Source organism: Salvelinus fontinalis, chromosome 39 (assembly GCF_029448725.1).
Source record: "Salvelinus fontinalis isolate EN_2023a chromosome 39, ASM2944872v1, whole genome shotgun sequence".
Lineage (NCBI taxonomy): Eukaryota > Metazoa > Chordata > Actinopteri > Salmoniformes > Salmonidae > Salvelinus > Salvelinus fontinalis.
Window position 1 is genome coordinate 11884067 of NC_074703.1, and position 144179 is coordinate 12028245.

Genomic DNA, 144179 nt, shown 5'->3' on the forward strand with positions numbered 1-144179 from the left:
TTACAATTTTCAGAATCTATTGTTGAAGATTAATTTAATCTATATACATGTACAGTATATCAATGTTAATATTTATATTCAGAACTATTCATTACTATATGTAATATTTAATTTATATAAATGTTTATTTTTTATTTTTCAGAAGCCAGAGGACAGTACGTTGTGACTCAGACTCCTACAGTGAAAGCTGTTCTCTCAGGACAGCCAGTCTCTCTGAACTGTAAAACCAGCAGTAATGTGTATAGTAATAACTATCTAGCCTGGTACCAACAGAAACCTGGAGGAGCTCCTAAACTCCTTATTTACTCTGCTACAACACTTCAGTCTGGGACTCCATCTAGATTCAGTGGCAGTGGATCTGGGAGTGACTTCACTCTGACCATCAGTGGAGTCCAGGCTGAAGATGCAGGAGATTACTACTGTCAGAGTTACCACTACATCAATAGTAAAGATGTGTTCACACAGTGATACAGAGCCGTACAAAAACCTCCCTCAGTCAGACTGCACAGTGACTGTACTGCTACAGCTGGGACCTACTGCAGGTGCTGAGGGGGAAGAGACAGTGACATGGAACACTGACTGAACTAAAATACACCGAGCTAAATATATCAGTGATGGTGACTATAATGCAAACTTATCCACCTTCATGTGAAATCATTCCTGAACTGACAACACCCATAGGTCCAGACTACATAAATATGCCTTCCCTTTTGTTGTGGCTAACAAACCTTTTATTTAACATTTCAGACAATAACTTGAATGAACTCTATCTATGTGAAATAATAATGTCTCACATAATTTCAGAATAAATATCCCCGTCCCTGTATTGGGTAGTGAATTTCAAGTTAAGATTGAACCATATTTACTGAGATCATATAACATGATTATGACCCAGTAGAACAACCTGAGGTTCCGTCATACAAGAGACAGTGACATGGAACAGTGGTTAGTGAAGTCAACTTAGAATATGTTTAGAAAGCATCACTCAGATCACATGTTGCCCATCATCATCATCATCAATGTAGTGCACCTTCAAAAGTTATTTGAAGTTCTGAAATACCCACAATACCGGTCCAACATGCAAAATAAGATGTAGAGAAGTAAAGAAAAATAAGGTGATGTTACATCAGCATCAGCCCCCTAAATCAAATCCCCATATGAACCTCACAACCAGGTATTGATCATCTAGCATTATATGAACTATTTTGATGAGCAGTGTGAATGAGACATGATGCTGGATCTGTGAATGAGACATGCTGCTGGGTTCAAACAGACATACATTATTATTTGTCATTAATTACATGGTGGCATGTCTGTTATGTCTCCCTCCCTGAATCCACCATAAAGGTTAAAACCAGTCCACTTCCTCACATCTGGCCCAGTCCAGGGTATTTCAGATAGTGAAACTGATCAACTGCTAGACTGGTTGCTGTGGGAGTGAAACTGAGATTTACATAGACTGGACTGGGTGGTTCTGCTTGTCCCAGAATAGATCAGCACTGTCAAATCTATCTTTATTTGAACTAAGAGTCAAGAAGATATCCACAACTTAATATCAAAATACTTTTAGCACACATAACTACTGATATTATTCGCTATTATACTGTAACATTTAGCTCTAAAACACTAATATTTCCAGAACTAGCATCATGTGGGCAGTATAGAACACTACAATGACTTCAAGACACTACAGTGACTTCTCTGGAAGGTGGCTGAATCACTGGTATCGCCATGGACGACCCTTTAGAACTATGAAACACTGAGCGATTAGGAGAGGAGAGGGTCAGTTACTACTACTACTCTATAACATTAGGAGAGGAGAGGGTCAGTTACTACTACTACTACTCTATAACATTAGGAGAGGAGAGGGTCAGTTACTACTACTACTCTATAACATTAGGAGAGGAGAGGGTCAGTTACTACCACTACTACTCTATAACATTAGGAGAGGAGAGGGTCAGTTACTACTACTACTCTATAACATTAGGAGAGGAGAGGGTCAGTTACTACCACTACTACTCTATAACATTAGGAGAGGAGAGGGTCAGTTACTACTACTACTATATAACATTAGGAGAAGAGAGGGTCAGTTACTACTACTACTATATAACATTAGGAGAGGAGAGGGTCAGCTACCACTACTACTCTATAACATTAGATGAGGAGAGGGTCAGTTATTACTACTGCTCTATAACATTAGAAGAGGAGAGGGTCAGTTACTACCACTACTACTCTATAACATTAGGAGAGGAGAGGGTCAGTTACTACTACTACTACTCTATAACATTAGGAGAGGAGAGGGTCAGTACTACTACTACTCTATAACATTAGGAGAGGAGAGGGTCAGTTACTACTACTACTCTATAACATTAGAAGAGGAGAGGGTCAGTTACTACTACTACTCTATAACATTAGGAGAGGAGAGGGTCAGCTACCACTACTACTATATAACATTAGGAGAGGAGAGGGTCAGCTACCACTACTACTCTATAACATTAGGAGAGGAGAGGGTCAGCTACCACTACTACTCTATAACATTAGGAGAGGAGAGGGTCAGTTACCACTACTACTCTATAACATTAGGAGAGGAGAGGGTCAGTTACTACTACTACTCTATAACATTAGGAGAGGAGAGGGTCAGCTACCACTACTACTCTATAACATTAGGAAAGGAGAGGGTCAGTTACCACTACTACTCTATAACATTAGGAGAGGAGAGGGTCAGTTACTACTACTACTCTATAACATTAGAAGAGGAGAGGGTCAGTAACTACTACTACTCTATAACATTAGGAGAGGAGAGGGTCAGTTACTACTACTACTACTCTATAACATTAGGAGAGGAGAGGGTAAGCTACCACTACTACTCTATAACATTAGAAGAGGAGAGGGTCAGTTACTACTACTACTATATAACATTAGAAGAGGAGAGGGTCAGTTACTACTACTACTCTATAACATTAGGAGAGGAGAGGGTCAGTTACTACTACTACTCTATAACATTAGGAGAGGAGAGGGTCAGTTACTACTACTACTCTATAACATTAGGAGAGGAGATGGTCAGCTACCACTACTACTCTATAACATTAGGAGAGGAGAGGGTCAGCTACCACTACTACTCTATAACATTAGGAGAGGAGAGGGTCAGTTACTACTACTACTATATAACATTAGGAGAGGAGAGGGTCAGCTACCACTACTACTATATAACATTAGAAGAGGAGAGGGTCAGTTACTACTACTACTCTATAACATTAGGAGAGGAGAGGGTCAGTTACTACTACTACTATATAACATTAGAAGAGGAGAGGGTCAGTTACTACTACTACTCTATAACATTAGAAGAGGAGAGGGTCAGTTACTACTACTACTACTCTATAACATTAGGAGAGGAGAGGGTCAGTTACTACTACTACTATATAACATTAGAAGAGGAGAGGGTCAGTTACTACTACTACTCTATAACATTAGAAGAGGAGAGGGTCAGTTACTACTACTACTACTCTATAACATTAGGAGAGGAGAGGGTCAGTTACTACTATTACTATATAACATTAGAAGAGGAGAGGGTCAGCTACTACTACTACTCTATAACATTAGGAGAGGAGAGGGTCAGTTACTACTACTACTACTCTATAACATTAGAAGAGGAGAGGGTCAGTTACTACTACTACTACTCTATAACATTAGGAGAGGAGAGGGTCAGTTACTACTACTACTCTATAACATTAGGAGAGGAGAGGGTCAGTTACTACTACTACTATATAACATTAGGAGAGGAGAGGGTCAGTTACTACTACTACTACTCTATAACATTAGAAGAGGAGAGGGTCAGTTACTACTACTACTACTCTATAACATTAGGAGAGGAGAGGGTCAGTTACTACTACTACTCTATAACATTAGGAGAGGAGAGGGTCAGTTACTACTACTACTATATAACATTAGGAGAGGAGAGGGTCAGTTACTACTACTACTCTATAACATTAGGAGAGGAGAGGGTCAGTTACTACTACTACTCTATAACATTAGAAGAGGAGAGGGTCAGCTACCACTACTACTCTATAACATTAGGAGAGGAGAGGGTCAGTTACTACTACTACTCTATAACATTAGAAGAGGAGAGGGTCAGTTACTACTACTACTCTATAACATTAGGAGAGGAGAGGGTCAGTTACTACTACTACTCTATAACATTAGAAGAGGAGAGGGTCAGTTACTACTACTACTCTATAACATTAGGAGAGGAGAGGGTCAGTTACTACTACTACTCTATAACATTAGAAGAGGAGAGGGTCAGTTACTACTACTACTCTATAACATTAGGAGAGGAGAGGGTCAGTTACTACTACTACTCTATAACATTAGGAGAGGAGAGGGTCAGCTACCACTACTACTCTATAACATTAGGAGAGGAGAGGGTCAGCTACCACTACTACTCTATAACATTAGGAGAGGAGAGGGTCAGTTACTACTACTACTCTATAACATTAGAAGAGGAGAGGGTCAGTTACTACTACTACTCTATAACATTAGGAGAGGAGAGGGTCAGTTACTACTACTACTCTATAACATTAGAAGAGGAGAGGGTCAGTTACTACTACTACTCTATAACATTAGGAGAGGAGAGGGTCAGTTACTACTACTACTCTATAACATTAGGAGAGGAGAGGGTCAGTTACTACTACTACTCTATAACATTAGGAGAGGAGAGGGTCTGCTACCACTACTACTCTATAACATTAGGAGAGGAGAGGGTCAGTTACTACTACTACTCTATAACATTAGAAGAGGAGAGGGTCAGTTACTACTACTACTACTATATAACATTAGAAGAGGAGAGGGTCAGTTACTACTACTACTACTCTATAACATTAGAAGAGGAGAGGGTCAGTTACTACTACTACTACTCTATAACATTAGGAGAGGAGAGGGTCAGTACTACTACTACTCTATAACATTAGGAGAGGAGAGGGTCAGTTACTACTACTACTCTATAACATTAGGAGAGGAGAGGGTCAGTTACTACTACTACTCTATAACATTAGATGAGGAGAGGGTCAGTTACTACTACTACTCTATAACATTAGAAGAGGAGAGGGTCAGTTACTACTACTACTCTATAACATTATGAGAGGAGAGGGTCAGTTACTACTATTACTATATAACATTAGAAGAGGAGAGGGTCAGTTACTACTACTACTACTCTATAACATTAGGAGAGGAGAGGGTCAGTTACTACTACTACTACTCTATAACATTAGGAGAGGAGAGGGTCAGTTACTACTACTACTCTATAACATTAGGAGAGGAGAGGGTCAGTTACTACCACTACTACTCTATAACATTAGGAGAGGAGAGGGTCAGTTACTACTACTACTCTATAACATTAGGAGAGGAGAGGGTCAGTTACTACCACTACTACTCTATAACATTAGGAGAGGAGAGGGTCAGTTACTACTACTACTATATAACATTAGGAGAAGAGAGGGTCAGTTACTACTACTACTATATAACATTAGGAGAGGAGAGGGTCAGCTACCACTACTACTCTATAACATTAGATGAGGAGAGGGTCAGTTATTACTACTGCTCTATAACATTAGAAGAGGAGAGGGTCAGTTACTACCACTACTACTCTATAACATTAGGAGAGGAGAGGGTCAGTTACTACTACTACTACTCTATAACATTAGGAGAGGAGAGGGTCAGTACTACTACTACTCTATAACATTAGGAGAGGAGAGGGTCAGTTACTACTACTACTCTATAACATTAGAAGAGGAGAGGGTCAGTTACTACTACTACTCTATAACATTAGGAGAGGAGAGGGTCAGCTACCACTACTACTCTATAACATTAGGAGAGGAGTTGGTCAGCTACCACTACTACTCTATAACATTAGGAGAGGAGAGGGTCAGTTACCACTACTACTCTATAACATTAGGAGAGGAGAGGGTCAGCTACCACTACTACTATATAACATTAGGAGAGGAGAGGGTCAGCTACCACTACTACTCTATAACATTAGGAGAGGAGAGGGTCAGCTACCACTACTACTCTATAACATTAGGAGAGGAGAGGGTCAGTTACCACTACTACTCTATAACATTAGGAGAGGAGAGGGTCAGTTACTACTACTACTCTATAACATTAGGAGAGGAGAGGGTCAGCTACCACTACTACTCTATAACATTAGGAAAGGAGAGGGTCAGTTACCACTACTACTCTATAACATTAGGAGAGGAGAGGGTCAGTTACTACTACTACTCTATAACATTAGAAGAGGAGAGGGTCAGTAACTACTACTACTCTATAACATTAGGAGAGGAGAGGGTCAGTTACTACTACTACTACTCTATAACATTAGGAGAGGAGAGGGTAAGCTACCACTACTACTCTATAACATTAGAAGAGGAGAGGGTCAGTTACTACTACTACTATATAACATTAGAAGAGGAGAGGGTCAGTTACTACTACTACTCTATAACATTAGGAGAGGAGAGGGTCAGTTACTACTACTACTCTATAACATTAGGAGAGGAGAGGGTCAGTTACTACTACTACTCTATAACATTAGGAGAGGAGATGGTCAGCTACCACTACTACTCTATAACATTAGGAGAGGAGAGGGTCAGCTACCACTACTACTCTATAACATTAGGAGAGGAGAGGGTCAGTTACTACTACTACTATATAACATTAGGAGAGGAGAGGGTCAGCTACCACTACTACTATATAACATTAGAAGAGGAGAGGGTCAGTTACTACTACTACTCTATAACATTAGGAGAGGAGAGGGTCAGTTACTACTACTACTATATAACATTAGAAGAGGAGAGGGTCAGTTACTACTACTACTCTATAACATTAGAAGAGGAGAGGGTCAGTTACTACTACTACTACTCTATAACATTAGGAGAGGAGAGGGTCAGTTACTACTACTACTATATAACATTAGAAGAGGAGAGGGTCAGTTACTACTACTACTCTATAACATTAGAAGAGGAGAGGGTCAGTTACTACTACTACTACTCTATAACATTAGGAGAGGAGAGGGTCAGTTACTACTATTACTATATAACATTAGAAGAGGAGAGGGTCAGCTACTACTACTACTCTATAACATTAGGAGAGGAGAGGGTCAGTTACTACTACTACTACTCTATAACATTAGAAGAGGAGAGGGTCAGTTACTACTACTACTACTCTATAACATTAGGAGAGGAGAGGGTCAGTTACTACTACTACTCTATAACATTAGGAGAGGAGAGGGTCAGTTACTACTACTACTATATAACATTAGGAGAGGAGAGGGTCAGTTACTACTACTACTACTCTATAACATTAGAAGAGGAGAGGGTCAGTTACTACTACTACTACTCTATAACATTAGGAGAGGAGAGGGTCAGTTACTACTACTACTCTATAACATTAGGAGAGGAGAGGGTCAGTTACTACTACTACTATATAACATTAGGAGAGGAGAGGGTCAGTTACTACTACTACTCTATAACATTAGGAGAGGAGAGGGTCAGTTACTACTACTACTCTATAACATTAGAAGAGGAGAGGGTCAGCTACCACTACTACTCTATAACATTAGGAGAGCAGAGGGTCAGTTACTACTACTACTCTATAACATTAGAAGAGGAGAGGGTCAGTTACTACTACTACTCTATAACATTAGGAGAGGAGAGGGTCAGTTACTACTACTACTCTATAACATTAGAAGAGGAGAGGGTCAGTTACTACTACTACTCTATAACATTAGGAGAGGAGAGGGTCAGTTACTACTACTACTCTATAACATTAGAAGAGGAGAGGGTCAGTTACTACTACTACTCTATAACATTAGGAGAGGAGAGGGTCAGTTACTACTACTACTCTATAACATTAGGAGAGGAGAGGGTCAGCTACCACTACTACTCTATAACATTAGGAGAGGAGAGGGTCAGCTACCACTACTACTCTATAACATTAGGAGAGGAGAGGGTCAGTTACTACTACTACTCTATAACATTAGAAGAGGAGAGGGTCAGTTACTACTACTACTCTATAACATTAGGAGAGGAGAGGGTCAGTTACTACTACTACTCTATAACATTAGAAGAGGAGAGGGTCAGTTACTACTACTACTCTATAACATTAGGAGAGGAGAGGGTCAGTTACTACTACTACTCTATAACATTAGGAGAGGAGAGGGTCAGTTACTACTACTACTCTATAACATTAGGAGAGGAGAGGGTCTGCTACCACTACTACTCTATAACATTAGGAGAGGAGAGGGTCAGTTACTACTACTACTCTATAACATTAGAAGAGGAGAGGGTCAGTTACTACTACTACTACTATATAACATTAGAAGAGGAGAGGGTCAGTTACTACTACTACTACTCTATAACATTAGAAGAGGAGAGGGTCAGTTACTACTACTACTACTCTATAACATTAGGAGAGGAGAGGGTCAGTACTACTACTACTCTATAACATTAGGAGAGGAGAGGGTCAGTTACTACTACTACTCTATAACATTAGGAGAGGAGAGGGTCAGTTACTACTACTACTCTATAACATTAGATGAGGAGAGGGTCAGTTACTACTACTACTCTATAACATTAGAAGAGGAGAGGGTCAGTTACTACTACTACTCTATAACATTATGAGAGGAGAGGGTCAGTTACTACTATTACTATATAACATTAGAAGAGGAGAGGGTCAGTTACTACTACTACTACTCTATAACATCAGGAGAGGAGAGGGTCAGTTACTACTACTACTACTCTATAACATTAGGAGAGGAGAGGGTCAGTTACTACTACTACTCTATAACATTAGGAGAGGAGAGGGTCAGTTACCACTACTACTCTATAACATTAGGAGAGGAGAGGGTCAGCTACCACTACTACTCTATAACATTAGATGAGGAGAGGGTCAGTTACTACTACTACTCTATAACATTAGAAGAGGAGAGGGTCAGTTACTACTACTACTCTATAACATTAGGAGAGGAGAGGGTCAGTTACTACTACTACTCTATAACATTAGAAGAGGAGAGGGTCAGTTACTACTACCACTATATAACATTAGGAGAGGAGAGGGTCAGTTACTACTACTACTATATAACATTAGAAGAGGAGAGGGTCAGTTACTACTACTACTCTATAACATTAGGAGAGGAGAGGGTCCGTTACTACTACTACTCTATAACATTAGGAGAGGAGAGGGTCAGTTACTACTACTACTCTATAACATTAGGAGAGGAGAGGGTCAGTTACTACTACTACTCTATAACATTAGGAGAAGAGAGGGTCAGTTACTACTACTACTACTCTATAACATTAGGAGAGGAGAGGGTCAGTTACTACTACTACTATATAACATTAGGAGAAGAGAGGGTCAGTTACTACTACTACTATATAACATTAGGAGAAGAGAGGGTCGGTTACTACTACTACTCTATAACATTAGGAGACGAGAAGGTCAGTTACTACCACTACTACTCTATAACATTAGGAGACGAGAAGGTCAGTTACTAGTACTACTCTATAATATTAGGAGAGGAGATGGTCAGTTATTACTACTGCTCTATAACATTAGGAGAAGAGAGGGTCGGTTACCACTACTACTCTATAACATTAGGAGAGGAGAAGGTCAGTTACCACTACTACTCTATAACATTAGGAGAGGAGAGGGTCAGTTACTACTACTACTATAACACTAGGAGAGGAGAGGGTCAGTTACTACTACTACTCTATAACATAAGGAGAGGAGAGGAGAGGGTCAGTTACTACCACTACTACTCTATAACATTAGGAGAGGAGAGGGTCAGTTACTACTACTACTACTCTATAACATTAGAAGAGGAGAGTGTCAGTTACTACTACTACTCTATAACATTAGGAGAGGAGAGGGTCAGTAACTACTACTACTCTATAACATTAGAAGAGGAGAGGGTCAGTTACTAGTACTACTACTCTATAACATTAGGAGAGGAGAGGGTCAGTTACTACTACTACTCTATAACATTAGGAGAGGAGAGGGTCAGTTACTACTACTACTCTATAACATTAGGAGAGGAGAGGGTCAGTTACTACTACTACTCTATAACATTAGAAGAGGAGAGGGTCAGTTACTACTACTACTCTATAACATTAGAAGAGGAGAGGGTCAGTTACTACTACTACTCTATAACATTAGATGAGGAGAGGGTCAGTTACTACTACTACTCTATAACATTAGAAGAGGAGAGGGTCAGTTACTACTACTACTCTATAACATTAGGAGAGGAGAGGGTCAGTTACTACTACCACTATATAACATTAGGAGAAGAGAGGGTCAGTTACTACTACTACTATATAACATTAGAAGAGGAGAGGGTCAGTTACTACTACTACTCTATAACATTAGGAGAGGAGAGGGTCAGTTACTACTACTACTATATAACATTAGGAGAGGAGAGGGTCAGTTACTACTACTACTCTATAACATTAGAAGAGGAGAGGGTCAGTTACTACTACTACTACTCTATAACATTAGGAGAGGAGAGGGTCAGTTACTACTATTACTATATAACATTAGAAGAGGAGAGGGTCAGTTACTACTACTACTCTATAACATTAGAAGAGGAGAGGGTCAGTTACTACTACTACTCTATAACATTAGATGAGGAGAGGGTCAGTTACTACTACTACTCTATAACATTAGAAGAGGAGAGGGTCAGTTACTACTACTACTCTATAACATTAGGAGAGGAGAGGGTCAGCTACCACTACTACTCTATAACATTAGGAGAGGAGAGGGTCAGTTACTACTACTACTCTATAACATTAGGAGAGGAGAGGGTCAGTTACTACTACTACTCTATAACATTAGAAGAGGAGAGGGTCAGTTACTACTACCACTATATAACATTAGGAGAGGAGAGAGTCAGTTACTACTACTACTCTATAACATTAGGAGAGGAGAGGGTCCGTTACTACTACTACTCTATAACATTAGGAGAGGAGATGGTCCGTTACTACTACTACTCTATAACATTAGGAGAGGAGAGGGTCAGTTACTACTACTACTCTATAACATTAGGAGAGGAGAGGGTCAGTTACTACTACTACTCTATAACATTAGGAGAGGAGAGGGTCCGTTACTACTACTACTCTATAACATTAGGAGAGGAGAGGGTCAGTTACTACTACTACTCTATAACATTAGGAGAGGAGAGGGTCCGTTACTACTACTACTCTATAACATTAGGAGAGGAGAGGGTCCGTTACTACTACTACTCTATAACATTAGGAGAGGAGAGGGTCCGTTACTACTACTACTCTATAACATTAGGAGAGGAGAGGGTCAGCTACCACTACTACTCTATAACATTTGGAGAGGAGAGGGGAGAAATTACTCTGCGTTATCAGTGAACAAAACCATTTCAGATTAACAATACACACAGGATAAACAACTATAGTAGTTACAGAACAGGGAACAACCGAGAACAATGAAACACTGAATCTATAAAGATAAACGTCAATGAAAACTCCTGATGGATTTTTAGGCAAAACAATACTTCAGATAAATGTATGATATCTTCATGCTCTACAGTTTCGCACACCAAGAGCAACAAAACACTAGGAGTGGGTTTCCTGGACACAGATGAATCCTAGTCCTAGACTAAAATGCACTTTCAATGAAGATTCTCAATAGAGCTTGTTTTTAAGTCTAGGACTAAGCTTATTGTCATGCAGTAAACAGATAGCACATATTCAGATTTAATATTCAGATATGATATTCACAGTTTAAAATCTGACATGAAATCGCCATATCTTTTTAATGTAAAATCTACTCTGAAACAAGCACAAAAGGACCTATTCAAAACTATACATTACGTAATGTCTGTGTTAACATCTAGTAAGAATACAGTACAAAGTGTTGCGTATATTATAGAAAAGGTTGTTGCTACATCTCAACAGAACAATGAGATGACATGCAACACTGTTAATCAACAAATAATTATCTTTTTAAATTGCATTTTAGAATTTTTTGATTGCCAAGTAAACTTGCTGATATGATGAACAATTTTCTGACTTCGGTGACTCTGCCCTCTACCAATCTACGAATCTGTCCACAGAAACCTCTAAAAAGATATAGCCTCAGTATTTTTTCTGGAGAAGATGATAACATCTGATAATGTTTTTCAATAGCATGATTCAATGTTTTTTATGAGAGAAGAAAGACAGACATTGACTTACTTTTCAGCACCAGTTTGTGCCGCTTCTAAAAGTGTACCACAGTGATTCATTCACAAAAACCTCCCCCACAGAAGAGTGAGAACCTTCATGCAGTGCACTCTCAGTACCACCCTGATAGTGTGAAATACAAGTATAATACAATAGAGACTGATAGTGCTGAAGTACTAGTACAATTCAATAGGGACTGATAGCACTGAAGTACTAGTATAATACAATAGGGACTGATAGTACTGCGGTACTAGTATAATACAATAGGGACTGATAGTACTGCGGTACTAGTATAAAACAATAGGGAATGATAGTACTGCAGTACTAGTATAATACAATAGGGACTGATTGTACTGCAGTACTAGTATAATACAATAAGGACTGATAGTACTGAAGTACTAGTGTCACATCCTGACCATAGTTCTTATGTGTTTTGCTTGTTTAGTGTTGGTCAGGACGTGAGCTGGGTGGGAATTCTATGTTGTGTGTCTAGTTTGTCTGTTTCTGTGTTCAGCCTAATATGGTTCTCAATCAGAGGCAGCTGTCAATCGTTGTCCCTGATTGAGAATCATATATAGGTGGCTTGTTTTGTGTTGGGGATTGTGGGTGGTTGTCTTCTGTCTTTGTGTTCTGCACCAGATAGGACTGTTTCGGTTTTCACATTTCTTGTTTTGTTGTTTGTAGTGTTCTAATATATTCTTTATTAAATCATGTTGAACACTAGCCGCGCTGCGTTTTGGTCCTCTCCTTCATCCCAGGAAGAAAACCGTTACAACTAGTCTAATGCAATAGGGACTGATAGTACTGCAGTACTAGTATAATACAATAGGGACTGATAGTACTGCAGTACTAGTATAATACAATAAGGACTGATACCGCAGAAATGGAAATCACAGAGAATAGATTTTGTGGTGGCAGTTGCAGAGAAGTATTTGGGTATACGAGAGTAGACTTCAGAAGAGTTCTTTTTTATATATATATTTTTTTAAGTACTTTTATCCCCAATTGGTTGTTACAGTCTTGTCCCATCGCTGCAACTCCCCTACGGACTCGGGAGAGGCGAAGGTCGAGAGCCATGCATCCCCCAAAACACAACCCTGCCGCACCGCACCGCTTCTTGACACACTGCTCGCTTAACCCAGAAGCCTCACCAATGTGTAAGAGGAAACACCGTCCAGCTGGCGACCAAAGTCAGCTTGTAGGAGGCCAAAGTCAGCTTGCAGGCACCCAGCCCGCCACAAGGAGTCACTAGAGTGCAATTGGACAAGAAACCCTCTCCTAACCCAGACGACACTGGGCCAATTGTGCGCCGCCTCATGGGTGTCCCAGTCACGGCCGGCTGTGACACAGCCTGGGATTGAAGTGACACCTCAAGCACTGTTATGCAGTGGCTTAGACCACTGCACCACTCGGGAGGCTAACTTCTGAAGAGTTACAGGGTGTGTTGAGGGGTGGTGTCCCGTCCTACCAGGCTGTTGGCATGGTGCAGGAGCAGATAGAGTCACTAGGCAAGTCAGTTAAGAACAAATTCTTATTTATAATGACGGCCATCCCCGGCTAAACCCGGACGACGCTGGGCCAATTGTGCGCCGCCCTATGGGACTCCCAATCATGGCCGGGTGTGATACAGCCTGGAATCAATCCAGGGACTGTAGTGACGCCTCTTGCACTGAGATGCAGTGCTTTGACCGCTGTCCCACTCGGGAGCCCAAAGGAGTGGAATGGCGTAGTGGGTTTTAATGTGTAGGTGGTAACAGAAGACAAGTACCTGGGTGTGTGAGATGTTACTGCAGAAAACTTAATGGGGGCTTCCCGAGAGGCGCAGTGGTCTAAGACACTGCATCACGGTGCTAGCTGTTCCACCAGAGATTCTGGGTGCGAGTCCAGGCTCTGTCGCAGCCGGCCACGACCGGGAGACCCATGGGGTGGCACACAATTGGCCCAGCGTCGTCCGGCTTTGGGGAAGGTTTGGCCGGCAGGAATGTCCTTGTCCCGTCGCGCAATAGCAACTGCTGTGGCGGGCCGGGTGCTGTGCACACTGGCACAGTCGCCAGGTGTACAGTACTTCCTCTGACACATTGGTGCGGCTGGCATCCGGGTTAAGTGGGCATTGTGTCAAGAAGCAGTGCGGCTGTTTGTACACATGCATATACACACACTGTCATTCAAATAAACACATACAAGAACACACACACACATGTAATAGTGCCAGACATATGCAGTTATGATTTTAGATGTCCTTGATGTCTTTTGTTTTAAATGTATTTATTATATTTTATTTAAATTTTTTTGCATTGTTTGCTGTTTTCTTCTGTCTTTCTTTTTTCTCTTTAGTTCATTCTCTTGGTTGTTGGTACATTGGGGGGTTCTTGGGGGTGGGGAATGGAATTAATTGTATTTTATTTTATTTTTTCTTCTTGGGGGGGACTGTGGGAGGGGTCTCGATTGGTTGAGGGACAGCTATTGAGGAACTGTGGGGGGATCTTCGAGGATTCGGGGTTCATGTTTTTTGGCCTGATGGGTGATCTGTCAATGTGCCCTTGAGCAGGGCATTGACCCTGGATGCTTCTGTGTGTCGCTCTGAATGGGAATCTGTTGGATGACTGGTATGATGTATTTATTGAGCGGCTTCACTGCAAGTATATTGTATGTTTCGGATATAATTAAAAAAAATGTAAAGACGAAAAAAAAGAAACAGTGCGGCTTGGCTGGGTTGTGTTTTGGAGGACGCACGACTCTCGACCTTCGCCTCTCCCGAGTCCATACGGGAGTTGCTGCGATGAGACAAGACTGTAACTACCAATTGGATACCAAGAAATTGGGAAGAAAAAGGGGTAAAAAAATTGTAATTAAAAAAAGAACATAAATAATAATAATAGTTATTGGGATGGTATTGTCACGGCCGTTAAAAGAAGAGGACCAAGGTGCAGCTTGGTGAGCGTACATTCTCTTTATTTGGAAAATGACGCCGAACAAAACAATACACACTACAAAACAAACCGTGAAGCTAAAGGCTATGTGCCCTAAACAAAGTCAACCACCCACAAAGACAGGTGGGCAAAGGGCTACCTAAGTATGGTTCTCAATCAGAGACAACGATAGACAGCTGTCCCTGATTGAGAACCCTACCCTGCCAAAACATAGAAATACAAATAATAGAACATAGAATGCCCACCCCAAATCACACCCTGACCAAACCAAATAGAGACATAAAAAGGATCTCTAAGGTCAGGGCGTGACAGGTATTTTTTATGAAATGGTGGTATATAGGTGTAGGGTTACTGGTGCAAGTTTGTCCTTTTAGGAACAGGAATAATGAAGATAATGCAATGTAGATAGGCCGTGACTGGCCTCACCCTTTAGTACAGTGGGGGGCTGTGTATGCACCTTTAAATTGGATGCAATCCGCCAATCCAATCCTGAAGAAGAAGAAGAAGAGCTCTTCAACTACAGTTTCCCTGGGGGACCAATACAGTCTGTTTGCATATAGAGGACACTTTGCATAGGCAGCAAATGCTTCAGTGGTCTGGTAGTGTTTATATCCCTGTGAGTTTAACACTTCATGACTGAGAGCTGTCCTTCATGACAACAGAACCCACAACAACCATGACTTTTATCACCATTTTCATCTGGATATTTGCCTTCTGTCTCCAAGGTAATGCATTTTACAGAAAATGACCTGGACAATTGCAATGATATAATCTCATTATAGTTTTATTGAATATGCTATATTGACAAATGAATGAACAATGTAGTGCTAACTCTACACAACACCTCTGTTTCAGAGTCAAGAGGCCAGTACACTGTGACTCAGACTCCTGCAGTGGAAACTGTTTCAGTGGGTCATTCAGTCAGTCTCAGCTGTAAGACCAGCAGCGCAGTATACAGTAACAGCAATGGACACTATTTGGCCTGGTACCAACAGAAACCTGGAGGAGCTTTTGTCATGGCCTTTAAGTGTATATAAAAGTTATTTGAAGTTTTGAAACACAATTCCTGTCCATATGCAAAGCAAGATCTACAGAAGTAAAACAAAAGGTGTTATGACCTTAACATTATTTCAAAGTTACAATCACTTCAGCCCCCAAAACAAGTCCTCATATGAACCTCAACCAAATGTCTGATTTAAATTGATATGATCTTCTAGCATTATCTTAACTATTTTAATGAGCAGGTTACTGACTGCTAGATCTGTGAATGAGACAAGATGCTGGACTCAAACATAAGACACATTTACACTACATACAGTATCTAAACTCAGCAAAAAAATAAACTTCATCTCACTGTCAAATGCATTTATTTTCAGCAAACTTAACATGTGTAAATATTTGTATAAACATAACAAGATTCAACAACTGAGACATAAACTGAACAAGTTCCACAGACATGTGACTAAAATAAATGGAATAATGTGTCCCTGAATAAATGGGGGGGGTCAAAATCAGAAGTAACAGTCAGTATCTGGTGTGGCCACCAGCTGCATTAAGTCCTGCAGTACATCTCCTCCTCATGGACTGCACCAGATTTGCCAGTTCTTGCTGTGAGATGTTACCCCACTCTTCCACCAAGGCACCTGCAAGTTCCCGGACATTTCTGGGGGGAATGGCCCTATCCCTCACCCTCCGATCCAACAGATCCCAGACGTGCTCAATGGGATTGAGATCCGGGATGTGATACTTTTAATGTTATGTGGACAACTTTTAAAACAAATGTAGCTTAATGCAGGTGTGATCATCACATTGATATAATGTGAAGATATAAATAAAATATTCAATAGCATTACCTTACTGTCTTTAAAAGTCTAGAAGTCAGCTGGGTCAAAAACTGAACAAGAGCTACGGTCTATTACATGTTGCTAGACCTCACCTGTTAATCTGCGAAAATGTTATTATTATCTTGTGTTAGGGAGGGAAAGTTATGCTTACATGGAGAAAATCGGACGTCTCTAAAACGAAAATGGATGGCCCTCCCTGAACGCTTGAAAATGAAACAAGTGACCCTCCCCTTTACCCACAATAATAATTAAAACATAAAATGGATAGCAGGGAACACGCCTACCGTTTACCCTAATTTCCTGAACAGACCAGAGCTTTGATATGCAGTTTTATAAAGTGCTCTTCGCCCTGTAAGCATCAGGCCTCCATGGCAACGCAGGAATGTTGATAACGCACAGGGCTGAAGGCCAGAACGTTGTGGACAAGAGTAGGGGTGGAAAGATCTCCTTTATAATAAAAGCATTGCATGGTATTTGCAGGACATTTTATAAAAATGTCATGCAATTCTACATCATTTTACATATTAGCAGAATGTTTTTTTAATATCATACAAATTACCGAAATTACAGGCTAAGAATGGACAGAGAGATATTCTTACGTGTGCATCTTATCATGTTTCTCTATGCCAAATCACATCTTGTTTGCAACAAAACTGTCCCTGTAATGCAAATAATTCAATCTGAGATGTAATTAGGAATCTGAGCACGGTACTTTCAAAAGTTAGCCTTTCCATCCCAGACTGAGTAGGTCTTCCGACGTAGTGAAATAAAACCTTTAACTGCTGGCTACTATTGTTCCATGGCTTAACTCAATGAAGGAAGGTTACAAGTGTTTCCCTAGAAGCTGTCTGGGTTTTAACATCATCTAATGTACAGAATTGTCATGACTTCCGCCGAAGTCGGCCCTTCTCCTTGTTCGGGTGGTGTTCGGCGGTCGACGTTACCGGCTTTCTAGTCACCATCGATCTATTTTTCAGTTTCGTTTTGTTTTGTCTGTTTATACACACCTGGTTTCAATTCCCCCATCATGTTCCCTATTTAACCCTCTGGCTTTCATTTCTGTTTTGTCCGTGATTGTTTGTGCGTTAGGTGTTGTGATGATTACGTGTGTGTTTATGATTATTTCCATTTATGGAACTTTTGCCTATATTTTGAGTAAAACACTGTGGTTTCACTCAACACCTGTGTCCTGCGCTTGACTCCGATACTTCTCCGCACACAACCCTGACAAGAATGTTCATAGTTTAATCAATTAATTGTGACAGAATTGGATTACTTCCCAAGCAAAGTCAATTTCTCAGCTTGTTTCTAGCATAAAGCATCGCCAACCAAAGAGCAGTTATAGATCACTTTATAGATTGTTTCCACAGGATAACCTTTTGAAGAACCCTTTTAGGTTCTAGGTAGAACTACTTGGAACCAAAAGGGGCTATCATATGGGGACAGCAGAAGAACCCTTTTGGAAGAAAAAAAATTATAAGATTGTAGGCTATTTAAAGCGTGCATGGTGGGTCGAGGAATTTCGCTGGTCAAACGGATAGCCCTACCTCTTATTTCCTAAATAGGAAGAAGTTCAAGTTGCTTCAAGTTTCAGCACAATGTAAGTTACTCGAATCTGATAAAACTGATAAATAGCCTACATCATGGGCAAGAAACATATTGCTTTTAATAAAATCAAAAATCAAAGTTCCGGTCCTCCTTCTCATCTTTGCGCTGTCCTTCTCAAACTGAACAAAATATAGGCTATAGGCTAGTCTGCACGCAATATAGTATTTTACTGGGTGACTTTCACTTTTACTTATTTATTTTTTTGGATCTGCCTGGTCAGAGGCAGTAGGGATGACCAAGAGATGTTCTTTTGATAAGACGTCACTCTGACCAACAGTGAAGTCCAGGCTGAAGATGCAGGAGATTACTACTGTCAGAGTTACCACAACATCAATAGTAAGGATGTGTTCACACAGTGATACAGAGCCGTACTAAAACCTCCCTCAGTCAGACTGTACAGTGACTGTACTGCTACAGCTGGGACCTACTGCAGGTGCTGAGGGGCAGTAACATGGAACACGGGTCAGTAGAGGAGGTCAACTTTGAATATGTTAAAAAGCATTATTCAGAACACGTTCTCCATCGTCATCATCATCATCATCATCATCATCACCATCATCATCATCATCATCATCATCATCATCATCATCATCATCATCATCACCATAACCTTCATGTTTTTTAAGATGGCGCCGATAGACTTGATCGCCGTGTTCCTGGCTCCTAAGCAACTTTCCAATATTTTGGGGTGTTGGGACCACTTGTCACATTGTCCAAGGTGTGTTTGTGTTATGATAAACAATGTGTTTTCTGTCCACATAAAGATTGTGATACAGCATTGAAAAAGACCCACCACTGACCAAATGTCTCTTTGTTTTCCAGTCCAACAGGGATGCATCCTTCAGACCATCCGGTGCATGGACATCCTGTGTGATCCGAGAGTGAGCGTCCAGTTGTGGAGACTGCAGCACATCAAGCCTGTGGACGGCCAGGTCAGTACTCATCAAATATGATACAATATTGTGTAAGACATTGAATTGTAGATATATGGAGACGTTGACTTTATGTCCCCTTTTCCCCATGTTTTGGACATGGAGCGTGACATGCGGAACATCAGGCTCACCCCACGAAAAGCAGTGCATGATCAACACCACCCTCAGCAAGGAGATCTGCTGGAAGTGACGTACTCTCTCACTCTGGGGGTAAGACCTAATTTAAACATCACAGATATAAATTCCCACTGTGCCCATGATAAACTGCAATGTGAATTGTGTTGTACTACTGAATGAAACTGAGGACATGGACTCAGCCTTTGTAATGTAACCTATTCTAGGAGCCTATTGTTTGTGTATGATCTTCATTCATTGTTCACTTGTTTTTCAACAGCGTCAGGTACAGGCAGGGATGACTGGGGCCTTCAGCAAGTAAAACACAGGGGGTAAGAAATCATTTGAACATCACAGATAGATAATTCCCACTGTGCCCATGATAAAGTTAACTACAGTACATGCCTTTAGTTGGCTGCTTTGAGAACTTGTATGTAATATAACCTAGTTCGTGTATGAACTATGTGGAATATTTTTGGACCATTGACAGGAGGAGCAATATGAGTCTGTCAGAGGTCATCACACTCGATGGGGATGTTGATGGAAGTTTTTTATGATCCACACAACAAAGAAGTAGGTGTCACTTCTAGTGATGTGGAGCTGACCTTGGACCTGGTGCCAGTAAGGATAGTCTTCACAGAGGCTGCAAGGCCCTCCCTACTTGATATAGAACTCCTTCAACATCACTGTCCGTCAATGGTAAGGTCCCTTGCACCATAAAGACAGTTGACCTCTACCACTGCTGTGGTGCCCACCAGACCATCTGGTGAGGCACTGTTAGTTGGATTTATCTGTTATTTGAATGATTAGAATGTTCTGCCCTGAAACATATAATTGTATGGAATTGATTAGAATGTATAAAATCATAATCAATAAATGTGTAGTCCTAGTCAGAATTAGGGTAAAACAATATGCCTTTATGGTATTTTAAACACAGACTGTCTGAGCTCGGTGCCGACCTGAATAGAGATGTGGGAGAGAACGGGGAGTACGTCTCAAGGACAAGGTCTCCATAATCTCTGTCGGCTGGGTAGTGAGACAGTGTGTGCGTAGCAGGACATTGTGTGCGTATGTTTGTGTGAATGTGTGTGCGTATGGTTGCGTGAATGTGTGTGCGTGAGAAGTCAGTATAAAATGAATTGTTTTGTATTCTTGACTGTAGAACGTTCCTGTGAATAAACCTTTTTGACTATTTTAGCTGGGCCTCAGTCTGTTTCATTCGACCAGGATCTTACAAATTCTGGTTTGCAGACTGAGTAATATAATTAAATTGGGTTATGTACCTTGAGAACATAATTCTCTTATCAGGCACCCAGGACCCCAGACCCCGTGACCCAAGGCCCTGACTCCTGCACACCCATCCCTGTAGCCATTTGAATGCCTTGATGCCCTCCTCTTTGTTATCTGTGACCTACTTTATAGACAACACCCCATCCAACGACTGACCTGAGGACCCATTTTACCTGCAATGAAGTAAAGCGCTTGGCCCAAACCACTGCTCCATAATTGCTGGCCGTCAACCTCCTTCTCCTCATGGTGTGCCAGTTGGTGTTGGCGCGCTGTCCAACAGTTGCCTGCCGTATATCCTCCTGCTGCTCCATCGACAGAGCCATGCCAGCCAGGATGCCTGTAAGCCCCAGTTCCCCTTGTTTTTTAACAATGTCCGGTACAGACAGGGATGACAGGGAGGGTAGTGGTTGTTCTGGGACAGGTTCAAGGAGACATGCCATTCCACTGAACCTGTCCTGTAGACGGTTCCTCAGCCACTGAAGATCCTCCTCTGTGGGCTCTTAGGACAGAGGGTTGTAGTCTTCGGCCGGGTACAGGTCCTCCACTGAAAGCACCTGGTTGGGCACGGCTAGCTTCCTCCAATCACATTCTATATCCGTACGGCCGATATTGTGAATCGCCAAAATCTGCTGCATGGCTACACTTATGAGCTCCACAGATGCATTTGCATGTGGTAGTGAGAATCCCCTGGTCACCTATAGAGACCTGCCAAGAAGAAGGATGTTAAGTGCCACATGCCTTTCAATGCATGACTTTGAACACCTTAAAATGCATTTATTGTAAGAAATGTGCTTGATAAATTAAGTTGGATTTAATTGATGACATTAAGGATGTAGAATTTTTAATAAACTGTAATTTTCTCATGAGTGCAAGTGCAGTTTTTCCATAAACTTTTAATTGATAACTTTTATCACTTGACATATCAATCGTATAGTTGGAAGGATCCTATAAATCAAGACTGTGTGAATGCATGTACCACTCCGAATAAATAAATAATGTGCCTTTGAATATTTGTCTCTGGTAATGAAACTACAGTACAGGCTGGATGTCTAAACAAAGTCAAGTCTGAATGTCAATAGACTTTTAGATTCATTCTCATCAATGACAACATTCTAGAACTGAGTTATCACTCATCGAAGTCTGGTATCCGGGTTAATCTGGTTAATGATTATATCATTGATATTATACGCTCAAACTTAACTTAATAGCTACACTCTACGACATTGGATAAACTTTATCCCTCATGCTGGCCCTGACCAAACCAGTAAGTTGCCCCTCACTATAGCTGCACTTCTCCACATTGCCAGAATTATAGTGGACTTCTCTCCTTTAAATGCTCTTGTGCTCATCCTTGAAAAATGACATAAGTTCTGAAATAGACACCAAATTCAACATACTGTACAAACAATTATCTAGGCTAAATAAAACAAAATTATATTTTTATTTATTTCTCTCTAAACTGGCGGCTAGCCAGACGTTAAAATAGAACTTGATTCTATTTTTTACACTTGATGCGCTGCAGGTCCCGCCTCTCCCATTTCTTCATTGGTTTTTAGGCGCATATACCCACAAAAGATGAACTGAAATCCACACTCCAGTCCAGTTGGGGGTGGTAATCTACCTTAAAGTTGGTTGCCAACCGACATATAAAGTCCACAGAAGAAGAAGAAGACTACTACTACTACTACTACTACTACTACTACTACAACAACTACTGAAGTAGGAGAGATTACTAGAAACTAACTATGTTTCCCCTTTTATCTGTGGATTAAATGTCAGAGTAGAGAACACATGATTTTGTGTGACTCAAAATGGGTCAAAATTCTACAAAGATCCAGAAAAAAAGGACCTTGTGCATTTCAGGTAAAATAACAACCCAATGTTTATATCCCAGGACAAATTAGCTAGCAACAGCAAGTCAGCTAGCTACACTACCATTCAAAAGTTTGGGGTCACTTAGAAATGTCTTTGTTTTTGAAAGAAAAGCACAAATTGATCAGAAATACAGTGTAGACATTGTTTATGTTATAAATGACTATTGTAGCTGGAAACGGCAGATTTTTTATGGAATATCTACATAGACGTACAGAGGCCCATTATCATCAACCATCACTCCTGTGATCCAATGGCACGTTGTGTTAGCTAACCTAAGTTTATCATTTTAAAAGGCTAATTGATCATTAGAAAAACCTTTTGCAATTATGTTAGCAGAGCTAAAAACTGTTGTGCTAATTAAATAAGCAATAAAACTGGCCTTCTTTAGACTAGTTGAGTATCTGGAGCATTAGTATTTGTGGGTTCAATTATAGGCTCAAAATGGCCAGAAACAAAGTCCTTTCTTCTGAACTCGTCAGTCTATTCTTGTTCTGAGAAATGAAGGCTATTCCATGCGAAAAATTGCCAAGTACTGAAGATCTCGTACAACGCTGTGTCTCAACGTCAACCAGTCTCAACGTCAACAGTGAAGAGGCGACTCCGGGATGCTGACCTTCTAGGCAGAGTTGCAAAGAAAAAGCAATAACTCAGACTGGCCAATAAAAATAAAAGATTAAGATGGGCAAAAGAACACAGACACTGGACAAAGGAACTCTGCCTAGAAGGCCAGTATCCCGGAGTCGCCTCTTCACTGTTGACGTTGAGACTGGTGTTTGGCAGGTACTATTTAATGAAGCTGCCAGAGGACTTGTGTGGTGTCTGTTTCTCAAACTAGACACTCTAATGTACTTGTCCTCTTGCTCAGTTGTGCAACGGGGCCTCCTCCCACTGTGAAGGGAGTAGGGGATTAGAGTCAATTTTTGGGGGAAGCCTGGCTTCCCTTTGCATCCATGAATACACGCCACTGCACATCAACTAAGTAACTACAAGTAAAGTTACAGTAAGAGCTTATCTTCAGCAAAGTACACATCAAAATATAGTGATTTGGAAATGCCTTCTTACAGTGAATGTCAAAGTTAGATTGGTCAAAGAAGTAAAAAAACCCACTAAAGTAATATGATACAAAGCAGATTTATGAACCAAACAAGTAGAAAGTGTTTAAATAACTAGAGTTACTAGTCATATGGTGTCAGTTATACCTGTTATACAGATATTTTTTAGGAATGGATCTGATCAGAATAGCCTAGTCATATTCATAGTATTTGAAGAATTTGAACATAAATGAGTTTTAATCACATATCAACCACGTTAGATCATGAAGTCGGTTACGAACATAAATGACTTGTACATTCAACAGCTCACTAAAAAGCTTAAACTTAAGCTGGGCATTTTCTTTAGGAATATGTCTTGTTTTTCATTTCAAGCTAGAAAATACCTTTTAGCCTTTGTTGGACTATGGTGATATTCTGGAATGTTCCAGGATCTTACCTGCACACACTAGACAGTCTACCATGATAATCTTAGATTTGTAACTAACACAAGACCTCTAGCACATCACTGTACCTTGTATCAGTTAGCAGGATGGCCATCCTTAACTGTGAGTCAAAATATTCACTGGTACATGTTTGTCTATGAGGACATCTTAGGACAGCTGCCAATATATTTAAGAACTATTCACACTACAGTCATGGACATTACTGTCTGAGATCACAGAACTGTATTTTATATAATGTCCCCAACATAAGAACTGAGTTTGGTAAGAGTGCTTTTATATAATGTTCACAACATAAGAACTGAGTTTGGTAAGAGTGCTTTTAGATTTGCTGCCTCATTATCTTGGAACACTTTGAAAAAGGGCTTCAAATTAGATCATCGTACTCGGATTATTGATTTTAAATCCTGGATTTGAGGACTGCTGACCAATAACTGCACATGTTTTTAAACCTACTCTTGTACGCAGTTTGCACTGTTTTAACTTCCATTCATTATGTTGTGGTGTTGTGTCTCATGTGTACACTGTATGGATGCTGCTTTCTTGGCCGGGGCTCACTTGAAAAACATCTCGATCTCAATGTGACCTCTCATGTAAATAAAGGATACTTCAATTAAATCTTAAAATGTAGAAAGGATGCTGGGTTTCATGTATTGTAATTATGGCCCACAGAGTCCCAATGTGTCTGATCAGAGACACAGGAGAGGAGGGAGGGAGCTGAACTCAGTCAGGAACAGAGTAGTAGTCCTGCATAGTGGAGCCCCTCTTCATTCAGTGGCAGTCCACTAGTGCTGTGTGGTTTTAAATATACTTAAGGATCAAAAGTAAAAGTATAAATAATTTCAAATTCCTTCTATGCAAACCAGACAGCACCATTTTCTTGTTTTTTTATTTATTTACGGATAGCCAGGGGCACACTCCAACACTCAGACATCATTTACCAAAAAAAGTACTTTTGGGTGTCAAGGAAAATGTATGGAGTAAAAAATACATTATTTTCTTTAGAAATGTAGTGATGTAAAAGTTGTACAGATACACCAAAAAGTACATGTACACCAAAACATGACTAAAGTAGTACTTTAATGTATTTTTATTTAACTTTTTATGGCTGCAGGGGCAGTATTGAGTAGCTCTGATAAAAGGTGCCCATTTCAAACGGCCTCGTACTCAATTCTTGCTCGTACAATATGCATATTATTATTACTATTGGATAGAAAACACTCTCTAGTTTCTAAAACCGTTTGAATTATATGTGTGAGTCAAACAGAACTCATTTGGCACAAACTTCCTGACCAGGAAGTGGAAAGTCTGAAATCGAGACTTGATGCTGTTGACCCGGATCACTGGTTGCTGCGGAAAAAGGAGGAGGTCGAAAGGGGGGTGAGTGTAACGGATGTGAAATGGCTAGTTAGTTAGCGGGTACGCGCTAACAGCGTTTCAATCAGTTACGTCACTTGCTCTGAAACCTAGAAGTAGTGTTGCCCCTTGCTCTGCAAGGGCCGCGGCTTTTGTGGAGCGATGGGTAACGACGCTTCGTGGGTGACTGTTGTTGATGTGTGCAGAGGGTCCCTGGTTCGCGCCCGTGTCGGGGCGAGGGGACGGTTTAAAGTTATACTGTTACATTAGACTGTTCTACTTCCTGCCTATACATGGGCATGATACGTATTAGTATACGTGCACTTCATACACCTTCCCCTGGATGTCAAGAGGCGGTGAGAGAAGAAATTTAGTGTTTATCTTGGTCTGAAGTGGAATACAAGCTCTTTGTATGATGTGTCCGCCCATTTCCTGTTTTCTGGAGAGCGTGAAGGGGTACTTGGATTTGCCTTCTGTCTAGCTGCCGTTATAGGCGACTAATATCTCCGGCTTTGATTTTATTTGATACATGTGACCATATCATCGTAAAGTATGTTTTTTCAATATAGTTTCATCAGATTATTGAAAATTTTTCGGGAGTTTTGCCGTGTTCCGTTCTCTTCCGTTTGTTGACATGGAGAGCTTCGAGCCACTTGGCTAGTGCGCTTGCTAAATCGAGAGGGAAAATGAACGTTCTAAATCCAAACAACGATTGTTCTTGACAAAGGACACCTTGTCCAACATTCTGATGGAAGATCACCAAAAGTAAGAAACATTTTATGATGCTATTTCATATATCTGTCGTGCATGTGAACTAGTCGCCGGCGCCCAACTTTGGGGTACTCTAGATATACCGAAGCTGGATGTCGTAATGAAGTTATTTTTTAGAATTCTAACACTGCGATTGCATTAAGAACTAATGGATCTATCATTTCCTATACAACATGTATTTTTTAGTTATGTTTATGAATAGCTATTTGGTCAGAATATGTGTGTCAGAAAAAGTGTCAGAAAAATATCGTTGCTGTTTAGACGTTGTGGAAAAAGTAGCTAAGATAGCAACATGTATAACCACTGATTTCAGCTCTAAATATGCACATTTTCGAACAAAACATAAGTGTATGTATAACCTGATGTTATAGGACTGTCATCTGATAAAGAATATCAAGGTTAGTCAAAAATTATATATCTTTTACTGGTTTGTTACGATCGCTAACTTTTACTGCTGGGAAATGGCTTGTCTTTCTGGCTATTGTGGTAAGCTAATATAACGCTATATTGTGTTTTCGCTGTAAAACACTTAATAAATCGGAAATATTGTCTGGAATCACAAGATGCCTGTCTTTCATTTGCTGTACACTATGTATTTTTCAGAAATGTTTTATGATGAGTAATTAGGTATTTGACGTTGGTGTCTGTAATTATTATGGCTGCTTTTGGTGCAACTTCTGATTGTAGCTGCAAAGTAAACTATGATTTATACCTGAAATATGCACATTTTTTGAACAAAACATAGATTTATTGTATAACATGTTATAAGACTGTCATCTGATGAAGTTGTTTGTTGGTTAGTTTGGTTGGTTCTTGGTTAGTTAGGTTGGCTTTGTGCATGCTACCTGTGCTGCGAAAAATGTCTGTCCTTTTTTTGTATTTGGTGGTGAGCTAACATAAATATACGTGCTGTTTTCGCTGTAAAACATTTTAAAAATCGGACATGTTGGCTGGATTCACAAGATGTGTACCTTTCATTTGCTGTATTGGACTTGTTAATGTGTGAAAGTTAAATATTTAAAAAAAATATATTTTGAATTTCGCGCCCTGCACTTGAGCTGGCTGTTGTCATAAGTGTACCGACGTCGGGCTTGCAGCCATAAGAAGTTTAAGTACTTTGCACCACTGGGTAACAGTGTTCGTACCGGACAGTTGTGATTGTCCATTCCATATTGTACATTTTTATGACATGTCCTGTTTTTAGGATATGTTGTTTGTTAACATTACAACACATTCTTTATTTGATTGAGCCCCATTTAGGTTAGAGAAATTTGCTGTAGCACTATTTCCAAAAAGTTTTGGGGCACTGTAAAGTCCATGGAGAACAAGAGCACCTCCTCCCGGCTGCCCACTGCACTGAGGATGCACCTGTAATATTTGTGTTGTGGAGAAATGACCAGGCAGGAGACGGGAGTACAGTTAGTTTTCGTTTAGTCAAAACCTCTCGTGCTCTACAGTTTTCCCGGGCACACTAGTGCGCATGTGCATTTCCTATTAGGTGTAGTAACGTAACACTGTCGTAATACATCACCGCTTAGTAACAGCATAGTAACTAATATAAACAGATGTAGATCCCAGATACTACACTCCTCCCCCCATAGTTTTTAACTCCCAGAGAACAAGGTAAATATGTTAGGGAACTACTAATGCAATATCTGAACAATGCATTCTTAACATTTTTCAACTACTGGGTTGAAGCAGACTTTTCAGAGACCAGCACAAATCCAGGGGATTATTCTGCCCCGAAGATGGAGTTTGTGTCCTAATAACTAACCCAAATTAAGAACAAACTTCCCTTACCCACCACCTTGCTGATTAATGCCCAGTCACTGAGGGGGAAAGCGGATGAGTTGTCAGCGAATCTGCGCTTCCAACACGAATATCGGGAGGCCTGTTTGCTGGCAATTACTGAGACTTGGCTGGATGACAGAGTCCCGGACAGAGAAGTGGAGCCGGCCGGCTTCACCCTGGTCAGAGCGGACCGCGATCTGACAGTCACAGGGAAACCTCACGGCGGGGGCGTCTGCCTGCTTGTCAGGGACCAGTGGTGTAAATCGATCCTGGTAAGAGAGCGACTCTGTACCCCCGACATTGAACTGCTTTCTGTGTGACTGCGACCTTACTATCTGCCCCGTGAGTTCCCCCAATTGTTTGTTACCGTTGTGTACATTCAACCAAAAGCTAATATAACAAAGGCATCAGAGATTATTTATAATCTGTCACAGAAACTGGAATCCATCTCCCCCGACGCACCCAAATTTATTTTAGGGGATTTTAACAACTGTACCTTGCGCAAAGTCTTGCGCACATACCATCAGTATGTGAAATGTCACACTAGGAAAAATAGGACTCTTGATTTGTGCTATGGGACAATACTAAAGGTGTTCTCTGCCACCACCAGACCTCCTCTGGGGACATCAGACCACAATGTGGTCTACCTCAGGCCAACTTACTGTCGCCTCCTGGAGAGGGAGAAACCCACAGTTAAAACTGTCCAGATCTGGAATGACAACAGTATCACTTGTCTCCAGGGGTGTTTTGACTGTACAATGTGGGAGGTATTTGAGGACAGCAGCTCTGATCTGGATGAACTCACAGAGGTTATTTCAGACTATGTAAACTTCTGTGTTGAGTCAGTTGTGCCTACTAAGACCTGTAAAATCTTCCCTAACAACAAGCCTTGGGTATCAAAACATCTAAAATCACTACTTGATAGGAAGAAGGCAGTTTATGCTGGAGGTGATAGACAGGCTTTAAGAGATGTACAACGTGAGATAAAAAGACAGATACTGGTGGACAAGGAGGCATACAAGCAAAGGGTGGAGAGGACCCTCTCCTCAGGAAACGCAAGGGTGGCCTGGCAAGGGATTAAATCCATGGCTAGCGCCCCCCATATAGGCAGGGGAAAAACCAGTGCTGACCTTGGGGGATATGAGGGCCAGAACATGGCTAATGAACTGAATGTTTTCTTCTCAAGATTTGAATCAGACAACTTCGTGTCGGAGGTAAAACAAATGGAAGCATCATTACAAATGTTTGAGAGAGTTGTTGTTCAACAGTCTGATGTTCTAAAGTTGTTCAGGGGATGTAACACATACAAAAGCCCAGGCCCAGACAAAATAAGTGGGCATGTGTTAAAGCACTGTGCTGAACAACTGGCTGGTGTTTTTACAGACATTTTCCAATCCTCACTCAACCAGCAACACGTTCCAGTATTGTGGAAAAAATCAATAATTATACCAATTCCTAAAGTATCGAATCCCTCTGTGCTGAATGACTATCGCCCTGTCGCTTTGACATCCTTAGTTATGAAATGCCTTGAGAAAATTGTGAAAAGTCATATTCTCAGTGTCACCCAGAAGCTCCTCGACCCATTTCAGTTTGCCTATCAGACCATCAGAGGAGTTGATGATGCCATTCTTACCCTCCTTAACATGGTCTATAGACATCTAGAAGGTGCCAAATCCCATGTCAGGGTTCTGTTTGTTGACTTTTCTTCTGCCTTCAACACAATCCAGCCCTACATTCTGGCACAGAGACTCATTCGGGACTTTTCCTTAGATGGGGGGCTGGTTTTGTGGCTGTTGGACTTCCTGAGCCAACGCTCACAGCGAGTCAAAATAGGTCCCCATGTGTCGGATATACGCAATACCAACACAGGCTCTCCTCAGGGATGTGTTTTGTCCCCACTTCTGTACATCTTGTACACTAATAGTTGTACTAGTTCCCATACTGACAGACACCTCGTTAAGTTCGCTGATGACACTGCCTTGATCAGCCTGTTGCATGATGACGAGGAACATCATGGCCCGGTCCTAGATGACTTTGTAGAGTGGTGTGAGGAATCACACTTGGTCCTCAATACTAACAAGACCAAAGAGATGTGCATAGACTTCAGGAAGCGTACAACACCTACCTCTGCAACATCTATCAGAGGCCAGAATATAGAAATTGTAGAGGAATATAAATATCTGGGTGTCTTTTTGGACAGTAAGCTTCAGTGGAGTAAATGTACAGACCAGATCTACAAAAAGAGCCAACAGAGACTGTACTTTCTAAAAAAGTTGGGTTCTTTTAATATAGACTGTACTATATTGACTCTGTTTTACAAATCCTTTATTGAGAGTATTTTAACTTTTTGTATTGTTTGTTGGTTTGGCAATGCCACTATCAGTCAGAGAAACATGCTGAGAAGGATTATTACCACAGCAAGTAAGGTACTTGGAGTCAAACAGACAGGCCTGGATGAGATCTTTAAGGTCAGGGCCCTCCGTAAGGCTCACAAAATCATTTTAGACCCAAGTCACCCCCTGTACCTGGACTTTGAATTACTCCCCTCTGGGCGCAGGTATAGGGCACCCCTCAGCAGGAAAAATAGAACGAGACAATCATTTGTGCCAGGTGTGATATCCCTCTTAAATAGCTCGGGCAAATGTTCCCATTGACCTTTAAGGCCAGCAGGCTAGTCTTTGTTTTAAATGTTTTAAATGTTTTTTTATTTATTTTTTATTTATTATTTCTTACTATTATTATTTTTTTATTGGTGCGTGACTGTTATTGAAAGTTGTATTGTCAATCTTGTTTTGTATTTAACGCCACTTTAAATGTGTACATTACACTGCAACAAAATTTCCCCATGGGGACAATAAAGTAAGTAAGTAAGTAAGTAAGTAAGGTAATGTCCGTTTTCTTTCCTTTTATCTAGGACATATTAAAGTGTTTGTTTATTTTACTGTCTGTTACCTTTAACAGCTCAACTCACAGGTCAAGCTTTTGAGGTGCCCTTCGCTGTCGAATAGGATATCTCCGCTCCTCCTGGGCTTCCGGTAGTGGGCCAGGTTCGGGTGGAAGGTCAGGCTCTGTCTCTCCCGTACGTCCACAGTCAGGAGAATAGTCCTGGGGGTCGTTATTGTTCTTGTTCTCTCGGCGTTTCTCTGCGGGGGCGTTGGACCGTAGCAGATGATCCACATGAACGTTGACCTGGCGATGACCAATTTGGACTTGGTAAGTCAAAGGTCCTTTGCGTTGCAAGATCACACCTGAGTTCCACAGGCTCTTGGGGTGTCTGAAATCACGTACCATCACCCTCTCTCCCTCTTTGAATTCTCTGACAGTCTTTGAGTGTCTGTCATGAGCTTTCTTCTGCTGTAGCTGGTGCTTTGCCACAGTGCTTGACAAGTCTGGTTTCAACAATGTCAGGCGGGTACGTGGTTGGCGTCTCAGAAACAGTTCAGCTGGTGTACATTCCGTTACTGTGTGTGGTGTGTTGCGGTAAGTAAACAGGAACCGGGGAAGCCTTTTTTGGGTGGGCACAGACTGAACCTCGAGTCTAGTCCAGGCCTTCTTAAAGGTTTGCACGGCTCTCCCCGCTGCTCCGTTTAATGCCGGATGGTAAGGTGGTGACCGGATGTGCCTTACTCCATTGTTCTTGAGAAACATTTCAAAATCGTTTGACGTGAAAGGAGGGCCATTGTCCGATACGAGCTCCTTGACTAGTCCAAAGGATGCGAACAGGTGTCTGAGAAGATTGATGGTCTTCTCAGCTGTGGTCAGTTGAGTAGGGAACACTTCCATCCACTTGGAATGGACATCGACGACAACAAGGAAATGTTGCTTGTCAATCTCGGCGTAATCCACATGGATGCGTTCCCAAGGTGTAGCAGCCCAGGACCATGGATGAAGAGGTGTAGCAGCAGGCTTGTTGCGAACAGCTTCACAAGGTGAGCAGTGGCCTACATGCTGTTGAATGTCCTGATCCAGTCCAGGCCACCACAGATAACTGCGAGCGAGTGCTTTCATTCAAGTGATCCCTGGATGTCCCTCATGCAGGTCAGATAGCAGTCTCCTCTGGAATTTGTGAGGTACCACCACCCTTGATCCCCACAGAACACATCCTTGATCAGTGGACAACTGGTCTTTCTTGTCGATGAATGGACGAAGGTTATCGTCATTTACGAAGTTTGGCCAACCTCCTAATGTTAAGTCCAAGACTTTGGAAAGCACTGGATCTTTCCTTGTTTCCTCTGTTATGTCTGAAGCAGATATGGGCAGTTCGTCAATGAGAGAGATCTGGAAGACTGCTCTATCATCTTCACTGTCGGAGTCACTATTGCATGGTAGTCTTGATAGTGCATCTGCATTTGCGTGATCACTGGATCGTCTGTACTCAATCTCGTAGTCGTAGGCTAACAATATCAGAGCCCAACGTTGCATTCGAAGTGCAGCAAGGGTTGGTATAGCTGATTTTGGTCCAAGGATGGCCAACAGAGGCTTGTGATCTGTCAGCAGTTGGAACTTCCTTCCGTACAGGTATTTGTGAAACTTCTTCACTCCGAATATTATGCTCAGGGCTTCCTTCTCAATTTGAGCATAATTTTTCTCACTTGGTGACAGAGTCCGTGATGCAAATGCAATAGGGTGTTCTTCACCTGACGATAGAACATGTGAGATGACGGCTCCTACTCCGTATGGAGATGCATCACACGCGAGTCTCAGCTTCATCTCTGTGTTGTAGTGGGCACACCACTTGCTCTTTAGCAGACGCTGTTTGCAAGTCTTGAATGCTTCTTCGCATTGTGGGGACCAATTCCACTTTGTATCGGCCTGCAGCAGTTGGTGAAGCGGATGCAACAATGTGGACAAGTTTGCCACAAACTTTCCGTAATAGTTCAGGAGCCCCAAAAATGACCTCAGCTCTGAGATATTTGTGGGTGCTGGTGCGTTTACTCTTGCTTCCACCTTGCTGTTGGTTGGGTGCAGGCCTTGTGCATCAATCTTGTATCCGAGATACTCCACTGAGTCCTGGAGGAACTCACACTTGCTGCGTTTCATTCTCACTCCGTATTTCTCCAGTCTTGACATCACTTTGTCCAGCACTACAAGGTGCTCTCCAATGGTTGGTGCTGACACGAGGATGTCGTCCATGAAGCACACAACGTTGTCTATACCGTCCAAGATCTGATCCATTGTGTGTTGGAATATCGCTGGAGCTGTCGAGATTCCATAGGCCAAGCGATTGAATCTGAATAGCCCCTTGTGTGTATTGATGGTCAGATACTGTTCTGACCCCGGATCCAGCTTCAGTTGCTGATAAGCGAATGCCAGGTCCAGCTTACTGAAAACCTTCCCACCAGCTAGAGTGGCAAACAGATCTTCAGCGTTTGGTAGTGGATATTCCTCTGGTAGTATGCAGCGATTTACTGTGACCTTGTAGTCACCGCACATTCTGATGGTCTTGTCTTTCTTTGGGACTACAACAATCGGGGCGGCCCAGTCGCTCCTCGCTACTTTCGTAATTATGTTATTTTTCTGTAGGCGGTCCAGTTCCTTCTCTACTGCTTCCTTAAGAGCATAGGGAACTGGACGTGGTTTGTGAAAGATAGGCTTGGTTCCTTCTTGCACTCTGACTTTTGCTGTGAAGTCTTGTATTTCGCCGTAGCCATCTTTGAAAAGTTCTTTGTGCTTCTCCAGCATGTTAGTGAGTGTAGCCTGACTCACTGGTTTGTCCTTTCTCAGACTGAAGATTTCTCCCCAGTTCAACTTGATCTTTTGTAGCCAGTTTCTGCCTAGCAAGGCTGATTTTTCTCCTTTAACAATGACAAGCGGTAGCGTCCACTCCTTCCCCTCATACCGGACTGGTACCTGGATCTGCCCTAACACAGGAATAGTGTCACCAGTGTATGAAGAAAGGCGGATGGACGCTGGCTGAAGAGGGCACTCTTTCAGTTTTTCTTTGTAGAGTCTCTCTGGAACCAGAGATACAGACGCTCCGGTGTCCAGCTGCATTTTTACCGGTTTTCCCGCTAACTCCATGTTGAGATAGATTCCATCTTTTTGTTGTTGAGCTGTGTACACTGTGGACAGTTCCAATACTGTTTCAGTAGTACCTTCCTCTTCTTGTGCTGCGTCTGACACTTTGTGCGCTCTTGCTGTGCGTTTTGAGGCTTTACACACTTTCTGTAAATGTCCAACCTTTCCACAATTGTGGCACTTTACATTTTGGAATCGACATTCACTGTGCTGATGATTATCTCCCCCACATCTGTAGCAACTTGGCTTAGACCTTTGAGATGTGGGCTGCTTTGTTCTTGTGTAACCTTGAGGACGGGACTGAGAAAAGTGTGACTTTTGTGAGCCTTTTTCACCACGTGCATCACTGACCTTGTGAACACCTTTCTGACGTTCTGCATATCCCGATAGCTCAATAGTATCCCTGTGGGCAAGCTCGAGTCCAAGTGCGATATCACAGGCTTTCCGAAAGGTCAGGTCCTTCTCTGACAGAAGCCTTCTGTGATATGCTTCACCTGTGAGACCACATACAAACTTGTCTCGAAGAGCATCATCAAGAAATTGTGCAAAAATGTAGTCAGCCACGGTTTCCCCTTGACTCTGGTGACGTTGGTAAAATCTGAAACGTTCTGCAATGAGAATTGGCTTAGGCTTGAAATGCCTTGAAAGAGTTTCAGTCAGTTCTGCATAGTTCAACTCCACTGCTTTTATTGGTTCAATGAGACCTTTCAGCAATCCATACTCAGTTGGACCCAAAACACTGAGAAATACGTCTGCTTTCTTTTCATCTTTGATTTCATTTGCAGCCAGCCAACGCTCAAAACGCTCCAAATAGGAATCAAAATCCTCTTTTGTAGCCTCATACTCTGGTACTCGACCAATGGTTGCCATTTTCACAGTTAATTGTTCAGTTTCCTCATTCCTTGTATTCCTTAATTTTCATCTAATTCTTCACTTCAGAAGTTTCTGCAATTACTTAGTTCACTGCACTCATTTGTAATAATGTACACACCGTGTTGCGTTCCTTCTTCCTTTTTTTTTTTCTTGACAATATTTCTCCACTGAGATCGCCTAATTTCAATGGGTTCAATGACAGTTTTTTTTTATTTAACCACCAGAGGGCAGTGTCGCTATTCTGGACTCCAATAGTCTTGCTACTTGGCAGCTCCTGAACACTGTACCTGCTAGCAGTGCTTAGCCTTTTTTTACTGGCGAAAGAAAATAAAAAATAACTGACGAATTACGTAATTATTTTGAGTTTCATTACTCACGCAACATTCTTCCCTTCAAGCAATGTCCGTTAAAGAAGTTTAATCACCTCGTCGCCACTGTGATATTTGTGTTGTGGAGAAATGACCAGGCAGGAGACGGGAGTACAGTTAGTTTTCGTTTAGTCAAAACCTCTCGTGCTCTACAGATCCCGGGCACACTAGTGCGCATGTGCATTTCCTATTAGGTGTAGTAACGTACACTGTCATAATACATCACTGCTTAGTAACAGCATAGTAACTAATATAAACAGATGTAGATCCCAGATACTACACCACCGAAAAATCACCACCGATCATTTCAATAAGCATTTTTCCACGGCTGGCCATGCATTCCACCTGGCTACCCCAACCCTGGCCAACATCTCAGCAACCCCTGCAGCAACTTGCCCAACCCCCCCCCCCCCACCCCCGCTTCTCCTTCACCCAAATCCAGACAGCTGATGTTCTGAAAGAACTGCAAAATCTGGATCCCTACAAATCAGCTGGGCTAGACAATCTGAACCCTCTCTTTCTAAAATGATCCGCCGAAATTGTTGCAACCCCTATTACTAACCTATTCAACCTCTCTTTCGTATCGTCTGAGATCCCCAAAGATTGGAAATCTGCCGCGGTCATCCCCCTCTTCAAAGGGGGAGACACTCTAGACCCAAACTGTTATAGACCTATATCCATCCTGCCCTGCCTTTCAAAAATCTTCTAAAGTCAAGTAAATAAACAGATCACCGACCATTTCGAATCCCACCGTACCTTCTCCACTATGCAATCTGGTTTCCGAGCTGGTCATGGGTGCACCTCAGCCACGCTCAAGGTCCTAAACGATATCATAACCACCATCGATAAAAGACAGTACTGTGCAGCCGTCTTCATCGACCTGGCCAAGGCTTTTGACTCTGTCAATCACAGTATTCTTATCGGCAGACTCAATGGCTTTGGCTTCTCAAATGACTGCCTCGCCTGGTTCACCAACTACTGTACTTCTCAGATAGAGTTCAGTCTGTCAAATCGGAGGGCATGTTGTCCGAACCTCTGGCAGTCTCTATGGGGGTGCCAGAGGGTTCAATTCTCGGGCCGACTCTTTTCTCTGTACATATCAATGATGTCACTCTTGCTGCTGGTGATTCTCTGATCCACCTCTACACAGACGACACCGTTCTGTATACATCTGGACCTTCTTTGGACACTGTGCTAACAAACCTCCAAACGAGCTTCAACGCCATAGAACACTCCTTCCGTGGCCTCCAACTGCTCTTAAATGCTAGTAAAACTAAGTGCATGCTCTTCAACCGATTGCTGCTCGTACCCTCCCACCCGACTAGCATCACTACTCTGGACGGTACTGACCTAGAATATGTGGACAACTACAAATACCTAGGTGTCTGGTTAGACTGTAATCTCTCCTTCCAGACTCACATTTAGCATCTCCAATCCAAAATTAAATCTAGAATCGGCTTCCTATTTTGCAAAAAAACCTCCTTCACTCATGTCGCCAAACTTACCCTCGTAAAACTGACTATCCTACTGATCCTTTACTTCGGCAATGTCATTTACAAAATAGCCCCCAACACGCAAACTGAATGTAGTCTATCACAGTGGCATCCGTTTTATCACCAAAACCCCATATACTACCCACCACTGAGACCTGTATGCTCTCGTTGGCTGGCCCTCACTACATATCCGTCACCAAACCCACTGGCTCCAGGTCATCTATATGTCTTTGCTACGTAAAGCCCCGCCTTATGTCAGTTCACTGGTCACCATAGCAACACCCACCCGTAACATGCGCTCCAGGAGGTAAATTGCACTGGTCATCCCCAAAGCCAACAATTCCTTTGGCTGCCTTTTCTTCCAGTTCTCTGCTGCCAATGACTGGAATGAATTGCAAAACTCTCTGAAGCTGGAGTCTTATATCTCCCTCTCTAACTTTAAGCATCAGCTGTCTGAGCAGCTTACCCATCACTGTACCTGTACACAGCCAATCTGTAAATAGCACACCTGACTACCTCATCCCCATATTATTACTTACCCTCTTGCACCCCAGTATCTCTACTTGCACATCATCATCTGCACATATATTACTCCAGTATTTATTTATTTTACCAGGCAAGTCAGTTAAGAACAAATTCTTATGTTCAATAACAGCTTAGGAACAGTGGGTTAACAGAACGACAGATTTTTACAGTGTGAGCTCAGGGATTTGATCTTGCAACCTTTCGGTTACTAGTCCAATGCTCTAACCACTAGGCTACCTGCCGCTAAATTGTAATTATTGTCTCCTCTAGGGCCTATTTATTGCCTACCTCCCTACTCTTCTACATTTGCACTCTGTACATATATTTTTATTTTCTTTTGTGTTATTGACTGTACCTTTGTTTATGTGTAACTCTGTTTTGTTGTTTTTGACGCACTGCTTTGCTTTATCTTGTCCAGGTCGCAGTTGTAGATGAGAATTTGTTCTCAACTGGCCTACCTGGTTAAATAAAGGTGAAATAAATAGAGAAATTGATCGGAGAAACCTGCATGATGTAAGTGTCCGTCTCATTACACTGTCATACATTTGATGTCCTGTAGGCTACAGAAAAAGCCACATACTCTTTCTACCATATCCTATGTCCGTGACATGATTTATGTTAGATTATTATTTTCTATGGAACGTTGGTGGAACGCCGCAGCGATGTGTCTCTCCAACAGCACCCTGGAGAGGAGCACTGGGAATGGACAAGCAAAATGTTTTGTGCCCCTGCCTTTGTCAAAGTGGGCACTGCTTATCATAGGGCTGCATCAGCGCTCACCTAAAAAGCCCATATGCCACTGGTTGAGAGAAATTATTATTGTTTTTGGGCAAAATTATGTGAGGTTTTATGTGTTGCTGGATGTGTGTCTTGGTCAGTTCAGCTCAAAAAATGCCGCCTAATCCTGCCTAATGAGCGGGCTGGCCTTGCCAATGATCACTGGAAGGTGGAAACTGACTGGAATTCATTGTATTTTTGCCCTTTTTATTCACGTAATTGAACATTACTTGAAAGTTACAATCGCCTCAGGCTCCCAAACCCTCAAAAGTCCACAAATGGACCTTACAACCAACTGTGGAAATTCAATGGATGTGATCATCAACAGCAGCATATTAACTTTTTTCATGAGTAGGTTACTGACTGTTAGCTCTGTGAATGAGACCTGGTGCTGAATTCAACATGAGACGCATGTAAACTACTTGTACATAAACTATCCTCATGAAGTATAATACCCATTTTATCTGTCATTAATTACATGGTGGAATATCTGTTATGTCTCCCTCTCTGAATCCACCATAGAGGTTAAAACCAGTCCAATCCCTCACATCTGGCCCAGTCCAGGGTATTTCAGGCAGTGAAACTGTTCAACTGCTAGACTGGTAGCTGTGGGAGTGAAACTGAGATTTACATAGACAGGGCTGGGTGGTTCTGCTTGTCCCAGAATAGAGCAGCACTGTCACCAGATGTTCACTCTGTTCCCAGAGGGTTGGAGGTAGAAAATACTCTATGACTATGTTGAAGATGTGATACCGGTGGAATGATGTGGATCTTGTAAAACAAATGTAGCTCAATACAGGTGTGATCGATCAAATGTTCATTAACATTAGCTTACTGTCTTTATGAGTATATACAGTGCTTTACAAAAGTATTCACCCCCCTTGGTGAAAAGTGGTGTGTGCATATGTATTCGACCCCTTTGCTATGAAGCCCCTAAATAAGATCTGGTGCATCCAATTGCCTTCAGAAGTTACATAATAAGTTAAATAAAGTCCACCTGTGTGCAATCTAAGTGTCACAGTATATATACATCTCAGTATATATACACCTGTTTTGAAAGGCCCCAGAGTCTGCAACACCACTAAGAAAGGGGCACCACCAAGCAAGCGGCAAAATGAAGACCAAGGAGCTCTCCAAACAGGTCATGGACAAAGTTGTGGAGAAGTACAGATCAGGGTTGGTTATAAAAAAATATCCAAACCTTTGAACATCCCACAGAGCACCATTAAATCCATTATTTAAAAAATTGAAAGAAAGAAAGAATATGGCACCACAACAAACCTGCCAAGAGAGGGCATCCCACCAAATCTCTCGGACCAGGCAAGGAGGGCATTAATCAGAGAGGCAAAAAAGTGACCAAAGATAACCCTGAAGGAGCTTCAAAGCTCCACAGCGGAGATTGGAGTATCTGTCCATAGGACCACTTTATGCCGTACACTCCACAGAGCTGGGCTTTACGGAAGAGTGGCCAGAAAAAATAAGCAAACATGTTTGGTGTTTGCCAAAAGGCATGTGGGAGACTCCCCAAACATATGGAAGAAGGTACTCTGGTCAGATGAGACTAAAATTGAGCTTTATGGCCATCAAGGAAAACGCTATGTCTGGCGCAAACCAAACACCTCTCATCACCCTAAGAATACCATCCCCACAGTGAAGCATGGTGGTGGCAGCATGCTGCTGTGGGGATGTTTTTCATCGTCAGGGACTGTGAAACTGGTCAATATTGAAGGAATGATGGATGGTGCTAAATACTGGGAAATTCTTGCGGGAAACCTGTTTCAGTCTTCCAGAGATTCGAGACTGGGACTGTTGTTTAGTTTTTTTTTGTCTTATATCTTGTTTGCCTGCAATATTTTTTATTGTGGAATAATCTCAATGCTGTGCGTTACAGGGAAGACATCCTCCTCCCTCATGTGGTACCCTTCCTGCATGCTCCTCCTGACATGACTCTCCAGCATGACAATGCCACCAGCCATACTGCTCATTCTGTGTGTGATTTCCTGCAAGACAGGAATAACAGTGTTCTGCCATGGCCAGCGAAGAGCCCGGATCTCAATCCTATTGCGCACGTCTGGGACCTGTTGGATTGGAGGGTGAGGGCTAGGGCCATTCCCCCCAGAAATGTCTGGGAACTTGCAGGTGCCTTGGTGGAAGAGTGGGGTAACATCTCACAGCAAATCTGGTGCAGTCCATGAGGAGGAGATGCACTGCAGTACTTAATGCAGCTGGTGGCCACACCTGTTACTGTTACTGTGACTGTTACTTTTGATTTTGACCCCCCTTTGTTCAGGTACACATTATTCAATATCTGTTAGTCACATGTCTGTGGAGCTTGCTCAGTTTATGTCTGTTGTTGAATCTTGTTATGTTCATACAAATATTTACACGTATGTTTGCTGAAAATAAATGCATTTGACAGTGAGAGGACGTTTCTTTTTTTGCTGAGTTTAGTATCTAGACCTCTCCTGTTAATCTGTTAACGTTGTAGTATCTAGACCTCTCCTGTTAATCTGTTAACGTTGTAGTATCTAGACGTCTCCTGTTAATCTGTTAATGTTGTAATATCTAGACCTCTCCTGTTAATCTGCTAACGTTGTAGTATGTAGACCTCTCCTGTTAATCTGTTAGCATTCTAGGATCTAGACCTCTCCTGTTAATCTGTTAACGTTGTAGTATCTAGACCTCTCCTGTTAATCTGTTAACATTGTAGCATCTTGTGTTAATATGAACTGCTGTAAAATGGTGCCGGAGAAGAAGGCAGACATTTTACGTCAATTTTTCTGTGTTGTTTGTACTTATTTGACTTATTTTGTACATAATGTTGCCGCTACCGTCTATTATGACCGAAAATAACTTCTAGAAATCAAGACTGCGATTACCACGGACTAGCGGGAGTCCTTCATTTCCTTTTACGACTCTGACGAGCCCGACGCAAAGGATATACTGCTTCCTCGGGAACAGGCCCCAATCCCAGTGATCTGCGTGAAGAGGAGGCAGTGAAAGAGGGGCCGAAAATGGCGGTCTGACTTCTGATAATTCGTAGGCAAATCTAATAAACCCCCACTTCCCTCCATTCTGCTAGCAAACGTGCAATCTTTGGAGAATAACATCGACGAGTTTCGAGGAAGATTAAACTACCAACAGGACAATAAAAACTGTAACATCTTATGCTTCATGGAGTCATTGTTGAACGACGACAACATCAACATACAGCTGGCTGGTTATACGATGTTCCCGGGAGGATAGAACAGCGACGTCTGGTAAGACAAGGGGCGGCAGAATATGTATTTTTGTAAATAACAGCTGGTGCACGATATCTAAGGAAGTCTCGAGCTATTGCACACCTTCAGTAGAGTATCTCATGATAAACCTTAGATCACACTACCTACCGAGAGAGTTTCCATCTGTATTCTTCGTAGCTGTTTACATACAACCACAGTCAGAGGCTGGCACTAAGATAGCATTGAATGAGCTGTATTCCGCCATAAGCAAACAAGAAAACGTTCACCCAGAGGCGGTGCTCCTAGTAGCCGGGAACTTTAATGCAGGGCAACTTAAATCCGTTTTACCAAAACTATCAGCATGTTAAATGTGCAACCAGAGGAAAAATAACTCTGGACCACCTATACTCCACACACAGAGACGCATACAAAGCTCTCCCTCCCCCTCCATTTGGCAAATCTGACCATAATTCTATCCTCCTGATTCCAAGCTCAAATTAAAGCAGGAAGCACCAGTGACTCGATCAATAAAAAAAGTGGTCAGATGAAGCAGATGCTAAGCTACAGGACTGTTTTGCTAGCACAGACTAATATGTTCCGGGATTCCTCCGATGGCATTGAGGAACACCACATCAGTCATTGGCTTCATCAATAAGTGCATCGATGACGTCCCCCCCACAGTGACCGACCGTACATGCATACCCCAACCAGAAGCCATGGATTACAGGCAGCATCCGCACTGAGCTAAAGGCTATAGCTGCCGCTTTCAAGGAGCGGGACTCTAACCCGGAAGCTGATAAGAAATCCCGCTATATCCTCCGACGAACCATCAAAAAGGCAAAGCGTCAATACAGGACTAAGATCGACTTGTACTACACTTGCTCTGACGCTAGTCGGATGTGGCAGGGCTTGCAAACCATTATAGACTACAAAGGGAATTACACCCAAGAGCTGCACAGTGACACAAGCCTACCAGACAAGCTAAACTACTTCTATGCTCGCTTCGAGGCAAATAACAATGAAACATGCATGAGAACACCAACTGTCATGGAAGACTGTGTGATCACGCTCTCCGCAGCCGATGTGAGTAAGACTTTTAAACAGGTCAACATTCACAAGGCCGCAGGGCGAGATGGATTACCAGGACATGTACTGCGAGCATGTGCTGACCAACTGGCAAGTGGTAACGTGCCTAAATGACTACCGACCCGTAGCACTCACGTCTGTAGACATGAAGTGTTTTGAAAGGCTGGTCATGGCTCACATCTACAACATCATCCCAGCAACCCTAGACCCATTCCAATTTGCATACCGCCACAACAGATCCACATATGATGCAATCTCTATTGCACTCCACACTGCCCTTTCCCACCTGGACAAAAGGAACACCTGTGAGAGTGCTATTCATTGACTACAGCTAAGCTTTCAACACCATAGTGCCCTCAAAGCTCATCACTAAGCTAAGGACCCTGGGACTAAACACCTCCCTCTGCAACTGGATCCTGAACTTCCTGACGGGCAGCCCCCAGGTGGTAAGGGTAGGTAACAACACATTTGCCACGCTGATCCTCAACACAGGGGCCCCTCAGGGATGCGTGCTAAGTCCCCTCCTGTACTCCCTGTTCACCCATGACTGCATGGCCAAGCATGACTCCAACACCATAAATTAAAATTGCCGATGACACAACAGTGGCAGGCCTGATCACCGACAACGACGAGACAGCCTATAGGGAGGAGGTCAAAGACCTGGCCATGTGGTGCCAGGACAACAACCTCTCCCTCAATGTGATCAAGACAAAGGAGAGTGTTGTGGACTACAGGAAAAAGAGGACCGAGCACGCCCCCATTCTCATCGATGGGGCTGCAGTGGAGCAGGTTGAGAGCTTCAAGTTCCTTGGTGTCCACATCACCAATAAACTAACATGGTCCAAGCACACCAAAACAGTCGTGAAGAGGGCATGACAAAACCTATTCCCCTTCAGGAGACTGAAAAGATTTGGCATGGGTCCTCAGATCCTCAAAAGGTTCTACAGCTGCACCATCGAGCATCCTGACTGGTTGCGTCACTGCCTGGTATGGCAACTGCTCGGCCTCTGACCACAAGGCACTACAGAAGGTAATGTGTATGGCCCAGTACATCACTGGAGCCAAGCTTCCTGCCATCCAGGACCTCTATACCAGGCGGTGTCAGAGGAAGGCCCTAAAAATTGTCAAAGACTCCAGCCACCCTAGTCATAGACTGTTCTCTCTGCTACCGCACGTGGTACCGGAGTGCCAAGTCTAGGTCCAAGAGGCTTCTAAACAGCTTCTACCCCCAAGCCATAAGACTCCTGAATATCTAGTCAAATGGCTACCCAGACTATTTGCAATGCCCTCCCCCCTCTCACCCTCTTTACACCACTGCTGGTCTCTGTTGTCATCTATGCATAGTCAATTTAATAACTCTACCTACATGTACATACTACCTCAACTAACTGGTGCCCGCACATTGACTCTGTATCGGTACCCCCCTGTATATAGTCTCGCTACTGTTATTTTACTCCTACTCTTTAAATACTTGTTGCTTTTATTTCTTATTCTTATCCGTATTTTTTTTAAACTGCATTGTTGGTTAGGGGCTCGTACTTAAGCATTTCTCTGTAGGTCTACATCTGTTGTATTTGGCGCATGTGACTAACATTTGATTTGATTTGCTGGTTGAAGATGTGGTTTCAAGTGAGAACATAAATAACTAAGCAATGACATGTAGGTCTGATAGTTTTCAAAGAAACTGTGAATCAGGCTTTATTAATATATGTCTATACCATTCAACAACATTTAAGGCAAATGTCTAATTATTAAAAGAGACAAAAATATTTGTTCCAAAGGGAAATCTTTATTTTCATCAATTCATCAAAGCATCAAAGCAAACATTCCTACAGTATCTAATAGTAATAAAACAGAACACATCACATCTAATCACATCTAACACTGATACAACCTCAATCTACAGAGAGGATTGACACATGAACTCAAGCAAAGCCCTCTGTTAGTCTACATGTCAGTGATCAATAAGACAGACAACATCTGATCTCAGAACAGAGTCAAAGCAGAGGAACCAGCAGCCTCTCTCCACAGGGGTGTGTGACTGAGGGGTCCTACCCAGAACAGTCAGCCTTCCTCAGGGTCTTGGTGACTGGAGTCTGGGATTTCTGCTGGGCTTCACAGGTCACCTCTCCTGCCTTGGTCCACTCCTGGCCAGTGAGAGTCAGGGTGCTGCTCCAGCTGTACAGGCCGTCCTTCTCCAGGACCCTAGAACTGGCCTCCTGCGTCTTGCTGGTCCCGTCCACTTTCCAGTTCATGGTCCAGTCTGAGGGGAAGCCCTTGTTGGCCAGACACGACAGTGTGGCTGTTGTTGTACTGGACAGCTCCTCACTAGAGGGGGGCAGGACGGTGAGGGTGGGGGCACTGTTACCTGGAACAAACAGATCACATCAACTAAGTAACTACATCAAGTACAGCTACAGTAAGAGATTATCTTCAGCAAAGGACACAACAAAATATAGTGAATTGGAAATGCCCTCTAAATATGAATGTTAAAGTTAGATTGTTTAAAAGATGTGGAGAAAACACTAAAGTAATATGATACAGAGCAGATTTATGAACCAAACAAGTATAAAGTGTTTAAATAACTAGAGTTACTAGTCATATGGTGTCAGTTATACATGTCATTCAGATATTGTTTAGTATTGGATCTGATCAGAATAGCCTACTCATATTCATAGTATTTTCATCACATATCATCCATGTTAGATTATGAAGTCAGTTACAACCATAACTGAGACCCTTTGTCTTCACACTAACAGTGAAGTCTACCATGAACACAATGCAGCAATGATGAATACTATATACAATACTATTAGTTATTATACCAGAGTTAGGAGTGATATTCTGCAATTATACAAATCAGACATACAAATAAACCTACAATTTATCATTTTGATTCAATAAATATTTATTTGAAAGAAGGCTCAGTCAAAAGCCACATTTAACCAAAATATTTGAGTTAAAGATAATAAAAATATATATTTTAAACTCTCACACAAACAGTAATACACAATGCAACAACTATATTCCATATTATTAAATAGTTATCATACTAGAACTATCCTCTGCAGTCCATCAAACCACACATTTAAATTAACACCTTCATTTGAACATATTGGTTAAATAACATTTAATTTGAAAGAAGGCTTAGTCAAAAGTAATAGAAAAAAAAAATATGTAAAATATGTAAAAAAGCAATATTTTCATAGAGACAGAATTTCACAACGTAAAATACCCCCAAAAATAATCTGAAAGAAATATCAAAGAGCGTGTTACTTACTTCCAACCTCAAGTCTGGTGCCGCTACCAAAAGTGTGCCACAGGGATACAATCCCTATTACTGCTCGTACAAAAACATCCTGCACATTTGGCAAGCTTAATTTCTTTAGACTGTGGTTCAAATAATTAACTCTGATATAGTATGAATACTTTTCAGAAATGATTTAATCTACTCAATTAGAAATAAAGTGTTTTTCATTTTGATTTCCTTAACATTGACCAAACCTGACTTTTTCTAGTACATTTCCTACTACTGTAGGTGCAGTATATTTTTTCATAACACTAATCTAAAATGTAGGCTAATCACTTTTATAGTTTAAAGGCAGGTCAAATTTGATTAGACGTAATAACATTCATATTGGCCATAGTATGTGTAGGACTTGTGTATTTTGTTTAAATCATCTAAAAAAGTTCATTTGAAAAATCCTCAGAGTCAAGGCAAAATGTATAGAGAAATTGAAACATGACATCAAAAGGTGAATAAAACTGTTAATTTTGTGTTTACTTACTTCCAACATCAAGTCTGGTGCCGCTACCAAAAGTCCACCACAGTGATACAATCCCTATTACTGCTGGTACAAAAACCTCTCTGTGTTGTGTTGCTGCAGCTGTTACAGTGAAGATCACTCATACAGAATCAGAATCAACACAGATACACTTTAACATCTTCCAGTTAGAACAAACACTTCATATTAGCTGTTTCTAGATCATACAAATATGAATTGTCTCTTAAATCCAGATTAGTATTTTGTCCTCTGTGTATCAGGTGTTCTCCTAGTCTGTAGGTACAGTCGAGCATTAGATCAGTGTTGCTAGTATTCCTCTATATTGTCCATATGAAAGACAACAGCAGCAGCATTATTGATAGTGATCCATGTTGTATATTCCTTTATTAAACATGTTGATCTCAGAATTAACAGTGGTGGTATAGTCACAGAGGACAGACAACACTACCAGAGGAATCCTACCAGCTTTAGTTTAGAGAAGTGTTCACTAACTGATTAGAGGAACTTACATGAGAGACCAAGCATGAGTGAACAGACAGTTCATCATATCTGATCATCATCAGAATAAAAATATAATAGTGGTGTGACATAAAAGTTGCCATACATTAGTGATCTGAGTAAACAGTTGCAGTTTGATGTTATTAAAGGGGTGGCATGTAGCTAGCGGTTAGCGTGTTGGGCCAGTAAACAAAAGGTTGCTAGTCCAAATCCCCAGGCCGACACGGTGAAACACCTGTCGATGTTTCCTTTAGCAAGGCACTTAACGCTAATTGCTCCAGGGTCACAGTTGATAATGGCAGATCCTGGCCGTGACCCCCCTCTCCGAGGCTGTCTCGGGGGGAGTTGGGATATTTAAAAAATAAACATTATTAATTCACACATGCGTGAAATAGGACAAATATAAGCACCACCTAGTTATTATAAAAGAAAGCTCATGCAGGACAAAATATATTCTAATGGGAGCCTACTTGGAAACTAAAATAGATTTGAAACATTAATTTGCATAATGCATCTGTCCTTCTGCTCTTAGAGCATTTATATCCCTGTGAGTTTACCACTTCATGACTGAGAGCTGTTCTTCATGACAACAGAACCCACAACAACCATGACTTTTATCACCATCTTCATCTGGACACTTGCTTTCTACATCGAAGGTACAAAACAATAAGAGTTGTGTTTGTACAATGAAAAGTAAACAATTTGAGTGAACTGAAAGACTGAGATTGTGTCTTTAATTCCAGGAAATGTACAATTACTTGTTTTCTCTGTTTCAGAATCCAGAGGACAGGTCACTGTGACCCAGACTCCTGCAGTGAAAACTGTTCTCCAAGGACAGACAGTCTCTCTGAACTGTAAAGCCAGCAGTAATGTGTATAGTAATTGTTACAATGGTCAGTCATGGAACCAAGAGTGTCTATCCTGGTACCAACAGAAACCAGGAGAAAAACCCAAACTAATGATGCTCCCAGGGAACACACTCCATTCTGGGACTCCATCTAGATTCAGTGGCGGTGGATCTGGGAGTGACTTCACTCTGACCATCAGTGGAGTCCAGGCTGAAGATGCAGGAGATTACTACTGTCAGAGTTTACACAGTGGTCCAGTGTTCACACAGTGATACAGAGCCATACAAAAACCTCCCTCAGTCAGACTGCACAGTGACTGTACTGCTACAGCTGGGACCTACTACAGGTGCTGAAGGGGAAGAGACAGTGACATGGAACACTGGTCAGTAGAGGAGGTCAACTTTGAATATGTTTAGAAAGCATCATTCAGATCCCATGTTCCCCATCATCATCGTTATCAAGGTTGTGACTAGTTATGTTTGTCATGACCTGAAAGTTCACTTATAAAAGTTAGATGTTTTGAAACCCATGTTTTATTTAATTTTACCTCAGGTTAGTCTCTGAGATTAAACATATATTTTACGAGAGACCTGGTCAAAATAGCAGCACACAAAGTTTACACACAATTACAACATAAAACACAAAGCACTACAGATTAAAAACATCAATTTACAAATTGAGAAGAAAATAATTATTTGGGGAGATGTGGTGCATTTAGGGGTTAAAACATTGACAACCCCCCACTTCATTGTCCACCATAGTTTTTACCATAGCTACAGTAGTCAGTCAAAGAGACGAGCTCCTGCAATCTCATGTCCCTTTTTAGCTCCTTCCAAGTGAAAGAGCCAGAGAACTGGAACACTTTTTGCCCCCAGCTCTGTACGGGCCTTAGGTACAGTCAACAAGATACAGTCATGTGTAGACGATTGTGGAAGGACCACCAGAGGGCAGGCTGGGCTCACGGATGGTAGCCCAACAAGGCATGGGAGACAAGGTAACCAGAGGCAATTAAGCACAGCTGACACTACTAATGAGATATTCTCCTTCCCCTATAAGAGAGAGTATGGAACCAGCAGAAAGGGAAACTATCTCTGGAAGATGGCCACCGAGACAGAGGAGCTATCTATGAAGAACCATTAAGACGGTGACAATGCCGTGACTTTTTGTTGTAGTTTAAAGACAATCATATTGTGTTCCTGTTTTGATCTGGAGAAGAAGATATGTTTTCTTTTTCCCTTGGGAGATTTTCGTTGATTACGTTTGTTGACCAAATGCCCTCAATATAGAACTATGTTCAATCAAGAAAACCTACTCCTGACTCGTTTGTTCAACCTTCCTGCTTTTGAGTGACGCCCAATTACTTGGTCCGCTCACACGATAGTTGTCATTTGTCTGCTGGACAATGTAGGTACACAGGTCAAATGTGAGCCATTACCAGTCCACATGAGAAGCCAAACCAAAGGTGTTTTGACCTCTTCATTAATTCAAAGTTATAACCACTTCAGCCCCCCAGAACAAGTTCCCATATCAAATGTCTGATGTAAATGGAAGTATTAATCCACAGCAAAGTGTAAACTTTTTGTCCTGAATAGGTTACTGACTGCTAGACCTGTGATTGACACCTGATGCTGGACTGAACCATGACACACATATACACTACACTATCTACATAAAGTATAATACTCATTTTATCTGTCATTAATTACATTATGGCATATATGTTATGTTTCACTTCCTGCATCCACCATAGAGGTTATGAAAACCAGCCAATCCCTCAAATCTGGCCCAGTCCAGGGTATTTCAGTCAGTGAAACTGTTCAACTGCTAGTGTGGTAGCTGTGGAAGTGAAACTGAGATTTACATAGACAGGGCTGGGTGGTTCTGCTTGTCCCAGAATAGAGCAACATTGTCACCAGATGTTCACCCTGTCCCCAGAGTGTTGGAGGTAGAGAAGACCAGGGGAAATATAATGAAGTGTAGAATACACATTGTTGAAAACCATTGCTAAAACATCTAATTTAATAAACATTGTAAATAAAAAAAAGGTTATGAAAATAACTATTTAGCAGTGTGAATTTTGAGAGCAGATCTTAGAGGTTTATTATCAAATATCACTAATCATTATCACTGCTATTGATGCTACAGTTTAACAGGATCATTCAGTTGTAGAAATTAATGCAGAGTATTTGTTGGATCAGATGCCCTTTTAATTCTGTTTGAAAACATGAGAGTAGCTATATGCTACAATGGTAAATTATGAACCTGATTGATATAAAATAGTATGAAATGTGCTGCCTATTCATGAGATAGAGATCATTGGAATCATGATTAAATGAACTCTTGCGGTTATTTCTGAATCAAAACAAGCTTTATTTGAACTCAGAGGCAAGACGACATGTACAACTAAATCTCAAAATAGTTTATCACACAGCACTACTGATATTATTCACTATTATACTGTAACCTTCAGCTCTAAAACACTCATGTTTCCTTCACTTGCACCATGTGGGGACTCTCTAGCCCCCTACAATGGCTTCTAGACACTACAGTGACTTTTCCGGAAGGCGGCCGAGTCACTGGTGTCGTCGTGGGCGACCCTGCAGGTGTAGACCTCTCCCTCTTCCCAGCGTGCCTTGCTCAGGGTCAGGGTGCTGCTGCGACTGTAGTGGCCACCCTTCTCTTCTTCTGTGGTGGTCAGGACCCCCTCCTTCACATCCGCCCCGTCTACCTCCCAGCTCACCATCGCCCCCTGGGGGGAGTAGTCACTCAGCAGGCAGGCCAGTGTGGCCGAGCCCCCGGAGAGCTGCTCAGAGGACGGGGGGAGCAGAGACACTGTGGGCCTGACAGAGGGACCAGCTGGAAAAGAGGAGAGAGGAGAGGGTGAGCTACCACTACTACTCTATAACATTAGGAGAGGGTCAGTTACTACTACTACTACTCTATAACATTAGGAGAGGAGAGGGTCAGTTACTACTACTACTACTCTATAACATTAGGAGAGGGTCAGTTACTACTACTACTACTCTATAACATTAGGAGAGGGTCAGTTACTACTACTATAACATTAGGAGAGGAGAGGGTCAGTTACTACTACTCTATAACATTATCAGAGGAGAAACTGTTATCAGTTTACAAAACCATTTCAGAGCAACAATACACACAGGATGAACAACTAGCTACAGTACAGAGAACAACCGACAACACTGAAACACTGAATCTATGAAGATAATGGCAAAAGAACTCTGGATGGATTTTTAGATTAACAATCCATCAGATAAATGCTCTACAGTTTAGCACACCAAGAGCAATAAAACACTAGGGGGGGGGGGGGGGGGGGGGGGGTTCCTGGAAACAGATGAAGCCTAGTCCTAGACTAAAAAATCACTTTCATATAGTCTGGGTACAGTATCATTTAATATTCACAATTTTAAATAAGACATGAACTATCAATATATGTCAAATCTACTGAGATACAAGCCCCAAATTACCTCAAAATACTATTCAAAACTATAGAGGTGGTTCCCCTTGAAACCATGTCAGTGTTAACATCTACTATGAATACAATACAGTGTTGCTTATATTATATAAATAGTAGTTGCTACATCTTGAACGAACAATGAGCTGACATGCACTACTGTATATCAAAATGTGCCCTTTTTACGTTAGAATACTTACGGTTTTATTACCAAATAATAATGCTCACTTCGTTGACTCTGCCCTCTAAAAATCATCCAATCTGTCCACAGAAATCTCTAAAAAGATATAGCCTAGAAGTCTCTCCTCTGGAGAAGATGATAACATCTCATAACGTTGTTCAATAGCATGATTACATTTAGTTTTATGAGAGAAAGACAAAAATGTACTTACTTTTCAACACCAGTTTTGTGCCGCTTCCAAAAGTGTACCACAGTGATTCATTCTGGTGAAGTCTCTGTACAAAAACCTCCTTCACACAAGAGTGAGCACCTTCACACACAGTGCACTCTCAGTACCACCCTGACAGTACTGAAGTGCAAGTATAATACAATAGGGACTGATAGTCCTGAAGTACTTGTATAATACAGTTGTGGCCAAAAGTTGAGAATGACACAAATATAAATTTTCACAAAGTCTGCTGCCTCAGTTTGTATGATGGCAATTGGCATATACTCCAGAATGTTATGAAGAGTGATCAGATGAATTGCAATTAATTGCAAAGTCCCTCTTTGCCATGCAAATTAACTGAATCCCCAAAAAACATTTCCACTGCATTTCAGCCCTGCCACAAAAGGACCAGCTGACATCATGTCAGTGATTCTCTCGTTAACACAGGTGTGAGTGTTGACGAGGACAAGGCTGGAGATCACTCGGTCATGCTGATTGAGTTCGAATAACAGACTGGAAGCTTCAAAAGGAGGGTGGTGCTTGGAATCATTGTTCTTCCTCTCAACAATGGTTACCTGCAAGGAAACACGTGCCGTCATCATTGCTTTGCACAAAAAGGGCTTCACAGGCAAGGATATTGCTGACAGTAAGATTGCACCTAAATCAACCATTTATCGGATCATCAAGAACTTAAAGGAGAGCGGTTCAATTGTTGTGACGAAGGCTTCAGGGCGCCTAAGAAAGTCCAGCAAGCGCCAGGACCGTCTCCTAAAGTTGATTCAGCTGCAGGATCGGGGCACCACCCGTACAGAGCTTGCTCAGGAATGGCAGCAGGCAGGTGTGAGTGCATCTGCACAAACAGTGAGGCAAAGACTTTGAGGATGGCCTGGTGTCAAGAAGGGCAGCAAAGAAGCCACTTCTCTCCAGGAAAAACATCAGGGACAGACTGATATTCTGCAAACGGTACAGGGATTGGACTGCTGAGGACTGGGGTAAAGTCATTTTCTCTGATGAATCCCCTTTCCGATTGTTTGGGGCATCCGGAAAAAAGCTTGTCCGGAGAAGACAAGGTGAGCGCTACCATCAGTCCTGTGTCATGCCAACAGTAAAGCATCCTAAGACCATTCATGTGTGGGGTTGCTTCTCAGCCAAGGGAGTGGGCTCACTCACAAATTTGCCTAAGAACACAGCCATGAATAAAGAATGGTACCAACACATCCTCCGAGCGCAACTTCTCCCAACCATCCAGGAACAGTTTGGTGACGAACAATGCCTTTTCCAGCATGATGGAGCACCTTGCCATAAGGCAAAGGTGATAACTAAGTGGCTCTGGGAACAAAACATCAATATTTTGGGTCCATGGCCAGGAAACTCCCCAGACCTTAATCCCATTGAGAACTTGTGGTCAATCCTCAAGAGGTGGACAAACAAAAACCCACACATTCTGACAAACTCCAAGCATTGATTATGCAAGAATGGGCTGCCATCAGTCAGGATGTGGCCCAGAAGTTAATTGACAGCATGCCAGGGCGGATTGCAGAGGTCTTGAAAAAGAAGGGTCAACACTGCAAAAATTGACTCTTTGCATCAACTTCATGTAATTGTCAATAAAAGCCTTTGACACTTATGAAATGCTTGTAAATATACTTCAGTATTGCATAGTAACATCTGACAAAAATATCTAAAGACACTGAGGCAGCAGCCTTTGTGAAAATTTATATTTCTGTCATTCTCTATACTTTTGGCCACGACTGTACATTATGTACTGGTAGTACTGAAGTAACTAGTATAATAGATTATGTACTGGTAGTACTGAAGTAACTAGTTTAATACAATAGGGACTGATAGTCCTGGGTTATGAGTAAATCCATTGAAGAACGCAGATTATATATTTACGTTATTAGGTATCGCAAATATGATAACATAATCTGTATAATTAGTATCATCCTTACCAGGAAGACTATTTACATTGAACACTTTGCATTGGCAGCACACGCTTCAGTGCTCTGGGAGTGTTTATAGCCCTGTGAGTTTAACACTTCAAGACTGAGAGCTGTCCTTCATGACAACGGAACTTCAACAATGACTTTGATCATGAGCTTCTTGTGGATTTTGATGTTCTTAATTCAGGGTAAAACTATTGACTATCATGATCTTCAAAAAATATATATATATAAATATAACATCTAAATTGCCTCTGCCTCAACAGACAGATTCATGAAAATGTAGACAAAACAGACACAGCTCAATAACAATGTATTTAAATGTCTGTTTCAGAATCCAGAGGACATGTCACTGTGACTCAGACTCCTGCAGTGAAAACTGTTCTCCCAGAACAGCCAGCTGTTATAAACTGTAAAACCAGTACAAATGTAGCAGATGGTTGTCCTGGGGATTACACCTGTATGGCCTGGTACCAACAGAAACCTGGAGGAGCTCCTAAACTCCTGATGCACTCTTCAAACAGACTTCAGTCTGGGACTCCATCTAGATTCAGTGGCAGTGGATCTCATACGGACTTCACTCTGACCATCAGTGGAGTCCAGGCTGAAGATGCAGGAGATTACTACTGTCAGAGTTTCCACTATCCCAACAGTGTCAGGGTGTTCACACAGTGATACAGAGTCGTACAAAAACCTCCCTCAGTCAGACTGCACAGTGACTGTACTGCTACAGCTGGGACCTACTGCAGGTACTGAGGGGAGGAGATGATCCAGTACAATGACACAGTGTGTAGTAGAGCTGAACAACAATAGAGTCAAACTAGAGCTGTGTCTAGAAGACTTTAGATCATAACTGATCACTAAATGTTTCTCCTGACCATTAACTACATGTTGACTCTGTTGAGTAACTCAAGGAAAACCGTTCACACTAAGACTGCAGTTACTGACCCTGACCACTCGGGGGAGAATTAGAGCAGACAGTGTCTGGTCTAATAACACAGTAATAACAATATGCTCCATTTGTAGATGTCTACAATCAATATATCAGTCCGCATTCAGCACTTCAATCAGACACCATGTCAGGGATTAAATAGTTATCATGTTTCTACATCACACAACATTTATTAATAAAATCTGACTGTCCAGGAAGACTATTTAAGTGAAAAGGCCAGAGGAGGTATTGTATATGACCAATATACCATGGCCAAAGGCTGAACTTAAGCACGACTCAACGCGGAGTGTCTGTACACAGCCCTTAGCCTGGTATATTTGACATATTTCACAAACCACTGAGGTCCTTTGTTTCTGTTATAATAAATTGGTTACCAAAATAATTAGAGCAGTAAAAATATTTTAAAAAATTCATACCCATGGTATACGGTCTCATAGACCACGGCTGTCAGCCAATCATCGTTCAGGGCTCGAACCCCCCAGTTTATAATTACATATAAGACACTTTGTTTTGAGATAACATAACATGATTATAACCCACTTAAACAATCTAAGATTCTGTCAACTTATAACCTCTCACCTGCCACACCCGGCTAGAACCTTCCAGAACCTTCCCAGCCTATGATTGAGCCCAGATGAGGCTTGTTTACCAATCAAGGCCATGACTGGCTGGACAATCAGCCTCAACCATTAAAATGCTGCTGTTCACACAGATCCCTTCAACTACAGTATCCATGTGGCACCAAAAAGTATGTTTGCATAGTAAGGACACTTTGCATAGACAGCACATGCTTCAGTGGTCTGGTAGTGTTTATATCCCTGTGAGTTTAACACTTCATGACTGAGAGCTGTCCTTCATGACAACAGAGCCCACAACAACCATGACTTTTATCACCATCTTCATCTGGATATTTGCCTTCTGTCTCCAAGGTAAAATATTTGACAGAAAATGACCTGGACCTTAACAATAATATATAAATTCTCATTACAGTTGATGTTAATATGATTTATTGGAGAAATGTATGAGAGATGGATTGTTAATGATACATACCATCTCTGTTTCAGAGTCCAGAGGCCAGTACACTGTGACTCAGACCCCTGCAGTGGAAACTGTTTCAGTGGGTCATTCAGTCAGTCTCAACTGTAAGTCCAGCAGTGCTGTGTACAGTTACAGCTATAGACACTATCTGGCCTGGTACAAACAGAAACCTGGAGGAGCTCCTAAACTCCTAATATACTTAGCTACAACCCTTCAGTCTGGGACTCCATCTAGATTCAGTGGCAGTGGATCTGGGAGTGACTTCACTCTGACCATCAGTGGAGTCCAGGCTGAAGATGCAGGAGATTACTACTGTCAGAGTTTCCACTATCCCAACAGTGTCTGGGTGTTCACACAGTGATACAGAGTCGTACAAAAACCTCCCTCAGTCAGACTGCACAGTGACTGTACTGCTACAGCTGGGACCTACTGCAGGTGCTGAGGGGAGGAGAGGATCCAGTACAATGACACAGTGTGTAGTAGAGCTGAACAACAATATCTATGTCTTATAACTCAAAGCTGTGAGATCATATTCAGTCATTATCCCATGTGTTCCTTTCTGCATTTTTACTCATTTTTATTGAGTATCTCATGGAGAACCATGAAACCATCTATCTACAAAAAGGTTCAAATCTTCCAAAACAGACTTCCTTACTTCAGATCGTTTGGATATTGTATTCTTAAGATGTAGAGGAGATGCTGAGTTTCATGTACTGTAATTATGGTCTACAAAGTCCAAGTGTGTCTGATCAGAGACACAGGAGAGGAGGGAGGGAGCTGACCTCAGGAACAGAGTCAGTAACAGAGTAGTAGTCCTGCACATTGGAGCCCCTCTTCTCACAGTGTTAGTCCAACAGTCCAGTAGTCCAGTATTTACAATATTAAATCATTTGGTGGGTGTTTACATTTGTCTTATTCCACATATGTAAAAGTGTGTATTATGCACATGTGAATTGTAAAATGTTTTTTTTGTATGTGGTACTCTTAGTCAGGGATCAGCCATTACTGAGGGCAACCCTAGAGCAATTAGGGTTAAGTGCCTTGTTCAAGGGCACATCAAACGATTATTTCACCTAGTCAGCTCAGAGATTCAAACCACCAACCTTTTGGTTACCTGCCCAATGCTCTTAACCGCTAGGCTACCTGCCACCCTAATTACCATGAACACTAAGCAACAGACACAATTATACACACTGAGTATACAAAACATTAAGAACACCTGCTTTTCCATGACATAGAACTGACCAGGTGAATCCAAGTGAAAGCTATCATCCCTTATTGATGTCGCTTGTTAAATCCACTTCAATCAGTGAAGATTAAAGGGGAGGACACAGGTTAAAGATGGATTTTTAAGCCTTGAGACAAGTGAGACGTGGATTTTGTGTCAAGAACTGCAACGCTGCTGGACAATCAGCCTCAACCTTTGAAATGCTGCTGCTCACACAGATCTCTCCAATGGAAAGACTGCATGAACTCGAACCAGAAAGATTTTTCGTTGGTCGCTATCGGTCCGAGACGTGGGCACAAAGCAACGAGCTACCTCACTAGCAAACACGCTCAACTCCATACAAGATAATATGAAATTGCATTATTCAAGCTGGCGTCAAGGTTTGGGTGGAGGTGGTTGAGCAACACTGGGCTGTGACTGGAGCAGAGATGCATAGAAAGGTAGTGGGGTTCGGAGTTGAGGTGGACGAAATGGAGTGTAGTGGTGGAGTGGAAAAAGGTGGAGGTATAGTAAGAGTAAAGGTTAAGAAGAAGAGGAAGCCTGAGGAGCCTTTGCACATCTCCTCAGGAGAGTAGTGTAATGGAATTTTAATACTTGTCCTTTTCTTCTAACTCATTTCTGTGTTCTATTTATGTGCAGTTCTATAAACCAATTTCTGTGTTCATGCATGTGGCTGACTGAAAGAATCCTCACTATCAGTAGCTGCAATTTGGCAGTACGCCCAGACCTTGTTTTGAAAACGAGAACGAAAGATATCTCAGTTTCAAAGTCTCAGCTTAGAGAGTAGAAGCCTCGTGAGGTATTGGTCTGTCACATGTTATGAACCAGTATTGGTCGGTCACATGAATGAAACAAAACGGTAATGATTAATGAATTATGCTAAATCATGCAAATATAACGTGTCTGTGTATAACCTTATATAAGACAAATGCTGGGAATGCCCAGGAAGAGCTCCTGATTGACACGAGTACTACGGTGCATTGAGTTGGTTGGAATCTCTCCAGTGTGCTGACAATAAACAATGATTCACTTAAGATTGACTTTGAGCGTCACTGTGTAAGAATTTCCACGATAGTAGTGATGAGGGAGGTTCGGTTCGCAGTGTTGTACTGAGAGAAGTGGAGTTCAAGGTGTTGGTGAAGTTTCAGGACCAAGGTGGAGTCACGGCGGGGAGTCTGATCGCGTTGACTATGGATTTGGAGAGTAAAGTAGGAGAGGTTGAGTCTGCTAAAGTTCTTTGTGATGTAAGTTGGGTGGTGGTGTGTTTCAATGTTAAACAGTATGAGAAGGCGCTCAAACTCAAGCAGGTATGCTGAACGTTTGGTTGATAGTAGCCTGCCGGATCAAACTGGACGGAAGTGGGTGAAGGGAGTTAATGCAGGAGTTCCAGAAATTGTTAACATGGTTAAGATGCAGGTTGGGCGTGAAGTAGGGAGCAGAATGGGGGAGAACACAAGAATGGTAGTAAATATGAGAAAGGCTGTTACATTTGTGACAGAACCAATCAATTGCACAGAGAAAATACAATCAAAGACTAAGAAGATACAGATCATAGTGGAGCAGGCAGTGAGGTATCTTGAGATCACAGGACTGACATGGGAAAATGTACAGGATGACCTCAATAAGATTGAGAATTAGTCCAGACAAGAATCATGTATTGGTTACTTTTCATTATGGTGTTATTCAATCAATGCAATGCCAGAAGTTTGATGGCTAATGGGCAAGAGTTCAAACAGTTTCTTGAGGAGTTACCAGCCAAGCCTGATGTGATATGTCTCCAGGAGACATGGCTTTAACCTACTCTAGATTTTACATTACAAGGTTATGTTGCAGTCTGTAGAGATAGGGTGGCAGGGGGAGGAGGAGGATGTGCCAACTTTATAATCCAGGAAGTTGAACAGGAGTACGTAGTGTGTGTGATGAATACTCAGGGAGAAATGGGTGTAGATTCACATGCAGAGCGCGGCAGGTGTTTATTTCACCTTCGCAGAAGGTAGGAATCATGGTCACAGGCAGACAATGGTCATACACAGGTAAAGGCAAACAGGCAGGTGAATCAAAACTAGGATTGAAGGCTATAACTGGTTCTCACAAACAAGCTAGGAAAAGGCTTAGTAGAGTCAAAACGAACAATACCTCACAAAGAAACAAACAGAATGAACTGAACTAAATAAGGAGCTGATGAGACCAGGTGAGTAACTAACACAGGTGAAATCAATGAACAAAAACGAAAGATAGGGCTACGTTCAAGAACACAAAGAAACAGGGCTACGTTCAAGAACACAACGAAACAGAACACAAGGTTGACTAAGAAAATAAATACAGAACCTTACAGTGGGAGGTGTGGTTGGGAGGGGGGATTATGGTAATAGTGAACTTTTACAACCCGTGTAAGAGACTAGAGTTGTTGGCCCTTGGGAATGTAGAAGGTCAAGATAGGAGACGGGTAATGTGGTGTGTGGATTTTAATGCTCATAGTGCGCTCTGGGAAGGGTTACGGACTGATGTAAATGGACAAGTGTTTGGATGAACTACTGGATGCGAAAGGCCTTCTGAATCTTAATGACGGCCGGGGAACCAGGTTTGACCCACTAACTGGAATTGAATCTGCTCTGGATCTTACTATAATCTTAAATTCAATGGCAGGCAGATATAGTTGGGAGGTGATCATTGTGCTGTCATGTGTACTATAGGATTGAGGGAGGAAGAATCAGTAAGAAATTCATTGAGGAGATGGATATTTGGGAAAGCGGAGTGGGATCAGTTTCAGGAGTTGAGTGAACAGGAGCTGTCTCAGGTAGATCTCAGTTCAGATACAGAAACAGTCAATGACGGAGTAAGAGGAGCAATAGTAGGGGCCGCAAGGCAGGTGATTGCTATGGGTACAGGGGGAGAAAGAGTAACGCAGTCCTCTGCTGGAGTGAAAAGTGTAGAGAAGCATTGAAGAGAAGGAACAGGGCTTTCAGAATGTTGAAAAGGTTCCATAATTACCAGCACCTGATACAGTATAAACAAGCACAAGCAGTATTAAGGAGGATCATTAGGACAGCTAAGAGGGAGTATTGGTGCCAGTTCTGTGGTCGCATAGGCAGGACCACTCCTGTGGGGGATGATTAAGAGGATGAGTGGGGTCAGAAGAGATTCGGATCTCCCTGTGCTGAAAAGTGGGGAGAGTTAGCCCATGTCACACCATGATCTGTTTCACGTGTCTTTTTGATGGTCTCCACCCCCCTCCAGGTGTCACCCATCTTCCCCATAATTCCCAGTGTATTTATTCCTGTGTTCTCTGTTTGTCTGTTGCCAGTTCGTTTTGTCTTGTCAAGCGTACCAGCGTGGTTTCCGAGCTCCTGTTTTTTTCCTAGTCTCTGTTTTTCTAGTCCTCCTGGTTCTGACCTTTTGCCTGCCCGGACACTGAGCCCGCCTTCCTGACCATTCAGTCTGCACTGACCTCGAGCCTGCCTGCCACCCTGTACCGTTTGGAACTCTGACCTGGTTTATGAACTTTTGCTTGTCTTCGACCTGCCTCTTGCCTGACCCTTGTTGTTCAATAAATATCAGACATGTGTCTGCATCTGGGTCTCGACCTGTGTCGTTATAGCCCAAGAATTTGTAAAGGTGCATAGCTCAAATAATCTGACAGAAGAGGGGCAGCGTGGGAGAGAGAGGGTCAGATGAGAACATCCAGGGGTCCTGGATCAGAGATAGATGGTGGGGGATACATTGAATGGCCTTTTTACGTTGGCTGAGATGAAGAGAGCATTAGCTAAAGCTGGGATAACATCTCCTGCGAAGGATGAGATGTGTTACATCATGATGGCTCATCTCAGTGACACTGCAATGGAGAAAGTATCAAGCCTTTACAATAAGGTGAGGCAGAAAGGAAAACTGCCTGGAAGTTGGAAGCAGGCGGTAGTGGTGCCAATACGGAGACCAGGTAAAGACCCTACAAGTCCTTCAAGCTATTAACCGATAGCGTTGACATCTCATTTATGTAAACTTATGGAGAGAATGATAACGGAAAGGCTAACGTACTTTCTGGAGAGCAGAGGACTAATTTCACCAGATCAAAGTGGGTTCAGGAAAGGCAGGGGAACGATGGATCCTGTACTGTGCCTTGAGTCAGTCATACGGAAGACACAGGCAAATAAGAAGGTGGTGGTAGCGGTTTTCTTTGATACAGAGAAGGTTAATGATATGAAGTGGAAGGAAGGCCTACTTATCAAACTGGAAAACATGGGGGCTGGAGGAAAGGTTTTTAGCTGGATAAAGGATTTTCTTTTTGGACAATCAATACAAATGAGGTTGGGGAGCTCTATGTCAGAAATCTATGAGGTAGATAATGGTACCCACCAGGGAAGTGTCATTAGTCCTTTGTTGTTCTCCATTATGATTGACAATGTATTCTCTCAGGTGAGAACTGATATTGGGAGGTCATTGTTTGTGGCTGATGGGGCACTGTGGAAGAGAGGGAGAAATATTAACCATCCAGCCAGAAGAGTTCAGGAAGCGAATAGTGAAGTTGAGCAGTGGTTCCTCAGGCTTCAAGTTTTCAGTTGAGAAAACACAGACAGTTTTTTTCTAGAAGGAAGGTTGGGGAGAAAATATACTTGAAGTTGTATGGAAGGATTCTGGAGAGGGTGGGAGGGTTTAGGTTCCTGGGGGTCTGGTTTGATGCTCGAAACACATGGGCAGAACATATTAACAAAGTAATTCATATGGAAAGGAAAGAAAACATTGGAAAGAAAATATTGAATGTGATGCGTTGCTTGTTAGGAATGGAGTGGGAGGCAGATAGAATGACATTGAAAATGATATATATAGCGCTGTTAAGGTCATCACTGGATTATAGAAGTATAGCATATGGATCAGCAGCTCAAACATCTTTGAAAAAGCTAGATGAAATCCAGGCCCAAGCCCTAAGAATAAGTTGTGGAGCACTCAGGACCTCCCCGGTGGCAGCGATGCAAGTAGAGTTGGGAGAAATGCCATTAAAGTTAAGAAGACAACAGCTAGCCATATTGACATATTGGGTAGATCTACAAGGACATAAGGTTACATATCCTATAAAAAAAGGTGCTCCTAGACTGCTGGGAACATGAACGAAATCTGAATACAATCTTTGGGTGGATAGACAACTGCATGGCGAGAGAGATGGGGTTGTTTGGGTGCTTGAGAGGGTAAGAGAAGGAGTAGATTCAGTTGTGAACATTTAAGAACACAATACTATGCTTTCATTAATATATTCACAGATGGATCTAAGGGGAATGAGGAGGTGGATGTTATCTCCAAGAAGGCTCTTAAACATCCTAATGTTGAGATGGAATTGTCAATCAGTAAAGCAGAAGCTAAGGCGTTAATAAGAACAGTAGTTAAAAATAAGTGGCAAGAGTTGTGGAACAGGGAGAGAAAGGGAAGACACCTGTATAAGATCCAGGAAAAGGTGGGGGCAGAGGGGTCCTCGGGCTGAGAGAAAAGGGAGGAAAGGCTGAGACTGTGAGACACAAGGCTCAATAGTACATTTAAATGGGTGGGGAAACATCTGACTGGGAGGTGTGATCATTGCCAGGAGGAGATGGAGTGGAACATGTTCTATTTCAGTGCCCAAAATATGTGAGGGAAAGGTAGCGATTGTTTCTAAATTTGAGGTGTAATGGGGTTGAAGAGCCAGGATTAAGTGAACTGCTGGGGAAGTCTTCAGGGGATGTACTTTTTAATTTAGAATGTTGTTTCCTTAGGGAAATTAGATTATTGGGTAGGATTTAGACCTTCACTGTCTCTGGTCCACGCCAGTCCAGTTGGTGGCGGTAATGCACCTAAAAGTTGGTTTCCAACCACCATATAAAATCCACAGAAGAAGAAGAAGAAGAAGAAGAAGAAGAGGATCTCTCCAATGAATGAATGTTGTGAGAAGGTGAAGGAAGCATGGAGAGGTCAGGAACAGAAGTTGGGTTTTGGAGAAACACCATCAGTGCTCTGCAAGCAATGTAGCTGATGAAGGTGTGGCAAGAGTGTGGTGAACGGATAGATGTGATTGTGGACAGCGAGGAAGAAGAAGAGCTGAGTGTAGTGGGAAGATGTGTGTTGAGGAAGAATGGTGTCAGACATGATAAAGGACAATCTGGACCAACAGTAGTGACATTTTTTGAGAAAGTGGAGCCTTACCTTTTGGCAGATCCATTTGTGGTTTCAGGGTGGGTGAGAAAGGAGTTGGAGGTACAGTGGTTCCTCCTTTAAAAGTTGTGAGCTTACACCGCAGGACTTAGAGGTATCCAGTGTCACGGCTTCATTGCTCCAGACCACCAAAAGGGGGAGTTAGAGCACTCATTATACATTTGAGTCCCAAGGTTTTTATATGACCAATGATATCGAGTGGTTCCAATGACGAATTTGACGCGGGCCACCCATCCCTGGTGACTTTCTTCCCCAAAGATGGCTAACAAAACATTACGCAGAGGCAAATATAACTAGTTATAACGTCATAACGAGTCAAGCAAAACATTTACAATTGAGAGGAATATGTTAATGGAGAGACAAACGATTGTGCGTATTTTTTTGTCATAATGTTCATTTACGAAAATTGATATTTAGCAAGTATTTTTTCAGTAATTTCCAATACCAGGTGTTTCAAACTCATGAATCAGTGTTTAGCACTCCTGCTCCTGTGACATCAATGATTACACATTGTAACTATGCAATAGATTAGAAACATGATTTAAGTAAAGGCTGATTTGTAATTCATATATACAGAATAAAAAACAGTACACCCTGCCAGCACGGCCACAAGCGAACCACTCAGGCGGATAATGACGCGTGGAAGAGAGAGAGGAACGAGATGGGAATAACAATCCAGGCTATTTGCTCTGACACCGGCATAATGATGTAATGAAACAAGCAGGGAGCAGGTTTCAAACCCTCAAAATTCGAGCCACGCCCCCACAACTTGCAACAAATCATTTGTATCTATCTTTCCACATCTACCTACACACGTATCTACCTACACACGCTTAATTTTCTGAAAAATATATATATTGGTCATGGCTCCCGAGTGGCGCAGAGGTCTAAGGCACTGCATCTCGATGCAAGAGGCTTTACTGTAGTCCCTGGTTTGAATTCAGGCTGTATCACATCCGACCATGATTGGGAGTCCCATAGGGCGGCGCACAATTGGCCCAGCGTCATCCGGGGTAGGCCGTCATTGTAAATAAGAATTTGTTCTTACCTGACTTGCCTAGTTAAATATAGGTTCAATTTAAAAAACAACTGGCGGAAACCGCAGCACAATCAATAGGAGGTGAACAGTGGCTGGTGCTGAAAATATAGCTAACTTGTTATGCAAGTGTTGCACACCAACAGATGGAGAAAACCTACACCAGTCGAACAATTCATTTCAACAATAATCTTCATTTTAATTTGACTTTACAAACAACAAGAGGTCTTAATTGGAGTCTATTTATTCAGAGCCTAGAACCAATATAAAATAACTTAACTGGCTGAGGTAAGCTATGAGGCTTAACAGCCTAATAGAAATAGGATTTATTTTATTAGGCCTACTTACAATTGCAAATGGTCCAAAATGTAGCATCCTACATGAAACAATAATTTACAGAAAAAAAGTCTGCACGTTCAAAATAAACAATGTAGCTAAAAAGAAAGTGCACATTTGTAATTCCCAAACTCTAGAAGTAATTGGAAATGTAGATAGAAATGATGTGTGACATTGTGGTTTCAATAAGAATTTAGCCCAGAATGCAAATGTTTCCTATTAGCAGGACAATATACTTTTTATAACCCGGCTACTGTTGTGAAAATCCCTCAACTTGCAATGTATTCGATGCTTAAGTACTCTAAAGTGTTACATTTCTAACTCAAAACAGTATTTCTTCATCAACATCTTTATGCTTTCGTTAATCTTCTTCATCTTCTTCCTTTTTTTCTGTAGTGATTTTGAGCAAATTTCTCAAGGGCCACGGTTGAGTCGTCTATGAAGATGACGTTATTGAATAACTCGCCAGCTTTGATCCATGCCTGGGCCTACAGGATGCAATATTTTTGTTTGTCAAAAGAATCATTGGGTCTAAACTACAGAACAGTACAAAACAAGCGAACACACAATGTTAATGCTCAGAGAATTAAAAAAAAATTTTTTTTTAATATATATATATTTATATATATATACAGTGGGGAGAACAAGTATTTGAAACACTGCCGATTTTGCAGGTTTTCCTACTTACAAAGCATGTAGAGGTCTGTAATTTTTATCATAGGTACACTTCAACTGTGAGAGACGGAATCTAAAACAAAAATCCAGAAAATCACATTGTATGAATTTTAAGTAATTAATTTGCATTTTATTGCATGACATTGCACATTGCATGCCTTTTTCTCGCTCACTCTAGGTTTAATGAAAACGAAATCTCCAAAATATTGTTACTTTCTAAACAAAACAATTATTATTATTAATTCATTTGGAATTATATAAAAGCCCCTCAGATATTCTCAGATATTCTCACAGATCCTAACGGAAAATACCCCTTAGTCCTCCAATCCTCTAAATGTAATTATTGGCAGAGTCACATCATTGAAATAAATATCTTTAGATATACTGTTAAAAAATGGTGTAGGTCTTATTTATTTAAAGAGCCTATTGAAGTTAGAAGCAAAAGCCTACAACCTCAACTTTTAGCACCGTTTTGCACTGCTTTGACTCCGAGACAAGCCTACTCCTTCCTCCCCATCGGGGATTTGAACCCCGGTCTCCTGACAGCACGACACAGGGATTCTTTAGCTAAATAGCCCAGTACTGTACTGCCGACCTCCACGTTGTACAGCGCCATATTTTCCATTCCATCCAAATAGAAACCCAGAGGGTTTTTCATTTTTCTTGGAATAGAAAAAACAATATTAATCAAATTAATTAAGCAAGTACCAGTCAAAAGTTTGGACACACCTTCTCATTCCAGGGTTGTTCTTTATTTTTACTATTTTCTACATTGTAAAATAATAGTGAAGACATCATAACTATGAAATTACACCAGTCTCCCGCGTGCCCCACATTCTGTAGTACAGTCACTTTCCCATGTTTACTACAGTATGTATTGTAGACTGCACAGTAGCCTAATAAACAAATAAACACATTTTGTTAGTTAAATAATAATAAAAAATACTCTTTCAAAATGCAGATGTTGACTTAGTTATGGATCCATAACAAATTACTATGGGAATAAATATCACTGATTTACAGAAATATTGGAACAAAGTTGTCTAATTAAGGCAAACAATTTAGAATCCTTCCAATCCTCTAGCCTACTCCCAACCGTCACGTTGTACAGCGCCATATTTTCTATTCCATCCTAACGGAAGCCCTGAGGGTTTCGTTTTTAATTTTTCTCTGAATAGAAACATCATAATATTAAATCATATTAATTAAGCCAAATTTCGTAAAATCAATCCCATAACTATGTTATTACAAAAAAGGTTTTAATTCTGTGGTAATGCCAATACGCAATAAGATGCCCTCTGGTGGTCAAACTAGCATTAACTTGTAGTAACAGAAAAAATTGCTGACAATTAAATGACGTGCCACAAACTGCTGCGGCAGCACGCAAGGTGTGCCGCAGTATGATGCAACTTTTAAAGGAGGAACCACTGTAGTTGAATCAGTGAAGGTAACCTGGATCCGAGGGAGAGGGCGCTCGGTGTCACGCAACTTGGGTCAAGATCTGTTTCTTGCTTTGCTCTTAGGAACAGGGCATAATTGAAAGGGATGAATTCTGGGGTGGCATTATGTGTGGATGTAGCGATTGAAGTTGAACATTTCTGGTGTTTTTGACCTCCGCCGTTTGGTGCGACGCAGACCCGGGGAGGAGAGTGGTGAAACAGAGGGGTCATTGTCCGTCCTTTTGATTTGAGCCAGACAAAGTCATGTTAGGATGTATTAGTTATCCTGTTAGAGATTTTGAGCAGAATCCACTGCACTGTTTCAGGTGCAACATTTATGGTCATGTTGCAACAGTGTGTAGGAGGGAGATTCCAAGTTCTGGGACGTGTGCAGGAGGGCATGGGACAGAGGATTGTGTAGTTTCGCTGGATAAAGTTGTGTGTGTCAACTGTAGGGGAGGTCAACATGTTACTGGAGGTCTGAAGTGTCCGGTGTGAGAGAGGCAGGTTGAAATGGCCAGAGTCTGAGTAGTGCAGATGGTGTCATATGCTGAGGCAGTGAAGGAAGTGGAGGAGGATGGGTCAAGGGTGAGGGATTCTGAGAGGATCACAGTGAGTAGTAGATTTGTGCCAGCACAGAGGGATAGAGCAATGAGTGAGTTACTCTTCTGTAAGGTTGTCTTCTTAGAGTTCATAGCAATGGTTATCAACTGTTCCACAGGAATGGTAGGTAAAACACAGAGAATAGATGTTGGTCGTGGCAGCTGCAGAGAAGTATATGGGTATACGAGATTAGACTTCAGAAGAGTTATAGGGTGTGTTGAGGGGTGGTGTCCCGTCCTCCCAGGTCGTTGGCATGGTACAGGAGCAGATAGGGTCAAAGTAGTGTAATGGGGTAGTGGGTTTTAATGTGTAGGTGGTAGCTGAAGAGAAGTACCTGGTGTACAATATTTTGTGATTATATTTTTATGAAATAGTGGTATGTGGGTGTAGGGTTAGTTGGTGTGTAAGTTAATTATTTTAGGAGCAGGAATAATGAAGATAATTTCATGTACATAGACCGTGACTGGCCTCACCCTTTAGTACAGTAGGTGGCGGTGTATACACCTTTAAATTGGATGCAATCCGCCAATCCAATCCCAAAGAAGAAGAAGTAGAAAAAGAAGAGCTCTTCAACTACAGTTTCCCTGGGGGACAATAAAGTCTGTTTGCATAGAAAGGAAACTTTGCATAGACAGCACATGTGTCAGTGGTCTAGGAGTGTTTATATCCCCGTGAGTTTAACACTTAACCTGTTGGGGATGGGGGCGCTGTTTAGACTATTTATGCTAATGTGGCTAATTTTTTAAACGGCTTCCCACAAAATCCTTGATCGTACAATATGCATATTATTATTATTATTGGATAGAAAACAGTCTATAGTTTCTATAGGAGTTGAAATTTTGTCTCTAAGTGGAACAGAGCCCATTCTACAGCAATTTCCCTGACATGGAGTCAGATTTGAGAAACGTTGGCCACTTTTCTGAAGTCATTTAAAAGGGCTCTGTCGTTGCTATGACTATACGGACACTTCTTACGTCTTCCCCTGGATGCCTTTACGTGATGACGATTCCAACGGGCTCGATTGCTCGTTCACAGGCCCTACAAATGAAAAAAACCTTTAGCTAGCAAGTCTTTTCTTGCTGCGTAACGCGCGTGGAAGACACCGACCCTCTCCTGTTCCAAGCGTTAGTTTAGCCTGTTATATTTCTCCGGTCATCTTTTCACTCGTTATAGGAGTTACAAACATCACAAAGTAGTTAATTTAAAGCGTTTTATAGCAATTTATATCCGTTTAGTGCGATTTTGGGACATTTATTTTTGCAACGATGTGAAAAGTTGGACACGCTTTTCAGTTCATCCCGAACGTAGTTGACATTTCCACATGGCAAGAGGACAGCTTTCCACCAAAAGACGATTTCTCCCAAGAAAGGATCCTTTGCCCAAGATACTGATGGAAGAACAGCTCAAGGTAGGACATTTTTATTATGATAAATCGTGTTTCTGTCGAAACATTTTAGTGGCTTAGGACGCCATGTTTTTTGACGTAGCTTCGCTTGGCGCAAACTGTATTGAAAAGTAAGGATAAATTAAAAAATGTAATAACGCAATTGTATTAAGAATTAAATTGTCTATCAATCCCTGTCCACCCTATATTTTTTAGTCACGTTTATGAGTATTTATGTATAAGAGTAGATCACTGTCTAAGTGGCGCAAGGACGTTTTCTTTACCAGCTTGTCTACATTTCACATTGTCTAACCATGATTTTGGTGGCTAAATATAAACATTTTCGATCAAACTGTATATGCATGTTGTAATGTGATGTTACAGGAGTGTCATCGGAAGAATTCTGAGAAGGTTAGTGAAAAAATTAATATCTTTTGGCGATGTTGACTTTTATCGCTCACTTTGGCTAGAATCAATGCTGGGCTGCTAATTGCTATGTGCTAAGCTAATATAACGATTTATTGTGTTTTCGCTGTAAGACACTTAGAAAATCTGAAATATTGTCTGTATTCACAGGATCTGTGTCTTTCGATTCGTGTATGCTGTGTATTTTTACGAAATGTTTGATGATTAGTAGTTAGGTAAACACGTTGCTCATTGTAATTATTCTAGTCCATTTGTGATGGTGGGTGCAATTGTAAACTATGCCATATACCTGAAATATGCACTTTTTTCTAACAAAACCTATCCCATACCATAAATATGTTATCAGACTGTCATCTAATGAGTTTTTTTGTTGGTTAGGGGCTATAAATATCTTAGTTTAGCCGAATTGGTGATGGCTACTGGTGTTGGTGGACAAATAAAAGATGGTGGAATATGCTAATGTGTTTTTAGGTAATAGATGTACATCTTTACATATTGTGTCTTCCCTGTAAAACATTTTAAAAATCGGAAATGTTGACTGGATTCATAAGATCTGTGTCTTTCATTAGCTGTATTGGACTTTAATGTGTGAAAGTTAAATATTTAAAAAAATATTTTTTTTGAATTTCGCGGCACTGGTTTTTCAGTGGGGGGGGGGGGGGGGAGTGCCGCTAGCGCCACGCTGATCCTAGACAGGTTAATGACTAAGAGCTGTCCTTCATGACAACAGAACCCACAACAACCATGACTTTTATCACCATCTTCATCTGGACACTTGCTTTCTGCTTTCAAGGTTAACATTTTAAGAATTTGTTGTTTAAAAATAATTACATCTACACAAAGGTATAACATACAGTATATTAATGTTAATATTTCTATTCAGAACTATTCATTACAACATGTACAACATTACAACACTGTGACTCAGACTCCTTCAGTGGAAACTGTTCTCCCAGGACAGATGCTCTCTCTGAAGTGTAAAACCAGCAGTAATGTTTACAACAGTAACCTTTTAGCCTGGTACCAACAGAAACCTGGAGGAGCTCCTAAACTCCTTATTTACCGTGCTACAACACTTCAGTCTGGGATTCCATCTAGATTCAGTGGCAGTGGATCTGGGAGTGACTTCACTCTGACCATCAGCGAAGTCCAGGCTGAAGATGCAGGAGATTACTACTGTCAGAGTTTCCACAGTGGTCCAGTGTTCACACAGTGATACAGAGCCGTACAAAAACCTCCCTCAGTCAGACTGCACAGTGACTGTCCTGCTACAGCTGGGACCTACTGCAGGTGATGAGGGGGAAGAGACAGTGACTTGGAACACTGATCAGTAGAGGAGGGGAACTTTGAATATGTTTACAAAGCATCATTCAGATCACATGTTCCCCATCATCATCATCATCATCATCATGCTTGTGAATAATTATTGTCATGGCCGAAAAGATCACTTATAAAAGTTATATGAAGTTTTATAACACACATTATCAGTTCATATGTAGTGTCAGATCTACAGATGTAATAAATAAATAATGGTGAATTTACATCAGCATCACCACCCCTAAATCAAATCCCCATATGTACCTCATAACCAAATATGTGATGTGATCATCTAGCATTATATGAACTATCTTGATGAGCAGGTTACTGAATGTTACATCTGTGAATGAAACATGATGCTGGGCTCAAACATGAAACATGTTTGAATAATATATATTTTATCTGTCATTAATTATATGATGGAATATCTGTTATTGTAACTTCCCTGAATCCACCAAAGAGCTTAAAACCAGTCACTTCCTCACATCTGGCCCAGTCCAGGGTATTTCAGACAGTGAAACTGTTCAACTGTTAGACTGGTAGCTGTGGGAGTGAAACTGAGATTTGCATAGACAGGACTGGGTGGTTCTGCTTGTCCCAGAATAGAGCAACACTGTCACCAGATGTTCACTCTGTCCCCAGAGGGTTGGAGGTAGAGAAGACTCTATGACTATCATGAAGCTGTGATACTGGTTACATTATGAGGATCATGTAAATAAATGTAGTTTAATGTAGGTGTGATCACATTGGTGAGAGTCCAAGATATTGATCAAATGTTCAATAACATTAGCTTAATGTCTTTATGAGTCTATAAGTCAAGACGTTAAAAAACTGTCCAAGAAAAATGAATACCATTTACTGCATGTGTCAAGACCTCTCCTGTTAACATTGTAGTACTATTATTATTCTTTGTTTTACCATTATTTAACTAGGCAAGTCAGTTATGAACAAATTCTTATTTTCAAAGACGGCGTAGGAACAGTGGGTTAACTGCCTTGTTCAGGGGCAGAACAACAGATTTAAACCTCAGGAATTTGATATTGTAACCTTTCAGTTACAAGTCCAATGCTCTAACCACAAGGCTACCCATGTAGCTAGACCTCTCCTGTTAATCTGTTAGCATTGTAGTTTCTAGACCTCTCCTGTTAATCTGTTAACATGGTAGTATCTAGAACACTCCTATTAATCTTTTAGCATTGTAGTATCTAGACCTCTCCTGTTAATCTGTTAGCATTATAGTTTCTGGACCTCTCCTGTTAATCTGTTAACATTGTAGTATCTAGACTTCTCCTGTTAATCTGTTAGCATTATAGTTTCTGGACTTCTCCTGTTAATCTGTTAGCATTATAGTTTCTGGACCTCTCCTGTTAATCTGTTAACATTTTAGTATCTAGACTTCTCCTGTTAATCTGTTAGCATTGTAGTTTCTAGACCTCTCCTGTTAATCTGTTAACATTGTAGTATTTAGACCTCTCCTGTTAATCTGTTAACATTGTAGTATCTAGACCTCTCCTGTTAATCTGTTAACATTGTAGTATTTAGACCTCTCCTGTTAATCTGTTAACATTGTAGTATCTAGACCTCTCCTGTTAATCTGTTAACATTGTAGTATCTAGACCTCTCCTGTTAATCTGTTAACATTGTAGTTTCTAGACCTCTCCTGTTAATCTGTTAACATTGTAGTATTTAGACCTCTCCTGTTAATCTGTTAACATGGTAGTATCTAGACCTCTCCTGTTAATCTGTTAACATGGTAGTATCTAGACCTCTCCTGTTAATCTGGTAACATGGTAGTATCTAGACCTCTCCTGTTAATCTGGTAACATGGTAGTATCTTGTGTTAATATGAAGTACTGGTTGATGACAATGTGGTTTCAAGTGAGAACATAAATAACTTAGCAATGACATTTAGGTCTGATAGTTTTAAAAGAAAGTGTGAATCAGGCTTTATGAATATATGTCTACACCATTCAACAACATTTAAGACCAAAGTCTAATTATTGAAAGTGAAGAAAAAAAATATTTGTCCAAAGGGAAATCTTTATTTTCATCTATTTATCAAAGCATCAAAACAAACATTCCTACAGTATTTAATAGTAATAAAACAGAACACATCACATCTAACACTGATACAACCTCAGTCTACAGAGAGGATTGACACATGAACTCAAGCAAAGCCCTCTGTTAGTCTACATGTCAGTGATCAATAAGACAGAGAACATCTGATCTCAGAACAGAGTCAAAGCAATGGAACCAGCAGCCTCTCTCCAAAGGGGTGTGTGACTGAGGGGTCCTACCCAGAACAGTCAGCCTTCCTCAGGGTCTTGGTGACTGGAGTCTGGGATTTCTGCTGGGCTTCACAGGTCACCTCTCCTGCCTTGGTCCACTCCTGGCCAGTGAGAGTCAGGGTGCTGCTCCAGCTGTACAGACCATCCTTCTCCAGGACCCTAGAACTGGTCTCCTGGTTCTTGCTGGTCCCGTCCACTTTCCAGCTCATGTTCCAGTCTGAAGGGAAGCCCTTGTTGGCCAGACACGTCAGTGTGGCTGTTGTTGTACTGGACAGCTCCTCACTAGAGGGGGGCAGGACAGTGAGGGTGGGGGAACTGTTACCTGGAACAAACAGAACACATCAACTAAGTAACTACATCAAGTACAGCTACAGTAAAATATTATCTTCAGCAAAGTACATGTCAAAATATGGTGAATTGTAAATGCCCTCTAAATATGAATGTTAAAGTTAGATTGTTTAGAAGATGTGGAGAAAACACTAAAGTAATATGACACAAAGCAGATTTATGAACCAAACAAGTAGAAAGTGTTTAAATAACTAGAGTTACTAGTCATATGGTGTCAGTTATACATGTTATACAGATATTGTTTAGTAATGGATCTGATCAGAATAGCCTACTCATATTCATAGTATTTTCATCACATATCATCCATGTTAGATTATGAAGTCAGTTACAACCATAACTGAGACCCTTTGTCTTCACACTAACTGTGAAGGCTACCATGAACACAATGCAACATTGATGAATATTATCTACAATACTATTAAATAGTTATTTTCCAGAGTCAGGAGTTATAGTCCTCAATCATACAAACCAGACATAAATAAACTTACAATTTATCATTTTATTCAATAAAATGTTATTTGAAAGAAGGCTCAGCCAAAAGTATATTTTCATGGAGACAGAGTTTAAGAAAGTAAAATACAAAAAAAATGTCATCAGAAAGAAATATCAAGAGAGGTTGTTACTTACTTCCAACATCAAGTCTGGTGCCGCTACCAAAAGTCCACCACAGTGATACAATCCCCGTTACTGCTGGCACAAAAACCTCTCTGTGTTGTGTTGCTGTAGCTGTTACAATGAAGATCACTCATACAGAATCATAATCAACATAAATACACTTTAACATCTTCCAGGTAGAACAAACACTTCATATTAGCTGTTTTCCTGATAATACCCATATGAATTGTATCTTAAATCCAGATATCCAGAGTTTCCAGAGTATTTTTTCCTTCCTCTGTGTATCAGGTGTTCTCCTAGTGTGTAGGTACAGTCCAGCATTAGATCAGTGTTGCTAGTATTCCTCCATATTGTCCATATGAAAGACAACAGCAGCAGCAGTAGTGATAGTGATCCATGTTGTATATTCCTTTATTAAACATGTTGATCTCAGATTTAACAGTGGTGGTAAAGTCACAGAGGACAGAGAACACTACCAGAGGAATCCTACCAGCTTTAGTTTAGAGAATTGTTCACTAACTGATTAGAGGAACTTATATGAGAGACCAAGCATGAGTGAACAGACAGTTCATTATATCTGATCATCATCAGAATAACAATATAATGGTGGTGTGACATAAAGTTACCATACATTAGTTATCTGAGTAAACAGTTGCTGTTTGATATAATTAAAGGGGCAGCAGGTAGCTAGAGGTGTTGGGCCAGTAACTGGAAGGTCACTATTTTGAATATCCGGGTCGACAAGGTGAGAAATATGTTGATGTTGTCACGTTCCTGACCTATTTATGTTAGTTTTTGTGTGTTAGTTGGTCAGGACGTGAGGTTGGGTGGGCATTCTATGTTATCTGTTTCTATGTTGGTTTTGGTTTGCCTGGTATGGCTCTTGATTAGAGGCAGGTGGTTTGCGTTTGCCTCTAATTAAGAGTCATATTTAGGTAGGGCATTCTCACTGTTTGTTTGTGGGTGATTGTCTCCTGTGATGTCTTCGTCGTTGTCGATGTATTTCACTTTCGGGACTGTTTGGCTGTTCGTGTGTTTTGATGTACGTTCCTGTCCGTAAGTTTACGTTATGTAATGTGAGTTTATGTTCAGGTTTCGTTCTACGTCGTTTTGTTATTTTGTAAGTTTTGAAAGTATTTTGTTTTGTTTCGTGTTGCCATCAGTTTATCATTTATAAATAAAAGATGGCTTATTTCCCTGACTCCGCATTTTGGTCTGAAGATCCTTCTCTCCTCACCTCATCTGAGGATGAGGAAAGCGACAGCCTTAACAGATGTACTTTGAGCAAGGGACTGGCAGACCCTGGTCTCGAACCTACTCTCATAGGATGTCTCAAGGGGAGTTGGGATATGCAACAAAAAAAAATCTAATTCACACATGGTCATAAAACACACGTGTACATGTGTGAAATAGGACACATTTAAGCACCCACCTAATTATTATAAAAGAAAGCTCAACCAGGCCAAATTATATTCTGATGGGAGCCTACTTGGAAACTGAAATAGATTTGAAACATTCATTTGCATAATGCATCTGCTCCGCTGCTCTGAGACCATTTATATCCCTGTGAGTTTAACACTTCATGACTGAGTGCTGTCCTTCATGACAACAGAACAACAACCATGACTTTTATCGTGAGCTTTTTGTGGATATTGATATTCTTAATTCAGAGTAAGATTTTACAATTTATTGCTCCTAAAATGACTTCCTTACAAGTAATATGTAATCTAAATATGTAATATTTAATTGAAATATGTAAACTGAATAATACCTACAATTAGACAAAACAAACACAGATCAATTAAAAGTTATTGAATGTCTCTGTTTCAGAATCCAGAGGACAGATCACTGTGACTCAGACTCCTACAATGAAAACTGTTCTCCCAGAACAGACAGTTATTATAAACTGTAAAACCAGTACAAATGTAGCAGATCGTTGTCCTGGGGATTACACCTGTATGGCCTGGTACCAACAGAAACCTGGAGGAGCTCCTAAACTCCTTATTTACTATGCTACAACACTTCAGTCTGGGACTCCATCTAGATTCAGTGGCAGTGGATCTGGGAGTGACTTCACTCTGACCATCAGTGGAGTCCAGTCTGAAGATGCAGGAGATTACTACTGTCAGAGTTTCCACTATCCCAACAGTGTCAGCGTGTTCACACAGTGATACAGAGCCATACAAAAACCTCCCTCAGTCAGACTGCACAGTGACTGTATTGCTACAGCAGGGACCTACTGCAGGTGCTGAGGGGGAAGAGACAGTGACATGGAACACTGACTGAACTAAAATACACTGAGCTAAATATATCAGTGATGGTGACTATAATGTTAATTTATCCACCTTCATGTGAAATCATTCCTGAACTGACAACACCCATAGGTCCAGACTACATAAATATGCCTTCCCTTTTGCTGTGGTTAACAAACCTTTTATTTAACATTTCAGACAATAAGTTGAATGGACTCTATCTATGTGAAATAATAATGTCTCCCATGATTTCAGAATAAATATCCCCATCTCTGTTATGTCCCTCTATTGGGTAATGAGTTTCAAGCAAAGATTGAACAATATTTACTGAGATCATATAACATGATTATAACCCACTAAAACAACCTGAGGTTCTGTCATACAAGAGACAGTGACATGGAACAGTGGTGCAGTGAAGTCAACTTAGAATATGTTTAGAAAGCATCATTCTAATCACATGTTCCCCATCATCATCATCATCAATGTAGTGCACCTTCAAAAGTTATTTGAAGTTCTGAAATACCCACAATACCGGTCCAATATGCAAAACAAGATGTAGAGAAGTAAAGAAAAATAAGGTGATGTTACATCAGCATCAGCCCCCCTAGATACAATCCCCATATGAACCTCACAACCAGGTATTGATGTGATCATCTAGCATTATATGAACTATTTTAATGAGCAGGTTCCTGACTGTTACATCCGTGAAGGAGACATGAGGCTGGACTCAAACAGACATATTATCTGTCCTTAATTACATGATGGCATATCTGTTATGTCTCCTTCCCTGAATCCACCATAGAGGTTCAAACCAGTCCACTCCCTCACATCTGGCCCAGTAAAGGGTATTTCAGGCAGTGAAACCGTTCAACTGCTAGACTTTAAGCTGTGGGAATGAAACTGAGATTTACATAGAACAGATAGATGTGATTGTGGACACCGAGGAAGTAGGAGAAGAGCTGAGTGTAGTGGGAAGATGTGTGTTGAGGAAGAATGGCATCAGACATGATAAAGGACAATCTGGACCAATAGGAGTGACATTTTTTGAGAAGGTGGAGCCTTGCCTTTTGTCAGATCCAGTTGTGGTTTCATGGTGGGTGGGAAAGGAGTTGGGGGTAATTGAATCAGTGAAGGTAACCTGTAGTGGACTTGTGATATTTGTTTGTGTTTCTTCTGATCAGAGGCTGCGGACACTCTGTATCACTCAACTTGGGTCAAGAGCTGTTTCTTGCTTTACTCTTAAGAACAGGGCACCATTGAAAGGGGTGATTTCTAGGGTAGCATTAAGTGTGGATGTAGCGATTGAAGTTGAAAATTCCTGGTGTTTGTGACGCCCGCCGTTTTGTGCAACACTGACCCGGTGGTGAGCGTGGTGAAACAGAGGAGTCATCGTCAGTCCTTTTGAATTTTGAGCCAAACATGTTAGGATATATTAGTTATCCTGTCAGAGCTTTTGTGCAGAAGCCACTGCTCTGTTTCAGGTGCAACATTTATGGTCATGTTGCAGCAGTGTGTAGGAGGGAGATTCCAAGATGTGGGAAGTGTGCAGGAGGGCATGGGACAGAGGATTGTGTAGTTTCGGTGGATAAAGTTGTGTGTCAACTGTAGGGGTGCTCATGTTGCTGGAGGTCGGAAGTGTCCGGTGCGAGAGAGGCAGGTTGAAGTGGCCAGAGTAGTGCAGCGGGTGTCATATGCTGAGGCAGTGAATGAAGTAGAGGAGGATGGGTCAAGGTTGGAGGGATCCTGAGAGGATCCCAGTGAGTAGAAGATTTGTGCCAGCATAGAGGGAGTTATGCTTCAGTAAGGTTGTCTTCTTAGCATTCATAGAATTGGTTATCAACTGTTCCACAGAAATGGTAGGTAAAACACAGAGAATAGATGTTGTCGTGGCAGCTGCAGAGAACTATTTGGTTATACAAGATTAGACTTCAGAGAGCTACATGGTGTGTTGAGGGGTGGTGTCCTGTCCTCCCAGGTCGTTGGCATGGTGCAGGAGCAGATAGGGTCAAAGTAGTGGAATGGGGTAGAGGGTTTTATTGTGTAGGTGGTAGGTGAGGAGAAGTAACAGGGTGTATGGGATTTTATTGCAGAAGAGTTAATGGGCAGGTGATTTTATTTTTTACGAAATAGTGGTATATAGGTGTAGGATTAGTTGGTGTGTAAGTTTGTCCTTTTAGGAACAGGACTAATGAGGTGGAGGTGTATGCACCTTTAAATTATATGAGATCTGCCAACCCAACCCAATTCAGAAGAAGAAGAAGAGCTCTTCAACTACAGTTTCCCTGGGGATCAATACAGTCTGTTTGCATAGAGAGGACACTTTGCATAGGCAGCACATGCTTCAGTGGTCTGGGAGTGTTTATATCCCTGTGAGTTTAACACTTAATGACTAAGAGCTGTTCTTCATGACAACAGAACCACAACAACCATGACTTTTATTACCATCTTCATCTGGACACTTGCTTTCTGCTTTCAAGGTTAACATTTTCAGAATTTGTTGTTTAAAAATAATTACATCTACACAAAGGTATAACATACAGTATATTAATGTTAATATTTCTATTCAGAACTATTCATTACAACATGTAACATTTATTTCATATAAATGTTTTATTCTATTTTCCAGAATCCAGAGGACAGTACACTGTGACTCAGACTCCTTCAGTGGAAACTGTTCTCCCAGGACAGATGGTCTCTCTGAAGTGTAAAACCAGCAGTAATGTTTACAACAGTGACATTTTAGCCTGGTACCAACAGAAACCTGGAGGAGCTCCTAAACTCCTTATTTACCGTGCTACAACACTTCAGTCTCGGACTCCATCTAGATTCAGTGGCAGTGGATCTGGGAGTGACTTCACTCTGACCATCAGTGAAGTCCAGGCTGAAGATGCAGGAGATTATTACTGTCAGAGTGCACACCATGTAAGTGCCTGGGTGTTCACACAGTGATACAGAGCCGTACAAAAACCTCCCTCAGTCAGACTGCACAGTGACTGTACTGCTACAGCTGGGACCTACTGCAGGTACAGAGGGGGAAGAGACGGTGACATGGAACACTGGTTACTAGATGAGGTCAACTGTGACATGTGACAATATGTTTAGAAAGCAATCATTCAGATCACATGACCATAATCATCATCATCATCATGGTTATTACTTATAGTATTTATTATGCCCTGAAAGTGTATATACAAGTTATTAGATGTTTTGAAACACAATGCCTTTCCATATGTAAATACTGAAGTAAAACAAAAGGTGTTGTGACATCAACATTACTTCAAAGTTACAATCACTTCAGTTACAACCATAATAACAATAACCGACAATAACCGACAAAGACAATGCGGAACAGAGGGCACATATATATACATACTAATCAGGGGGAATGGGAACCAGGTGTGCGTAATGAGACAAGACAGTCCGGGTTTGGTGGTAATGAATCTAGTTGCGTGATGCCTAGAAGGGCGCCGACATAGACCTCCGGAGCTGGTGAACGGAATGAGCAGCAGTAAATGGGGGATCCGTGAACCTACCAGTGGTAGAAAAAGTACCCAATTTTCATACTTGAGTGAAAGTAAAGATCCCTTAATAGAAAGCGACTCAAGTAAAAGTGAAAGTCACCCAGTAAAATACTACTTGAGTAAAAGTTAATAAGTATTTGGTTTAAAATTCACTTAAGTATCAAAAGTAAATGTAATCGCTAAAATATACTTAAGTATCAAAAGTAAATGTAATCGCTAAAATATACTTAAGTATCATAAGTAAATGTAATCACTAAAATATACTTAAGTATCAAAAGTAAAAGTACAAGAATAAATCATTGAAAATTCCTTATATTGCCTCCCGGGTGGCGCAGTGGTCTAGCGCACTGTATCGCAGCGCTAGCTGTGCCACCAGAGACTCTGGGTTGGCGCCCAGGCTCTGTCGCAGCCGGCCGCGACCGGGAGGTCCGTGGGGCGACGCACAATTGGCCTAGCGTCGTCCGGGTTAGGGAGGGTTTGGCCGGTAGGGATATCCTTGTCTCATCGCGCACCAGCAACTCCTGTGGCGGGCCGGGCGCAGTGCCCTCTTAGAGAGGAAAGCCCTCTGTTAGTCTACATGTCAGTGATCAATAAGACAGAGAACATCTGATCTCAGAACAGAGTCAAAGCAGAGGAACCAGCAGCCTCTCTCCACATGAGGGGTCCTACCCAGAACAGTCAGCCTTCCTCAGGGTCTTGGTGACTGGAGTCTGGGATTTCTGCTGGGCTTCACAGGTCACCTCTCCTGCCTTGGTCCACTCCTGGCCAGTGAGAGTCAGGGTGCTGCTCCAGCTGTACAGACCATCCTTCTCCAGGACCCTAGAACTGGCCTCTTGTATCTGGCTGGTCCCGTCCACTTTCCAGCTCATGGTCCAGTCTGAAGGGAAGCCCTTGTTGGCCAGACACATCAGTGTGGCTGTTGTTGTACTGGACAGCACTGTTAGCTGGAACAAACAGATCACATCAACTAAGTAACTCCATCAAGTACAGCTACGGTAATATATTATCTTCAGCAAAGGACACATCGCAATACAGTGATTTGGAAATGCCGTCTAAATATGAATGTAGAAGTTAGATTGTTTATATAATTTGTGGTATCAGGGTGGGTGGGAGAGAAAGGAGTTAGCTGCAGCTGAATGAGTGAAGGTAACCTGTAGTGGACCTGTGATATTTGTTTGTGTTTCTTCTGACCAGAGGGAGCGGGCGCTCGGTGTCACACAACTTGGGTAAATGTCTGTTTCTTGCTTTGCTCTTAGAAACAGGGCACCATTGAAAGGGGTGATTTATGGGATAGCATTAAGTGTGGAGGTGGAGCAATTGCAGTTTAACATTTCTGTTGTTTGTGACGCCCGCCGTTTGGTGCGACGCAGACCCAATGGGGAGAGTGGTGAAACAGAGGAGTCATTGTCAGTCCTTTTGATTTGAGTCTGACAAAGTCATGTTATGATGTATTAGATATCCTGTTAAAGCTTTTGTGCAGAATCCACTGCTCTGTTTCAGGTGTTGGAAGTCTGCAGGAGGGCATGGGACAGAGGATTGTGTAGTTTCGCTGGATAAAGTTGTGTGTGTCAACTGTAGGGGTGCTCTTGCTGCTGGAGGTCTGAAGTGTCCGGTGTGAGAGAGGCAGGTTGAAGTGGCCAGAGTCTGAGTAGTGCAGAGGGTGTCATATGCTGAGGCAGTGAATGAAGTGCAGGAGGATGGGTCAAGAGTGAGGCATCCTGAGAGGATCACAGTGAGTAGTAGATTTGTGCCAGCACAGAGGGATAGGGCAACGAGTGAATTACGCTTCAGTAAGGTTGTTGTCTTAGCGTTCATAGCAATGTTTATCAACTGTTCCACAGGAATGGTAGGTAAAACACAGAGAATAGATGTTGTCGTGGCAGCTGCAAAGAAGTATATGGGTATACGAGATTAGACTTCAGAAGAGTTATAGGGTGTGTTGAGGGGTGGTGTCCCGTCCTCCCAGGTCGTTGGCATGGTACAGGAGCAGATAGGGTCAAAGTAGTGGAATGGGGTAGTGGGTTTTAATGTGTAGGTGGTAACTGAAGAGAAGTACCTGGTGTACAAGATTTTACTGCAGAAGTGTTAAAGTGTTTTTTATGATGTAGTGGTATACAGTGCATTCGGCAAGTATCCAGACCCCTTGACTTTTTCCACATTTTGTTACGTTACAGCCTTGTTCTAAAATGGATTCAATTGTTTTTTCCCATCATCAATCTACACACAATACACCGTAATGACAAAGCAAAAGAAGTTTTATCACATTTACATAAGTATTCAGACCCTTTACTTCGTGCTTTGTTGAAACACCTTTGGGAGCAATTACAGCCTCGAGTCTTCTTGGGTATGACGCTACAAGCTTGGCACACCTGTATTTGGGGAGTTTCTCCCATTCTTCTCTGCAGATCCTCTCAAGCTCTGCCGGGTTGGATGGGGAGCGTCGCTGCACAGCTAATTTCAGGTCGCTCCAGAGATTTTCGATCGTGTTCAAGTCCGGGCTCTGGCACAGTATGGTTAGTTGGTGGTTCAAGTTTTTCATTTTAGGAACAGGAATAATAAAGACAAAGTTATGTAGATAGGCCGTGACTGGCCTCACCCTTTAGGGCTGTAGGCGAATTGGAGGGGGTCGAGTGTGCCAGGGAGGGAGGAGGTGATGTGGTCTTTAACTAGCGTCTCAATGCACTTCATGATGACAGAAGTGAGTGCTACGGGTCGGTAGTCATTCAGTTCAGTTTAAATAAGAATAAATATATAAAATGAAATCTTAAGATGTAGAGGAGATGCTGGGTTTCATGTACTGTAATGGTAGACTACAGAGTCCCAGTGTGTCTGATCAGAGACACAGGAGAGGAGAGGAGGGAGCTGGACTCAGTCAGGGACAGAGTAGCAGTCATACACAGTGGAGCCCCTCTTCTCTCAGTGTCAGTCCAATAGTCCAGTAGTACAGTATTCAGTCCACTCAGTCCACACAGCTCATTGCACTAACACTAGTCTCCATGCAGGGGGCGACACCTGGCCAATGATCACTAGGAGGTGCAAACTGACTGGTATTCCTCTTTTCCATAGACATCAGTATGTTACCATACCATATTACCATAACACTAACAGACAAAGTGATGTATGTTATATGATAACATAATGTATTACTTGTATTTTCTTCTCTCCAGCATTCATTATAGCATAGTCCTGCTGTACAATATTGATAGTGATCATGTGATAGCCCTTAAACCAATAATAGCATTGTATTTATACCCTTTTTATTACATTTATTTATTTACATTTTATTATGGAATTCTATGATTATTAGGTGACAAGATCATCAGATTGTAATGGACTCTCAGTTCTAATCTGATGGAATCAGTTCTAATCCGACTGATGGAATCTGTCGTTCTGCCCCTGAACAAGGCAGTTAACCCACTGTTCCTAGGCCGTCATTGAAAATAAGAATTTGTTCTTAACTGTTCTTAACTGACTTGCCAAGTTAAATAAAGGTAACATTTTTTTTTTTAAATGAATCCTTAGTGGTCTAAGTTTACTGAATAATGGTGGATGGGGAGAAGACCAAAAGATTATTTGCATAGTGATGATGCTCTGCACAGACAGAACATGCTTCAGTGCTCTGGGAGTGTTTATATCCCTGTGAGTTGAACACTTCATGACTGAGACCTGTCCTTCATGACAACAGAACCCACAACAACCATGACTTTTATCACCATCTTCATCTGGACACTTGTTTTCTACATACAAGGTTACAATTTTCAGAATTTATTGTTGAAAATTTATTAAATCTACAGTGTTTACATGAACAGTATATCAATGTTACTATTTCTATTCAGAACTATTCATTACAATATGTAACATTTCATTCATATAAATGTTTTTACTATATTTTTCAGAAGCCAGAGGACAGTACGTTGTGACACAGACTCCGGCAGTGAAAGCTGTTGTCCCAGGACAGACAGTCTCTCTGAACTGTAAAACCAGCAGTAATGTTTACAACAATAACTATCTAGCCTGGTACCAACAGAAACCTGGAGGAGCTCCTAAACTCCTTATTTACTTAGCTTCAACACTTCAGTCTGGGACTCCATCTAGATTCAGTGGCAGTGGATCTGGGAGTGACTTCACTCTGACCATCAGTGGAGTCCAGGCTGAAGATGCAGGAGATTACTACTGTCAGAGTTTACACTACCCCAACAGTGTCTGGGTGTTCACACAGTGATACAGAGCCGTACAAAAACCTCCCTCAGTCAGACTGCACAGTGACTGTCCTGCTACAGCTGGGACCTACTGCAGGTGCTGAGGGGGAAGAGACAGTGACATGGAACACTGATTAGTAGAGGAAACATTGAATAAGGTTAGAAAGCATCATTCAGATCACATGTTCCCCATCATCATCATCATCATCATCATCATCATCATCATTATCAGAGAACTGGAACACTTTTTTCCCCAGCTCTGTACAGGCCATAGGTATAGTCAACAAGATACAGTCATGTGTAGACGATAGTGGTCATTTGTCTGCTGGACAATGTAGGTACACAGGTCAAATGGGAGCTATTACCAGTCCACATGAGAAGCCAAACAAAAGGTGTTTTGACCTCTTCATTACTTCAGACCCCAGAACAAGTCCTCATATGGACCTCAACCTAATGTCTGATTTAAATGGATATATTCATCTACAGCAAAATATTAACTTGTTGTCCTTAGTAGGTTACTGACTGCTAGACCTGTGAATGAGACCTGATGCTGGACTCAACCATTAAACACATGTATACTATCCAACTACTATATACACATACTACATAAAGTATAATACACATTTTATCTGTCATTAATTACATTATGGCATATCTGTTATGTTTCCCTTCCTGCATCCACTATAGAAGTTAAACCCAGACAGTCCCTCACATCTGGCCCAATCCAGGGTATTTCAGACAGTGAAACTGTTCATCTGCTAGACTGGATGCTGTCGGAGTGAAACTGAGATTTACATAGACAGGGCTGGGTGGTTCTGCTTGTCCCAGAATAGAGCAGCACTGTCACCAGATGTTCACTCTGTCCCGAGGGGGTTGGAGGTAGAGAAGATCTGGGGAAATTTTATGGAGTAGTTTACACTACATATTGTTGAAAACCATTGCTAAAACATCTAATTTAATAAAATCATATTAGGAATGAAAATTATAAATATTAATAAATGTTATGGAAAGTAACTGTTTAGCAATGTGAGTTCTGAGAGCAGATCTTAGAGGTTTATTATCAAATATCACTAATTATTATCACTGGTATTGATGCTACAGTATAACAGGATCATTCATTTGTAGAAATGATTACAGAGTATTTCTTTGATCAGATGCCCTTTTAATTCTGTTTGAAAACATGAGAGTAGCTTTAAACTACAATGCTAAATAATGAAAGAAGCTGATTGATATAAATTAGTATGAAATATGCTGCCTATTCATGAGATAGTGATCACTGGAATCCTACTTAAATCAACTCCTGGGGTTATATTTCAATCAAAACAAGCTTTATTTGAACTCAGAGGCAAGAAGACATGTACAACTTAATCTCAAAATAGTTAATTTATCACACAGCACTACTGATATTATTCACTATTATACTTTAACTTACAGCTCTAAAACACTAAAACACAAACACCATGTGGGGACTCTCTAACCTCCAGCAATGGCTTCTAGACACTACAGTGACTTTTCCGGAAGGCGGCCCGAATCACTGGTATCGTTGTTGGCGACCCTGCAGGTGTACACCTCTCCCTCTTCCCAGCGTGCCTTGCTCAGGGTCAGGGTGCTGCTGCGGCGCCCGCCCTTCTCTTCCTCTTTGGTGGTCAGGACCCCTCCTTCACCTCCACCCCGTCCACCTCCCAGTTCACCATCGCCCCCTGGGGGGAGTAGCCGCTCAGCAGGCAGGCAAGAGTGCTGCTCAGAGGGAGGGGGGAGCAGAGACACTGCAGGCCTGACAGAGGGAGCAGCTGGAGGAGAGGAGAGGGTCAGCTCAGCTACCACTACTACTCTATAACATTAGGAGAGGAGAGGGTCAGTTACCACTACTACTCTATAGCATTAGGAGAGGAGAGGGTCAGCTACCACTACTACTCTATAGCATTAGGAGAGGAGAGGGTCAGCTACCACTACTACTCTATAGCATTAGGAGAGGAGAGGGTCAGCTACCACTACTACTCTATAACATTAGGAGAGGAGAGGGTCAGCTACCACTACTACTCTATAGCATTAGGAGAGGAGAGGGTCAGCTACCACTACTACTCTATAACATTAGGAGAGGAGAGGGTCAGCTACCACTACTACTCTATAACATTAGGAGAGGAGAGGGTCAGTTACTACTACTACTCTATAACATTAGGAGAGGAGAGGGTCAGCTACCACTACTACTCTAATACATTAGGAGAGGAGAGGGTCAGCTACCACTACTACTCTATAACATTAGGAGAGGAGAGGGTCAGTTACTACTACTACTCTATAACATTAGGAGAGGAGAGGGTCAGCTACCACTACTACTCTATAACATTAGGAGAGGAGAGGGTCAGCTACCACTACTACTCTATAACATTAGGAGAGGAGAGGGTCAGCTACCACTACTACTCTATAACATTAGGAGAGGAGAGGGTCAGCTACCACTACTACTCTATAACATTAGGAGAGGAGAGGGTCAGCTACCACTACTATATAACATTAGGAGATGAGAGGGTCAGCTACCACTACTACTCTATATCATTAGGAGAGGAGAGGGTCAGCTACCACTACTACTCTATAACATTAGGAGAGGAGAGGGTCAGTTACCACTACTACTCTATAACATTAGGAGAGGAGAGGGTCAGCTACCACTACTACTCTATAACATTAGGAGAGGAGAGGGTCAGCTACCACTACTACTCTATAACATTAGGAGAGGAGAGGGTCAGTTACCACTACTACTCTATAACATTAGGAGAGGAGAGGGTCAGCTACCACTACTACTCTATAACATTAGGAGAGGAGAGGGTCAGCTACCACTACTACTCTATAACATTAGGAGAGGAGAGGGTCAGCTACCACTACTACTCTATAACATTAGGAGAGGAGAGGGTCAGCTACCACTACTAATCTATAACATTAGGAGAGGAGAGGGTCAGCTACCACTACTACTCTATAACATTAGGAGAGGAGAGGGTCAGCTACCACTACTACTCTATAACATTAGGAGAGGAGAGGGTCAGTTACCACTACTACTCTATAACATTAGGAGAGGAGAGGGTCAGCTACCACTACTACTCTATAACATTAGGAGAGGAGAGGGTCAGCTACCACTACTACTCTATAACATTAGGAGAGGAGAGGGTCAGCTACCACTACTACTCTATAACATTAGGAGAGGAGAGGGTCAGCTACCACTACTACTCTATAACATTTGGAGAGGAGAGGGTCAGCTACCACTACTACTCTATAACATTAGGAGAGGAGAGGGTCAGTTACCACTACTACTCTATAACATTAGGAGAGGAGAGGGTCAGCCACCACTACTACTCTATAACATTAGGAGAGGAGAGGGTCAGCTACCACTACTACTCTATAACATTAGGAGAGGAGAGGGTCAGCTACCACTACTACTCTATAACATTAGGAGAGGAGAGGGTCAGCTACCACTACTACTCTATAACATTAGGAGAGGAGAGGGTCAGCTACCACTACTACTCTATAACATTAGGAGAGGAGAGGGTCAGCTACCACTACTACTCTATAACATTAGGAGAGGAGAGGGTCAGCTACCACTACTACTCTATAACATTAGGAGAGGAGAGGGTCAGCTACCACTACTACTCTATAACATTAGGAGAGGAGAGGGTCAGCTACCACTACTACTCTATAACATTAGGAGAGGACAGGGTCAGCTACCACTACTACTCTATAACATTAGGAGAGGAGAGGGTCAGCTACCACTACTACTCTATAACATTAGGAGAGGAGAGGGTCAGTTTCTACTACTACTCTATAACATTAGGATAGGGTCAGTTACTACTACTACTCTATAACATTAGGAGAGGAGAGGGTCAGCTACTACTCTATAACATTAGGAGAGGAGAGGGTCAGTTTCTACTACTACTCTATAAGATTAGGAGAGGAGAGGGTCAGCTACCACTACTACTCTATAACATTAGGAGAGGAGAGGGTCAGCTACCACTACTACTCTATAACATTAGGAGAGGAGAGGGTCAGTTACTACTACTACTCTATAACATTAGGAGAGGAGAGGGTCAGCTACTACTCTATAACATTAGGAGAGGAGAGGGTCAGTTTCTACTACTACTCTATAACATTAGGAGAGGAGAGGGTCAGTTACTACTACTACTCTATAACATTAGGAGAGGAGAGGGTCAGCTACCACTACTACTCTATAACATTAGGAGAGGAGAGGGTCAGCTACCACTACTACTCTATAACATTAGGAGAGGAGAGGGTCAGTTTCTACTACTACTCTATAACATTAGGAGAGGAGAGGGTCAGTTTCTACTACTACTCTATAACATTAGGAGAGGAGAGGGTCAGTTTCTACTACTACTCTATAACATTAGGAGAGGAGAGGGTCAGTTACTACTACTACTCTATAACATTAGGAGAGGAGAGGGTCAGCTACCACTACTACTCTATAACATTAGGAGAGGAGAGGGTCAGTTACTACTACTACTCTATAACATTAGGAGAGGAGAGAGTCAGTTTCTACTACTACTCTATAACATTAGAAGAGGAGAGGGTCAGCTACCACTACTACTCTATAACATTAGGAGAGGAGAGGGTCAGTTTCTACTACTACTCTATAACATTAGGAGAGGAGAGGGTCAGTTTCTACTACTACTCTATAACATTAGGAGAGGAGAGGGTCAGTTTCTACTACTACTCTATAACATTAGGAGAGGAGAGGGTCAGTTTCTACTACTACTCTATAACATTAGGAGAGGAGAGGGTCAGCTACCACTACTACTCTATAACATTAGGAGAGGAGAGGGTCAGTTTCTACTACTACTCTATAACATTAGGAGAGGAGAGGGTCAGTTTCTACTACTACTCTATAACATTAGGAGAGGAGAGGGTCAGTTTCTACTACTACTCTATAACATTAGGAGAGGAGAGGGTCAGTTACTACCACTACTACTCTATAACCTTAGGAGAGGAGAGGGTCAGTTTCTACTACTACTCTATAACATTAGGAGAGGAGAGGGTCAGTTTCTACTACTACTCTATAACATTAGGAGAGGAGAGGGTCAGTTTCTACTACTACTCTATAACATTAGGAGAGGAGAGGGTCAGCTACTACTCTATAACATTAGGAGAGGAGAGGGTCAGTTTCTACTACTACTCTATAACATTAGGAGAGGTGTGGAGATAAACGTATGTTACATTCATGCTCTACAGTTTAGCACATCAAGAGCAACAGAACACTGGGAGGGGGTTCCCTGGACACAGATGAAGACTAGTCCAAGACAAAAAATCACTTTCATATAGTCTGGATACAGTATCATTTAATATTCACAATTTTAAATCTGACATGAAATCTTCATATCCATTTATGTCAAATCAACTCTGAGATACAAGCCCAAAATGACCTCAAAATACAATTCAGAACTATAAATGAGGTTCACCTTCAAACCATGTCAGTGTTAACATTTACTATGAATGCAATACAAAGTGTTGCTTATATTACATAAATAGTCGTTGCTAAATCTCAACAGAACAATGAGGTGATATTCAATACAGTATATCAAAATGTGCTCTTTTTAATCACATGTTAAAATGCTTATGGTTTTATTGCCAAATGAACATGGTGGTATGTGAACAATTCTCTCACTTCGGTGACTCTGCCCTCTACCAATCCACCGATCTGTCCACAAAAATCTCTAAAAATATTTTTTTTCTGGAGAAGATGATAACATCTCATAACATTGTTCAATAGCATGATTTAACTGTGTTAAATGAGAGAAAAAAGACAAACTTGGAATTACTTTTCAGCATCAGTTTTGTTCCGCTTCCAAAAGTGTATCACAGTGATTCATTCTGGTGAAGTCTCCGTACTAAAACCTCCTTTTCACAATATTGAGAACCTTCATACGCAGAGCAATCTCAATACCACCCTAATAGTACTGAGGTACTAGCATGATACAATAGGGACTGATAGTACTGAAGTACTAGTATAATACAATAGGGACTAATAGTCCTGGGTTCTGAGTATATCTGAGTAAAGAACAACGAAAATTAATTCATCTTGGATCACTGATTTACATAATGAGGTATTTAAAATATGATAATATAATTTAATAACAATCTGTATCTGTATAATTTGTGTCATATTAAACAGTTATGAATGTGGGTCCTTACCAGGAAGACTATTTGCATTGGTAGCACATGCTTCAGTGGTCTGGGAGTGTTTATAGCCCTGTGAGTTAACACTTCATGACTGAGAGCTGTCTTTCATGACAACAGAACTTCAACAATTACTTTGATCATGAGCTTCTTGTGGATATTGATGTTTTTAATTCAGGGTAAGACTATTGAATATCATGATCTGCAAATTATTTTTCTTATCGAAATATTAAATCTATATTGCCTCGACAGATTGAGATTCATGAAAATGTAAATAAAACAAACACGTTTCAAAACATTCTTAAATGTATATTTTTTTCAGAATCCAGAGGACAGATCACTGTGACTCAGACTCCTACAATGAAAACTGTTCTCCCAGAACAGACAGTTATTATAAACTGCAAAACCAGTGTGACTGTATCGTTTGGTTGTACTGGGAATTATTACTGTATGGCCTGGTACCAACAGAAACCTGGAGGAGCTCCTAAACTCCTGATGCACTCTTCAAACAGACTTCAGTCTGGGATTCCATCTAGATTCAGTGGCAGTGGATCTGGGAGTGACTTCACTCTGACCATCGGTGGAGTCCAGGCTGAAGATGCAGGAGATTACTACTGTCAGAGTTTACACAGTGGTAATGTGTTCACACAGTGATACAGAGCCGTACAAAAACCTCCCTCAGTCAGACTGCACAGTGACTGTACTGCTACAGCTGGGACCTACTGCAGGTGCTGAGGGGAGGAGATGATCCAGTACAATGACACAGTGTGTAGTAGAGCTGAACAACAATAGAGTCAAACTAGAGCTATGTCTAGAAGACCTTACATCATAACTGATCACTAAATGTTTCTGCTGACTATTAACTACATGTTGACTCTGTTGAGTAACTCAAGGAAAACCATCAACCAATCTGAATATAGATGATGTGCAATGATCCAAACCCCTAAAGATGACTTGTGTTTTGAATAGCTAGAATTTAATCAACATGATTCAAGCGCATACAATAAAGCCACCAAACATTACCCATACATCCTCCCTCACACCACTGTGGTAGTTCCAGAGAGCAGCAGGTGAAGCAGGAGACTGGAGACGTCAGAGCTCTGGAGATCTCCACTTTAGATCAGTCACTCTGCAGCATCACAGTCCACACACAGACTGCAGTTACTGACCCTGACCACTGGAGGGAGACAGAACGCAGATACCATCTGGTCTAATAACACAGTAATAACAATATGCTTAATTTGTAGATGTCTGTAATTAAAGCACTTAGAGCACTTAAATCAAAAACCATGTAAATTATTACATACCTATCATGTTTCTACATCACACAATATTTACTAATAAAGTCTGACTGTCCAGGAAGACTATTTACATACAGTATAAGACCATTTGCATTTGCAGCACATGCTTCAGTGCTCTGGGAGTGTTTATAGTCCTGTGAGTTTAACACTTCATGACTGAGAGCTGTCCTTTATGACAACAGAACTTCAACGATGACTTTCATCATGAGCTTTGTGTGGATACTGACTTTCTTAATTCAGGGTAAGATTTTTGAATTTAATGCTCCAAAATTAACTTTGTTATCGAAGTATGTAATCTAAATATTAACTCTGCCTTAAAATTCAGACAAAAACATGTTTGAAATACAAAATTCTTATATGTCTCGGTTTCAGAATCCAGAGGACAGGTCACTGTGACTCAGACTCCTACAGTGAAAACTGTTCTCCAAGGACTGCCAGTTATTATAAACTGTAAAACCAGTGCAAATGTAGCAGATGAATGTCGTGGTGATTACACCTGTATGGCCTGGTACCAACAGAAACCTGGAGGAGCTCCTAAACTCCTAATATACTGGGCTACAACACTTCAGTCTGGGACTCCATCTAGATTCAGTGGAAGTGGATCTCATAGTGTCATGGAAAATCAGTTCAAATATAACGCTTACAAGAACTTGTAAAATCAAACATGCTTTTTAATACAATTGTATAGCCAGCTGGAGTGTCCCGCGGAACACACACCGCTTCCCAGCCCCGGCTCCAACATTTATACACACATAGTATTATGTCCATCCCTTATGCAAATGAAGTTTCCTTTCTGAAGTCATTCACCACCATTATCTTTTAGTTCAAGCTTCCTACTTGTTCACGCCCAATAACGCCCATATCTGCTTTCAGTTAGATTATAATAGTGGCCAGACCCATGCTTGTCTTAAAAATAATATATGTCCATCTATCCTATAGGCCTATGACTTAGCCCTGTATTTAACTCAGTGCCTCAGCATGTTCTCTGGTATGTGTCCTTATTGGAATTGGCAGACTATGTGTCTCTTCTATCATTAGTGTCCAGTTGCCTTAGGCATATTTCTCTGGTATGTGTGCTTTTAGTGGAATGGGTAGACTATAAGTCTAGTGTGTCCAAGTGCCCTAGGCACCCATGTTTCTGGTATGTACGCACTTAATGGAATCAGCAGACTATGTGTCTCTTCTCTTCATGTGGTCTGTTATTTTAATGTTCAGCTATCTTATGTCTTTATATGTTATCCATGTGTCTCAATTTACTCCTACAATCCCCCCTCTGGGGCTAATTAGCCACATAAATTATACAAATATGACTTTGGGATAGTAAATGAGAATACCTATGATAAACAAGAAAATACAAAAACAGAGTAAAACACATAAACCAACTGGACCAAACATCTCCAAATGATTAAAACTAAAAGATCTAATTTGGTATAAAAAATAATACAATGAATATAATAATACATTGAATATGAGAAAATCAAAGACCTACATGCAGTTACAAAAGAAAATTGACACAACATCATTCTAAATTTAAGCATTTCAACATGATCCCTCCTCGCAGACACCTCTCTAATAAAGTGATATCAATGATACCAACCTTTGTTTAGAAGATTAAGGACATGGTCCGTAGACACTTGTAACCAGAATACCCTCTGTCACCTAACATGTTCTTGAAATCAACCTAGTTTTTTAGAAGGCATAACTAGCTTTAATTAAAGGAAACCATATATATTCATCAATATATATATCTAAAAATTCAAAGAAACATACAAAGAACACAAAGCATTAGGCAAAATAAAAATGCTAAAACCCCATTATCTAGGAGCACAGCCCTCATCCTTACAAATATGACAATCTCCTTCTTTAACACTTGGCACAAGAAAAAAGGTTCTGGGTGATGGTTATGACCATCCTCATGAATTTTTGTACACCACTTGCAATTGTGACGCGAATGACACTTTTTGTGGACATGTATAAGTAAACATTCATCTGAACTGGGTAATTTAACATATACATGGAAACCATCCTTATGAAAATCGTGACACGCATGACCACCCTCCCCCAATCACTTCATAGAGACAGTTAGGGTTACCAAAGGGGCAGTCAAGAGATCCTCCAACCGCATTACAAGGGTTTCCATACTTATTAGTATACTTGCCTGGGCTACCCGGTACAGGATCAATCACCACAGGAGGGTCATCTCTCCTTACAGACATCTATTTAACTGTTGTCTGAACCACAATTGACTTTACCAAGGGTATAACACAACAAAATGCAATACCCAGAGCCAATAACCCTCCTCCCAACATGATAACCATCCTAGCAAACATGGCTCCCCACTTTCCAAACGCTAGGTCCAACCAAACGCATATATGAGAGTCTAAACCAGCATTAGCCTTTACTTCTGCTCGTAATCCTTTGAGTTTGGCCATAGCAATATTGGGAATAAAGGTGCAACAGTCATCCCCAAACATGACACAACCTCCACCCTTCTCCGCTAAGAGCCAATTGAGATCCTGTCTATTTTGCCAATTCATTTTACTGGTAGCCTGTACCTGTTCCCCCAACGCCGTCAGATCCGAGTCAGTATAGTTAATGAATCTCTGTTGGTTGTAGTATATATAATTAATCCACTCTAAGTTTTTATTTGGTCTTATCCACACAAATATAGATTCAAATCCTGATTTAACCTCATCTCTGGCCTTGAAATCCCTAGGTACACCTCTAAGCAGTCCAATTGCATTAAGGTATACCTCAGGATCCTTCTCATAAGCCCTTTTAACTCTAGGTTTAACATAGTCATCATGGGGTGATTTAATAATAGTAACCTATTTAATTGCTATAACTAAGGCACAAAGACCAATCCATTCATCAGACAATACATTCAACAGTTAGTTTCTGGATGTGTGGAAAGAACAATCAGCAATTCCTCTGTCTTGATTTTTCAACATAGTAAGAGATGGCGCAACCTGAGTTATTTTACCACACAACCCTTCTCTATTCATTATCAACCCTTTATCATTATTTCTACGTACTCCCACATTCTCTAACACCCAAATAGTATCACATTCTACAGTGGTGTTTCCTACATCCATTCCTTCAGTGTGGTGTCTGTAAAAACATTCATATTTTCCTTTAACCACGGTACTTCTGTCTAATTGAGGTACAGTTAATTCAGTTCTAATGTTATAGGCAGCACAATCATTGTCTCCCAGCATGGTCTCATTCAACATAGTTTTACCCCTAGTGCTTACCCAGAGCAATCCTACATTCTATGTCACACAAGGGAATAAAATACTTTCTATTGGTACAATGGTCATTTTTCCAACTTACACAGTTTTTAAATGATGCTGGTTCAGAGACTATTAAAAGATCAGACAAAGTTGATTTTCTACACAAAATACAATTGTCCATTTTGTGTTTGTTTGCCGTATACTTAGCCCATTTGTATCACTCCTTCTTCACTACTTCTTCTCGTGTGGTGTCCTTGAGTGGTTCTGATTCTGATATATCTAATTCTGTCGCTTTTACAATGTTCTTATCTTGGGGTATATCATTAGAGTTTATCAGAAAGTTCCAAATGTCAGTAAAAAAACTCTCCTGACTCTGTCTCAGGTTGCTTTGTGGGTACGGTGGTCTGCTTGGTAAGGGAGGTCGATGTCATCTTAGTGGTAGCTACTGTGGTCGTCACAGCAGCCGCCACCCTTGTTGTTGTCACAGGTTCTTCCTGTTCAGGTGCAGGGGTAGGATCAATCTTAATGACAGTGGTGCTACTCCCTTCGGTCACTGTTGTTCTTGTTATTTCAACTATTAATTCTTCACCTTCAACTGGTTCAATCTGATTTATGATGAGCACCCTCTCGTCTTTTTCTTTGATTAATGTCAGGTCACATCCTTTCGGATCCCAAACAAACGACTTGTCCCTTTGTTTGGTGATGTGTCCATCCACAGAGTGCCATCTCCGGTAAGGGTTTGATCCTTATGATTGAGATAGACTTCAGTTCTCCTGCTCCTGTTATAAGTTGAGGTGGAACAGAGATTCTAACCTTGTCAGTCTTTTTGGATTGTTCGGCTGATTCCTTTCTTCTCTTCCTGCTCCCATCATACATCTTGATTGTGCATTAGTCTGTTGTTTCTATACTAGCATTCACTGTTACTTCTGTTATGTCAATGTCATTATTCTTTTGTTGTTCTAACATCAATTGTCTGTAAAGGAGGCCATTCAAAAGTTTAAAAGTCAATTGTGGGGAAATCCCCATTTTCTTCAGCTTGCGGGACTTTTCCTCCTCTTTCTTCACCTGAGGCTCCCTCCTCAGGCCGGACTTAGCTTCCATCTGGAAGGGTTTCAATTTTAGGGAAGAAATGTTCTCATTCTGTTCCTTGTGAGGCCTCTCCTCTTCTGGGTGCATTAGTCGGTGCACCTGTCACATTTTGGCTTTCACTTGATTTGGTGTTTTCTTGGCTCCTCCCTGGTGAATCAGCATCCTCTGTGTCCTCATCTCTATGTGGTTGTGTCCTTCTCTCTGTTGGGACTCAGCTGCAGTGGTTCAGATGGTACCACGTCTGGCTTTTTTCACTTGGACGGCCGTTCTTGTTGCTTTGGCCACCTCATAGGGTCCTTCTCTCCTCGGTTGATCCCACTTCCTCCGGAACACTCGAACGTGTACTAGATCTCCTGGTGTCACTGGGAAAGGTCCTTCTGGTCCCCTTGGATCATCAGACGCAGAACCTCTCGTCCTGGTTCAGGTTTCTGCCTTCTTTCTGTGAGGCATTCAGACTTAGAGACTTATGGCCTCTGTTCTATGATTGCACCATACATCCTCTTACTTCCATCACTCATTACACAACAAACTGACATCCCAGCTGAAGCTGGCGAACCCCTCTCCTTCTGGTTTCCTAAACATAAGACTTGGAAAACGACAAAACATAACAGCATTGACAATGTTATGTGTTATGCATAAATATATTCATGAAAACTGAAATCTGAGACCATGACAATTCCCACTCTCTCTTCACCTGACTCTATGCCTCCAGGATACTTTTCTGCTGGACTCCACAAAAATAAAAGCCCTAAAAAGCTTCCTCATGCTTCCACCCAGTCTTCCCCTTTCGGCCCCAGGTTCTGAGAGGTGTTCCCAAATCATGTCATTTTTTACTTAGTTTCCCATCTGCTCTATTTCAACTGATAATTATGTGCATAACCTTAATCAACATTATCTTTTCTTGACGTAATTCAACACTGTATATGCTTTCACATCAATTCTTTTAACATATTTGTTTAGAGTATAATATCCTATCATCTATTCTTTTTCACATGATGCATTAAAAAATAAAACAAGTAGCCCCCAAACTCAACCCAGTATGTCTATAGTGGAATCTAGTCTTTCTCTCTCTCTCTCTCTCTCTCTCTCTCTCTCTGGTTCCACGTCCTCTGTCATGGTGTTTTCAAGCTCACCCATTATTCAGCTGGACCTCACTTCTCGTGAGACTTATCCTGTTGGGGATGGGGGCGCTGTTTAGACTATTTATGCTAATTTGGCTAATTTTTTAAACGGATTCCCACAAAATCCTTGATCGTACAATATGCATATTATTATTATTATTGGATAGAAAACAGTCTATAGTTTCTATAGGAGTTGAAATTTTGTCTCTAAGTGGAACAGAGCCCATTCTACAGCAATTTCCCTGACATGGATTCAGATTTCAGAAATGTTGGCCACTCTTCTGAAGTCATTTAAAAGGGCACTGTCGTTGCTATGACTATACGGACACTTCTTACGTCTTCCCCTGGATGCCTTTACGTGATGACGATTCCAATGGGGTCGATTGCGCGTTCACAGGCCCTACAAATGAAAAAACCCTGAAGCTAGTCATTCTTTCCTTGGTGCGTAACGCGCGTGCTGGTCACCGACCCGCTCCTGTTCCAAGCGTTAGTTTAGCCTGTTATATTTCTCCGGTCATCTTTTCACTCGTTATAGGAGTTAAAAACATCATAAGGTAGTTAATTTAAAGCGTTTTATAGCAATTTATATCCGTTTAGTGCGATTTTGGGACATTTATTTTTGCAACGATGTGAAAAGTTGGGCACGCTTTTCAGTTCATCCCGAACGCAGTTGACATTTCCACATGGCAAGAGGACAGCTTTCCACCAAAAGACGATTTCTCCCAAGAAAGGATCCTTTGCCCAAGATACTGATGGAAGAACAGCTCAAGGTAGGACATTTTTATTATGATAAATCGTGTTTCTGTCGAAACATTTTAGTGGCTTAGAACGCCATGTTTTATGACGTAGCTTCGCTAGGCGCAAACTGTATTGAAAAGTAAGGATAAATTAAAAAATGTAATAACGCAATTGTATTAAGAATTAAATTGTCTATCAATCCCTGTCCACCCTATATTTTTTAGTCACGTTTATGAGTATTTATGTATAAGAGTAGATCACTGTCTAAGTGGCGCAAGGACATTTTCTTTACCAGCTTGTCTACATTTCACATTGTCTAACCATGATTTTGGTGGCTAAATATAAACATTTGCGATCAAACTCTATATGGAATGTGTAATATGATGTTACAGGAGTGTCATCGGAAGAATTCTGAGAAGGTTAGTGAAAAAATTTATATCTTTTGGCGATGTTGACTTTTATCGCTCACTTTGGCTAGAATCAATGCTGGGCTGCTAATTGCTATGTGCTAAGCTAATATAACGATTTATTGTGTTTTCGCTGTAAGACACTTAGAAAATCTGAAATATTGTCTGTATTCACAGGATCTGTGTCTTTCGATTCGTGTATGCTGTGTATTTTTACGAAATGTTTGATGATTAGTAAGTAGGTAAACACGTTGCTCTAAGTAGTTTTTCTATTCCATTTGTGACGGTGGGTGCAATTGTAAACTATGATATCTACCTGAAATATGCACTTTTTTCTAACAAAACCTATCCCATACCATAAATATGTTATCAGACTGTCATCTGATGAGTTTTTTTGTTGGTTAGGGGCTATAAATATCTTAGTTTAGCCGAATTGGTGATGGCTACTGGTGTTGGTGGACAAATAAAAGATGGTGGATTATGCTAATGTGTTTTTAGGTAATAGATGTACATCTTTACATATTGTGTCTTCCCTGTAAAACATTTTAAAAATCGGAAATGTTGACTGGATTCACAAGATCTGTGTCTTTCATTAGCTGTATTGGACTTTAATGTGTGAAAGTTAAATATTTTAAAAAAATATTTTTTTTGAATTTCGCGGCACTGGTTTTTCAGTGGGGGGGGGGGGGGGTGCCGCTAGCGCCACGCTGATCCTAGACAGGTTATGCACCCACCAAAGAGAGACATGAAGAACTTTACCACTGCAGTGTTGTAAGAAGTATACCACCAGCCTGGTGTATCTTGATGTACACTCAGTCTCCAGAATGCAGCCCAAACCCTTCCATTTCTGGCTGTTTTTTCCTGAGGACATACACACTAACACATGGGTTATTTCCTGACAACAGACTTTCTTCTTATAGCAATATCACTAAATCTTAATTTTTAATAACAGCCCTATGTAAACATTCTGCCTCAAATACCTGGCCTCCTGCCACAGAAATATTCATAATGATAGTCAAATGATGGTCCCTACAGCAACTGCTGTAAAATAACATGTAATCAGTCAAGCATCTTCCAGTTGGATTAATATCCAATCCTAACAAAACTAAGTCATAAGTTTCTTAAACTTTTGCTCTAATGTTCAAAATGCCACCACTTATTCTTTTTACCATATCTTTAGATATGTGAATTGTTCTATTTACTTTAGAATTGTCCCTATATTTTACACAGCCAGCTGTCTTTCCTTTTCTGTGAATTATCTCTATTATTATACATAGTTTCTAGAAATAACACCCCTTCACTACCATTACCTTCATTTATGAGATCCCTAACCCATAACAGCCATTGTTTGATACATACTTAAAACATCCTTAAGTCAATTTATATATCATTTATATCAGTATCAGTCCCTCCTCAGGAACATATACACAACCTTATGTTCCTCAAAACAAAAATAAATTGACCAAACGAGAAAAAGAGAAAAAGAAATTATAATAATTGCACATTTGCAATATTACCACTACTTGTAATGTAATTAAACCTGGGGAAAATGTCCATCTGTTTCATTCTATGCCCATGTTATTATTGGTCTCTTTCTTCTTCATTCTTGGGTATCATCGCACAACAGACTACCTTTTTATTCAATTAAACATTACATTTTATCATTACAATTCCAATGACATTATAAAACAAAAGGAAAAAACCTTTAATCTAATATTCTGTAAGTTTTGTCAACCTCCTTGTCTCAGGATTAGTTTCCAGAGCTTCCCTAAGCCTATTAACATTAAACAGTTCTATATCCAAATAACTAAACAGTTCTTTTTTAAATACTTTTTCCAATCCAATATTCAGGATAACAGTCCTTAGTGTTTACTTTAACTCAAATTTGACCTTATCTATTCAATACACAACATCCCTTTAATAATTAACATTTATACTAAACACTTTAAATACCAGTATTATCTATTTTACAATAGCCCTTTTGTCTCAGTTTTTCTCTCATGAGTGGCCTGATAATAAAAAATCAGTACCCCAATTCCTTTAAGTCATTATTCTCCCTGGCCCATATCATTTCAGCATGTCTTTTTTTTTTTTTGATACAGTTCACAGGTCATCAGACACAGTTGTCCCTCACTATTCAGTCGGTTAGGGTGGGTTTGAGCTCCACACCCACTTGTAGTGATATTCTCTCCCATGCCTTAAAGCATTCTGACGTCACCTTCTATGATAACTCCCTTATTCTACTGGTGATCTCTCAGATGAATTACAGATGAGGTATTAATCAACAAAACCCTCACAGAAACCCACACTCCAATAAACCCTTTGGAATAACTTTCAACACTTTTTATATGCATAATGACCAAAGCACATTTGTGTATTTACCCAAAGACCATAACCCCAAGGAACTGATAATTTTTCCTATGAACTCATGTTATATCAAAATTAAAATTAAAATACAACCTATTTGAATAAGTTATTCAATTTAAGGGTACAACTCTTCATAATTTTCCCAGGGACATAATAGATTTTCAAAGTAATTATACAGTTTGAATAGAGTCTGGTGTCTTTTAAACATTTTATAAGTAAATCCCACCTGTTCCAACAATTTCTAGTAAAAGGTGATCAGTCTTTCACAGGAAATTCTTAGGATTCAGGGCATTTTGACACCATTAATATGTTTCCACTCCCCCTTTCTTTAGGAACAACTTAAATACATTTTTCAAAAACATTTCCATCCTTTTGCATACCCAATTTGAAACTGAATTGGAAAAAACCCTTCCAATAAATCTACTAATGCATATTCATTCCCAGTACATGGTGTACTTACTAGTGAACCATAAGCCAATAACGCAAAGGGACTGGACTCACTCATCCAGAACTCCATTTTTTAGCCTTATCCAGATATTTTTATTTTTAAAGCGGCTGACTTTAAAACCTGTTGGGGATGGGGGCGCTGTTTAGACTATTTATGCTAATGTGGCTAATTTTTTAAACGGCTTCCCACAAAATCCTTGATCGTACAATATGCATATTATTATTATTATTGGATAGAAAACAGTCTATAGTTTCTATAGGAGTTGAAATTTTGTCTCTAAGTGGAACAGAGCCCATTCTACAGCAATTTCCCTGACATGGAGTCAGATTTGAGAAATGTTGGCCACTTTTCTGAAGTCAGTTAAAAGGGCACTGTCGTTGCTATGACTATACGGACACTTCTTACGTCTTCCCCTGGATGCCTTTACGTGATGACGATTCCAACGGGCTCGATTGCGCGTTCACAGGCCCTACAAATGAAAAAACTCTGAAGCTAGTCATTCTTTGGGAGCTGCGTAACGCGCGTGGAAGACACCGACCCTCTCCTGTTCCAAGCGTTAGTTTAGCCTGTTATATTTCTCCGGTCATCTTTTCACTCGTTATAGGAGTTACAAACATCATAAAGTAGTTAATTTAAAGCGTTTTATAGCAATTTATATCCGTTTAGTGCGATTTTGGGACATTTATTTTTGCAACGATGTGAAAAGTTGGGCACGCTTTTCAGTTCATCCCGAACGCAGTTGACATTTCCACATGGCAAGAGGACAGCTTTCCACCAAAAGACGATTTCTCCCAAGAAAGGATCCTTTGCCCAAGATACTGATGGAAGAACAGCTCAAGGTAGGACATTTTTATTATGATAAATCGTGTTTCTGTCGAAACATTTTAGTGGCTTAGGACGCCATGTTTTTTGACGTAGCTTCGCTTGGCGCAAACTGTATTGAAAAGTAAGGATAAATTAAAAAATGTAATAACGCAATTGTATTAAGAATTAAATTGTCTATCAATCCCTGTCCACCCTATATTTTTTTGTCACGTTTATGAGTATTTATGTATAAGAGTAGATCACTGTCTAAGTGGCGCAAGGACATTTTCTTTACCAGCTTGTCTACATTTCACATTGTCTAACCATGATTTTGGTGGCTAAATATAAACATTTTCGATCAAACTGTATATGCATGTTGTAATGTGATGTTACAGGAGTGTCATCGGAAGAATTCTGAGAAGGTTAGTGAAAAAATTAATATCTTTTGGCGATGTTGACTTTTATCGCTCACTTTGGCTAGAATCAATGCTGGGCTGCTAATTGCTATGTGCTAAGCTAATATAACGATTTATTGTGTTTTCGCTGTAAGACACTTAGAAAATCTGAAATATTGTCTGTATTCACAGGATCTGTGTCTTTCGATTCGTGTATGCTGTGTATTTTTACGAAATGTTTGATGATTAGTAGTTAGGTAAACACGTTGCTCATTGTAATTATTCTAGTCCATTTGTGATGGTGGGTGCAATTGTAAACTATGCCATATACCTGAAATATGCACTTTTTTCTAACAAAACCTATCCCATACCATAAATATGTTATCAGACTGTCATCTAATGAGTTTTTTTGTTGGTTAGGGGCTATAAATATCTTAGTTTAGCCGAATTGGTGATGGCTACTGGTGTTGGTGGACAAATAAAAGATGGTGGATTATGCTAATGTGTTTTTAGGTAATAGATGTACATCTTTACATATTGTGTCTTCCCTGTAAAACATTTTAAAAATCGGAAATGTTGACTGGATTCATAAGATCTGTGTCTTTCATTAGCTGTATTGGACTTTAATGTGTGAAAGTTAAATATTTTAAAAAAATATTTTTTTTGAATTTCGCGGCACTGGTTTTTCAGTGGGGGGGGGGGGGGTGCCGCTAGCGCCACGCTGATCCTAGACAGGTTAATTTACTGCTTTCCACAGTAATGCAGTCTCCAATGACATTTTGACCAGCGAAGATTAAACCCTTTTTTTCTGGAAACGAAAGTATACATATCGTTAATGTTCACAATGTTACCTTTTAATCAGCAAATAGTTTTTATTCCATAAACATCTTAACAGTTTTCAGAGAATGACGGTATAGAATGTCTAACAATTAAAATTCCATCTGTACTCTACTAGATGTCAAGTCAAACGTGATCTAATACTTCTTCTTGACCACATATAAACTGTAATCTCTATGAAACACTCATTGTTTGCTCAGAGACTATACACCGCCAAGTAAAAATTCCATTCTCACTAACCTCAAACCGATTAGTTGTTTGTTATTTTGACAAGGATATAAACTCTTGTATAGCGGCATTTCCTGCTACCGCACTAAGTTCTAGTGTCACATTACACTAATTTTCCCCATACCCGCTATACCCATATTCAAAACAGAGAGCTATTTTCTTATTCGTTCTTAAATATTGTCAATAGTTCTGCTAATCACCCGCACGTCTGCGAGGACTAGAGGAACCACATTTGTACCTCATCGCAATGTATTTTCTGATGATAGAATGTTGACATCAGAACGCCTGCAAATCGAGCTTCACATTTTGGTCCCATGCGACTGTGCCTCCCTTATTCTATTCATCCTGTTTATCAGGTAATAGTGTCCTGGATTCCACTATTTATCTTAACTAACCTAGATTCGTTTTTAACTTTATAGTAAAATTTCAATTTATCGGCGATTCTGTTTTCTCTTTTGTTACCCACTGTTCTATCCGTATTTATACTATTCGGTTAACGCCTTTTTAAGTATTTTTATTTATTATTTGTTTTGACACCTTTTTGTTATTTTTACCGCGGTCTCTTACCACTTTATCACATCAGTGTTTTTATCCTTGATTACAACTTATTTTACTTCGATGTTTCTTAATTCCGTTCCATCTGCCTAATAGCAGTTAACTGCACCCTTCTACAACTCTATACTCTATTCACAGGAGGGCTGCGCGCTCCCTCTTCTGGACGTTCTGCCTACACACACACAACCTGTCCTATCTTTCTTCCTAATGTTCTATCTTTACACAGATCCACTCATTTCTTACAACATTTTCATTCATCCTTTTTATTTTTCATCTGTTCATTCAATCCCTTTGTTTTTACCTCAAAACAACTTAGTCTTTCTTTATTGACTTAATTCACTTCCTCCTACATAAGCCTAGACTTCTAGGATTTCTACAATATGACGAGACTACTGTCTAATCGGATCAGCTTGTCTTCATATCCTATTCAACCCCCAATAGTTATCTTTTCTTCTATTTTAGAGTAGTATTGTGGCGTGACCTACTGAATTACAAAACCCCGTTAGCTAGACAGAGCATTTTTTATTCGCAGGATTTCTTTTGCATTTGAACGCCGCACAATCGGGCAAACGTCCTAAATATTTCACCCGTACAGTCCCCCTTTCGGAGCGGTAATCATGAATATTTATTTAACTACTGATTTATGTTTTAACCGTATAAACTACTTTTGCAGTTGAACGCCGCACAATCGGGCCAACGTTTTCCTGCGTCCTAAATATTTCACCCGTACAGTCCTCCTTTCAGAGCGGTAACCATGAATATTTATTTAACTACTGATTTATGTTTTAACCGTATAAGCTACTTTTGCAGTTGAACGCCGCACAATCGGGCCAACGTTTTTCCTGCAACCTAAATATTTCACCCGTACAGTCCTCCTTTCAGAGCGGTAACCATGAATATTTATTTAACTACTGATTTATGTTTTAACCGTATAAGCTACTTTTGCAGTTGAACGCCGCACAATCGGGCCAACGTTTTTCCTGCAACCTAAATATTTCACCCGTACAGTCCTCCTTTCAGAGCGGTAACCATGAAATATTTATTTACTACATATCCACCCACAGACTATTCTGCCGTGAATATCCCACCCAAGCAGACCTCTTTAAAAATGTTCCTTTTTTAAAGAGCGGTATCGTGGCTTCCTAACTACTTATTTATGCAATTCTCTATTATCTTTAGAGCCGTTATTCATAAGTAACCTGTCCAAGCATTCCTTCTACTAATTTTATTGAAGAGGTATCACAGGATTTTCTACCTACATTATCTGTCCCTTATTATAGCCAGCCATCTCAGCCAGATGCGCAAACAACCGCATCATTTAAGCTACACATTCGAACGGTCTGATCAGAACGAGCGCATGCATGCCCACTCCGCTAAACACCTAACACAAGCAAAGTTCACAGCGCCTATTCACTCAGTCTCTATACATGCGCATACATTTATATTTAATACAATTCCCCAAATTTCACATACATGCAAATTCATTGAATTCAAAAGTTCTTTAGTATTTACTGGTTTCATTTTAGGAAATTTGAAAGAGAGACTTACGTGGCGCCCCTCTCGCTGAGACAGGATCTCTGAAGCAATCCATACAAACATTTCAACTATGTAAGAACAAGCTTACCTTTTTCATAGTTGTGGCCATAGTGTTTGCAAGATTGTCCAAAGAAACTATCTCCAGCCCTGAACGCCACTCCGCAGTCCCTGTCCCTCCTGGCAAGCTCGCCAAATTCTGTCGTGGAAAATCAGTTCAAATATAACGCTTACAAGAACTTGTAAAATCAAACATGCTTTTTAATACAATTGTATAGCCAGCTGGAATGTCCCGCGGAACACACACCGCTTCCCAGCCCCGGCTCCAACATTTATACACACATAGTATTATGTCCATCCCTTATGCAAATGAAGTTTCCTTTCTGAAGTCATTCACCACCATTATCTTTTAGTTCAAGCTTCCTACTTGTTCACGCCCAATAACGCCCATATCTGCTTTCAGTTAGATTATAATAGTGGCCAGACCCATGCTTGTCTTAAAAATAATATATGTCCATCTATCCTATAGGCCTATGACTTAGCCCTGTATTTAACTCAGTGCCTCAGCATGTTCTCTGGTATGTGTCCTTATTGGAATTGGCAGACTATGTGTCTCTTCTATCATTAGTGTCCAGTTGCCTTAGGCATATTTCTCTGGTATGTGTGCTTTTAGTGGAATGGGTAGACTATAAGTCTAGTGTGTCCAAGTTCCCTAGGCGCCCATGTGTCTGGTATGTACGCACTTAATGGAATCAGCAGACTATGTGTCTCTTCTCTTCATGTGGTCTGTTATTTTAATGTTCAGCTATCTTATGTCTTTATATGTTATCCATGTGTCTCATTTTACTCCTACAATAGTGACTTCACTCTGACCATCAGTGAAGTCCAGGCTGAAGATGCAGGAGATTACTACTGTCAGAGTTACCACAGTGGTCCAGTGTTCACACAGTGATACAGAGTCGTACAAAAACCTCCCTCAGTCAGACTGCACAGTGACTGTACTGCTACAGCTGGGACCTACTGCAGGTGCTGATGGGAACGAGACAGTGACATGGAACAATGGTCACTAGAGGAGGTCAACTGTGACATGTGACAATATGGTTAGAAAGTAATCATTCAGATCACTTGACCATCCTCATCACCATCATGTTTATTACTTATAGTTTTTGTCATGGCCTTTAAGTGTATATATATACAAGTTATTTGAAGTTTTGAAACACAATTCCTGCCCATATGCAAAGCAAGATCTACAGAAGTAAAACAAAAGGTGTTATGACCTCAACATTACTTCAAAGTTACAATCACTTCAGGCCCCAAAACAAGTCCTCATTTGGACCTCAACCAAATGTCTGATTTAAATGGATGTGATCTTCTAGCATTATCTTAACTATTTTAATGAGCAGGTTACTGGCTGTTAGATCTGTTAATGAGACATGATGCTGGACTCAAACATAAGACACATTTACACTACATACAGTATCTACATAAAGTATTATGCCCATTTTATCTGTCATTAATTGCATGGTGGCAAATCTGTTACCAGCCTGATAGTACTGAACTACTAGTATAATACAATAGGGACTTATAGTTCTGAAGTACTAGTATAATACAATAGAGACTGAGAGTACTGAAATACTAGTATAATACAATAGGGACTGATTGTCAGCGATTGGGTGCAGAGATGTAGCGGAGTCTGGCGCAGGACACATGTTTGAGCAAAACAACTGAGTTTACTCACAAAAAGGGCAAGCAATATTCCAATAAGGAAAATACAGACAGAATAACATCTACACGAACCACTAAGACAACAACAATCACGGACAGAACAGAAAGGTATGCCAGAGGGTTAAATAAGGAACATGATATGGGAATTGAAACCAGGTGTGTGTAATACAGACAAAACAAAACGAAAATTAAACATGGATCGGTGGTGACTAGAAAGCCGGTGACGTCGACCGCCGAACACCACCCGAACAAGGAGAGGGGCCGACTTCGGCGGAAGTCGTGACACTGATAGTACTGATGTATTAGTATAATACAATAGTGACTGATAGTACTGAAGTACTAGTATAATACAATAGGGACTGATAGTACTGAGGTACTAGTATAATACAGTAGCGACTGATAGTACTGAAGTACTAGTATAATACAATAGAGATTAATAGTACTGACGTACTAGTATACTACAATAGGGACTGATAGTACTGAAGTACTAGTATAATACAATAGAGATTGATAGTACTGACGTACTAGTATAATACAATAGGGACTGATAGTACTGAACTACTAGTATAATACAATATAGACTGATAGTAGTGAAGTACTAGTATAATACAATAGAGATTGATAGTACTGACGTACTAGTATACTACACTAGGGACTGATAGTACTGAAGTACTAGTATAATACAATAGAGACTGATAGTACTGAAGTACTAGTATAATACAATAGAGACTGATAGTACTGAACTACTAGTATCATTTAATAAAGACTGATAGTAGTGACGTACTAGTATAATAAAATAGGGACTGATAGTACTGAAGTACTAGTATAATACAATAGAGACTGATAGTAGTGACATACTAGTATAATACAATAGAGACTGATAGTAGTGACGTACTAGTATAATACAATAGGGACTGATAGTACTGAAGTACTAGTATAATACAATAGGGACTGATAGTACTGAAGTACTAGTATAATACAATAGGGACTGATAGTACTGAAGTACTAGTATAATACAATAGGGACTGATAGTTCTGGGTTATGAGTATAATCCACTGTAGAATGCAGATAATTACATTCTACAGTGGATTATATGCAGATGATTACAATTACAGACTTCACTCTGACCATCAATGGAGTCCAGGCTGAAGATGCAGGAGATTACTACTGTCAGAGTTTACACAGTGGTGGAGTGTTCACACAGTGATATAGAGCCGTACAAAAGCCTTCCTCAGTCAGACTGCACAGTAAATGTATTGCTACAGCTGGGACCTACTACAGGTGCTGAAGGGGAAGAGACAGTGACATGGAACACTGAGTGAACTAAAATACACTGAGATAAATACACAGGTGATGCTGACAATAATGTCAACTTATCCCCTCTCATGTTAAATCATTCTTGAAGTGATAACACCCATATGTCCAGATGACATAAATAGTCCTCCCATTTTGTTATGGCCAACCTGAAACATGTTACACAATATGTTGAAAGGAATCCATCTATGTACACTAATAATGTCTCACAACATTTCAGAATAAAACCTCCAGTCTCTGTGAGATTCTTCTGTCAGGTTTTAATTTCAAGCGAAAAATATACTTTATTTATTGAGATGGTATAACATGATTATAACCCCTAATCCCTAACACAGTGTTTCCCAAACCTCTCCTTAAGTGTTTGAGGAAGTCCACATATTTGATTTTATTCCAGAATTACTACAACTGCTTTTCCTAGTGAGGGGCTTGCTGATTAGGGGACAAATTGAATCCACTGTGTTAGTTCAGGAACACATCAAATACTGTAAGTGGACTGTCTGGGAGGACTTCAAGAGAGGTTTGGGAAACACTGTCCTGAAATGACCTGCTAGAACATTCCAGCACCTTCCCAGTCTTTAATTGAGGCGTGTTTACCAATCAAGGCCATAATTGGCTGGGCAATCAGCCCCACCTCTTAAAAATGCTCCTGCTCACACAGATCTCTTCAATTACACTGTCTCTGTGGGACTAAGAAAGTCGGGCGTATTTATTAGTTATACACTGTAGCAAAACTTTTGCATTGGAAAAAGATTTGAAACGAATACAAGAGTTTCTATTGGACAAATTCAGCTAGGTCCCTCCCCATTTTGTTCCGTTTGCTACTGTTTGCTTGTGTTAGGTTCCATTAGGTTCCCTCTGGGGAAGTGTATTCATTACAGAAACCCTTTACCATTTTAGAACCAAATGGATACTTTATTGCTCGGCTTAATGGACTTTAGAGCTCATAATGGATGTAAATCAAGTCAATTTCTAATGTGGTGTAACTGTGAATAATATAATAATTCTTAATTCTACTTTTTCTTTAAGTTGTTGTCTGTTATTGTTGTTATTATTTTTATATTATTTTATTATTGACCATTTAACTATTCTTGATATCCCAATTTGTGCCTTGCTTGGACATTGGTATTGTAGTGGTCACGTCCTGTATTTTTGTTGGTCAAAAGAAACAAACGGAAGCAAACAGAGCAAAATGAGAGGTCCATCCCTGTTTAGTTTTGTTTGTTTCGGTTTAAGAAACGTTTTGCAACAGAGTCGCGGGAATGAGTACACCCCTGTTTGCATAGCTTGGACACTTTGCATAGACATCACATGCTTCACTGCTCTAGGAGTGTTTATATCCCTGTGAGTTTAACACTTCATGACTGAGAGCTGTTCTTCATGACAACAGAACCACAACAACCATGACTTGTTTCACCATCTTCATCTGGACACTTGCTTTCTGCCTTCAAGGTTACAGTTTTCAGAATCTATTGTTGAAGATTAATTTAATCTATATACATGTACAGTATATCAATGTTAATATTTATATTCAGAACTATTCATTACTATATGTAATATTTAATTTATATAAATGTTTATTTTTTATTTTTCAGAAGCCAGAGGACAGTACGTTGTGACTCAGACTCCTACAGTGAAAGCTGTTGTCCCAGGACAGCCAGTCTCTCTGAACTGTAAAACCAGCAGTAATGTGTATAGTAATAACTATCTAGCCTGGTACCAACAGAAACCTGGAGGAGCTCCTAAACTCCTTATTTACTATGCTTCAACACTTCAGTCTGGGACTCCATCTAGAATCAGTGGCAGTGGATCTGGGAGTGTCTTCACTCTGACCATCAGTGGAGTCCAGGCTGAAGATGCAGGAGATTACTACTGTCAGAGTTACCACTACATCAATAGTAAAGGTGTGTTCACACAGTGATACAGAGCCGTACAAAAACCTCCCTCAGTCAGACTGCACAGTGACTGTACTGCTACAGCTGGGACCTACTGCAGGTGCTGAGGGGAGGAGATGATCCAGTACAATGACACAGTGTGTAGGAGAGCTGAACAACAATATCTATGTCTTATAACTCAAAGCTGTTAGATCATATTCAGTCATTATCCCATGTGTTCCTTACTGCATTTTTTACTCATTTTTATTGAGTATCTCATGGAGAACCATGAAACCATCTATCTACAAAAAGGTTCATATCTGGTATCTTCTTAAACAGAGGATAGCAGCAATGACTTTGTACATTTAACAGCTCTCTAAAAAGCACCCTGCACACAAATCTTACCTGCCCACACTAGACACTCTACCATGATGCTGTTAGATTAGTAACCAACACAATACCTCTAACCCATCACTGTATCTTGTATCAGTTAGCAGGATGGCCATCCTTAACTGTGAGGTCACATATTCACTGATACATGTTTGTCTATGAGGACATCTTAGGGCAGCTGCCAATATATTTAAGAACTTTACTCACCCTACAGAGTCATGGACATTACTGTCTGAGATCACAGAACTGTATTATATAATGTTCTCAACACAAGAACTGAGTTTGGTAAGAGGGCGTTTAGCCTTGCTGCCCCATCATATTGAAACACCTTGCAAAAGGACTTAACATTACATCATCTTATTCTGATTGATGATTTAAAATCCCGGATTGGAGGACTGCTGACCACAGACTGCACGTTTTTAAACCTGCTCTTTTAATGTTTTAACTTCCCTTCATTGTTAGGTTTTATGTGGTGTTGTGTCTCATGTGTATACTGTATGGATGCTGCTCTCTTGACCAGGGCTCAATTGAACAATATGTAAATCTCAATGGGAATTTTCATGTTAAATAAAGGATAAATAAATACAATGAAATCTTAATATAAAGAGAACATACTGAGTTTCATGTATTGTAATGATGGTGTGTCTGGTCAGAGACAGAGGAGAGGAGGGAGGAAGCTGAACTCAGTCAGTAACAGAGTAGCAGTCCTGCACAGTGGAGGCCCTCTTCTCTCAGTGTCAGTCCAATAGTCCAGTAGTCCAGCATTCAGTCCACACAGTTCACTGCACTAACACTACTTTGCCTGCAGGGGACAAAACAGGACAAATTAGTATTCCTATTTTCCATAAATATCAATATGTTCCCATACCATATTACCATAACACTATAACACCAATCAACAGACAAAGTCATATATGTTCTTTAGATACATTAATATGAGTTTTTTCTTCAAATTGTCTTTATTATTAATTATGGTTTAGTCTTGCTAAACAACATTGATAGTGATCATATGTTATGGCACTTAAACCAATAATAGCATTGTATTTATAATATTTTTATTTGCTTAATTTATTTACATATTAATAGGACTTCTATGATTATTTGGTGACAATTGTTGGAGCAAGATCATCAGGTTGCAACAGACTCTCAGTTGTAATCTGATGGATCCTTAGTGGTCTAAGTTTACTGAATAATGGTGGATGGGGAGAAGACCAGAAGATTATTTGCATAGTGATGATGCTCTGTATCGACAGCACATGCTTCAGTGGTCTGAGAGTGTTTATATCCCTGTGAGTTGAACACTTCATGACTGAGAGCTGTCCTTCATGACAACAGAACCACAACAACCACAAAACGTCCCTCAGTCAGACTGCACAGTGACTGTACTGCTACAGCTGGGACCTACTGCAGGTACTGAGGGGAGGAGATGATCCAGTACAATGACACAGTGTGTAGTAGAGCTGAACAACAATAGAGTCAAACCAGAGCTATGTCTAGAAGACTTTAGATCATAACTGATCACTAAATGTTTCTGCTGACTATTAACTACATGTTGACTCTGTTGAGTAACTCAAGGAAAACCTTACCCACTAAGACTGCAGTTACTGACCCTGACCACTCGGGGGAGAATTAGAGCAGACAGTGTCTGGTCTAATAACACAGTAATAACAATATGCTCCATTTGTAGATGTCTACAATCAATATATCAGTCCGCATTCAGCACTTCAATCAGACACCATGTCAGGGATTAAATAGTTATCATGTTTCTACATCACACAACATTTATTAATAAAATCTGACTGTCCAGGAAGACTATTTAAGTGAAAAGGCCAGAGGAGGTATTGTATATGGCCAATATACCATGGCCAAAGGCTGAACTTAAGCACGACTCAACGCGGAGTGTCTGTACACAGCCCTTAGCCTGGTATATTTGACATATTTCACAAACCACTGAGGTCCTTTGTTTCTGTTATAATAAATTGGTTACCAAAATAATTAGAGCAGTAAAAATATTTTAAAAAATTCATACCCATGGTATACGGTCTCATAGACCACGGCTGTCAGCCAATCATCGTTCAGGGCTCGAACCCCCCAGTTTATAATTACATATAAGACACTTTGTTTTGAGATAACATAACATGATTATAACCCACTTAAACAATCTAAGATTCTGTCAACTTATAACCTCTCACCTGCCACACCCGGCTAGAACCTTCCAGAACCTTCCCAGCCTATGATTGAGCCCAGATGAGGCTTGTTTACCAATCAAGGCCATGACTGGCTGGACAATCAGCCTCAACCATTAAAATGCTGCTGTTCACACAGATCCCTTCAACTACAGTATCCATGTGGCACCAAAAAGTATGTTTGCATAGTAAGGACACTTTGCATAGACAGCACATGCTTCAGTGGTCTGGTAGTGTTTATATCCCTGTGAGTTTAACACTTCATGACTGAGAGCTGTCCTTCATGACAACAGAGCCCACAACAACCATGACTTTTATCACCATCTTCATCTGGATATTTGCCTTCTGTCTCCAAGGTAAAATATTTGACAGAAAATGACCTGGACCTTAACAATAATATATAAATTCTCATTTCAGTTGATGTTAATATGATTTATTGGAGAAATGTATGAGAGATGGATTGTTAATGATACATACCATCTCTGTTTCAGAGTCCAGAGGCCAGTACACTGTGACTCAGACCCCTGCAGTGGAAACTGTTTCAGTGGGTCATTCAGTCAGTCTCAACTGTAAGTCCAGCAGTGCTGTGTACAGTTACAGCTATAGACACTATCTGGCCTGGTACAAACAGAAACCTGGAGGAGCTCCTAAACTCCTAATATACTTAGCTACAACCCTTCAGTCTGGGACTCCATCTAGATTCAGTGGCAGTGGATCTGGGAGTGACTTCACTCTGACCATCAGTGGAGTCCAGGCTGAAGATGCAGGAGATTACTACTGTCAGTGTAAACCTTGTAAGTGCCTGGGTGTTCATAGAGTGATATAGAGCCGTACAAAAACCTCCCTCAGATGTCACAGTAATTGCACTATTTGGGTGTGATTGCAGATGCTGAGGGGGAAGAGATAGTGACATGGAACACTGACTGAACTAAAATACACTGAGCTAAATATATCAGTGATGCTGACTATGTCAACTTATCCCCCCTCATGTTAAATCATTCCTTAAGTGATAACAACCCTATGGCTGGATTGCAATAGTATTCCTCCCATTTTGCAGTAGCTCATATGTAAACATGTAAAACATTCCGAAGCATTGCAGTGATCACTGTCTGAAGATGTTTCCCCCTGCCAGGCCCCTGAGCACGTATAGGGACGTGATAAGACATGTGACTTTGACCTATGGAGTACATAGATATTTGTTGATTTTATTTTAGGAAAATGTTCACCCCTCTCCCTTTTCTCCATATAAATGAAGTGCAGTAATACACTGTTTGGGGGGGCTGTAGTCTGAAAATAAATAATAATAAAATAATAAATAAATAAATAATAGAAGAAGAAGAAGAAGAAGAACCTCTTCAACAACAGATTTCTAGTAGGACCAAAAAAAGTACATTTGCATAAAGAGGACGCTTTGCATTAGCAGCACATGCTTCACTGCTCTAGGAGTATTTATATCCCTGTGAGTTTAACACTTCATGACTGAGAGCTCTCCTTCATGACAACAGAACCACAACAACCATGACTTGTTTCACCATCTTCATCTGGACACTTGCTCTCTGCTTTCAAGGTTACAATTTTCAGAATCTATTGTTGAAGATTAATTTAAATCTACAGTGTATACATGTACAGTATATCAATGTTAATATTTATATTCAGAACTATTCATTACAACATGTAATATTTCATTTATATAAATGTTTATTTTTTATTTTTCAGAATCCAGAGGACAGTACGTTGTGACTCAGACTCCTACAGTGAAAGCTGTTGTCCCAGGACAGCCAGTCTCTCTGAACTGTAAAACCAGCAGTAATGTTTACAACAATAACTATCTAGCCTGGTACCAACAGAAACCTGGAGGAGCTCCTAAACTCCTTATTTACTATGCTTCAACACTTCAGTCTGGGACTCCATCTAGATTCAGTGGCAGTGGATCTGGGAGTGACTTCACTCTGACCATCAGTGGAGTCCAGGCTGAAGATGCAGGAGATTACTACTGTCAGAGTTACCACAACATCAATAGTAAATATGTGTTCACACAGTGATACAGAGTCGTACAAAAACCTCCCTCAGTCAGACTGCACAGTGACTGTACTGCTACAGCTGGGCCCTACTGCAGGTGCTGAGGGGGAAGAGACAGTGACATGGAACACTGACTGAACTAAAATACACTGAGCTAAATATATCAGTGATGGTGACTATAATGTTAATTTATCCACCTTCATGTGAAATCATTCCTGAACTGACAACACCCATAGGTCCAGACTACATAAATATGCCTTCCCTTTTGCTGTGGCTAACAAACCTTTTATTTAACATTTCAGACAATAAGTTGAATGGACTCTATCTATGTGAAATAATAATGTCTCACACAATTTCAGAATAAATATCCCCGTCCCTGTATTGGGTAGTGAATTTCAAGTTAAGATTGAACAATATTTACTGAGATCATATAACATGATTATAACCCACTAAAACAACCTGAGGTTCTGTCATACAAGAGACAGTGACATGGAACAGTGGTCAGTGAAGTCAACTTAGAATATGTTTAGAAAGCATCATTCTAATCACATGTTCCCCATCATCATCATCATCAATGTAGTGCACCTTCAAAAGTTATTTGAAGTTCTGAAATACCCACAATACCGGTCCAACATGCAAAACAAGATGTAGAGAAGTAAAGAAAAATAAGGTGATGTTACATCAGCATCAGCCCCCCAAGATACAATCCCCATATGAACCTCACAACCAGGTATTGATGTGATCATCTAGCATTATATGAACTATTTTGATGAGCAGGTTCCTGACTGTTACATCCGTGAAGGAGACATGATGCTGGATCTGTGAATGAGACATGCTGCTGGGCTCAAACAGACATACATTATTATCTGTCATTAATTACATGGTGGCATGTCTGTTATGTCTCCCTCCCTGAATCCAACATAAAGGTTAAAACCAGTCACTCCCTCACATCTGGCCCAGTCCAGGGTATTTCAGGCAGTGAAACTGTTCAACTGCTAGACTGGTAGCTGTGGGAGTGAAACTGAGATTTACATAGACTGGGCTGTGTGGTTCTGCTTGTCCCAGAATAGATCAGCACTGTCAAATCTATCTTTATTTAAACTAAGAGGCAAGAAGATATCCACAACTTAATCTCAAAATACTTTTAGCACACATAACTACTGATATTATTCGCTATTATACTGTAACATTTAGCTCTAATACACTAATATTCTACAACTCACAACCTCTCTTTCGCCACCGCCATCCGGCTTGGATTCTCTGTCGACACGACCACGTCTGGTCTGCAGACAAATACCCCATCCGCTGTGCCCTCAACCGGCCTCCGTCTGAGCAGACCCCCTCCGTCTGAGCAGACCACCCCCCCGGGCTACTAACTTTAAACGCCGCGGGCTAGCTTAGTGGAGGCCTCACTGCTCCATCTACGGCTGCCCCCTGGACACTATGATCACTCGGCTACATAGCTGATGCCTGCTTGACTGTCCATTAATTCACGGTACTCCATTCCGTTTATTTGTGTTTTATCTGTCGGCTCTGTGCTTTAACTCAGGATCTGTGTGTAGTTAATCCGACCCTGTCTGCCTGGTCGTCGCCATTTTTACCTGCTGTTGCTGTTAGCTGAATAGCTGCTGTTATCTCACCTGTTGTTTTAGCTAGCTCTCCCAATCAAGACCTGCAATCACTTTATGCCTTATTGTATGTCTCTCTCAAATATCAATATGCCCTGCATACTGTTGTTCAGGCTAGTTATCATTGTTTTGGTTTGCAATGGACCCCGTAGTTCCACTCTCCGTACCTCTGATACCTCCTTTGTCCCACCCCCCACACATGCGGTGACCTCACCCATTGAGACCAGCATGTCCAGAGATACAACCTCTCTTATCATCACCCAGTGCCTGGGCTTACCTCCGCTGTACCCGTGCCCCACCATACCCTGGTCTGCACATTATGCCCAGAATCTATTCTACCACGCCCATAAATCTGCTCCTTTTATTCCTTGTCCCCAACGCTCTAGGCGACCAGTTTTGATAGCCTTTAGCCGCACCCTCATCCTACTACTCCTCTGTTCCTCGGGTGATGTGGAGGTAAACCCAGGCCCTGCATGTCCCCAGTCACCCTCATTTGTTGACTTCTGTGATCAAAAAAGCCTTGGCCTTATGCATGTCAACATCAGAAGCCTCCTCCCTAAGTTTGCCTTACTCACCGCTTTAGCACACTCTGCCAACCCTGATGTCCTTGCCGTTTCCGAATCCTGGCTTAGGAAGGCCACCAAAAATTCTGAGATTTCCATACCCAACTATAACACTTTCCGTCAAGATAGAACTGCCAAAGGGGGAGGAGTTGCAATCTACTGCAGAGATAGCCTGCAAAGTTCTGTCATACATTCCAGGTCTATGCCCAAACAGTTCGAACTTCTAATTTTAAAAATTAATCTCTCCAGAAATAAGTCTCTCACTGTTGCCGCCTGCTACCGACCCCCCTCAGCTCCCAGCTGTGCCCTGGACACCATCTGTGAATTGATTGCTCCCCATCTAGCTTCAGAGTTTGTTCTGTTAGGTGACCTAAACTGGGATATGCTTAACACCCCGGCAGTCCTACAATCTAAGCTTGATGCCCTCAATCTCACTCAAATCATCAAGGAACCCACCAGTTACAACCCTAAATCCGTAAACATGGGCACCCTAATAGACATTATCCTGACCAACTTGCCCTCCAAATACACCTCTGCTGTCTTCAATCAAGATCTCAGCGATCACTGCCTCATTGCCTGTATCCGCCACGGGTACGCGGCCAAACGACCACCCCTCATCACTGTCAAACGCTCCCTAAAACACTTCTGCGAGCAGGCCTTTCTAATCGACCTGGCCCGGGTACCCTGGAAGGATATTGACCTCATCCCGTCAGTTGAGGATGCCTGGTCATTCTTTAAAAGTTACTTCCTCACCATATTAGACAAGCATGCTCCGTTCAGAAAATGCAGAACCAAGAACAGATATAGCCCTTGGTTCACTCCAGACCTGACTGCCCTCGACCAGCACAAAAACATCCTGTGGCGAACTGCAATAGCATCGAAGAGCCCCCGCGATATGCAACTGTTCAGGGAAGTCAGGAACCAATACACGCAGTCAGTCAGGAAAGCAAAGGCCAGCTTTTTCAAGCATAAATTTGCATCCTGTAGCTCTAACTCCAAAAAGTTCTGGGATACTGTAAAGTCCATGGAAAACAAGAGCACCTCCTCCCAGCTGCCCACTTCACTGAGGCTAGGTAACACGGTCACCACTGATAAGTCCGTGATAATCGAAAACTTCAACAAACATTTCTCAATGGCTGGCCATGCCTTCCTCCTGGCGACTCCAACCTTGGCCAACAGCCCCGCCCCCCCCCCCGCTGCTACTCGCCCAAGCCTCCCCAGCTTCTCCTTTACCCATATCCAGATAGCAGATGTTCTGAAAGAGCTGGAAAACCTGGACCCATACAAATCAGCTGGGCTTGACAATCTGGACCCCCTATTTCTGAAACTGTCCGCCGCCATTGTCGCACCCCCTATTACCAGCCTGTTCAACCTCTCCTTCGTATCATCTGAGATCCCCAAGGATTGGAAAGCTGCCGCGGTCATCCCCCTCTTCAAAGGGGGAGACACCCTGAACCCAAACTGTTACAGACCTATATCCATCCTGCCCTGCCTATCTAAGGTCTTCGAAAGCCAAGTCAACAAACAGATCACTGACCATCTCGAATCCCACCGTACCTTCTCCGCTGTGCAATCCGGTTTCCGAGCCGGTCACGGGTGCACCTCAGCCACGCTCAAGGTACTAAACGATGTCATAACCGCCATCGATAAAAGACATTACTGTGCAGCCGTCTTCATCGACCTGGCCAAGGCTTTCGACTCTGTCAATCACCATATTCTTATCGGCAGACTCAGTAGCCTCGGTTTTTCTAATGACTGCCTTGCCTGGTTCACCAACTACTTTGCAGACAGAGTTCAGTGTGTCAAATCGGAGGGCATGTTGTCCGGTCCTCTGGCAGTCTCTATGGGGGTACCACAGGGTTCAATTCTCGGGCCGACTCTTTTCTCTGTATACATCAATGATGTTGCTCTTGCTGCGGGCGATTCCCTGATCCACCTCTACGCAGACGACACCATTCTGTATACTTCCGGCCCTTCCTTGGACACTGTGCTATCTAACCTCCAAACGAGCTTCAATGCCATACAACACTCCTTCCGTGGCCTCCAACTGCTCTTAAACGCTAGTAAAACCAAATGCATGCTTTTCAACCGTTCGCTGCCTGCACCCGCACGCCCGACTAGCATCACCACCCTGGACGGTTCCGACCTAGAATATGTGGACATCTATAAGTACCTAGGTGTCTGGCTAGACTGCAAACTCTCCTTCCAGACTCATATCAAACATCTCCAATCCAAAATCAAATCTAGAGTCGGCTTTCTATTCCGCAACAAAGCCTCCTTCACTCACGCCGCCAAACTTACCCTAGTAAAACTGACTATCCTACCGATCCTCGACTTCGGCGATGTCATCTACAAAATAGCTTCCAATACTCTACTCAGCAAACTGGATGCAGTTTATCACAGTGCCATCCGTTTTGTTACTAAAGCACCTTATACGACCCACCACTGCGACCTGTATGCCCTAGTCGGCTGGCCCTCGCTACATGTTCGTCGTCAGACCCACTGGCTCCAGGTCATCTACAAGGCTATGCTAGGTAAAGTGCCACCTTATCTCAGTTCACTGGTCACGATGGCTACACCCACCCGTAGCACGCGCTCCAGCAGGTATATCTCACTGATCATCCCTAAAGCCAAAACCTCATTTGGACGCCTTTCCTTCCAGTTCTCTGCTGCCTGCGACTGGAACGAATTGCAAAAATCTCTGAAGTTGGAGACTTTTATCTCCCTCAACAACTTTAAAAATCTGCTATCCGAGCAGCTAACCGATCGCTGCAGCTGTACATAGTCCATCTGTAAACTACCCACCCAATTTACCTACCTCACCCCCCATACTGCTTTTATTTATTTACTTTTCTGCTCTTTTGCACACCAGTATCTTTTCTTGCACATGAACATCTTCTGATTTATCACTCCAGTGTTAATCTGCTAAATTGTAATTACTCGATTTATTGCCTACCTCATGCCTTTTGCACACATTGTATATAGATTCTCTTTTTTTTCTACCATGTTATTGACTTGTTTATTGTTTACTCCATGTGTAACTCTGTGTTGTTGTCTGTTCACACTGCTATGCTTTATCTTGGCCAGGTCGCAGTTGCAAATGAGAACTTGTTCTCAACTAGCCTACCTGGTTAAATAAAGGTGAAATAAAAAAATAAAAAAATAAATAAAATTTCCAGAACTAGCATCATGTGGGCACTATAGAACACTACAATGACTTCAAGACACTACAGTGACTTCTCTGGAAGGTGGCTGAATCACTGGTATCGCCATGGACGACCCTTTAGAACTATGAAACACTGAGCTATTAGGAGAGGAGAGGGTCAGTTACTACTACTACTCTATAACATTAGGAGAGGAGAGGGTCAGCTACCACTACTACTCTATAACATTAGGAGAGGAGAGGGTCAGTTACTACTACTACTATATAACATTAGGAGAGGAGAGGATCAGTTACCACTACTACTATATAACATTAGGAGAAGAGAGGGTCGGTTACCACTACTACTCTATAACATTAGGAGAGGAGAGGGTCACGTACCACTACTACTCTATAACATTAGGAGAGGAGGGGGTCAGTTACTACCACTACTCTATAACATTAGGAGAGGGTCAGCTACCACTACTACTCTATAACATTAGGAGAGGAGAGGGTCAGCTCCCACTACTACTCTATAACATTAGGAGAGGGTCAGCTACCACTACTACTCTATAACATTAGGAGAGGAGAGGGTCAGTTACCACTACTACTCTATAACATTAGGAGAGGAGAGGGTCAGCTACCACTACTACTCTATAACATTAGGAGAGGAGAGGGTCAGCTCCCACTACTACTCTATAACATTAGGAGAGGGTCAGCTACCACTACTACTCTATAACATTAGGAGAGGAGAGGGTCAGCTACCACTACTACTCTATAACATTAGGAGAGGAGAGGGTCAGCTACCACTACTACTCTATAACATTAGGAGAGGAGAGGGTCAGCTACCACTACTACTCTATAACATTAGGAGAGGAGAGGGTCAGCTACCACTACTATTCTATAACATTAGGAGAGGAGAGGGTCTGCTACCACTACTACTCTATAACATTAGGAGAGGAGAGGGTCTGCTACCACCACTACTCTATAACATTAGGAGAGGAGAGGGTCAGTTACTACTACTACTACTCTATAACATTAGGAGAGGAGAGGGTCAGCTACCACTACTACTCTATAACATTAGGAGAGGAGAGGGTCAGCTACCACCACTACTCTATAACATTAGGAGAGGAGAGGGTCAGCTACCACTACTACTCTATAACATTAGGAGAGGGTCAGCTACCACTACTACTCTATAACATTAGGAGAGGAGAGGGTCAGTTACTACTACTACTCTATAACATTAGAAGAGGAGAGGGTCAGTTACTACTACTACTCTATAACATTAGGAGAGAAGAGAGTCAGTTACTACTACTACTCTATAACATTAGGAGAGGAGAGGGTCAGCTACCACTACTACTCTATAACATTAGGAGAGGAGAGGGTCAGTTACTACTACTACTCTATTACATTAGGAGAGGAGAGGGTCAGTTACCACTACTACTCTGTAACATTAGAAGAGGAGAGGGTCAGTTACTACCACTACTCTATAACATTGGGAGAGGAGAGGGTCAGTTACTACCACTACTCTATAACATTAGGAGAGGAGGGGGTCAGTTACTACCACTACTCTATAACATTAGGAGAGGAGAGGGTCAGTTACTACTACTACTCTAGAACATTAGGAGAGGAGGGGGTCAGTTACTACAAATACTCTATAACATTAGGAGAGGGTCAGCTACCACTACTACTCTATAACATTAGGAGAGGAGAGGGTCAGCTCCCACTACTACTCTATAACATTAGGAGAGGGTCAGCTACCACTACTACTCTATAACATTAGGAGAGGAGAGGGTCAGTTACCACTACTACTCTATAACATTAGGAGAGGAGAGGGTCAGCTACCACTACTACTCTATAACATTAGGAGAGGAGAGGGTCAGCTCCCACTACTACTCTATAACATTAGGAGAGGGTCAGCTACCACTACTACTCTATAACATTAGGAGAGGAGAGGGTCAGCTACCACTACTACTCTATAACATTAGGAGAGGAGAGGGTCAGCTACCACTACTACTCTATAACATTAGGAGAGGAGAGGGTCAGCTACCACTACTACTCTATAACATTAGGAGAGGAGAGGGTCAGCTACCACTACTATTCTATAACATTAGGAGAGGAGAGGGTCAGTTACTACTACTACTCTATAACATTAGGAGAGGAGAGGGTCAGTTACCACTACTACTCTGTAACATTAGAAGAGGAGAGGGTCAGTTACTACCACTACTCTATAACATTGGGAGAGGAGAGGGTCAGTTACTACCACTACTCTATAACATTAGGAGAGGAGGGGGTCAGTTACTACCACTACTCTATAACATTAGGAGAGGAGAGGGTCAGTTACTACTACTACTCTAGAACATTAGGAGAGGAGGGGGTCAGTTGCTACTACTACTCTATAACATTAGGAGAGGATAGGGTCAGTTACTACTACTACTCTATAACATTAGGAGAGGAGAGGGTCAGTTACTACCACTACTCTATAACATTAGGAGAGGAGGGGGTCAGTTACTACCACTACTCTATAACATTAGGAGAGGGTCAGCTACCACTACTACTCTATAACATTAGGAGAGGAGAGGGTCAGTTACTACTACTACTCTATAACATTAGGAGAGGGTCAGCTACCACTACTACTCTATAACATTAGGAGAGGGTCAGCTACCACTACTACTCTATAACATTAGGAGAGGGTCAGCTACCACTACTACTCTATAACATTAGGAGAGGGTCAGCTACCACTACTACTCTATAACATTAGGAGAGGAGGGGGGTCAGTTACTACTACTACTCTATAACATTAGGAGAGGAAAGGGTCAGTTACCACTACTACTCTTTAACATTAGGAGAGGAGAGGGTCAGTTACTACCACTACTCTATAACATTAGGAGAGGAGAGGGTCAGTTACTATTACTACTCTATAACATTAGGAGAGGAGAGGGTCAGTTACTACTACTACTCTATAACATTAGGAGAGGAGAGGGTCAGTTACCACTACTACTCTATAACATTAGGAGAGGAGGGGGTCAGTTACTACTACTACTCTATAACTTTAGGAGAGGAGAGGGTCAGTTACTACTACTACTCTATAACATTAGGAGAGGAGGGGGTCAGTTACTACTACTACTCTATAACATTAGGAGAGGATAGGGTCAGTTACTACTACTACTCTATAACATTAGGAGAGGAGAGGGTCAGTTACTACCACTACTCTATAACATTAGGAGAGGAGGGGGTCAGTTACTACCACTACTCTATAACATTAGGAGAGGAGAGGGTCAGTTACTACTACTACTCTATAACATTAGGAGAGGAGAGGGTCAGTTACTACCACTACTCTATAACATTAGGAGAGGAGGGGGTCAGTTACTACTACTACTCTATAACATTAGGAGAGGAAAGGGTCAGTTACCACTACTACTCTTTAACATTAGGAGAGGAGAGGGTCAGTTACTACCACTACTCTATAACATTAGGAGAGGAGAGGGTCAGTTACTACTACTACTCTATAACATTAGGAGAGGAGAGGAGAGGGTCAGTTACTACTACTACTCTATAACATTAGGAGAGGAGAGGGTCAGCTACCACTACTACTCTATAACATTAGGAGAGGGTCAGCTACCACTACTACTCTATAACATTAGGAGAGAGTCAGCTACCACTACTACTCTATAACATTAGGAGAGGAGAGGGTCAGCTACCACTACTACTCTATAACATTAGGAGAGGAGAGGGTCAGCTACCACTACTACTCAATAACATTAGGAGAGGAGAGGGTCAGTTACTACTACTACTCTATAAAATTAGGAGAGGAGAGGGTCAGCTACCACTACTACTCTATAACATTAGGAGAGCAGAGGGTCAGCTACCACTACTACTCTATAACATTACGAGAGGGTCAGCTACCACTACTACTCTATAACATTAGGAGAGGAGAGGGTCTGCTACCACTACTACTCTATAACATTAGGAGAGGGTCAGCTACCACTACTACTCTATAACATTAGGAGAGGAGAGGGTCAGCTACCACTACTACTCTATAACATTAGGAGAGGAGAGGGTCTGCTACCACTACTACTCTATAACATTAGGAGAGGAGAGGGTCAGCTACCACTACTACTCTATAACATTACGAGAGGGTCAGCTACCACTACTACTCTATAACATTAGGAGAGGAGAGGGTCTGCTACCACTACTACTCTATAACATTAGGAGAGGAGAGGGTCAGCTACAACTTCTACTCTATAACATTAGGAGAGGAGAGGGTCAGCTACCACTACTACTCTATAACATTAGGAGAGGGTCAGCTACCACTACTACTCTATAACATTAGGAGAGGAGAGGGTCAGCTTGTAACAGTCCTGACCTGTTTTATGTTGTTTTTTATGTTTTTTGGTCAGGGCATGTGTTTTGGGTGGGCAGTCTATGTTATCTGTTTCTATGTTGGTTTTGTTTGCCTGGTATGGCTCTTGATTAGAGGCAGGTGGTTTGCGTTTGCCTCTAATTAAGAGTCATATTTAGGTAGGGCATTCTCACTGTTTGTTGGTGGGTGATTGTCTCCTGTGATGTCTTCGTTGTGTTCGATGTGTTTTCACTTTCGGAGCTGTTTGGCTGTTCGTGTGTTTCGATGTACGTTCCTGTTCGTGAGTTTACGTTTGTCTATGTAAGTTTATGTTCAGGTTGCGTCAACGTCGTTTTGTTATTTTGTAAGTTTTGAAAGTGTTTTGTTTTGTTTAGTCGACGTCGTATTTGTATTAAAGATGGCTTATTTCCCTGACTCCGCATTTTGGTCTGAAGATCCTTCTCTCCTCACCTCATCTGAGGATGAGGAAAGCGACAGCCTTAACAGAATCACCCACCTACAAACAGAGACCAAGCGGTATGGGAATGCTCGACGGAGCAATAAGAACTTCTGGACTTGGGAGGAGATCTTGGACGGTAGAGGACCATGGACTCAACCAGGTGAATATCGCCGCCCTAAAGCTGAGCTGGAGGCAGCGAAGGCAGAGAGGCGGAGATATGAAGAGGCAGCAAGGAGACGTGGCTGGAAGCCCGAAAAGCCATGGGAACAGGTGGAGGCATTGAGGAGAGCAGAGGCTACCTGGGAGAGGAACCGGAGCTATGAGGGAACGCGTCTGGCACGGAAGCCGAAAAAGCCCGTAAATAATTCCCAAAAATTTCTTGGGGGGGGGCTAGGAGATAGTGGGCCAAGGGCAGGTAGGAGACCTGCGCCCACTTCCCAGGCTTACCGTGGAGAGCGGGAGTACGGGCAGGCGCCGTGTTACGCAGTAGAGCGCACGGTGTCTCCTGTACGAGTGCATAGCCCAGTGCGGGTTATTCCACCTCCCCGCACTGGTAGGGCTAGATTGAGTATTGAGCCAGGTGTCATGAGGCCGGCTCAACACGTCTGGTCTCCAGTGCGTCTCCTCGGGCCGGCATACATGGCACCTGCCTTACGCATGGTTTCCCCGGTTCGCCTACATAGCCCGGTGCGGGTTATTCCACCTCCCCGCACTGGTCGGGCAACCGGGAGTATTCAACCAGGTAAGGTTGGGCAGGCTCAATGCTCAAGAGAGCCAGTACGCCTCCACGGTCCGGTATTTCCGGCACTACCTCCCCGCCCCAGCCTAGTACCTACAGTGTCTACACTATGCACTAGGCTACCAGTGCGTATCCTGAGCCCTGTTCCTCCTCCACGCACTCTCCCTGTAGTGCGTGTATCTAGCCCGGTGCCTCCAGTTCCGGCACCACGCACTAAGCTACCAGTGCGTCTCCAGAGCCCTAAACACACTGTATCTTCTCCCCCTACTAATCCTGATGTGCTTGTCCTCAGCCCGGTGTCACCAGTGCCGGTACCACGCATCAGGGATAGAGTAGGCTTTGAGAATACAGTGTGCCCTGTTCCTGCTCCCCGCACTAGTAGGAGGGTGCTTATCCTTAGCCCGGTGCCTCCAGTTCCGGCACCACGCACCAGGTCTACAGTGCGCCGTATCCGGCCAGAGCCATCCGTCTCCCCAGCGCCATCTGAGCCATCCGTCTCCCCAGCGCCATCTGAGCCATCCGTCTCCCCAGCGCCATCTGAGCCATCCGTCTCCCCAGCGCCATCTGAGCCATCCGTCTCCCCAGCGCCATCTGTGTCATCCGTCTGCCAGGAGCCTGCAAAGCCGCCCGTCTGCCATGAGCCTGCAAAGCCGCCCGTCTGCCATGAGCCTACAGAGCCATCCGCCAGACAGGAGCCGCTAGAGCCGTCAGCCAGACAGGAGCCGCTAGAGCCGCCCGCCAGACAGGATCTGCCAGAGCCGCCAACCAGACAGGATCTGCCAGAGCCGCCAACCAGACAGGATCTGCCAGAGCCGCCAACCAGACAGGATCTGCCAGAGCCGCCAACCAGACAGGATCTGCCAGAGCCGCCAACCAGACAGGATCTGCCAGAGCCGCCAGCGAGCCATGAGCAGCCAGAGCCGTCAGAGAGCCATGAGCAGCCAGAGCCGTCAGAGAGCCATGAGCAGCCAGAGCCGTCAGAGAGCCATGAGCGTCGAGAGCCGTCAGCCTGCCATGAGCGTCGAGAGCCGTCAGCCTGCCATGAGCGTCGAGAGCCGTCAGCCTGCCATGAGCGTCGAGAGCCGTCAGCCTGCCATGAGCGTAGAGAGCCGTCAGTCTGCCATGAGTGTCGAGAGCCGTCAGCCTGCATGGACCTGCCAGAGCCGTCCAGCCAGGACCTGCCAGAGCCGTCCAAACAGGACCTGCCAGAGTCCTTCAGCCGGGATCTGCCCCTTGTCCCGGTGTTGCCCCTTGTCCCGGTGCTGCCCCTTGTCCCGGTGCTGCCCCTTGTCCCGGTGCTGCCCCTTGTCCCGGTGCTGCCCCTTGTCCCGGTGCTGCCCCTTGTCCCGGTGCTGCCCCTTGTCCCGGTGCTGCCCCTTGTCCCGGTGCTGCCCCTTGTCCCGGTGCTGCCCCTTATTCCGGTGCTGGTCCTTATCCTGGTGCTGCCCCTTGTTCCGGTGCTGCCCCTTGTCCTGGTGCTACCCCTTGTCCCGGTGCTGCCCAATGTCCCGGTGCTGCCCCTTGTTCCGGTGCTGGCCGTTTATTTAGGGGAGGGTAGTGTTAGGGTGGTCATTAGAAGGGGTAGACAGAAGAGGGGAGTGACTATGGTGGTATGGGGACAGCGTCCTGAGCCGGAACCACCACCGTGGTCAACTGCCCACCCGGACCCTCCCCTGGACTTTGTGCTGGTGCGCCCGGCGTGCGCACCTTGAGGGGGGGGTACTGTAACAGTCCTGACCTGTTTTATGTTGTTTTTTATGTGTTTTGGTCAGGGCATGTGTTTTGGGTGGGCAGTCTATGTTATCTGTTTCTATGTTGGTTTTGTTTGCCTGGTATGGCTCTTGATTAGAGGCAGGTGGTTTGCGTTTGCCTCTAATTAAGAGTCATATTTAGGTAGGGCATTCTCACTGTTTGTTGGTGGGTGATTGTCTCCTGTGATGTCTTCGTTGTGTTCGATGTGTTTTCACTTTCGGAGCTGTTTGGCTGTTCGTGTGTTTCGATGTACGTTCCTGTTCGTGAGTTTACGTTTGTCTATGTAAGTTTATGTTCAGGTTGCGTCAACGTCGTTTTGTTATTTTGTAAGTTTTGAAAGTGTTTTGTTTTGTTTAGTCGACGTCGTATTTGTATTAAAGATGGCTTATTTCCCTGACTCCGCATTTTGGTCTGAAGATCCTTCTCTCCTCACCTCATCTGAGGATGAGGAAAGCGACAGCCTTAACACAGCTACCACTACTACTCTATAACATTAGGAGAGGAGAGGGTCAGCTACCACTACTACTCTATAACATTAGGAGAGGAGAGGGTCAGCTACCACTACTACTCTATAACATTAGGAGAGGAGACGGTCAGTTACCACTACTACTCTATAACATTAGGAGAGGGTCAGCTACCACTACTATTCTATAACATTAGGAGAGGAGAGGGTCAGCTACCACTACTACTCTATAACAGTAGGAGAGGGTCAGCTACCACTACGATTCTATAACATTAGGAGAGGAGGGGGTCAGCTACCACTACTACTCTATAACATTAGGAGTGGAGAGGGTCAGCTACCACTACTACTCTATAACATTAGGAGAGGAGAGGGTCAGCTACCACTACTACTCTATAACATTAGGAGACGAGAGGGTCAGCTACCACTACTACTCTATAACATTAGGAGAGGAGAAGGTCAGCTACCACTACTACTCTATAACATTAGAAGAAGAGAGGGTCTGCTACCACTACTACTCTATAACATTAGGAGAGGAGTTGGTCAGCAACCACTACTACTCTATAACATTAGGAGAGGAGAGGGTCAGTTACTACCACTACTCCATAACATTAGGAGAGGAGAGGGTCAGTTACCACTACTACTCTTTAACATTAGGAGAGGAGAGGGTCAGTTACTACTACTACTCTATAACATTAGGAGAGGAGAGGGTCAGTTACTACTACTACTCTATAACATTAGGAGAGGAGAGGGTCAGCTACCACTACGACTCTATAACATTAGGAGAGGAGAGGGTCAGTTACTACTACTACTCTATAACATTAGGAGAGGAGAGGGTCAGTTACTACTACTACTCTGTAACATTAGAAGAGGAGAGGGTCAGTTACTACCACTACTCTATAACATTGGGAGAGGAGAGGGTCAGTTACTACCACTACTCTATAACATTAGGAGAGGAGGGGGTCAGTTACTACCACTACTCTATAACATTAGGAGAGGAGAGGGTCAGTTACTACTACTACTCTATAACATTAGGAGAGGAGGGGGTCAGTTGCTACTACTACTCTATAACATTAGGAGAGGATAGGGTCAGTTACTACTACTACTCTATAACATTAGGAGAGGAGAGGGTCAGTTACTACCACTACTCTATAACATTAGGAGAGGAGGGGGTCAGTTACTACCACTACTCTATAACATTAGGAGAGGAGAGGGTCAGCTACCACTACTACTCTATAACATTAGGAGAGGAGAGGGTCAGCTACCACTACTACTCTATAACATTAGGAGAGGAGAGGGTCAGCTACCACTACTACTATATAACATTAGGAGAGGAGAGGGTCAGCTACCACTACTACTCTATAACATTAGGAGAGGAGAGGGTCAGCTCCCACTACTACTCTATAACATTAGGAGAGGGTCAGCTACCACTACTACTCTATAACATAAGGAGAGGAGAGGGTCAGTTACCACTACTACTCTATAACATTAGGAGAGGAGATGGTCAGCTACCACTACTACTCTATAACATTAGGAGAGGAGAGGGTCAGCTCCCACTACTACTCTATAACATTAGGAGAGGGTCAGCTACCACTACTACTCTATAACATTAGGAGAGGAGAAGGTCAGCTACCACTACTACTCTATAACATTAGGAGAGGAGAGGGTCAGCTACCACTACTACTCTATAACATTAGGAGAGGAGAGGGTCAATTACCACTACTACTCTATAACATTAGGAGAGGAGAGGGTCAGCTACCACTATTTCTCTATAACATTAGGAGAGGAGAGGGTCAGTTACTACTACTACTCTATAACATTAGGAGAGGGTCAGCTACCACTACTACTCTATAACATTAGGAGAGGGTCAGCTACCACTAATACTCTATAACATTAGGAGAGGAGAGGGTCAGCTACCACTACTACTCTATAACATTAGGAGAGGAGAGGGTCAGCTACCACTACTACTCTATAACATTAGGAGAGGAGAGGGTCAGCTACCACTACTACAATATAACATTAGGAGAGGAGAGGGTCAGCTACCACTACTACTCTATAACATTAGGAGAGGAGAGGGTCAGTTACCACTACTATTCTATAACATTAGGAGAGGAGAGGGTCTGCTACCACCACTACTCTATAACATTAGGAGAGGAGAGGGTCAGCTACCACTACTACTCTATAACATTAGGAGAGGGTCAGCTACCACTACTACTCTATAACATTAGGAGAGGAGAGGGTCAGCTACCACTACTACTCTATAACATTAGGAGAGGAGAGGGTCAGCTACCACTACTACTCTATAACATTAGGAGAGGAGACGGTCAGTTACCACTACTACTCTATAACATTAGGAGAGGGTCAGCTACCACTACTATTCTATAACATTAGGAGAGGAGAGGGTCAGCTACCACTACTACTCTATAACATTAGGAGAGGGTCAGCTACCACTACTACTCTATAACATTAGGAGAGGAGAGGGTCAGCTACCACTACTACTCTCTAACATTAGGAGAGGAGAGGGTCAGCTACCACTACTACTCTATAACATTAGGAGAGGAAAGGGTCAGTTAACACTACTACTCTATAACATTAGGAGAGGAGAGGGTCAGCTACCACTACTACTCTATAACATTAGGAGAGGGTCAGCTACCACTACTACTCTAAAACATTAGGAGAGGAGATGGTCAGCTACCACTACTACTCTATAACATTAGGAGAGGAGAGGGTCAGTTACTACTACTACTCTATAACATTAGGAGAGGAGAGGGTCAGCTACCACTACTACTCTATAACATTAGGAGAGGAGAGGGTCAGCTACCACTACTACTCTATAACATTAGGAGAGGAGAGGGTCAGCTACCACTACTACTCTATAACATTAGGAGAGGAGAGGGTCAGCTCCCACTAATACTCTATAACATTAGGAGAGGAGAGGGTCAGCTACCACTACTACTCTATAACATTAGGAGAGGAGAGGGTCAGCTACCACTACTACTCTATAACATTAGGAGAGGAGAGGGTCAGCTACCACTACTACTCTATAACATTAGGAGAGGAGAGGGTCAGTTACTACTACTACTACTCTATAACATTAGGAGAGGAGAGGGTCAGCTACCACTACTACTCTATAACATTAGGAGAGGAGAGGGTCAGCTACCACTACTACTCTATAACATTAGGAGAGGAGAGGGTCAGTTACTACTACTACTCTATAACATTAGGAGAGGAGAGGGTCAGCTACCACTACTACTCTATAACATTAGGAGAGGAGAGGGTCAGCTACCACTACTACTCTATAACATTAGGAGAGGAGAGGGTCAGCTACCACTACTACTCTATAACATTAGGAGAGGGTCAGCTACCACTACTACTATATAACATTAGGAGAGGAGAGGGTCAGTTACTACTACTACTACTCTATAACATTAGGAGAGGAGAGGGTCAGCTACCACTACTACTCTATAACATTAGGAGAGGAGAGGGTCAGCTACCACTACTACTCTATAACATTAGGAGAGGAGAGGGTCAGTTACTACTACTACTCTATAACATTAGGAGAGGAGAGGGTCAGCTACCACTACTACTCTATAACATTAGGAGAGGTGAGGGTCAGCTACCACTACTACTCTATAACATTAGGAGAGGAGAGGGTCAGCTACCACTACTACTCTATAACATTAGGAGAGGAGAGGGTCAGCTCCCACTACTACTCTATAACATTAGGAGAGGGTCAGCTACCACTACTACTCTATAACATTAGGAGAGGAGAGGGTCAGTTACCACTACTACTCTATAACATTAGGAGAGGAGATGGTCAGCTACCACTACTACTCTATAACATTAGGAGAGGAGAGGGTCAGCTCCCACTACTACTCTATAACATTAGGAGAGGGTCAGCTACCACTACTACTCTATAACATTAGGAGAGGAAAGGGTCAGTTACCACTACTACTCTATAACATTAGGAGAGGAGAGGGTCAGCTACCACTACTACTCTATAACATTAGGAGAGGGTCAGCTACCACTACTACTCTAAAACATTAGGAGAGGAGATGGTCAGCTTCCACTACTACTCTATAACATTAGGAGAGGAGAGGGTCAGTTACTACTACTACTCTATAACATTAGGAGAGGAGAGGGTCAGCTACCACTACTACTCTATAACATTAGGAGAGGAGAGGGTCAGCTACCACTACTACTCTATAACATTAGGAGAGGAGAGGGTCAGCTACCACTACTACTCTATAACATTAGGAGAGGAGAGGGTCAGCTCCCACTACTACTCTATAACATTAGGAGAGGAGAGGGTCAGCTACCACTACTACTCATTAACATTAGGAGAGGAGAGGGTCAGCTACCACTACTACTCTATAACATTAGGAGAGGAGAGGGTTAGTTACTACTACTACTCTATAACATTAGGAGAGGAGAGGGTCAGCTACCACTACTACTCTGTAACATTAGGAGAGGAGAGGGTCAGCTACCACTACTACTCTATAGCATTAGGAGAGGAGAGGGTCAGCTACCACTACTACTCTATAACATTAGGAGAGGGTCAGCTACCACTACTACTCTATAACATTAGGAGAGGAGAGGGTCAGTTACTACTACTACTACTCTATAACATTAGGAGAGGAGAGGGTCAGCTACCACTACTACTCTATAACATTAGGAGAGGAGAGGGTAAGCTACCACTACTACTGTATAACATTAGGAGAGGAGAGGGTCAGTTACTACTACTACTCTATAACATTAGGAGAGGAGAGGGTCAGCTACCACTACTACTCTATAACATTAGGAGAGGTGAGGGTCAGCTACCACTACTACTCTATAACATTAGGAGAGGAGAGGGTCAGCTACCACTACTACTCTATAACATTAGGAGAGGAGAGGGTCAGCTCCCACTACTACTCTATAACATTAGGAGAGGGTCAGCTACCACTACTACTCTATAACATTAGGAGAGGAGATGGTCAGCTACCACTACTACTCTATAACATTAGGAGAGGAGAGGGTCAGCTCCCACTACTACTCTATAACATTAGGAGAGGGTCAGCTACCACTACTACTCTATAACATTAGGAGAGGAGAGGGTCAGCTACCACTACTACTCTATAACATTAGGAGAGGAGAGGGTCAGCTACCACTACTACTCTATAACATTAGGAGAGGAGAGGGTAAATTACCACTACTACTCTATAACATTAGGAGAGGAGAGGGTCAGCTACCACTACTACTCTATAACATTAGGAGAGGAGAGGGTCAGTTACTACTACTACTCTATAACATTAGGAGAGGGTCAGCTACCACTACTACTCTATAACATTAGGAGAGGGTCAGCTACCACTAATACTCTATAACATTAGGAGAGGAGAGGGTCAGCTACCACTACTACTCTATAACATTAGGAGAGGAGAGGGTCAGCTACCACTACTACTCTATAACATTAGGAGAGGAGAGGGTCAGCTACCACTACTACTATATAACATTAGGAGAGGAGAGGGTCAGCTACCACTACTACTCTATAACATTAGGAGAGGAGAGGGTCAGTTACCACTACTATTCTATAACATTAGGAGAGGAGAGGGTCTGCTACCACTACTACTCTATAACATTAGGAGAGGAGAGGGTCTGCTACCACCACTACTCTATAACATTATGAGAGGAGAGGGTCAGCTACCACTACTACTCTATAACATTAGGAGAGGAGAGGGTCTGCTACCACCACTACTCTATAACATTATGAGAGGAGAGGGTCAGCTACCACTACTACTCTATAACATTAGGAGAGGAGAGGGTCAGCTACCACTACTACTATATAACATTAGGAGAGGAGAGGGTCAGCTACCACTACTACTCTATAACATTAGGAGAGGAGAGGGTCAGCTACCACTACTACTCTATAACATTAGGAGAGGAGAGGGTCAGCTACCACTACTACTCTATAACATTAGGAGAGGAGAGGGTCAGCTACCACTACTACTCTATAACATTAGGAGAGGAGAGGGTCAGCTACCACTACTACTCTATAACATTAGGAGAGGAGAGGGTCAGCTACCACTACTACTCTATAACATTAGGAGAGGAGAAGGTCAGCTACCACTACTACTCTATAACATTAGGAGAAGAGAGGGTCTGCTACCACTACTATTCTATAACATTAGGAGAGGAGTTGGTCAGCCACCACTACTACTCTATAACATTAGGAGAGGAGAGGGTCAGCTACCACTACTACTCTATAACATTAGGAGAGGAGAGGGTCAGCTACCAATACTACTCTATAACATTAGGATAGGAGAGGGTCAGTTACTACCACTACTCCATAACATTAGGAGAGGAGAGGGTCAGCTACCACTACTACTCTATAACATTAGGAGAGGAGAGGGTCAGTTACTACTACTACTCTATAACATTAGGAGAGGAGAGGGTCAGTTACTACTACTACTCTATAACATTAGGAGAGGAGAGGGTCTGCTACCACCACTACTCTATAACATTATGAGAGGAGAGGGTTAGCTACCACTACTACTCTATAACATTAGGAGAGGAGAGGGTCAGCTACCACTACTACTCTATAACATTAGGAGAGGAGAGGGTCAGTTACTACTACTACTCTATAACATTAGGAGAGGGTCAGCTACCACTAATACTCTATAACATTAGGAGAGGAGAGGGTCAGCTACCACTACCACTCTATAACATTAGGAGAGGAGAGGGTCGGCTACCACTACAACTCTATAACATTAGGAGAGGAGAGGGTCAGCTACCACTACTACTATATAACATTAGGAGAGGAGAGGGTCAGCTACCACTACTACTCTATAACATTAGGAGAGGAGAGGGTCAGTTACCACTACTATTCTATAACATTAGGAGAGGAGAGGGTCTGCTACCACTACTACTCTATAACATTAGGAGAGGAGAGGGTCTGCTACCACCACTACTCTATAACATTATGAGAGGAGAGGGTCAGCTCCCACTACTACTCTATAACATTAGGAGAGGAGAGGGTCTGCTACCACCACTACTCTATAACATTATGAGAGGAGAGGGTCAGCTACCACTACTACTCTATAACATTAGGAGAGGAAAGGGTCAGTTACCACTACTACTCTATAACATTAGGAGAGGAGAGGGTCAGTTACTACTACTACTCTATAACATTACGAGAGGAGAGGGTCAGCTACCACTACTACTCTATAACATTAGGAGAGGAGAGGGTCAGCTACCACTACTACTCTATAACATTAGGAGAGGGTCAGCTACCACTACTACTCTATAACATTAGGAGAGGAGAGGGTCAGTTACTACTACTACTACTCTATAACATTAGGAGAGGATAGGGTCAGCTACCACTACTACTCTATAACATTAGGAGAGGAGAGGGTCAGCTACCACTACTACTCTATAACATTAGGAGAGGAGAGGGTCAGTTACTACTACTACTACTCTATAACATTAGGAGAGGAGAGGGTCAGCTACCACTACTACTCTATAACATTAGGAGAGGTGAGGGTCAGCTACCACTACTACTCTATAACATTAGGAGAGGAGAGGGTCAGCTACCACTACTACTCTATAACATTAGGAGAGGAGAGGGTCAGCTCCCACTACTACTCTATAACATTAGGAGAGGGTCAGCTACCACTACTACTCTATAACATTAGGAGAGGAGATGGTCAGCTACCACTACTACTCTATAACATTAGGAGAGGAGAGGGTCAGCTCCCACTACTACTCTATAACATTAGGAGAGGGTCAGCTACCACTACTACTCTATAACATTAGGAGAGGAGAGGGTCAGCTACCACTACTACTCTATAACATTAGGAGAGGAGAGGGTCAGCTACCACTACTACTCTATAACATTAGGAGAGGAGAGGGTAAATTACCACTACTACTCTATAACATTAGGAGAGGAGAGGGTCAGCTACCACTACTACTCTATAACATTAGGAGAGGAGAGGGTCAGTTACTACTACTACTCTATAACATTAGGAGAGGGTCAGCTACCACTACTACTCTATAACATTAGGAGAGGGTCAGCTACCACTAATACTCTATAACATTAGGAGAGGAGAGGGTCAGCTACCACTACTACTCTATAACATTAGGAGAGGAGAGGGTCAGCTACCACTACTACTCTATAACATTAGGAGAGGAGAGGGTCAGCTACCACTACTACTATATAACATTAGGAGAGGAGAGGGTCAGCTACCACTACTACTCTATAACATTAGGAGAGGAGAGGGTCAGTTACCACTACTATTCTATAACATTAGGAGAGGAGAGGGTCTGCTACCACTACTACTCTATAACATTAGGAGAGGAGAGGGTCTGCTACCACCACTACTCTATAACATTATGAGAGGAGAGGGTCAGCTACCACTACTACTCTATAACATTAGGAGAGGAGAGGGTCTGCTACCACCACTACTCTATAACATTATGAGAGGAGAGGGTCAGCTACCACTACTACTCTATAACATTAGGAGAGGAGAGGGTCAGCTACCACTACTACTATATAACATTAGGAGAGGAGAGGGTCAGCTACCACTACTACTCTATAACATTAGGAGAGGAGAGGGTCAGCTACCACTACTACTCTATAACATTAGGAGAGGAGAGGGTCAGCTACCACTACTACTCTATAACATTAGGAGAGGAGAGGGTCAGCTACCACTACTACTCTATAACATTAGGAGAGGAGAGGGTCAGCTACCACTACTACTCTATAACATTAGGAGAGGAGAGGGTCAGCTACCACTACTACTCTATAACATTAGGAGAGGAGAAGGTCAGCTACCACTACTACTCTATAACATTAGGAGAAGAGAGGGTCTGCTACCACTACTATTCTATAACATTAGGAGAGGAGTTGGTCAGCCACCACTACTACTCTATAACATTAGGAGAGGAGAGGGTCAGCTACCACTACTACTCTATAACATTAGGAGAGGAGAGGGTCAGCTACCAATACTACTCTATAACATTAGGATAGGAGAGGGTCAGTTACTACCACTACTCCATAACATTAGGAGAGGAGAGGGTCAGCTACCACTACTACTCTATAACATTAGGAGAGGAGAGGGTCAGTTACTACTACTACTCTATAACATTAGGAGAGGAGAGGGTCAGTTACTACTACTACTCTATAACATTAGGAGAGGAGAGGGTCTGCTACCACCACTACTCTATAACATTATGAGAGGAGAGGGTTAGCTACCACTACTACTCTATAACATTAGGAGAGGAGAGGGTCAGCTACCACTACTACTCTATAACATTAGGAGAGGAGAGGGTCAGTTACTACTACTACTCTATAACATTAGGAGAGGGTCAGCTACCACTAATACTCTATAACATTAGGAGAGGAGAGGGTCAGCTACCACTACCACTCTATAACATTAGGAGAGGAGAGGGTCGGCTACCACTACAACTCTATAACATTAGGAGAGGAGAGGGTCAGCTACCACTACTACTATATAACATTAGGAGAGGAGAGGGTCAGCTACCACTACTACTCTATAACATTAGGAGAGGAGAGGGTCAGTTACCACTACTATTCTATAACATTAGGAGAGGAGAGGGTCTGCTACCACTACTACTCTATAACATTAGGAGAGGAGAGGGTCTGCTACCACCACTACTCTATAACATTATGAGAGGAGAGGGTCAGCTCCCACTACTACTCTATAACATTAGGAGAGGAGAGGGTCTGCTACCACCACTACTCTATAACATTATGAGAGGAGAGGGTCAGCTACCACTACTACTCTATAACATTAGGAGAGGAGAGGGTCAGCTACCACTACTACTATATAACATTAGGAGAGGAGAGGGTCAGCTACCACTACTACTCTATAACATTAGGAGAGGAGAGGGTCAGCTACCACTACTACTCTATAACATTAGGAGAGGAGAGGGTCAGCTACCACCACTACTCTATAACATTAGGAGAGGAGAGGGTCAGCTACCACTACTACTCTATAACATTAGGAGAGGAGAGGGTCAGCTACCACTACTACTCTATAACATTAGGAGAGGAGAGGGTCAGCTACCACTACTACTCTATAACATTAGGAGAGGAGAAGGTCAGCTACCACTACTACTCTATAACATTAGGAGAGGAGAGGGTCAGCTACCACTACTACTCTATAACATTAGGAGAGGAGAGGGTCAGCTACCACTACTACTCTATAACATTAGGAGAGGAGAGGGTCAGCTACCACTACTACTCTATAACATTAGGAGAGGTGAGGTTCAGCTACCACTACTACTCTATAACATTAGGAGAGGAGAGGGTCAGCTACCACTACTACTCTATAACATTAGGAGAGGAGAGGGTCAGCTCCCACTACTACTCTATAACATTAGGAGAGGGTCAGCTACCACTACTACTCTATAACATTAGGAGAGGAGAGGGTCAGTTACCACTACTACTCTATAACATTAGGAGAGGAGATGGTCAGCTACCACTACTACTCTATAACATTAGGAGAGGAGAGGGTCAGCTCCCACTACTACTCTATAACATTAGGAGAGGGTCAGCTACCACTACTACTCTATAACATTAGGAGAGGAAAGGGTCAGTTACCACTACTACTCTATAACATTAGGAGAGGAGAGGGTCAGTTACTACTACTACTCTATAACATTAGGAGAGGAGAGGGTCAGCTACCACTACTACTCTATAACATTAGGAGAGGAGAGGGTCAGCTACCACTACTACTCTATAACATTAGGAGAGGGTCAGCTACCACTACTACTCTATAACATTAGGAGAGGAGAGGGTCAGTTACTACTACTACTACTCTATAACATTAGGAGAGGATAGGGTCAGCTACCACTACTACTCTATAACATTAGGAGAGGAGAGGGTCAGCTACCACTACTACTCTATAACATTAGGAGAGGAGAGGGTCAGTTACTACTACTACTACTCTATAACATTAGGAGAGGAGAGGGTCAGCTACCACTACTACTCTATAACATTAGGAGAGGTGAGGGTCAGCTACCACTACTACTCTATAACATTAGGAGAGGAGAGGGTCAGCTACCACTACTACTCTATAACATTAGGAGAGGAGAGGGTCAGCTCCCACTACTACTCTATAACATTAGAAGAGGGTCAGCTACCACTACTACTCTATAACATTAGGAGAGGAGAGGGTCAGTTACCACTACTACTCTATAACATTAGGAGAGGAGAGGGTCAGCTCCCACTACTACTCTATAACATTAGGAGAGGGTCAGCTACCACTACTACTCTATAACATTAGGAGAGGAGAGGGTCAGCTACCACTACTACTCTATAACATTAGGAGAGGAGAGGGTCAGCTACCACTACTACTCTATAACATTAGGAGAGGAGAGGGTAAATTACCACTACTACTCTATAACATTAGGAGAGGAGAGGGTCAGCTACCACTACTACTCTATAACATTAGGAGAGGAGAGGGTCAGTTACTACTACTACTCTATAACATTAGGAGAGGGTCAGCTACCACTACTACTCTATAACATTAGGAGAGGGTCAGCTACCACTAATACTCTATAACATTAGGAGAGGAGAGGGTCAGCTACCACTAGTACTCTATAACATTAGGAGAGGAGAGGGTCAGCTACCACTACTACTCTATAACATTAGGAGAGGAGAGGGTCAGCTACCACTACTACTATATAACATTAGGAGAGGAGAGGGTCAGCTACCACTACTACTCTATAACATTAGGAGAGGAGAGGGTCAGTTACCACTACTATTCTATAACATTAGGAGAGGAGAGGGTCTGCTACCACTACTACTCTATAACATTAGGAGAGGAGAGGGTCTGCTACCACCACTACTCTATAACATTATGAGAGGAGAGGGTCAGCTACCACTACTACTCTATAACATTAGGAGAGGAGAGGGTCTGCTACCACCACTACTCTATAACATTATGAGAGGAGAGGGTCAGCTACCACTACTACTCTATAACATTAGGAGAGGAGAGGGTCAGCTACCACTACTACTATATAACATTAGGAGAGGAGAGGGTCAGCTACCACTACTACTCTATAACATTAGGAGAGGAGAGGGTCAGCTACCACTACTACTCTATAACATTAGGAGAGGAGAGGGTCAGCTACCACTACTACTCTATAACATTAGGAGAGGAGAGGGTCAGCTACCACTACTACTCTATAACATTAGGAGAGGAGAGGGTCAGCTACCACTACTACTCTATAACATTAGGAGAGGAGAGGGTCAGCTACCACTACTACTCTATAACATTAGGAGAGGAGAAGGTCAGCTACCACTACTACTCTATAACATTAGGAGAAGAGAGGGTCTGCTACCACTACTATTCTATAACATTAGGAGAGGAGTTGGTCAGCTACCGCTACTACTCTATAACATTAGGAGAGGAGAGGGTCAGCTACCACTACTACTCTATAACATTAGGAGAGGAGAGGGTAATTTACCAATACTACTCTATAACATTAGGATAGGAGAGGGTCAGTTACTACCACTACTCCATAACATTAGGAGAGGAGAGGGTCAGCTACCACTACTACTCTATAACATTAGGAGAGGAGAGGGTCAGTTACCACTACTACTCTATAACATTACGAGAGGAGAGGGTCAGCTTCCACTACTACTCTATAACATTAGGAGAGGAGAGGGTCTGCTACCACCACTACTCTATAACATTATGAGAGGAGAGGGTTAGCTACCACTACTACTCTATAACATTAGGAGAGGAGAGGGTCAGCTACCACTACTACTCTATAACATTAGGAGAGGAGAGGGTCAGTTACTACTACTACTCTATAACATTAGGAGAGGGTCAGCTACCACTACTACTCTATAACATTAGGAGAGGGTCAGCTACCACTACTACTCTATAACATTAGGAGAGGAAAGGGTCAGTTACCACTACTACTCTATAACATTAGGAGAGGAGAGGGTCAGTTACTACTACTACTCTGTAACATTAGGAGAGGAGAGGGTCAGCTACCACTACTACTCTATAACATTAGGAGAGGAGAGGGTCAGCTACCACTACTACTCTATAACATTAGGAGAGGGTCAGCTACCACTACTACTCTATAACATTAGGAGAGGAGAGGGTCAGTTACTACTACTACTACTCTATAACATTAGGAGAGGATAGGGTCAGCTACCACTACTACTCTATAACATTAGGAGAGGAGAGGGTCAGCTACCACTACTACTCTATAACATTAGGAGAGGAGAGGGTCAGTTACTACTACTACTACTCTATAACATTAGGAGAGGAGAGGGTCAGCTACCACTACTACTCTATAACATTAGGAGAGGTGAGGGTCAGCTACCACTACTACTCTATAACATTAGGAGAGGAGAGGGTCAGCTACCACTACTACTCTATAACATTAGGAGAGGAGAGGGTCAGCTCCCACTACTACTCTATAACATTAGGAGAGGGTCAGCTACCACTACTACTCTATAACATTAGGAGAGGAGAGGGTCAGTTACCACTACTACTCTATAACATTAGGAGAGGAGAGGGTCAGCTCCCACTACTACTCTATAACATTAGGAGAGGGTCAGCTACCACTACTACTCTATAACATTAGGAGAGGAGAGGGTCAGCTACCACTACTACTCTATAACATTAGGAGAGGAGAGGGTCAGCTACCACTACTACTCTATAACATTAGGAGAGGAGAGGGTAAATTACCACTACTACTCTATAACATTAGGAGAGGAGAGGGTCAGCTACCACTACTACTCTATAACATTAGGAGAGGAGAGGGTCAGTTACTACTACTACTCTATAACATTAGGAGAGGGTCAGCTACCACTACTACTCTATAACATTAGGAGAGGGTCAGCTACCACTAATACTCTATAACATTAGGAGAGGAGAGGGTCAGCTACCACTACTACTCTATAACATTAGGAGAGGAGAGGGTCAGCTACCACTACTACTCTATAACATTAGGAGAGGAGAGGGTCAGCTACCACTACTACTATATAACATTAGGAGAGGAGAGGGTCAGCTACCACTACTACTCTATAACATTAGGAGAGGAGAGGGTCAGTTACTACTACTATTCTATAACATTAGGAGAGAAGAGGGTCTGCTACCACTACTACTCTATAACATTAGGAGAGGAGAGGGTCTGCTACCACCACTACTCTATAACATTATGAGAGGAGAGGGTCAGCTACCACTACTACTCTATAACATTAGGAGAGGAGAGGGTCTGCTACCACCACTACTCTATAACATTATGAGAGGAGAGGGTCAGCTACCACTACTACTCTATAACATTAGGAGAGGAGAGGGTCAGCTACCACTACTACTATATAACATTAGGAGAGGAGAGGGTCAGCTACCACTACTACTCTATAACATTAGGAGAGGAGAGGGTCAGCTACCACTACTACTCTATAACATTAGGAGAGGAGAGGGTCAGCTACCACTACTACTCTATAACATTAGGAGAGGAGAGGGTCAGCTACCACTACTACTCTATAACATTAGGCGAGGAGAGGGTCAGCTACCACTACTACTCTATAACATTAGGAGAGGAGAGGGTCAGCTACCACTACTACTCTATAACATTAGGAGAGGAGAAGGTCAGCTACCACTACTACTCTATAACATTAGGAGAAGAGAGGGTCTGCTACCACTACTATTCTATAACATTAGGAGAGGAGTTGGTCAGCTACCGCTACTACTCTATAACATTAGGAGAGGAGAGGGTCAGCTACCACTACTACTCTATAACATTAGGAGAGGAGAGGGTCATTTACCAATACTACTCTATAACATTAGGAGAGGGTCAGCTACCACTACTACTCTATAACATTAGGAGAGGAAAGGGTCAGTTACCACTACTACTCTATAACATTAGGAGAGGAGAGGGTCAGTTACTACTACTACTCTATAACATTACGAGAGGAGAGGGTCAGCTACCACTACTACTCTATAACATTAGGAGAGGAGAGGGTCAGCTACCACTACTACTCTATAACATTAGGAGAGGGTCAGCTACCACTACTACTCTATAACATTAGGAGAGGAGAGGGTCAGTTACTACTACTACTACTCTATAACATTAGGAGAGGATAGGGTCAGCTACCACTACTACTCTATAACATTAGGAGAGGAGAGGGTCAGCTACCACTACTACTCTATAACATTAGGAGAGGAGAGGGTCAGTTACTACTACTACTACTCTATAACATTAGGAGAGGAGAGGGTCAGCTACCACTACTACTCTATAACATTAGGAGAGGTGAGGGTCAGCTACCACTACTACTCTATAACATTAGGAGAGGAGAGGGTCAGCTACCACTACTACTCTATAACATTAGGAGAGGAGAGGGTCAGCTCCCACTACTACTCTATAACATTAGGAGAGGGTCAGCTACCACTACTACTCTATAACATTAGGAGAGGAGAGGGTCAGTTACCACTACTACTCTATAACATTAGGAGAGGAGAGGGTCAGCTCCCACTACTACTCTATAACATTAGGAGAGGGTCAGCTACCACTACTACTCTATAACATTAGGAGAGGAGAGGGTCAGCTACCACTACTACTCTATAACATTAGGAGAGGAGAGGGTCAGCTACCACTACTACTCTATAACATTAGGAGAGGAGAGGGTAAATTACCACTACTACTCTATAACATTAGGAGAGGAGAGGGTCAGCTACCACTACTACTCTATAACATTAGGAGAGGAGAGGGTCAGTTACTACTACTACTCTATAACATTAGGAGAGGGTCAGCTACCACTACTACTCTATAACATTAGGAGAGGGTCAGCTACCACTAATACTCTATAACATTAGGAGAGGAGAGGGTCAGCTACCACTACTACTCTATAACATTAGGAGAGGAGAGGGTCAGCTACCACTACTACTCTATAACATAAGGAGAGGAGAGGGTCAGCTACCACTACTACTATATAACATTAGGAGAGGAGAGGGTCAGCTACCACTACTACTCTATAACATTAGGAGAGGAGAGGGTCAGTTACCACTACTATTCTATAACATTAGGAGAGAAGAGGGTCTGCTACCACTACTACTCTATAACATTAGGAGAGGAGAGGGTCTGCTACCACCACTACTCTATAACATTATGAGAGGAGAGGGTCAGCTACCACTACTACTCTATAACATTAGGAGAGGAGAGGGTCTGCTACCACCACTACTCTATAACATTATGAGAGGAGAGGGTCAGCTACCACTACTACTCTATAACATTAGGAGAGGAGAGGGTCAGCTACCACTACTACTATATAACATTAGGAGAGGAGAGGGTCAGCTACCACTACTACTCTATAACATTAGGAGAGGAGAGGGTCAGCTACCACTACTACTCTATAACATTAGGAGAGGAGAGGGTCAGCTACCACTACTACTCTATAACATTAGGAGAGGAGATGGTCAGCTACCACTACTACTCTATAACATTAGGAGAGGAGAGGGTCAGCTACCACTACTACTCTATAACATTAGGAGAGGAGAGGGTCAGCTACCACTACTACTCTATAACATTAGGAGAGGAGAAGGTCAGCTACCACTACTACTCTATAACATTAGGAGAGGAGAGGGTCAGCTACCACTACTACTCTATAACATTAGGAGAGGAGAAGGTCAGCTACCACTACTACTCTATAACATTAGGAGAAGAGAGGGTCTGCTACCACTACTATTCTATAACATTAGGAGAGGAGTTGGTCAGCTACCGCTACTACTCTATAACATTAGGAGAGGAGAGGGTCAGCTACCACTACTACTCTATAACATTAGGAGAGGAGAGGGTCATTTACCAATACTACTCTATAACATTAGGATAGGAGAGGGTCAGTTACTACCACTACTCCATAACATTAGGAGAGGAGAGGGTCAGCTACCACTACTACTCTATAACATTAGGAGAGGAGAGGGTCAGTTACCACTACTACTCTATAACATTACGAGAGGAGAGGGTCAGCTTCCACTACTA

The 144179-nt window shown here is 41.8% G+C and overlaps 1 long non-coding RNA gene, 1 pseudogene and 10 gene segments (V, D, J or C); 8 read left to right on the forward strand and 4 right to left on the reverse strand.

Moving 5' to 3' along the window:
- Positions 1 to 44366: 44366 nt before the first annotated feature.
- On the reverse strand, positions 44367 to 46907 carry LOC129838371 (Ig kappa-b4 chain C region-like). The segment is given in 3 exon segments: positions 44367 to 44965; positions 46386 to 46502; positions 46892 to 46907. Coding segments are annotated over 3 exon segments (450 nt in total).
- Positions 46908 to 47453: 546 nt separating this feature from the next.
- LOC129838659 (Ig kappa chain V region K29-213-like) lies at positions 47454 to 48370 on the forward strand. The segment is given in 2 exon segments: positions 47454 to 47536; positions 47657 to 48370. Coding segments are annotated over 2 exon segments (417 nt in total).
- A 1704-nt stretch (positions 48371 to 50074) lies between these two features.
- LOC129838662 (uncharacterized) lies at positions 50075 to 52342 on the reverse strand. Its single transcript, XR_008756883.1, has 2 exons — positions 51596 to 52342; positions 50075 to 50584 (listed from the first exon to the last, which is right to left on the reverse strand). It is a non-coding gene; the product is annotated as an uncharacterized LOC129838662 (long non-coding RNA).
- A 1302-nt stretch (positions 52343 to 53644) lies between these two features.
- Positions 53645 to 54777, forward strand: LOC129838661 (probable non-functional immunoglobulin kappa variable 6D-41). The segment is given in 2 exon segments: positions 53645 to 53723; positions 53870 to 54777. Coding segments are annotated over 2 exon segments (390 nt in total).
- A 529-nt stretch (positions 54778 to 55306) lies between these two features.
- Positions 55307 to 56425, forward strand: LOC129838660 (immunoglobulin kappa variable 4-1-like). The segment is given in 2 exon segments: positions 55307 to 55416; positions 55552 to 56425. Coding segments are annotated over 2 exon segments (408 nt in total).
- Positions 56426 to 72176: 15751 nt separating this feature from the next.
- Positions 72177 to 73612, reverse strand: LOC129838372 (Ig kappa-b4 chain C region-like). The segment is given in 3 exon segments: positions 72177 to 72750; positions 73404 to 73520; positions 73609 to 73612. Coding segments are annotated over 3 exon segments (438 nt in total).
- Positions 73613 to 74992: 1380 nt separating this feature from the next.
- Positions 74993 to 75855, forward strand: LOC129838417 (Ig kappa chain V region 3381-like). The segment is given in 2 exon segments: positions 74993 to 75062; positions 75222 to 75855. Coding segments are annotated over 2 exon segments (390 nt in total).
- A 2187-nt stretch (positions 75856 to 78042) lies between these two features.
- On the forward strand, positions 78043 to 78874 carry LOC129838420 (Ig kappa chain V region K29-213-like). The segment is given in 2 exon segments: positions 78043 to 78120; positions 78270 to 78874. Coding segments are annotated over 2 exon segments (372 nt in total).
- Positions 78875 to 79808: 934 nt separating this feature from the next.
- LOC129838418 (Ig kappa-b4 chain C region-like) lies at positions 79809 to 80102 on the reverse strand. The segment is given in 1 exon segment: positions 79809 to 80102. A coding segment is annotated over 1 exon segment (243 nt).
- Positions 80103 to 91003: 10901 nt separating this feature from the next.
- LOC129838421 (immunoglobulin kappa variable 4-1-like) lies at positions 91004 to 105539 on the forward strand. The segment is given in 3 exon segments: positions 91004 to 91073; positions 91205 to 91457; positions 105446 to 105539. Coding segments are annotated over 3 exon segments (396 nt in total).
- A 6780-nt stretch (positions 105540 to 112319) lies between these two features.
- LOC129838416 (immunoglobulin kappa variable 4-1-like) lies at positions 112320 to 112894 on the forward strand (annotated as a pseudogene).
- A 670-nt stretch (positions 112895 to 113564) lies between these two features.
- LOC129838419 (Ig kappa chain V region K29-213-like) lies at positions 113565 to 114130 on the forward strand. The segment is given in 2 exon segments: positions 113565 to 113640; positions 113790 to 114130. Coding segments are annotated over 2 exon segments (375 nt in total).
- Positions 114131 to 144179: the final 30049 nt, after the last annotated feature.